The 144,179-nt window shown below is 43.0% G+C and overlaps 2 protein-coding genes and 1 long non-coding RNA gene across 3 annotated transcripts in view; all 3 read left to right on the forward strand.

The window, feature by feature from the left end:
• The first annotated feature begins 18,216 nt into the window (after window positions 1-18,216).
• On the forward strand, window positions 18,217-90,700 carry CERS3 (ceramide synthase 3). Its single transcript, XM_008687590.2, has 10 exons — window positions 18,217-18,473; window positions 29,729-29,846; window positions 33,933-34,051; window positions 40,720-40,777; window positions 41,755-41,805; window positions 45,774-45,866; window positions 48,969-49,097; window positions 52,498-52,604; window positions 63,391-63,544; window positions 90,329-90,700. The coding sequence occupies exons 1-10, from the start codon at window positions 18,268-18,270 to the stop codon at window positions 90,494-90,496; spliced, it is 1,203 nt and encodes a 400-aa protein (XP_008685812.2). The 5' UTR covers window positions 18,217-18,267; the 3' UTR covers window positions 90,497-90,700.
• A 35,006-nt stretch (window positions 90,701-125,706) lies between these two features.
• Window positions 125,707-133,104, forward strand: LOC103659989. The gene is made up of 2 exons (XR_567646.2): window positions 125,707-125,892; window positions 132,564-133,104. It is a non-coding gene; the product is annotated as an uncharacterized LOC103659989 (long non-coding RNA).
• Window positions 133,105-135,178: 2,074 nt separating this feature from the next.
• Window positions 135,179-144,179, forward strand: part of ADAMTS17 (ADAM metallopeptidase with thrombospondin type 1 motif 17) — a 341,420-nt gene continuing 332,419 nt past the window's right edge. The window contains exons 1-2 of the mRNA XM_040642697.1: window positions 135,179-135,257; window positions 135,741-136,111. Coding sequence (XP_040498631.1) covers window positions 135,179-135,257; window positions 135,741-136,111 — 450 coding nt within the window. The remainder of the gene's footprint in view (window positions 135,258-135,740; window positions 136,112-144,179) is intronic.

Below are 144,179 nucleotides of genomic sequence, written 5' to 3' on the forward strand. Positions count from 1 at the left end.
TAGGCTTTAATAAATATGTTTGTTAAGCAACAATAACAATACCGATGCCAGGATGGCAGCTTCAGAGGTCCTGATTTAGGTGTTCTGAATCAGAGGAGAGCATGGCTTAAAAATATTTTCCAGGTAATCTCCCGAGAGAGCCAGCGTTGAGAACCAGGGCACTAATGAGTCACAAGTGGCTCTTTCAAAAACCGTGTGCTGATAGAACTATAATCACTACGCGAGGCAGTGCTAAGCTCTTGTTGCCTTTACTGAAGTTGCGCTGACTTTGAGGACTTAATTCACACTGATGAATCTTAGAGACATAAGGAATCACAAAGTTAATGCCTGAGAAGCCGGGCAGGTAACTGAAATGAGCAGTGGGCAGGGTGATGAAACTTGAGCCTCTCTTAAGGCCTGTGGGTCCTGTGATTACTGCCAGGTCTTTTGGGGTTTTTTTCCCAAGTGAAGCTGTGAATCTGGACTTTTATGTGAAAATTCCTAAATTCTAGATGTCGGCTCAAATTATTTTAAAGCACTATGTGGTTCAGTGAAACTGATTGTTAGGCCCAGTCCAACCTACACCAAGTTCTGCCACTGGTTTGCAACTCTGACTTTAAGTTTTAGAGCCAGAAGGAAACTTAGGGGTATCATTGTATAGTCTATTAATTATGTTTCCCTTTTCTGCTTCTGCAGGGATGTTGTGAAAGTAAAGGCAAAACTTTTACACATATATAGACCTACATATATACACAGTACTTGAATTCCTTCGCAGAAAGCTACCCTTTATACTCAAGGTAATTACTGTTATTTTTATTTTTATTTTATTTTATTTTATTTTATTTTATTTTATTTTATTTTATTTAACCTCTACTGTGTTGTCTTAACTGTGATCTTGGAAAATGACACCTGTGCCCCAAAGCTTTCTTATTGTATGGAAATGTTTTGTGTTCTGGGGAAGAGAGGTGTTTTGGGCAAGGGAAGTACAGCGTCATTCTCTATGATACACTGTACATTCATACTCTGTTCTTTTTGAGAGGAGAAATGTTGGGTGAAAGTTTCCTCTGACAGCATCAGGTGGTGAAGAGCTCTGCAAGCTTAGCTGATATTTGCCGTATCTGTGCTCCGATCTCGCCTCCCACCCTCCCCTTCCCATTTTCCCTGAGCCTCCTTTCGAGTTGGAAGGAAGAGTTGGCTCTGTCTGTCTGTCCTGCAGGTTTCCAGCTTCCAGTCTCTTCCCCTGTGAGAGATGGGCTTTCAAAAGCACACGGTTTCAAAGTCATCAAAAGTGACAATCAGAAATGATGATTTGCATGGAGGGGAGTTACTCACAGCGCATGTACACAAATACGGATGAAAGGCAAAGTCAAGTACTGTAAAGAGAAGGAGCTTTGCTGCTCTCAGCGCCTAACTTTGGCTCTGGCTCTGTGTCATCTGGGCCAGGTCACTTGATCCCTCTAAACTTCTCTTTGCATGTGGAAATTGGGGACGTGACTAATTATTATTGTGGTGAGGCTACAATGAGCGAATGCTGGTGGAAGAAATCGAGTACAGTGTGATACCCGTGCTGGTTGTTAGTTATGGTGGCCTTGAACTTCTGTACGGGCCTGTGAAGAGCCAGTGCTGTTATTCTCAGTTTACAGCTGTGAAAGCACAGCTGCTGGGCCTCTGAATCACGTCCCTGACACTTTTCCCTGCACCAACAGCGCTCGCTGGCACGGGCCTTCGCCCCACCTCCCACCCAACCAACTCCCAGTGGATCGGCAGGGAATGCAGAAAGGGTTCATGACCAAGGCCCAACCCCACCCCTGACTTTGAGCCCATACTTTCTACATCTTCTTACCAAAAGTTGCACTAAACACAAACCCCACTGATCACAAATGTATTTCCCCGCCTACTTTCTAGCGAGGCGAGAGTCAACAGTGAATTAGTAGCCAGCTGGTGGGGGGCCTGGGGGACAGGGAAGCATGAGGAAGCCAGAGGGAATAGACTACTTTCTGCAGACAAAGAAGGCGCTTTCTCTGGGGAAGAGTGGTTCAGCTGGATGGTTGGAAGTTACCTGAGGATTTCGGTCTCAGTCGTGCTACCAGCCCCTCTGGTGGCTTCTCAGCCTGAATCCATCTTTGGCTTCCAGAATTCCTGGGACTTCTAGAGTTATAGACCTACCCCGAGGCCCTGTGGACAGGCAGGTCCACCCCTCACATTGGAGGGGCCCAAGGCAAGAGGACATGTGGAGTTGTCTGGCCCTCCGCCTGGCCCTATCCCCCTTCCCAGCCCCAGAACTGTCCTGCTTGGCTAGAAGCCCAATGCACGTGTGTGCAGACACTTTTGTGTATGTGTTCAAGTGTGAGTCTCTTCGTCTCCACCCCAGCAGTCTCCTGGTGGCCATCCTGAGGTCTCAGGGATACTGTGCTGTCCCATTTCAGAGGACAGACCCAGGGAAGGGTCCATGCAGGTCTTGGAAGTGGACTTAAAGGGGTTTAGGCAGGGAATTCTAGGGTCCTGGGTACCCCCTAGCAAGTCTGGAGAGGGGGTATGGTGTGTGGGTGGGCATGTAGCCTTGGGTCGATGGACTCCTCGGCCAGTGGGACAGGGGTACGGCTAGCAGAAGGCCAGAGTGCAGTCTTTTCAAACAAGGCCAGGGTGGAAGGGTGGGGCTGAAGCTCAGCGCCCTCGGTACACAGTTGGTGCGTAATGATATCACTGACTGATGCCTGACAGAGCCACGGAGGCTGAGCAGTTTCAGAATTGCTGCGGCATGTGTAGATGGACTCCTCTTCTACCACCACGCCCTGGAAACATCCACCTAACAGCATGGCGGGGCTGAAATCGCTCAGATTTCGTAAGGTGGCAGCTGAGGAACATTCCCGCCCTCGTAAACTCACGGGAAGATGCATTTACTGAGAAATAGCTTTACCTGGCAGGGAAGAGAAGTGTCCAGGCTCTCCCCCCGCCAAACAAAAGGACATCACTGAGGCTCCGCTAGGGATCTGTTGGTCCATTTTAAGAGACTCGACACAAGGTGAAGGTGGTCGATTTTCTGTACGTTTCAGACGATACTTGCACTTGGGGTACTTGCTGTCGAATATTATGGGATCCTTCCATTCACGTTCACGTTCTTTCAGAGCGTGCCTTTCTTTCACAATGACCTTAAGACCTCCATATTGAAATCTCACTAACGGGAATGACACAGAGAGGGAGCTCTGAATCCCCTCACACAGCGCCGGGAGCCGGCCGCCTGGGTCGTCTCTGTTCCAGTCCCCCCTCTGCTCTTCTCTAGTTTCACACGTTGTCCTGTTTACCCTGACTCAGACCAGTCATTCCCGGTAGCACTTCTGCAACTATAATTCTTGGTGGAAAAATTTTGAGGAAATAGCCCATAAATCTTAGCTTAAAGAGAAAAGACTTTAAAAAAGAAGACTTAGGAATGCGAGACCCCAAATCAGGATCAATAGAGGAATAGCCAGAAAATCACATGGACACATGTTTGACCTTTGTCCCCCAGGGAAAAAGGAATTGGGCATGCACAAGACGTGACCTTGACAAAGGAAACTCTATATGTTAGCACAGTGTTTTCTCTCATTCATAGCATTGATTTGTATTGATAGAAATCAGAGAGACTGAAATGAAGATTATATAAAAATGTATTGGAGAGAAAGTTAAGGATACTCTCTTGGAAAGAATGTTTGCTTGAAATGTCTAGAAACCTAGGGAAATTTTTATTTATTTATTTATTTTGAGATTTTACTTACTTATTAGAGAGAGAAAGAGAGGACAAGTGGGGGGGAGGGACAAAGGAAGAGGGAGAAGGACAAGCAGACACCTCGAGGAGCACAGAACCTGACCAAGGTTCAATCCCCAGGCTCCAAGATCATGACCTGAGCTGAAGTCAGACACATAACCAACTGAGCCACGCAGGAGCCCCCAGATTTTTGTGTTTAAATAATATGTTACGTTTTCATACACTATACCCAGGATTTTTTCCTTCCAGACATTTTTGCAGGCAAAATAGCTTTAAGTTTGAAGCCATGGGTTTAATCATTAGTCAAAAGCAGTACAATGAATAAATGAAATATTTCCCTATATTCTGGATAGACTTTGCAGATGCCCTGCGTAAGTCTCCGTCTCTCTTGATCTGTCTGTCTGTCCGTCTTTGTCTCTTTCCTTATCTACTTAAAATCTGGGCGTTATACCTATGTTTTTTTTTTCTTTAAGGGGCTTCTTGCAGTAGATCGAGACTGGATAAGAATGACTCGTTCTGTTCAGTTTTGAGATCTTATGAATTATTTTCTTAGTGTGAACCAGTAGCAAGGAGTAGTGGCCACGGACAGAGGAAGCAGCTGTCCCAGCCAAGGAAGGGAGATGACCCATCCTCTTTATTCAAGGGAGCAAACAGTGGCTATTCCAGCAGGTGCCCATCTGCCAGCCCCACACCAACAGTTCTTGCCACAAGGAAACCTTGCCTTTTATCCTTCTAACTTTTTCTGTGATTTCAGAGTCAATGAACAAAGCTGTTGAGAATGAGCCACTGAGATTTTTTTCCTGCCCTCTACTGTAGGCTCCCCCGCCCACCGCACCTCACCCTCATCTGAAGATTACTAGAATCTTCGTCATCTCGTTCTTTTCCAAAGACTGCTTCATTCTGCGGGGGCAGCAGGCTGTGTGACCGGAAACCCTGCCTTTAGCTATTACATAAGCATATATTTTTAAAACATTAACATTTGGGGCGTGCTTCAGCAGTGCGCCTTAGTAACCCCAAGTCCTTCCCTGAAAGTAACTCGGCCTCCTCCTCGTCTGTGAGACGGATGTTCGAAATTCCTTCTTGATCAAGATGTGGCCCCACACCCTTCTGTAGGTTTTACTGTCTTTCGTAAAATGACTCCTTTGGGGATACTGCCCATGTTGGGTTGCAGTGATGAAAGAAGTCCCGCTGTCACTGAGGAAATGAGTTACTCTCTCAGGTGACACTCGTCCCTCAGAAAAGCTGCTGCCTTTCTGACTCTTAGTTCAGGCAACTTTAATACTGACGAGTAGATCGCAGGAAATCCGTGAATGAGGGCTCAGTGCTGGGCCACCTGCAAGTCCATTGATGAGGAAAGGTGAATGGTGACAGTCCTAACACCTACAGCACTCACTATATGCCCCAAGTTACACAGAGTGATTTAGACACAAAACCTTATTTAATCCCGACCTAGACTGTACAGAAATTGAATATATTGTCCCTGTTTTACAGACGAGGAATTCAAGGGTTGGAAGAAGTCACGTGCTCTCCTAGCTCAGGTAGCTGGAAAGGGGTGACATTGGGCATTCAGAGTCCCAAACCCTTCTTCCTGGATACGTCAATAGGCCTTGGGTTCCCGCATGTTGTGTCCTAGAAATTCTACCCCAGGGTGTTGTGGGGGGTGGTCTGGGTATCACCCCAGGTGAGTCTGATCATTCAAAAGGTCTGAACTGGATGACGCTGGGTAGTACAACGTCTCCAGGACTGCCCCCAGGTTTTCTGTTTAGGTTAGCCCAGTTTGTGTCCATGATGTAGGCTTCCCTTATTGAGAGAAGGATATGAAACCAGTTATCTTTTCCCTGCAGTGAAACATGTGGAGATTATGGGGAGAATGCACCTGTGAAGGAGTAGGGGTGCCCCGTTACTCTCCCTTGGGGAATCTTTTTAAACTTAGCATTTAATCTTACTGTTTAAACCAGCCTGACATCGGATTCTTGCCCAGACCCAATAAGGTAAAGATGATAAGATAATGTGACTCCGTAACCTAGATCCAGCACTGTGCTGTGTTCCGGTATTTCTACATACCAAATCACTCTTCATCTGCCATAGGTCTTTGCGGAAGGTAGAATTAGCACCATGGAGCAAGTGAGCCTGCAAAGAATTCAGACAGACTGAGTTGCCCAAGTTCACCGTGTTGGTTTTTTTTTCCCCTTAAGATTTATTTATTTATTTTAGAGAGAGGGAGGTGGGGCGGAGAGAGTAGGGGGAGGGGCAGAAGGAGAGGGAGAGAGAGAATCCCAAACACTCCCCACTGAGTGCGGAACCTGATGTGGGGCTCGATCTCATGACCCTGAGATCATGACCCGAGCCAAAATCAAGAGTCGGACACCGAACCGACTGAGCCACCTATGGACCCCCCCCCTTCCCAAGTTCACTTAGTTTTAAGAGGCAGGACTGGAGCTCACACCGGGGCTTTCTGACTCTAAAACGATAGTTCTTTCTCAAGTTTTCTGGCTGTTTGAGGTGGTGTGTGAAGCACTGCATTCTTTTTTTTTTTTTTCTTTTTTGATTTTATTCATCAGCTACAGGCTTGCAGTATATATGGCGGTCTTGCTGAGTCTTCTTACCTGGGACTAACTGGCAGGAAAGCTCCTGCAGCACCCTTCAGCCGTCCCCAGGAGGGCTTTGCAGACTCTAGGCCAATCCTCTTGTCTCACAGATGGGAGAACTGAGGCAGAATCAGGGCCTCTCCTCAGGCTCATCTGTGAGTGAGTCACTGTCAGCAAGGTTCCCAGCCCCCTTGCTCTTGCCTACATCACTCACTTGTGCCTGAGACTAATAACAGGGTAATTTGTGGACCAAGATGTATGACTCACCAGGCCAGGGAGGAGAGCTTGTGAGGAAGGACTTGGTGGAGAGGAGCAAAATATTTAATAGCAATTGGAAAGGAGCTGCTGACGTGATGCTAATTGGGTTAACATTTCTTTACATTGCAACAGCATTGCTTAGTTACCCAACTCTTAATTTACATTGTAGATTTCTAAATTTAACTAAACAAAAAACAAAAACAAAAAAGGGGAGGGAATTCTGCCTTTGAAGGCAGAATTATGAACAGTCGATCCTGTGTGACTTTCTCATACAGTCCCTCCCAATCAGCTTATATCTGTTCTCTTTGAGCCCTAGGACTTACATCCTTCTAAGACTTATCTGTTCTGTAACTTTGCTTCCCATCCTGCTGATGTCAGTCATACCTGTTTTTCTGCAAGTTCCTATCCATGTTGCCAGTCTAAGTAAACTTCCTTGGTCACTTACCTCTTTCTTGGCCTCGAGCTGGGCTTTGGCAATCTCTGTCAATTAGCGACTGGGACAGAGATACAGCAGAGATGTGATAAAGGTGAAGGGGCATCTGGAAGAATGACATTTTGGCGAATGCTGCCTCCGTAAACTGCATTTTCTATCTTATGTTTATTACCTTTGGAATGTAAAGTCAGTTTAAATCTATTTATTTTTTATTTATTTTTTTAGAGGGGCAGGAGGGGCAGAGAGAAGGAGAGAGAGAATCTCAAGCAGGCTCCCCCGCCCTGCTGAGTTTACAGCCCAACACGGGGTTCGATCTCATGACCCTGAGATCGTGACCTGAGCTGAAACTAAGAGTCAGACCCTCAACTGAGCCACCCAGGTGTCCCTAAAGTCAGTTTATAGATAGACCTCAAGATCCTGTCTTTCTACTGACTACGGAAGCACACCTTATTTTCTCTGAAATTGTTAGAATAAAAACGATTCTGGTAGTTAGCTTTCAGATGTATAAGAAGAAGGCTGGGAGCAGTTTTATGTAGGTAACAAACTTGCCTTACTCAGCTATTAGCTTTTGTATATGACGTATGTACATGAAAAAAATTACTCTTTCAAAATGTTAATGCAAAATAAATCATCTTGGTAACACTTTTTAGTAAGGGGCAACTGTGTGTGTATTGGGAAAACACTGGCTTTCCTGGATTTGCTTGGACAAGGCACCTGTATTTCCCTGTGACTGTTTCTTCATATCAATAGGACTGGACTGGATGATTGTATGATTTTTAGAACAAAATGTATCTTTGTTGACTTGAGTCATTAATAAGAAATCAATTATAAATTTTCCTAATATAGGATCAACAGTAACAAATTATCAACAGGAACAATAATTTAAAAATTTTCAGCACCAAGAATTTTACCCTTTTTTCATGTTACCTTCGGTTTGCCTTTACACACACACACACAAACACACACACACACTTAGATTTATATGTATAAAGTAGTATAATAATGAAATCTTATACTATCACATAATTAAAGTATAGCTATAATTTTGAATTTTTTTTTACATGTCTAAACACTTCCCATGTTGGTAAATATAATTTTAATATTAGCCGAATGTTACTGCATAGAGTTAAAATTTCAAAATGTACTTAAACATTCCAGATTTTAAAAAAATCATTATTATGAACACTGAAGTATTATTTATTAACTATAGCCTAAACATATTTTTTGTCCAGTTTCACATATCTTCCGAGGTAGGCTTGAATATTTTAGTGACTCCTAAAATTTGTTACCCTAAGAGGTTCATTTATGCTGTTTTTAAAATGTTAGAGTTTAAACTATATCACAGTACTGTATATATTTTTTAAATAACCTCTTTTAATTTAACAGGTGTCAGTTATAGAATTTTAGGACCTGAAAGTTCATTTAGCTCCTCTCTTTGGAAGGGCAAATGGTATTAACAGTTTGACTCCAATTGATTATGTAACAGACATGTGATAAAGTAAATTACAAATATTTACTCACTTACTCATTTTAACTACCTTATCAGGGAGGTACAGTTATCACCTCTGTTGTATAGATGGAGAAACTGACGTTAAGTTAGTTGTCCAAGGGCAACTAATTGCAGAATGAGGCCTTAAACTCAGACAGTCTGGCTCCAAAATCCATGTGCTTGACCACTGTGCTATATACTAACTCCCTTAACATCTATTGAGCGCTTACTGTTTGTACACTTACGGTAGGTCAACTTAGGGATGCTTTTGGGAGCAGAACAGGTATCATGCCTGCTCTCCCTGCATCCTGAAGTCTGAGGAGGGCGCCAGATTTTAATCGAATCAACATACAAACATATAATTACAGATTTGATACAGGTTAGAAGGAAAAGAGCACGGAGTGATGGCAGAACTTGATTTAGATTTGGAGCAGTGGGGGAGTAGGGGTCACGGAAAGTCTTGATGGAGGTCTTAGGGAGGCCTAAGTTGAAGCTTGAAGAACAAGGAGGAGAGAGTTGGGTGATGATGGGTAAAAGGTGTCTGGCAGAAAAAATAGTTCATGCACATGCCTGAAGGCAGGAAGGAACTTTGTCTTTTGTTCTCAAGAGTCAGAAAGCCGACCTGGCTTTGTGCAAAGTGAAGGTGAGGGGGAGGCACAAGCTTGGAAAAGCAGACAGGTGCCCAATGGCCTGGGGGCTTGTTACAAGCTTCTCATTTATAGGAGTGTGCAGAGATGGGGTAGGGCCCTCGAGGAGCAGCCTCCAAAGGAGGCTGGGTCTGCTTAGGACAGGAAGCCTCTGGCAGAGCCATCCCCAAGTGGGGTTTCTTCTGCACATGACAGCAAACGGTAACATGTGATTTTCTAGGAATTAAACTTCGTTGGCTCGATATTTAAGATAGGAAGGGACGATTTAAGTTAGGAACCCAGATCAAGGCATATTGTGAAATTTTATTACAGAGCCAAGAGAAACATGGCCTGGAGAGAATAGCACTAGGGGATAGCCCGGGCTTCAAAGAGAACTTGACCCCATACAGATGCCAAGTGCCTAGCTGGCATTTTAGGGGTTTATTAGTTTTGCTGGGAAAATATCCCAATGATGTTTACTAACAGGGAGGAATTATTGCCCTAGTAGAAAGTGATAGCAGGCTCATGGGGACATTAACCTAAGCTTTAGAATGGAGATAGGAGTAGAGGGGCAGAAGCACATCTTCCTGAAAACTCAAGTCATCGTTAATCTACAAGAAAACTCTACACACAGTATTCGAAGGGCAAATGAAAAGGCTCTCCTTCTAATGTGAACTTCAGAGGCTTTTTTTACTTGTTCAAATAATGAGCTTTTGTGAATTAGTATTAGATTAAGCACATCAGGTTGGACTTTTCCATCAAGGCTGTCTGGGCCCAATCAAGATTGGAGAAATGAAGGATTGGCCAATAGGAAGAACTCTATAGAATATAGGAATCACTGCTATAGGAAACTTATAACCCCTGGGCCGAGCTAGAGCATGCGAGGAAACACCACCCTGCATGGATCCCCCTGAGGGGAAGACCTGTTGGGGAGGGTACAGAGGAGTTACCCTGGTGCCAGTGGAATAGGCTGGAGAGCAGCTCCCTAGAGCTTGCCAGATATCTGCCCTGTAGGGTGCTGAGCAGAGCTGTTCACTGTATAGTGTCTCACTGGAGGCACTCTGCTACAAAACTCCTAAGGGGGGCTGCCAGTAGAATCTGCTGGCTGCTGGGGGCTCCTGGAGCATTTCACTGGGAACGTACCAGAGTCAGGAAGTAAAACCCTTTTATCCTGCCATGTCTCTACTCCATCCTCTGCTGACAGAGCTCCAGGGTTAGCTGGCAAAGGGAAAATAGGAAAAGGACCAGACAATTGCACAGAGCAGGTAAAAAGATTGAATTTGGGGAGTAGAGAGGCAATAAATTGGTAATTGACACTGGCTCCCTACAAGAAGACCTGAAGGCAGAGCAAATACTTAGGATGCTCCCCAGTAGGCAGAATATTAATGGAAATACAGTCCCCCAAATGACTTATGGAAGAAGTCCCCTGATTTTTTTTTTATTATTGATTTTCAGGAGCTCTTTATATAGTGTAGATACAGGTGCTTCCTATTGCAAATATTGCAAATATTTTCTCCCAGTCTGTAGGTCTCCTTTTTATTCTGTAAATGGCAAATTGATAAGCAGATGTCTCCAGATCTTATAATCTACCTGGAGACAATATAACACAATACAACAATATAGTACTTATTTACTTCTCCTTTATATTTTCCCCTCTATGTAAGAATTATGGTCTAAGCTGTTAAAACAAAAAGGACTCAAAATTCAATGACTTACAGAAGGTAAAAGAGTTTATTTCTCTTGTATGTAACTGTCTAGATATGTGGTAGGCCAGGAAAATGGGCTAACGGGCCTCAGAGGTTTCTCCTATACCCTGTCATTCCTATTTTCAGTTATTAGTAAGGAAGAAAGTGAGAAACCAGGAAACACAGCTTGGTATTTAAGGAGATTACTCAAATCAATATCACTGCTGTGTCTTTGATCCAGACGTAGTCACTCATGGCCACATCTAGTCACAGGGGATATTGGGAAATGTCATCTCACATGGCAGGGCAGTCACATGCCCAGGTAAAACCTGGGGGCTGGGGTGGAAGGGGGACTATAAATAAAAGGCAGAATGATTGGAAACTCAGGGTGTCCTGATACCCCTCAATGACATCTTTGAGGTGATACCATGGTTTTGTTTGCAAATACTCTGGATTGTTATTTTTTAAAAATCTGTGGGTCTGTTTTGAATTTCTTCAAGGCTTTAAACTGATATAAAGGTAAAATTTTAAATGACAGAATTACTTATTATCTTGTTGCAAGTTAACTACTTCTCTACACAAAGTATAGGGTTCGTTGGTTGGTTTGTTTTTTTCTCTTACTCTAAGCTCAGGCATCTATAGGCTTTTAATGCACTCACTCAATCATAATAAATATACCTCAGAGGTAAGTTGCTCTATCATTTGCATTGTCTTCCCATTGGAAATGGCACAATTTAAAATGCTTTTAGAATTGGAATTTACAGTTCCCTCATTCCTTACACTATGACAGAAAGCAAGTAGCTGCTAATGTTTTCCTTTGTGTTTTATCTTGAAGGCATAACCAGTTTTTTTGGCTGAGTTGGTAGAGTTCATTCCAAAGAGAACACAAACAGATTAAATGTAGATAAACATGTTTACCTGATACCCTTGCACCAAATTTTAAAAATTGTTTGGCAACTGATAAAAATGAGATTGTTTGTAGATAATTAAACTAGATATCATTTTTGGCTATGGCATTACTCCTGGAGTGTTCAAAAGTCCATTCCAGCCTCGGTTACCCTTCTGTTGAACGCAACAAATGCTTACTTAGTGTTTACTGTGTGGCAAGCCTTGGGTACACAACAGTGAACAAGCCAGACAAGGCCCTTGCTCATCTGAAGCTACCGTTCTGTCACCAGAGAACCCTGATCCCACTATAATCGAACTGGTCACCCAGTCTCCAAAGCTCTCACCAACTCTCACCTCCTCCAACCATAATAATACTCTGAGACAGTGAGCATTGATTCCAGCGTGTCCTTCTTTCACTTTACCACTCAGAAATACACCTTTACTTCCACTGGAGTTGTCTGCCTAGGTTCCCACCTCCTGTCACTGGCCTCTCTCGGACAGACCTGTTCTGTAGAGACAGACTCTCATCACTCTCCCCTGTCCAAGAGATATGTTCTGTAGAGCTATCTTCTAAGGCGATGTGGTTGTTTACGGTAGGTATTGCACGGGTAATTACCAGAATTTCACAATTTGCCCGTAACTTCAGCCTGACTCGGAGTTCTTACCCCAGCAAGGGTTCCAGCGCCACATTTTTTTAGTACTTTGCAAAAATGTTGCTTCAAATAGTGATAAACTTGTGGCCCAGATGGTTTTATTTCTTCAGTCCTGAGGTCAGATTTAATGGTGTTCATCTGAGAAAGTGGCTCAACAGGCTTCCTTCACCCTGTTGGGTTCTGTATCCATGAGGTCAGAAAATAATGAGTCATAAAAACCTACATTAGGGAGATTGTCTTCCTGCAAACTACTGGCAGCTGGAGTCGAAAATAGGGTTTAAAACTTGCGCAGTATTGGCAGGTGGGAAAACACAGCTGGGCTATGATGCCACCTCCAATACCGATTCTTCTGCGAAGTATAAAGAAATAACCACAGGTATTTTTCTTGCACATATTTCTTACTTTTAAAAAGAGCTTCAGATATTTTTAATATAAATAGTACAGTTCCTTCAGATGTTTTTATATAAATAGGAGTTGCAGTACTTAGGGAATGGACACGGGATGGGAAAAGGGGACTTTTGAGTAGTGATGGGAAAAATAAAAGCACTGGGAAAACTCAAGGAGTAAATAGATACCTTTGCTTAAAAAGCATACCAAGCAGAGATGGAAGAGTCGTCAACAGAGCTGACAATATTTCAGTTGCCAGAAAGTCCTAGAGTTGAGCTGAATGAATCAAGGTGAGAGGTGGGCTACAAATTGACCTGAGAATCAGTGGGCTTCTCTGACTGTCCAAGAAGTGAAAGAGCCACAGGGAAAGGAGGCTTGAATGACAGATTCCTTGTTGCAAATGCTCGGGACTGTTCTTAGAGCTGTCACCTGTGGGCTCTGAAAAATGCAGGTTCTTCCCTGTGTCAATATTTTGTAATGCTCTTCCCCCCGGGTTATTATTGAAATATTGTGATACTTCATTAACACGGCATAAAAATATTGGTCTACTCGCTGGGTAGGTAATATGTTTTGTCATCTACCAAGCATCGATTTAAGGCTATGTCAGGGAAACCAGCACCCTCTTTTACATTGAAAATACCTTAAGTGGTGACAGTTAATAATGTCACTGTCAGATTTGAAACTTAGGCAGAACAGGAGCAAAAATGGGGGAGGGGAGGGAGAGAGGAAAGGGGACGCATGAGTGCCCATCAACGGCAAGATGAGATCAGGGGGAGGAACTGACAGATGCCCTCCATTCCTGCTTCTCCATTTAAGACCTCTTGGTTAGAGGCAACGGAATCCACCCCTGACTATCTTAAGCAAAGGACTTTATTGGAAAGGACTCACAGGAAGGCTGGTAGACCAGACTTGGATGACAGTAGAAACCAAGAAACCAGGGCAATCAGGAAGGCCAAAAAGCTGAGAGATGACAGCTATCTTTTCAGCAGCAGCAGCAGCCTAGGCAGGATGCCATCTGCTGCTGCTGGATATCGCTGTCTGCTCCAGACTCAAAGTCCTGAGGAAAGCATCCAACTGGCCAAGCCTAGGCCATCCTAGCCAACTGTCAGCAGACGGAGGATGGCCCACCTTGGCTCTGACAGTGGAAAAGGCTGTGCACCAACTCCCCCCACAGTGGTGATTTCCCGTGCTGCTCTGAGGGCCGGAGGCTGGGCTACCTCCAAAATGGCCCATCCAGTATACCAGGGTCGGGGAAAGGTGGCTGTGAAGGAGGTCAGAGGTACTGGCACGGGCTGGTGGCCTTAGGGGCAGCTAGCGGGAGACCGAGAGACTGTGATCTGTTTCCTGCTAGTAAACCGAAGCAGCCCAGAGCACTGGAGACTGCTGGCCCCAGTTCTCTTCTGCTCATTTCTGTGTTTAGCCTCTGATCTCATCCTGAGAGAAATAACAGGATGGTAGAGAGACTGGCTAGAGGCATAGCCTGGATTTTTAAAGCCTACTGCTAGAACTAAAATATCAGCTTGCGGATGTCTACCAAATACCCTTACCCCCAGGGAGGCTATCAGCTAGGAGAGCGACTTCTCCTTCGGGGGAAGTTAGTCTGGTTTTGCTTTTTAAAGCATGCTATGTCTTTCCCCCAGAAAGTCATGAACTTTCAATCATGCTGAAATCTGAATCTGGATATAGTCTTTCCTTCACTTAATTACTTTTCTGGGTTCGTGGACACAAGCCCGACACAGGTGCATTGGGGCGGTAGCACTCTAGCCCCATAAATGAAATGGTGGGAAGCTGTAGCGTCAAGTTCAAGATGAGCTCTGGGTTAAAAGGGTAGAAACTGGGGCGGCTTCTTCATGGTTTTTCTTTCTTCTTTTTTGTGATATAATTCACAGACCATCCAATTCACCCATCTAAAGTGTGCGATTCAGCGTTTTCTAGTATATTCAGGGTTGTGCAACCAACACATTTTAATCCTTGAACATTTTCATCACCCTAAAAAGAAACTCTGTACCCATCGTCAGCCACTCCCCATTTCTCCCCACGCTCCCCTCATACACCCCGAGGAACTAGTAACCTACTCTCTGTCTCTAGGGATCTATCTCTTCTGGACATTTCACATAAATGGGATCACATGCTTTGCGGCCTTCTGTGTCTGGCTTCTTTTACTTAGCATGTTTTCAAGAGCCATCCGTGTTGTAGCATGAATCCTTTCAATCCCCTTGAATACTGTCTTGAATGCCTACATGTAGAGTTGGTGGGTCATATGGTAACTCCACGTTTAACGTCTCAAGGAGATGCCAGATTGTCTTCCACAGCAGCTGTGCCGTTTTACTTTCCCGCCAGCCCTGCGCTCAACATCCTTGCCAACGCTTGTTATCTTCGTGATGACAGCCATCCTAGCGGGTGTGAACGGTAGCTCTGAGTGCGGCTTTGATTTGCATTTCCCTCATGGAAACGAGGTTGAGCACTTTTCTTCATGAGCTTAGTGCCCATTTGTCTGTCTTCTTCGGTGAAATATTCAAATTCAGATTCTTTGCCCATTTTTGAATTGGATTATTTGTCTTTATTGAGTTGCAAGAGTTCTTAGTCTAGTCCGTATACAAATCTCTTATCAGATGTGTGACTTTCAGGGATCTCTCCCGTCCTGTAGGTCATCTTTTCACTTCTTGACGGTGTCCCTTGGCGCCCGAGAGGTTTTCATTTTGATGAAATCCTATTTATCTATTTCTCTTAATTTTGTCATTTGTGCTTTTGATGTCATATGTAAGGAGGCTTTGCCTACCCCAAGGTCATGACTACTTATTCTTATCTAGTCTTCTAAGGGTGTTAAAATTTAGCCCTGATATTTAGGTTTGTGCTTTGTTCAGCACTAACTTTCGTATATGGTGTGAAGAAGGGATTCTTCACTGTTTCGATTCACAGAAATAATTGATGCTGGTGGCAGCACCTAAAGAAAGAATAAATAATTTGATTTATTTTTTTTTCTCAGTCTGAACTACACATTCCTGGGGGGCCACCCTCCACTTCTGTATTATGTCTATTTCCCTTTCAATGCTTTAGGCTGCGGGGTATTAACATTACCATGGCTTTCGACAATCTTGATTCAGTGCTTACACAAGGGCATTATTTCGACTGGCAGCCCCTACATAGCCTATTTATTTAGTTCTATTTCACTCTATTTTAAGAGTGAGCAAACTATTTTGTATGATGATTATTATAACAATATCAAAAGAAAAACTAACTCATCACCCTTGCTGTTTGTTCCCTGAGCCTAGACTATTATTAAATTTGGAGCCAATCAAGTAATGAACATGCTGAGGCAAACTTTTAGGAAAAAAAATATCTTTGCCCTTGCAGGTGTAGCTCATTCTGATGTGGTGAGGGTCAAGGCCTGGCACAAGATTTGCCCATTACAAGGAGACTCCCATGGCCAGAGTTGGTTTCTGAGATCTATAGGAAGTTTGAATCTCAGCTGGACTTTGACTCAAGGCTTAGGCTCTATCTGGCTGTGCATTCAAAACAGATTTCCTCTCTTCATCTCTTCTTTTCTTCAGTTATGTCAGATGGCCCAGGAAACTGAGCTTGGATCCCCAGTTCCCTTACCAAAGTGTGTGATTCTCCCTTCCTGACAACTCTTTCACTTGCTCTCTCTGCCTCCTGAGTCCAGATCCACATGAATCCTGACTCAGTCATAAGTTCCCTGAGTCCAGGATCACCCTCTTTCTTTTCTGTATCCCGTAGCTTGATGGAGAGGAAGTATTCAACAAGTCTTTCTTGATTATCTTCATTCCACCATATTTGCACAATTTTGCAACTTTTTTTTAAAGATTTTATTTATTTATTTGAGAGAGGAGAGAGAATGGGAGAGAGAGTCAGTGAGACAGAGAGTTAGAGGGAGAAGCAGACTCCCCGCTGAGCAGGGAGCCCCATGTGGGGCTCAATTCTGGGACTCCAGGATCATGACCCAAACCGAAGGCAGTTGCTTAACCAGCTGAGCCACCCAGGTGCCCAATTTTGCAACTGTTTTAATGGGACTCACCCTCCCCCAGAGTAGAAATTACAATGAAATGATTAACACATGAAAAAGAAGGCAGCCCTTCTCTTTCTACACACAAGCCTTGCAGGTGTGGGTGTGACTGACTTAGTGCTACTTGGGCTGAACCCATCTCTTAAAGGTTGGGAGGGGAGGCACCTGGGTGGCTCAGTCGGTTAAGCACCTGTCTTTGGCTTGGGTCATGAGTCCTGGGTTCTGGAATCGAGACCCGCATTGGGCTCCTTGCTGGGCGTGGAGTCTACTTCTCCTGCTGCCTGCTGCTCCCCCGGCTTGTGCTCACTCTCTTTCTCTGACAAATAAATAAAGCCTTTAAAAACAAAAAACAAACAAACAAGACAGTGGATGGGGGATGAGATGAAGCAAGGAATTATCTTACCATGCTTCAGCTGTTGCTTGTGGTACAGATTTCTCTGAAGAGTATCAGGGTCCACACTCTGGAATTCTTCCTCATCTGAAAAGGTCAGGACCCCACCCTCTGATCCTCACCTCTGATCAAGCCTTCCTGCTCTCTCTGTCCTTAGCTCACTCCCACCACCCCCGTTCTTTAACCTCCCTATTGCGAATCTGAGAACAGTTTGATTCCTTTCTCGGGTCGACTAGTAAAAGATGAAATCAAAACATCCTCAAGGTCAAAATGTGAAGACTAAACATTGTTCATGGCTTAAACAAGGAGACAAGAACATCTAATTCTGTTTTCTTCTGTAGCACTTCCCCCCCTTAAAACTTCTATTCCCTCCTCCCCATTTTCCTGCCTTTCCAGGTTTATCTCCACTTCTTGTTCAGGACATCTCAGGGATCATCTGTTCCAGTGATCTTTCTCTGACACTTCCTGGCTGGGCTCAGTGTCCATCATCTTGAACCCACCGCATCCTGTACCTTTTGTATTTTACCTTAAGTTATGTCAAAATCATCTAGATATTCAGGCCAGCCTTGCCCACAAGACTGTAAGGTCCTTAAGGCAGGAATGTCATCTTCTTAGTCTTTGTATTTTCAGTGCCTAGCACAGTGGTTGACAAATACTAGAATTTCAATAAGTATTTGTTGACACGGATGAATTTGAACATACTGTAATATGAAGTTAAATATGCTTGTTCTTTATTTCCTAGAGAAGTTCTTAGGATACTAATGTAGACTTATACATACTTGGAGCTTTCATGAGGTTGATCTTGGGCATGTTGAAGTTACAGAGATTATTGTTAAATGATTTTTTTCATACCATAGAATCATAGAAGAGGAACATACGTACCCATAATATTAACGTACATTGTGCCAAAAGTGTGAACAGTGGTATGTTAAACTTTAGTTGGCCATGCCACAGCCAAAATTGTTCTGAGAGTTTTGGCAGAGTAATTCTTGTTTAATGCAATGAAGTGTCATGAAACCCACCGAATAATAGGATCCCTTTTTGCCTTGTTTTCAAAACTCTCTGGCTTAAGTATTTTAAGAAATGATACTCAATGTTATTTCAATTTTAAGTATTTGTTTCACATGTCTAACAGATTCTTTTTCCATCTCTGTAGAATGTTTCAGACGTTTAAAGAATGGTTTTGGTTGGAAAGATTCTGGCTTCCTCCAACAATCAAGTGGTCAGATCTTGAAGATCACGATGGACTCGTCTTCGTAAAACCCTCTCATTTGTACATGACAATCCCATATGCTTTTGGCTTGCTGATTATCAGACATTTCTTTGAAAAGTAAGTAGGATCTGTGTGTCTTTCCTTCACATGCCTCTTCTTTGCCCCAGCTCTGGAATACTGGAATCTTGGTAAGAACTTTCAATAATCTGTTGTTCGGGGCGGGGGGGGGGGTCCACTAGCAGGTTACAGATTCCTGGGGGAGTTCATCAAATCATATGGACACCAAACATGATCTAGAAGCTGAACAAATAAAAATTAGGAACACAGTCTCCTCAAGTGTGTTAGTTTCACAATGAAGAAAACTAAGATCAAGAGAGGTTAAGGAGCACAGAGCTTGTTAGTGCCATTGACAGTGTGGGGACCCACTTCATCTTCCACGTACCATGCTATCTGACAAAGTATATACGTTCCCAGAAAGGCAATGCTAAAAGAGTCTGTGTCTAGGGGATACATTATCATTTTAGAATGCCTATAAAATAGCAAAATGCCCCATTAAAGACCTAACTTAATATTTGCTTTACAGCATAGTTTATTTTAAAGGTTTATTGAAGGTTTTAATAGCAGCCCTTCATTCCAAAGTATAAGGAAATCAAAGAAAAAAATATCAATTTGCTTTCTCAGAAAAAGTAAACTTCTTTTCCTTTTCTTAACTTAATTGAAATAGATATTACTTCAGCCTTTTTATTAAAACTGTACTTGTGTTATGATAACAGGAGATAAATGTTCATCTATAATCTCTGTAGTTGTCTCTATTTCAAAAAACTGTTATTAGCACATTAACTTTTTGGAGCAAAAAGAATATTTGAATGTCAAAGTTGGAAAAACTTAAGACAAAATTTGATAAAGATCATTTTGTCCAAGACTAACTGTAATGCAGATCATATGTTTACAGCCATTTGCAGGGTCCTTATCGCAAGAGTTCGTTTGACCAGCTCTGTTTCATGGACTCTCCAAAAGGTTTTTGTGCACATAACAACTTCTCTTGAGCCAACAATGTGCTATAGCTATTGAGAGAAAGAGGAAGCCCCTGGATACCACTTAAACTCTAGCTGGGAACATTTAAAAATGCTCCTCCTTTTTGACCATTAATTCTATTTTTTAGTCACATGTTTGGATTTGTCAAAGAATGCATAAATAAAGTAGAATTTTGTCTCTGCACTTCCAAAATAGCAAATTACTTTCTCCTTTCCTGAAATACTTGCTTCTCTTGCATGGTGTGTGGTGATTCTTGAATTTGGCTCCCAGGTCCTCTACTTATTTGCACTGCAGATTACCTACTTCTTGGTGGACAGCTCCATTTTTTTACGTTGTGATCAGGACAGTGAACTAGAAAACTCTTTTGGTTGCCAAAGCAGCACAGCTGTGGAGGACCAACTTGTTCTGTCTTGGCCGAGGCCGTTCCAACAACAATCAGGAAGGAATACAATCCTCTTGTAATTCCCAGGACCCTTCTTGCTTCTTCCCCAGGGACTGAGCATACTCAGTACGTCATTTTTCCAATCTTCTTATGTAGCTTTAACTCCCAATAACTCAGCGTTAGCTTTTCACATTCTCTGACACTACAGAAAACCATGTGTTGGTCCACTAGGCTCCCATCTCTTTGAATGCAATAGAAGTAAGGAAAATTTAACGGGGGAGGGAGACTATGCCTTTTGAAGCCTGTGTTTTTATCTTTTTCAAGGCTTCTGTATCATTTGCATTAGATTAAACCACATGTCATAAATAAAATATTTCTGACACCTTGCATTTGAGTAGAAACTTATAGTTTAAGAATATAAAATCACGAATGATATGATCTCAGTCAAGAAAATAAGAAGTGAGTGATCTGGCCAAGGTCATACAGTTGAACCGACATGCCATGCCACCAGGCTAAGGGGTGTTGGTTTTTAAGTCTCCCATTATATCAGCACTTCTTGGACTTTCGCGATGAAATTCTCCTGATGGCAGACAAGAGGTAACTATTGTCTCTTGGGAATACATGAAAACATAGCTTAAAGAAGTCTAGCAAGTGCGCAATTTTCTGAACTATCTTAAAAATTCATGTAAATCTGACACTGTGTTTCAGCATAGCCTATGATATATGTATCACAAGAAAGCTTTCTTCTTTTGTCCTAGACTCTGTTTCTATTACACCTTCTCATTCTATGAAGTGACCAGTAGTTGTGATTTGGCTGGCTCATTTTTATCCTTTAGTACTAGCCAGGAACCATTTAAGATCAGGAAGTGATGTCCCTTACTAGAAAAGCAAGAGCAGAGAGACAGAACTGATGAAGAACAAAGAAGTAGCTCATTTGAAAGTGACTGACATTTGCTTTGTATTTAGGACTACTTTTCCTTATAAATTTTATGGCATATGTGTTTGTGTGTGTGTGTGTATGTTGTTGTTGGCTGGGGTAGGTAGGGGGGAGTCTAGAATAGCACTTTCTAACTAGTTAATCTGGATTCCTCTATGCATTCCTTTAAGTGTCTGAAGTATGATTGGATGACATCTAAGCCACTCAGATTTAGATACTTGTGGAATAAACACATTATCTCAGAGTAAATCATGGTCCCAGAATGGTTCAAGTCAGGGATGGAGGTGGTAAAATCAAAAGGTGATCTTTTTCTTTTATTTAGTTGTGCATTGAATACATTCGACCATTTCTACCATTTCCACTGAGCAACATAAGCACATGATGGGATAATACGCCATTCTGCAAAGAAAGGAAGGTGGAATGACCCATCTGTAGCAATTTACAAGAACTGAAAAGGGTTGTTACTCACTGTCCTAAATTGAAATAGTCTCAAACTATGCACATTAGACTTAAGTGTTATCTGAGACTTACATTGCTCCAAATATTTTGTTCTTTCATATAAAACCCCCTGCTTAAACTCTGTTCGAAGAGCCTTTGAATCCTTAGGAACTGGGAATCGATCTTATGCCAGTGGGCTATTGTTTCTGTTTAGGAGAAGTATTTAAATTTCACATGTTTAATATCTGCCTAGGGCTGCCTTCTTTTTATTCTATAAAAGAATATTGGAAAAAAAGGGAGGGGGGTTCTGATATTGCTAGGCTTTGGCTCACAAGTAACTGATGAAGTGCTAGATGAAGAGGAGGTTGTCTGGGTGTCTGAATGGGGCCATCTGAAGGCTCAGTTCTGCAATAGTAGCAAACCTAAGAGACTCATTCCTTGGTAATTAACCTAACTTTGAACCATTTACATGGGAGCAGAAGTTCACATTCTTTTTTCTTCCTCTTGGACATTTTTTTTATATTCCATATCCATAAAATGAAAGTTCAGGCAAGTTCATCTCTAAGGCCCTTCTAGAGTTAAGACCTGTCATTTCCCTTCTCTTTTCAGTTCAGATCATCAAATATTTATTATACTCCTTTCTTTTCTTCTTTTTCAAAACGGATTTTTAAATTAAGTATCTATTCATAATTATTTACACTTACATTAGATGAGGTGATTGATTTTCCAGATTTATTTGAAAAGGAAGGATAATGCTGAAATAGAAAACTATATTTATATACTTCCCATGTTTCATCAAAAATGTTATTTCTGTCTTTGAAGCCTGGGCATCTTAACAAAGAAGACCACATTTCTCTTTCTTGTTTAAATTAATGATTTTAATATAGTTGTGTTCCTCATTTCAGCAAGTATGTTATGGGTATGTATTTATTTACCCATTGTGTACACTGATCCATATACTAATCTCCCATATGATCCTTTCGAAGGGAAGGTTATACTTGCCCTGGCTTTGAGGTTGGTTTTATTCCCTTACTGCATAAATCTTTTTTGGCTCAATTCCTCTTTGCTTTTTAAATTTTTCCTAATTTTTTCATTTCTGACGTTTGAGAGAGCATTGAGTGAATATGACTGAGAACACTACCATATTAAAGCATTTTGCATTTGTGTCATTCTATTAGTAAGAACAATGAGTGTTTCCCCAATGAAAAGTTTCAACTAGTGGGTTGGATAAAGGAGCCAATTCCATCATTTATCTAGAACCTTGTCAAATATGTTTTTTGGGATTTTGTTAGTTTTAAGGACATCTCAGTTTTTGCTTGGTTTGGACATTTTATGCAAAGGGGAATTAATTAATCATAACCTTCAAATCATAGCATGCTCTCTTTGGTCTGCATAATACCTCTTTTTGATTGATTTGAATTAACTTTTTCATTAACTACCTTTTATCCCCATTTCCTCATCACATCCCTGCCTGCTGGGTTCTAATGTAGTGGATGGCTTTTTATTTGTATGACCCAGTAAAACATGTGCATAAACATAGAGGGCATGTATTGTTAGTTGACATAAATGGTGTGGTGATAAGAACTTACTCTGTTGCTTCTTTTTTTAAATGCAGCCCTATGTTTTATGATCTATCCACATTGCTCTATGTACATCTGGTGAATACTTAGTTTGTTTTTATATGTCTCTGAAATGTATGGGCCATTTCCAGCAGGACTTAGTACATCTGGAAGTTGGATTGGCTTATATATTTTATCAAATTATCTTAGAAAAAAATCTATTCAACTCCCATGGCTGTAAAAAACGAATTGAAGGGCTAAATGATCATTCATAACTAAAATTTCTGGCATTTAATTAAACACAGAAACCTCTAAGTAAGTACTAAAATGGACTGACCTGGCAGAAGATAGAACCTTTGTTAGAACTGGAGAAAAAATAGAGTCATATCATTATTTTTTTAAATCAGCTTTAGGGGTGCCTGGGTGATGCAGTAGGTTAAGCTTCCAACTCTTGGAATCTCAGGGTCTTGAAGATCTTATGATCTCAAGGTCATGAGATCAAGCCCCAGGCTGGACTTCACACTCAGCATGGACTCTGCTTAGGTTTCTCTCTCCCTCTCCTTTTGCCCACCCCCCCATGTGCACTCTCTCTCTCTAAAATAAACAAGTAAATATTTTTAAAAATCAGCTTTATTGAGGTATGATTTACATATAATAAAGCTCATCCAAAATTTGATGCATTTTGCCAACTATTCAGTGGTGTAACCATCACAATTATGATGTAGAAGATTTCCATCAGCTGAGAAACTCTCCTGTACCCGTCTGGTTCATCTTCTCCCCACCCACAAGCTCTTCACAATCACTGATATGATTTCTGTCAGCCTAATTTGCCTTTTCAGTTCCTACAAATGGAATCATGTAGATGACAGGTTTTTGCGTCTGGCTTTTTTCATGTTACATAATACATTGGAGATTGTTTTCATGTTGTGTGTAGCAGTGATTCCTTGTCATTGCTAGATAGTCTTTCAAAATATTGATATACCACAATTTATTTATCCTTTAGTTTTTGGAAATTTGGATTTTTTACAGTTTTTAGCTATTATGAATAAAGCTGCTATGAATATTTGAGTACAAGAATTTGTACGGGCATTTGCTTTTATTTCCCTTGGTAAACTGCTGAAGTGTTTGCTCTTCAAAAGATATTGTTAATGTATGTATACCCATACAATGAATTATTATTCAGTAATGAAAAGGAATGAACTCCAAAAACATCCAAAAACATGAATGGACCTCAGAAACATTAAGCTAGTGAAAGGAGTCAGACACAAGCAACCACATATTATTGTATGATTCCATTATATTAAATATCCTAAAAAGACAAAGCTATAAAGACAGAAAATGATTAGTGATTGCCTGGGGCATGGGTGAGAGGGAACAGAATTAACAGTAATAATGCATGAGGGATTATATTGGGATGATGAAAATCTTCTAAATCTGATTTGTGATGATGATTCTACAACTTGGTAATTTTACTTAAAAAAAAATCACTGAATAGTATACTTGGAAAAGGTGAATTATATGATACGCAAAAATTACTGAGCAGTTATTTTTAAAAATATAAATAAAATAAAAAGGCAAGCCACAGACTGGGAGAAAATATATTATATGCAAAACATATATCTGATGAGGGACTTAAATTCAGAATATATAAAGAACTCTTTAACTTGATAATGAACAAAGAAATAACTTGATTTTTAAAATGGGCAAAAGACCTGCGTAGATAATTCACCAAAGATATGCAAATAGCAAGTAAACATATTAAAAGATGTCCAACATCATTAGTCATTAGCAAAATGCAAATTAAAACCACTACACCCTGGAAATTAACAAAAATGTCAGAGTGAGGACCTCCCAAAATTCTCTCTTCCCTAAAAGCAATCAGCAAACTAGCAAAAACTGTCAAAATCAACTTTTCAGAATTCAGAATTAACCAAATGTTAGCAGCAATCCAGGGATTGTTCTTTAAGAAAAACAGCTGACTCTTGGAAAGAGCAGCAAGCTTTGTGACATTTTAACTTGTCCTATTCCTATCCTGCCCTGTCCACCTCTGTGATAGCCTTGAAAACCCAACAGCCCGCAATTTCAGTGGAAACCAGTATCCCGGCAGCCATTGAAGGGAGCAGAACAGAGCATCACTACCAGAGAAGTGTCATTATCTGACCTCCCTTGTGGTTCCCTAGAAGCCAGTACTTATAAGGCTGCCTTTATTTGACCTGAGTCAGAAAAGTCTTTTTACAGACAGTGCAGACGGTGCTTGTCTAAAACAAGTAGAGGCAGTTGATTAAATTGGGAACTGCCTGAAGTTGTAGATAACAACTGGGGCAAACAATAGACTAACCAAAACACTTAAAAAGAAAAACAAAAATGAGATGTCCATAGCGGGCTTTGAAAAGCTCTGACCTGTTCTTGGAAATCAGAAGGACACTTGAATTTGTAGAGCTTTGTGTATGCCCAGGGCTCTCCACATGCGCAGGAAAGATACGAGAAGGCCCTTAGCTCTCACCTCTGGATGATCTTGAGGCTCTGGACAAAGAGGAAGTGAAGGCTAAGGCAGAGTTGGCAACTGCTTAGCTGAGTGTTGAAGCTGTGCCCCCAAATGTATGCAGAGCTCCTTGGCAAAGACTGGGAGACTTATTGGTTCCAGGCATTTAAGGAAATCTCTGTCTAGTCATTAGGTGACATTAAGCTAATCCAATAGAGACGCCAGTGCCCAAACATGACAAAGAAAACAGGCTTCATAGATCATTTCAAACAAGGAATGAAACAAACAAATGGACAATGATAACAAACCACAAAACCAACAAACTCTCAGAGGGATAATCCGATTTCCAGAGTTGCCAAATTATATTATTTAACATGTCCAATTTTCAACAAAAATTATAAGGCATGTAAAGAAACAAGAAAGTGTGGTCCAGGCACTGGAGGAGATAATGCTAAGTGAAATAAGTCAAGCAGAGAAAGACAATTATCATATGATTTCTCTCATCTATGGATCATAAGAACTAGGAAGATTGGTAGGGGAAGAAAGGGATAAAGAAAGGGGGGGTAATCAGAAGGGAGAATGAAGCATGAGAGACTATGGACTCTGAGAAACAAACTGAGGGCTTCAGAGGGGAGAGGGTGGGGGAATGGGATAGGCTGGTGATGGGTAGTAAGGAGGGCACGTATTGCATGGTGCACTGGGTGTTATATGCAACTAATGAATCATCGAACTTTACATCAGAAACCAGGGATGTACTGTATGGTGACTAACATAATATAATAAAAAAACATTAAAATAAAAATTAAAAATTAAAAATTAAAAAAAAAAGAAAGTGTGGTCCATACAGGGAAAAAGTAGTCCCTTTTTTGTAAGGAAAATGTCCCTTATAAAACCTAAATGTTGGCCTTATTAGACAAAGATTTTATTATTTTTTAATTTATTAATTAATTTTAATTTAGAGAGAGAGAGTGTGTGAGCAGAGAAGGGGCAAGGGAGAGGAAGAAAGAGAGAATCCCAAGGAGGCTCCATGCACAGCATAGAGCCCAATGCAAGGCTCAATCTCACAACCCTGATATCATGACCCAAGCTGAAATCAAGAATCAGGCACTTAACTGACTGAGCCACCCAGGTGTCCCTAGATAAAGACTTTAAATCAGCTATTTTAAATATGTTCGAAGAACTAGAGTAAAGCATGTTTGAGAACTAAAGGAAAGAATGAGAACAATGTCTCACCAAATCAAGACTATCAATAAAAAGATTGTAATTAGAAATTATAAAAGAAATCAAAGAGAGGGGCACCTGGGTGGCACAGCAGTTGAGCATCTGCCTTCGGCTCAGGGCGTGATCCTGGCGTTCTGGGATCGAGCCCCACATCAGGCTCCTCCGCTATGAGCCTGCTTCTTCCTCTCCCACTCCCCCTGCTTGTGTTCCCTCTCTCGCTGGCTGTCTCTATCTCTGGCGAATAAATAAATAAAATCTTTTAAACAAACAAACAAAAAAAGAAATCAAAGAGAAATTTTGGAGTTGTAAAGTACAATGACGCATGACAAACCCACTAGAAGAGCCCAACAGCATATATGAGCAAGTAGAAGAGTCAGCAGTCTGAGGAAGAGAGAAAAAAAAAAAAAAGAATGAAAGAAAACAAAGAGCCTGAGGAGACCTGTGGTATATCATGAACCCTAACAACATACTCATAATGGGAGTTCCAGCAGAAGGGGAGAAAATGGGTAGGAGGGAAAATATTTGAAGAAATACATGGCCAAAAACATACTCAAATTTGATGACAAACATTAATCTATACATCCAAGAAGCTAAACAGATTCCAAGTAAGGTAAATTTAGAGACCCACACCTAGATGCATTGCAAACAAAGTGTCCAAAGACAAAGACAACAAATCTTGAAAGCTAGAGAGGACCATCTGTCACATATAAGAGACCTTCAATAAGATTAAGAGTTGATTTCTTACCAGCCACCATAGAGGCCAAAGGCAGTGGGAGGACATATAAAAAGTGCTGAAAGAAAAAAAACCTTGCCAACTGAGCAGAACTATCTTTCAAAACGAAAGAGAAGTTAAGACATTTCCTGATAAACAAAAGGTGAAAGAATTCGTTGCTTCCAGGGCCATCCTACAATAATACTAAAGGAAATCCTTCAGACTGAAATTAGAGACACGAGACAGTAACTAGAATCCATATGAAGAAATAAAAAGTACCACCAGTAAAATCACCTACATAAGAAATAAAAAGAGTATATACACAGTTTTTGTTTGTAACACATTTTTCTTCTATCTGATTTAAAAGACAACTACATCAAACAGTAATCATAAATCTGTGTCGACGAAAGCACAATTTATAAATATATTATCCATATGATTAATAGCACAGAAAGGGGAGGTAATGAAATTTTAGTATATTGCTGAAATTATTTTGGTATTAATCTGAACTAGAATGTTATGAATGAAGATGTTCATTGTAATCCCTAGGTTAACCACTAAGAAAATTATTTTAAACGAATAATATTTTGGGGCACCTGGGTACCTCGGTCAGTTGAGCATCCAACTCTTGATTTTCGCTCAGATCATGATCTCATGAGATCAAGCCCTTAGTCAGGTTCCATGCCTAGCAAGGAGTCTGCTTGAGATTCTCTCACTTTCTCCCTCTCCCTCTGCCCCTCCCCTTGCTTGCACTCTCTCTGTCTCTCTAAAATAAATAAACAAATATTTTAAAAAAAAGTAAAAGAAGAATATTTAAGGAAGAGAGAAAATTAAAAAGCTACACTAGACACTATCTATTTAACACAAAAGAATATAACTTACTGAAGAATAGAGAAGTAACAAAGACATAAGTTATATAGAAAACAAATAAAATAGCAGACAAATCCTGTTTTATCAGTAATTAAATGTATTTTGCATTAATGTAAATACTTTTAAAAAGTACGTGATCCAACTATATTCTTTCTTTCTTTCTTTCTTTCTTTCTTTCTTTCTTTCTTTCTTTCTTTCTTTCTTTTTTTTACTATATGCTTTCTATAAGAAACACACTTGAGGTTCAAGGACATAAATAAGTTGACAGTAAAAGTATGGGAAAAGATATACCATGCAAATAGTAACCAAAAGAGAGCCAGAGTGGCTATATGCTAATATCAGGCAATTTAGATTTTCATAGACTTTTAAACTGTTACTGGAGGTGAGAACATTTTATAATATAAAAGGGTAAATCTATCAAGATGATATAATAATTATAAACATATATGTACCTAACAACAAAGCTCCAAAATGCATGAAGCAAAAACTGACAGAATTGAAGGGAGAAATAGACAACTCAACAAATAGTTGTAGATCTGAATATCTCACTTTTAATAATGGATACATGGGGGAGGGATTAATAAGGAAATAGAAGACTCAATCTGCACTCTAAACCAAGTAAACCTAACAGTCATCTGTAGAACATGGCACCCAACGACAACAGAAAACACGATCTTCTTATATGCACAAGGAACATTCTCCAGGTAGACCATACGTTAGGTCATAAGACAACTCTCAGTGAGTGTAAAGAAATGGAAATCATACCAAGTGTGTTTTCCAATCACAATGAAATGAAATTAGAAGTCCGTAACAGACAGAAATTGGGAAATGAGCAAATATGTGGCAATTGAACAGCATACTTTTAAATAACCAATGGGTTAGAGGAGGAATCACAGTAAATTAGAAAATACTTTGCGATGAATGACAAAGAAAACACAACATCAAAACTTATGAGATGCAGGAGCATAGTACTCGGGAGGAAATTTATAGCTGCAAACGCCTATATTAAAAAAAAAGAAAGATCCTAAATCAATAAACTTCTACCTTAAGAAACCAGAAAAAAAAAGAGCAAACTAAACTTCTAGCAAGCAGAAGTTAGGAGATAATAAAGATTAGGGTAGAAAATCAATGAAAACCAGTACACACCCAGTAAAATTGCTGAGATTAAAGGGACTGTTAATACCAAGTGTTGGCAGGGTTATGGAGTAACCGGAACTCTGGCCCATTACCGGCAAGAATGCAAAGTGGTGCCACCACTGGAACACAGTTTGCCAGTTTCTTATAAAGTTAAATGTACACTTGTCATACTACCCACCAATCCTCGATATTTACCCAAGAGTAAAGTTCTCATTAGTTAGAACTTCAAATAGGAGCATAGTAAGTAAAACTTTCAATACCTAAATTATTATTCATTTTAATCCCTTGGAGCCTTAAAATGAAACTCTAAGGGGAATAGCTTATCCCAATTCAGGGAGCTCATATATAGATATATTTGGATTTACATTAGTAGATTTTTAACAGGGCAAGTATTTTTTTTTAAGTTATTGCTTGTATGAAGGGTCTCAAAATTTGCTCTCCTTGACCTTCTTTGCAAGGCAGAGGTTGGCTGTAGGTAACCCAAGGACAACATGACCCAATGACTGATCCTTCGTTTGGAATCTAAAGTTATGGCTTGTGTTTTCTGCTGCCATTGTGGATTCATGCTCAGATTTTGGACTTTCTTTCATATTTTGTAGGTTTATTGCTACGCCTCTAGCAAAATCATTTGGCATTAAGGAGGAAGTTCGAAAGAAGATTACACCAAATACCGTCTTAGAGAATTTTTTCAAACATTCCACAAGGCAACCATCTCGAGTAAGTACAAGTTCTTTGTTTTAGGATTTAAAAAAAAAGTCTCCTTTCTTACTGTTTCAGTCACCTGTGGCTTACCTCATCTGTGCAAGATACTTGTTCCAGTTGGCCATCAGATGATTTGACTCATTGGGATTCTTTTTCCCTCTGATGACAGATTATACAGCTTTCCAAGCATAGTATAAAATGACACAAATATTATAAAACAACCACTATTCATGGTTGATTATTGTGTTCAACTATAGTGTTCAACACTAATAATCAATGCCATAATTTGGGTATAAGGATCAAAATTAAATTTTGGAGAGTAAGATATATACAAAGTATCCTAATCACAAGAGACCAGTGACTGTTAAGGCGGACTAGCCCGTATCTGACACTTGTAATGATTGTGGCACCATTGATATACATTAGACCCATTAGGAAAGTGTTCACTGGGGTGGCTGTTGTGAGTAGGGCACTTTATTTTATCCAAGTCCCCCCCGCATTTAGAAATGCGATGTGCCCCTGCCCACTCCCCAGGGAAGTCAGAGTTCTCTCCACAATATGAGATGCACTTCATGAAATGGTGTAGTGCCCCACATGTTTACATAACACAAAAAAAAGGTTTTAACCTGATAGTTGTGAAAAAGATAGCACGTAGGTAGGTCTAGTTTCATTTTCACCATAGTTAAAATGAGAGATGAAATAAAAACTCTTCCCAAAGTGGCACAACCTCTGTGATGAATACAGACAGCGATCACCGATCATCTCCAAAGTCAACAGCATGCCCTGGCACAGCTGAGGGTAGTGAGATTTTTAAGGGTGCCGAGCTTTATTTGCTCAATTCAGTTGCGTCTGTGATGACTGTTTCCATGCTGGGTCTGGTGGGCTCATGTGGAGGTCTGACCACAGAGCCTGAGGCGTTGCTTCCAGAGTTGTTCACAGCTAGCCGGCACTGCCTATAACTTCTTCTGCCCTCAGCTTCTGTACTGGACTTCTTTGGTTGTTGGTTTTTTTTTTTCCTAAAATGAAGACAGTCTGACAAGCCATTTCCACATGTTCTTTATTCCCACGTGCTCTAAAGGACTGCTCTTGTTCATTTCAGTACTGCTGTTCCCACTGGTGATAATAAACGCCCAAGAATCATTTCACATTTTTTCTTTTTTTTAATATGTATTTTATTTATTTATCTGACAGAGAGAGCACGAGAGCACAAGCAGGGGGAACAACAGAGGGAGAGGGAGTAGCGGGGCTCCTTGACAGGGATCCTGATGCGGGGCTCAATCCCAGGACCCTGGGATCCTAAACGGAACCAAAGGTAGATGCTTAACCATCTGAGCCACCCAGGCGTCCCTCACATTTTTCAAAAGGGAAACTAGTTAGCCGTGTTTAGGAAAACTTCGGGCTCTTTCGGAGAGTCCTTATTTTTCTTTTCGTTTGAGAATAACGCACGTGGGTAATACCTTGTATAAAACATGAAGAACAGTGCTATGGTCTCAATTACTTGATACATTTGCTATAGCAAAAACTTCAGGTCAGCTTTTTAGGAAATTTAAAATTAGGAAATTTGGTCTTTATCAAGTTTCCCTGCTCTGGAGAGAAAAGAGCCACGTGATGGTTAAAGAAATACCAGCGTAACTTCTGGCACAATTTTCTGTGCATTGTCGGTGTTCAATAAATGATTGTTTTATATATCAATAAGAAATTACTTCCAGAGACTTTTGCTTGCAAGAGGATTTCTATCCCAATAATATTGTAGTGAATGAAGCCAGTATTGTCAAGACTGACGTTGAACCAGATTCATCTGTGCTCCAAAAGAGAAAATAAATTGCTTCAAATCATGTTCGAGGGCTATTTCTAGAGGCATTTATTAAGCAGACATCTATAGAAATGATGGGCTAATAAAATTGAATTGCTTTCCGCGAGGGAGTATGAAGAGCTGTGTAGGTTAGTGAATGCAGACCTCCAGAGCTGTGAGAACAAAGACCTTGGACGCAAGGGCAAAGCGAACACGGTGGCCAACTGCCGACATGCTCCTGCTCCTTCATTCTGTACATGCATCTGGAGGGGGACTTTATCGGTGCCAACGCTGTGTCACCCCCAGGATAAATCCCAGACAAAGCCCCCCCTTGATGTGAGCCTAGCCACATCTTTCCTCCCCTCCTCTTCATATGACTGTAACCTGCCAGGCTTTTTCTGTTCCCCAGGTGTTCCCTGCACACCCCTGCTCTCATCTCCAGACCACCTCACAGGCTGGTCCCTCTGCCGGGACGCTTCCCTTCTCTACCCTCCCCTTCTCTGAGGCACTTTTCAGGTCCAGCTTGTGTGTAACTTTCAGGAAGTGCCTACAGAGTTAGGTCCCATGGTGTCCTGATGTTCCCCTATCTTAGCACTCATGGTATTTCAGTAGAGTTCTTTAGTTTCTTCCTGGCCCATGTCCACATTATTATTCATTTAGATCCCCCCGTGACTAGCACGATGCTTGCAAGAAAAAGGCGACAATAAATGGTTACCAACTCAGTCCCCTCAAGAGCACAAAAACCAAACCAAACCAAACCAAAACAACAGCAGGCGAACCTTTGGCCTATAAAAGAATAGGTGTTAGGGCAGTTAGTTTACAGGGAAACAGACTACCATATGGGCTGTATATATGGGCCATATCCTGTTTTTGTTTTGTTTTCTTTCCTTCTTGCAGATTAAATAATAGGTAGCAGTTTAGTAAGTACATGGAAGCTGCAGTTAGGCCTTTGCCAGTCTTCAGTGTGAGAGCTGCTTTATGAATTTTATCTACTGTTAACCCTGTGCGCATGAACAATTAGGTGAACTCTACACAACAACATAGCAGAAACTCTATGACTGGGCCCAGGCCGTGGGGTGTCCAGCCACCAGGGGGGCTTTGTTCTGCCCCTGCCGTGTTGGTCCTCGATTGGTTTAAATCTACTTTGAGGCATCAGTCAACATTTCGAAGGCGCTAGTGATGTCCCATCAAAATTCTGGCTGTGCGTTCGCTCTGGGAGCCGTCAGCCAGAGCGGGCTCACAGCTGCACTCTTGGAACAAGGCAGGTGCTCTCCTCTTTGCTGCGACGGCAGCTCCCGCTTATCTCCTCAACACTGAAGCTGAGGGTCTGTTTGATGCCGTCTCATTTTTCTAGTAAAGAGGAAATGGAGATACTCCATTGGAAAATGAAAGATGAAGGAGAGCAGGTAATTCAAAAACTTACAGAGCTGAGTTTTTTGTGTCAGTTGAAAACACTGTAGGTTTAGCATATAAAACCTGCCTGTGTGAAAGAATACAACTTAAAATCCCACCATGAAACAGACCTAATCCCCCCAATCCTGTGTCTTTTCAGTCTGGCCCTAGAACGACTTCAAGTGTATGACCTTCGCGCTAATCCATCATCCATATTATTTCCAAATTTAAAGATAAGTTCTGCTTCTCAGAAGAGAATCGATCATCATTCTATGATCTTTATTTATTTTTATGATTGAAATTATTTTGGATTAGTTTGAAATGGGCTGTACATCTGATTAAACGTGAAAGTGATCGCCAACACCTGTTTCAGTTTTTCCCATCTTATCTTTTGGAGCCATCACAAAGATCGTGTGAAAGAACAGAAAGTGCACTAGCCTAAGATCTTATCCTCACCTTACTATTGATTTTAGGTCTTGGACAACTTACTAAAACTCTTGGTGTTCCAGTTTCCTCGTAGGAGCAATGAGGAGGTTGGATCTGATCAACTTAAACCGTACTACTCTACCTGGTACTTAGGAAGCCTAGATAAAACTTCACTGAATGAGGGAGCTCACATCTGCAGCTTGAACGTATGGGTTGCTGCCAAATTATGGAGTATTGATATTTCTTAATAAATCAGAGTGCTGGGATTTTGTGTTTTGGGGTGTGTCTCTGTGTGTGCGTGTCTGTGTGTGTGTGTGTGTGTGTGTGTGTGATCCCATAAGCAAAAGAGGTAATTCACTGCCTCCAGACCTAACACAGAATGTCTCTCCTCTCCGGTGCACAAGCTCTGGTAACCCAGTCGCACCCTCTCTCGACTGCCTGCCCATCTGACTGCTCTTTATCACCTGTTCATTCATGTTATCTCTTTTCAGACTGATATTTATGGACTGGCAAAGAAGTGTAACTTGACAGAGCGCCAGGTGGAAAGATGGTTTAGGAGTCGGCGGAATCAAGAGAGGCCTTGCAGGATGAAGAAATTCCAGGAAGCTTGGTAAGAAGGACAGTCAAAGCTTTTGCAAGGCTGCAGTTTTATAATACGGAGCACAATGGTCATCTCAGAAAGAACACTACAGTTGGAGCAGAAGAAGGGTTTGGACCCAGCCCTGTCACTTACCAATTGGGTGTTGTAGTCTAGTCGCCCATCTACCTTCTCTGCTTCGGTTTCCTTCTTGATGAAATGGGGCAAGCTATGAACTCTCTGAGATGAATAGGAGCTATGATGTACTTACCTTGAAGTCCAGAAAAAAAATACAAACGTCTTAACTGGTGTTTATTTTTTTTAAGGTAGAGGTTGGCCCTACGTCATAAGATTTTATCACCTGTTTCCAATTACATTCCAATTATTATATTACATTATAAGAGCAGAGAACGGGAAGGTGTCTGTTCTTCTGTCCCAGTTGACTCATCCCCCACCCCTCTAACCCCCCACCCCTTGCCTGTGGACAGGACAGCCAGTTCCTCTGGATTTCCCACTTGGTTTTAGCAGTTGGGGGGGAAAGAAAGGTCAGCACCTGCTGGGGTACCAAGTAGGATTTCTGCCAGAGCAGGCTACTTTGAATATGCTCTGGGGGCAGTGAGGCTGCATTGCACTTATTTTTGGTTTCATTTGAGTTCTGTGGGGGGTTTTCCCTCCTGTAGAATTTCTTGTACTTTGGGTCACTCGCTTGGTGGTGGAAACTTACACTTGGATGAAAAAGGTGGACTAGGTCATCACTCTTATTTTTTCTTCTTCTTATATCCAGACAAATGCCCACTCATTGGGTTGTGTTTGATGCCACGTTCTACACACCAATAGCATCCCTTCTTTCTGTCCCTTTTTAATGGTCCTCACATTGCCTGGTGCCTTTCACCAGTTTTTTTTTTATTTAAAAAATTGTTTTTCATTATGTTCAGTTAGCCAACATATAATACATCATAAGTTTTTGTTGATGGCGAAGTGAATAGAGAGCTGATGTCAGACTCCCAAATAATGGAGTCTGAGGCTAAGTTTTAATGGCTTCCCTCAGTTTACCTGTAGGCTCCTGAGTACTGATCCCACTGTGATGCTGGTGATGTTAGAGGCACAGACCCACGTCTTCAGGTGTCTCGAAACAAGCGATCACTTCTCATCACAGGCTTCCCTTGGAAGCTCTTCGTGAATGGCCTGGTTTGTTTTCCAAATAGCTTCTCTCTGATTTTTAGCTCTTAAGAGACTGGTTAATATTGTCACCCCTCATGTCAGCTTGGCATGAGTGAATCTCTTTAAACCATCACCACAAAACACTATAAAGTAGCACTGGTCTCATATTACATTTTCCTGCTCTCCTACTATCATTCGTTTGTTTTTTCTAGCAAATGATTCTTATCTTCAAGTCCCCAGGCAGGGACTAATTCTCTGCTTTTGAGCTGGATCACTCTCCCATGAAAATCTCTGATAATTTCTTATACACGATAGTGCCTTACAGTTTATAAATAATGTATGATCCTCCTGCCAATGCTGTGAGATAGTCAAGGAAGATAGAGCTAGCCCTGTTGTAAGAAATGAAAAACTATTCAACCTACATAGTGCTGTATGACAATTAAATCTCAATAAAACAGAAAGGAAAAGAAAGAAATGAGAAACTACAGATCTGGCTTCTTAAAGGAGCTTGCTCGAGGTCACCTAGCTGTTGGCAGGGCTGTTGCATGCATGTTTTCCGACTCCTTTTCTGGTACTCTTTCTACTCCGTGGTACTGCCCCCTTAACACGTAATGCTTACCCCTTAGCAAGCAGAAACGCCCTACATCAATTAACTGTTTGGGTCAACAAGGCCTAACATTTGGGCATCTGGCTGTCGGTGAGTCTACTGAAAGTCAGCTTCGGAATTCAGGCTAGGGAAGGGAATTTCAAGTTGTCAACTATACATCAGTCAGGCAATGGAGTTATGTCAACTGTCTTCTCTGTACGTGGCACTGTCCTACCTTGGGTCAAATTCTAGATTTCAAGAGGGAAGTAAAAGCGGAAGGCCTGGTCACTAGCCTTTAGCAGCGAAGAGCGACAAGACTGTCACTTATGAAACTACAACATCCATCCAGTTATTCTACCCAATGGCACATGAGCCTGCACACCTGTCGTCCACGGTCATGTTTCGATGCCTTGTGGGCATTCAGAGGAGATGGTGGCAGTAGAGAAAAGCTTTTTAGAGGAGGTCAGACCTCGGGGAGATAGTGGGAACATGGACCTTGAGGAATGGGTTGGGATTTCCATGAGAAAAGAAATCAGGATTTGAGGGTGGCATGTTTCAAGTTAGGCGAAGACACAAAGCAGGAAATTGTACAATGTATTCAGGATATAGGAGTGGGCCAACAAATAAAATGTAAGCTTTACCTTCTTCTTTAGAGATATCACAAATTTCCTCAAAGTCAGAACACCGTTATTATAGACTAAATAAATGGACTAAAGCAAAATGCCAAGCCATTTAATTGTATAGGGACTGCCCTTTATTTTTCCAGCGATGTGATGTGCTGTGGGAATCATAGTAAGAGATACCTAGCCCCGGGCATTTGGGAAATCTCAGAAAACTTATTTCCTAACACCAAGCTTTAACAAATTACTCGCCAACAGGCAGAAACTCTTCTATATCAGGAGGAATACCTTGAGTTTACTGTATTGTTTCCTTGATTACTTCCTTTTTTTAATTGACGTATAGTTGACATATAATATTAGCCTAGTTTCAGCTGTACGACATGGTAATTTGACATTTATATACATTCTGAAATGATCACAACAATAAATCTAGCAACCACCTGCCCCCATATAAAGTTGTTACAATATTATTAACTATATCCCCTGTGCGGTACATTGCATCCCCAAGTTTTATATACTTAATAACTGGTAGTTTGCACCTTTGAATCTCCTTCCCTTGTTTCGCCCATTCCCCTACCCTCTCCCCTCTGGCAACCACCAGATTGTTCTCTGTATCTGTGAGTCTGTTTCTATTTTGTTTTATTTGTTCATTTACTTTCTTTCTTAGAACCTACATGTAAATGAAATCATATGGTGTTTGTCTTTCTCTGTCTGATTTATAGCCAACCAGTATTCCATTGTGTGTGTGTGTGTGTGTGTGTGTGTGTGTGTGTGTATCACATCTTCTTTATCCATACATCTGTCGATGGGGACTAAGTTGCTTCCATAACTTGGCTATTATACTTGGTTACTTTTTTTTATAATAATTTTTTATTATGTTATGCTAGTCACCACACAGTACATCCTTAGTTTTTGATGTAGTGTTCCATGATTCATTATTTGCGTATAACACCCAGTGCTCCATGCAATAGGTGACTCCTACACCCTGCTCGCAGAATTCAGGATTTTAATCCACAGTGCATCCTTTATTTTTAATGTAAACTTCATATTAACTGACCACTTTTCTTTTTAAAATAAGCATTTCCATCTAGCAGCAAGAAGTTTATTATAAAACTCCCAGGTAATTTCCAAGTAGCCGATGTAGATAGGCAAGGAGCTCCCCCAGCCCTGGAGGGAGAGCTCTCCTCTGGCTGGCTGGGCTGCCACCTTGCCTTAGCTGACCCCGGGGCAGGTCCCTGCCTGCTCCATTGGGCCCTGCCCCCTCCTGAGCCCCATTGCTGGCCTTGTCAGCTTCTTTCTCCATTGCCCCTTGATTACACTTGCCATCTGGGCCTGACCAATCAATTTCTGGATTTTTCTTTTTTCCAAGAAATATTTTCCCCTCACAGTTATGTTTCTCTCGGCCTTTCCTGGGAAAAAAGGGGAAGTCTTACTCCCTTTTTCATCTGAAACAAATAAAACAGCATCAACAAGTACTTCGTCATTCATCTCATAATTAGTGAAGTGCAGCAGTTCTCAAACTTTTTGGTTTTAGAACCCTTTCGTCCTCTGAAAAACTATGAAGGACCCCAAAGAGCATTTGCTTGTGTGTTTTAATGGCTACTGATACTAGAAATGAAGGCCAAGACATTTGTAAAACACAAGTGCATATTGTGTCAGCTCTCAGAGCAACGATGGCGTCTCTCTCCTGTCACGGAGCCTCTGGAAATCACTGTTCATTTGTGATGGGATGAGCGAAAATGGCAATAACACGGTAGTCATATTATGAAAATATCTTGAGTCCAGGAATCCCTGGCACACACTTTGAGAACCCCTGGGATAGTGTAATGAAACCTAACAGGTCAGTCCGGGAAAATGCGACACTTGGGTCTGGCACTTGCATCCGACGGCCACTGCACAGCCTCGGGGGAGTTCTGTGGCCTCTCCCAACCTCTGTGTCCCTCTGTGTAGCCACCTTATCTACCTTTTATCCATAAAGAGGGGCTAATTACAGTTCCTAGCCCATCAACTTGCTGTGAAGAGGAACATAGGATAACACACACGGGCTTAGCACAGCGCCTGGCACAGAGTCAAGAGGTCAGCAAATACTGGAGAGACAAATAATTCAAGATGTGCCGCCTAGACTTACGGTTTCCTTTGTGGCCGGCAGGTCTGACCCTACTTTTTCTGTTTCCGCTTGGCCACGATAATCCAGGGAGCCAAGGAAATGCTGTCTGCATCCAAGTGTGGGCCTTCGCCAGTCCGGACGTAAATACAAGTATGGACAGGTCTCAACCGGCTCATTTTATAAAATGCTCTTTGGGTATTTTTATCGTTCAAATTTCTAAAGAAGGGAACCCTACTTTTTTCTCTATCAAAACAAACCAGGAAGAAAGACTATCGTCCAGCCTATAGGCAATAACAACGTTTAGGAAGCACCACTGGCTTCGGAGTCTAGAAACCTTTACTTCAGCCTCAGCTGTGTTACTGCTTAGCTGTGGGAGCTGGGGAGCTGGGCTTGCCTCTAATAAGCCTGGTTATTTGTCTGCAAAACAGGTTTATGTCTGCCGTCTTCTTTCCTACTTAGCTTTCAGGCATATTGAAGAAAGCGCTCTAAGGAATTATAAGAAACAAACATTATATTATTATTATTTTAAGATTTTATTTATTTATTTGAGAGAGAGCACGAGCAGAGGGGAGGAGCAGAGGGAGAGGGAGAAGCAGACTCCCTGCTGAGCAAGGAGCCCCATGCGGGACTCGATCCCAGGACCCTGGGATCATGACCTGAGCTGAAGGCAGACGCTTAACCAGCTGAGCCACCCAGGTGTCCCAACAAATATTATTTTTAATATTATTGTTGCTTCAGCAATCATGAAATAAAATAGCAGCACCTTTTTTTGAAACTTTACTTGACAAAGTTATAAACATATACAAAAGTAGAAAGACTGGTATGCTGAACTCTGTGTGCTATGTATCCATCACCGACTTTAATTATTACCAACTGATGGCAATCCTGTGTCATCTGTGTCCGCCCTCCACCCCCAACAGACTGTTTTTGTGGATGAATTGTTTTCTGTCAGTTTTATTGCGATACAGTCGACATACATCAGTAAGTTTAAGGTGTACGGCGTGACGGTTTGACTTACATATATTGTGGGATGATTGCCACAGTAAGTTCTGTCAGCATCCAACATCTCATATGGGTAACAAAAAAAAAAGTTTTTTTTCTCCTTGTGAGGAGAACTTGAGGATCTACTCACGTAGCATCTTTTAAATATGCCATGTGGCAATGTCAGCTATAGTCATCACGCTGTACATCACATCCCCAGTACTTCTTTATTCTGTAACCGAGGGTATGTTCCTTTTGACCACCTTCATCCGAGTATTCTTGAAGATCACTTTTGACACAAATATCAGACATTGTATGATTTCATTGTAAATATTTTAGTATGGATCTCTAAGAGATAAGGACTCTATTTTAAGCAAAATTGCAATACCAGTATCACACTTAAAAGAAACTTTAATAACGGGTGCCTGGGTGGCTTCGTCGGTTAAGTGGGCTGATTCTTGATTTCGGCTCAGGTCACGGTTTCAGGGTCGTGAGATCGAACCTGGTGTTGGGCTGTGCACTCAGCAGGGTGTCTGCTTGTCCCTCTCTCCCCCTCTGTCTCTCCCCCTGCTCACGCCCTCCGTCTCTCTAAAATAAATAAATAAAATCTTTAAAAAAGTTAAACAATACTAAATAGTCAATGTTCAGATTTCTTTGATTAACTCATAATTTTCTTTATAGTTTGTTTGTTTGAATCAGGATCTTAATAAAACCCATGCAGTACAGCTGATCAGTATGTCTTTTAAGTCTCTTAATCTATAGGTCTTTCTCCAGACATCAGAAAAAGATTTTTCTTTTCAAAATATGCTTTTCAGAGACAAGACTGAAGTCTGGCCACATGGAAACCTTTTCACTGAGACTTAAGTGGGGATAAAACAAATGATTCGATTAACACTAACGTCAAACCATTGTCTGTCGTGCATCAGGCATAATACAAACAGTAGTTAGAGAAGCCCCCCCTTGTTATTGCTTGCCTCGTGCCGTGCACTATAATCAATACTTTTCACAAATTAGTTTCAATTCTTTTTACATTTCGAGGTAAGTTTTGTCATTCCCATTTTATAGATGAAGACAAGAGGACTTCCTGAGGTTAAGTGACCCCCCTACAGTTAGAGCCATCGAACAAGCAGCAGAGTCAGGATATCAAATTAGATTTGCCCGTGCATTCTTCCCAGACACCATCATACCAAATGTATTTCTCCTCAGATGTCAATCACCTTTACCAGATTTTTCTTTCTTTTGGCAGCTGGCGATTTGCATTTTACTTAATGATTACTGTTGCTGGAATTGTATTTCTTTATGATGTAAGTTGTCTCTTTGATATTCTTTGATGAGAATTTGTCTTTAATTTTAAAAATCCTTGCCTGTGAATTCCTCATGAAATAAGGTTCTCAGTAAGTTGACCAGCTTTCATGCTTTTAAAGTCACACGGATGCCGAGAGCGGTCACAACTCCTCAGTCTGTCTTTCAAAGCCTTTGTTAAGTATTGAATTTGCAAACATAAGTTTAAAACCTAATCTCTCCCTATTTCCACTCACACGACCCATGTGCCAACTACCCTGGAATACGGACAATCCACTGAACATACCTGGCATATTTCACTTTTGGATTTTAGCACATTTTATCCCCTGTGCCAGAAATGTCTTGCCCTTCCCACTTCTATCTCTACCTGCAGAATCCCATCCAGTCTCCTATGACATACCACCTGTTCCATCAAGACTCGGTACTCACTCATCAGAAATCTTTCTTTACCATATTACCTTTGCATTGTCTATTTAAATAGTAACTGAATGATTACCCCATTAAGTGATGTATAAACTACACGGTAAGTAGAATAACTTCCTTTTTTTAAAACAATGTTTTTAAAGATTTTATTTATTTGAGAGAAAGAGATTGAGAGAGAGAAAAGGAGCAGGGGCAGAGGGAGAGGGAGAAGCAGGCTCCCTGTTGAGCAGGAAGCCCAATGTGGGACTCGATCCCAGGACCACAGGATCATGACGCTTAACTGACGGGCCACCCAGGAGCCCCTGTTTGATTAATTTCCTATGGGAGACAGCACTGTGTGGTCCCAGATTCATGAGGAGTCGTGAGCGTCCCAGGCACGTTGTGTGGGGACATATACAAATGCCTACAGAGAGAGAGAGGCACAGCAGGGGCGACAGTCTCACTGTGCATGCGTGGCCCCATCAATGACATCAGGAAGAGTTTATGTTTTCTGCTGAAATCAGCCTTTGACTCTGACAAACTTATTTTTTTCTCTCTTGGTTCCTTGTTTTTTCAGAAACCTTGGGTATATGACCTGTGGGAGGTGTGGAATGACTATCCCAGGCAGGTAAGTCCCTTCTGATACGGTCCTCCCTTCCTTCGACTTCGGAGGCCCTCAAATTGTCCCGAGTTAGGTCCGAGTCCCCTTCCTACTCTCTGTCCATGTCTGTGCAGTCCTTTGGCTCTTTCTCTACCAGAGCTTACTCATCCTTATTCCTTATTTACCTATCTCTTGTGTCGTTCCTCTAGTCTGTGCAATTACATATTTGAGTTTAAGTCGCTATCTTACGATTTATTTTCTATTTGTAATAGCTGGTGCATTTCCTTTTATTGTACTCTCTTCTTGCTTTTTTACAGGACAATCAAGTTTTTTAAAAAATTATTATTCCATTTCTCCCTTTACATTAGCTCTTCAGTTAGGCATCCTTTGGTGCTTTTAGTAATTATCCTAGAGATTATCGTATGCATTTTTGAATTATTGGGTCTAATAAAAATTAGTGCTCTTACCTCTTTTCAGTCACTGAAAAGTCATTAGAATTCTTCATAGAATTATTCATATACCCCCCTCCTATTTCCTCCTTCAAATATTTAAAATGCTACAAGTCATTGCTATTATTGTTTTGCAAATCAGTCAAATTGCTTCTCCGTGCTCCACCTTGTATCCTGCTTTCCCATGCTTCCATCTGGGATGATTATCCTTCTGGCTGAAGACGTCCCTTTGGTTTGCTTTTCTGAAATGTTACCACTTTGCCTTCATTTTTTAAAGGATATTTTTGCTGGGTATAGAATTCTAGGTTAGCAGTGGTTTTCCTTTAGCACTTTGAAAATGGCATTCCATTTTCTTCTGGATCCTACTGTTTCCTTTAAGAATTCAGTTGTCAGTTTTATTTTTGCTTCTTTGAACAGAATTTCTCTGACTGATTTCAGTCTCTTGTCTGAACTTGAGGATCTACTCACGTAGCATCTTTTAAATATGCCATGTGGCATATTTTCTTTGACTTTATCCTGCCTAATGTCCGTAGAACTTCTTAAATCTGTGGTGTGATATCTTCAGTCAGTTTTAGAAAATTCTCAGCCACTGCTCTTGTTCCTTTCTCTCTTTCCGCTCTTTCTGGAGATTCAATTACAGATGTGCTAATCTGTTAGATGTTCACAGTAGGTCCCACATGTCTCTTATGCTTTTTCTAATGTTTTCTAGCCTCTTGCTTCTTCTGAGCTTTAGTCTGCTGGGAGACAATTCTCCATGGATTTCTTGCATATTTTCATGTCTTATGAAGCAAAACACTGTCTGCCTTTTGTTCCGTACTATCTTTTCAAGGATGTTTGTATAGCAGACAACCTTGGAAGACAGAAATACCTCCTTCTGGAGCAAAGGGTAGGCACATTACTATCTGTTATGAAAGATTCAGGTTTCCTAGCTCAGTCTTCCTCTCTTGTAATACAACCCATGGTATGTGCAGATGTCATCTGACACTTTTTGCTTACCCCTGTATGAGTTAAGGTGGGAGACCTGTCCCAAATATTGATATTCTGACAGCTACTATTACTGTGAATAATACAGTACCCTTTACCTCTGACCCAGGAGTCTTGTATCTTCAATCAGCCCCCATGAAACTGTGACAAGCTATCTTGCAAGTAAGGTAAAATCTCAGACCCTTTACAGATCTGGATATATTCTATATTAATGTCCTCTAGTTTGTTGCTGCCTTTATCAGCACTGTCTAAACTGCTGTGAAACACATCTTTCGAGTTCTAAATTTTAGTAACTGTTTTTCACTTCTCAAATTTTCATTTAACTCTTTTTTTAATGGATTCCAGTTCTCTACTGAAATTTCCCACATTTTAACCAAGTTTTTAAGGTTATTTTAAAGTCCAAGTCTGAAGAATCCGATGTCTTGATAGCCTATGGGTCTGTTCTATTTTCTTATTCTTGTCTCCTGATGCTTGAAAACTTTTGATTGAATAATAGATATTGTATATGAAAAATTATAGATGCTCAGACTATTATCTTACTCTTGAGAAGATTTACTTTTTCTTCTCTTCGTTAGATTAGAGACAGATCTCCTTCATTTTATATGTGATTGAGCTGATTCAATGTGGATTCCAGTCTTTTTGAGAGCAGGTGTATTTACAACTTACCCATATTCCTGGGGTGTTTTCCTAGTGGTTTGACCAAAAGATTACAGTGTTTACTAGGACTCTTTTTCTTGGCTGGCCCTGAGTACCAATTTGCATCCTTGCACTATGAGATTGCCATAAGTCTTATTTAACTTCTCCTACTTCTTCGTCTCTGGACTCCATACTGCTTATAAATTGGCAAATGCTGACAAATGCTATACACAGGTGTGGTTTTCTGTGAATTTGTCCCACTTATGGTCTATGGAACTTCTTGGATTAAGGATTCACTAGAAATAAAGGATTCATTTTTAATGCATTTTCTCTCAGAAATCTTAACTCCACAGGTTCTGGGTGCCTTGCCTGCTCTTTGATGCCTTTGCAGAGATATTTTTATGCATTTTACCCAGATCCTTTTTCAGTTCTCACTAGGAGAGTTAGTCTCATACATGCCTGTTTGACACAGAAGAAAGCAAAAACTGTCTCATTCTATTATGGCCTTACTGAGGATGATCAGTTGACCAGAAAATTATTCCTTTTAATGTGTTAGCTTCGGTATTAGAGAATCAAAGAAGGTTAGACCATAAGATACTTAGGCATTATGTAGGTCAAACTCCAATCTTATTCTTTGACCTCCAGCTTACTCTGAACTTCTCAGGTATATCAGTTATCTCTTGGCACGTAATAAACCATCCCCAACGCAGTGCCTTAAAACAACAACCATTTATTTGCTCATGATTTGGGTTAACAACTTTGGCTGGGTCCAGCTGAGCCATTCTTTCTGCTCTATTTAGTGTTAAATGAGTTCATGCATGTATTTTCAGTCAGTTGGTAGGCTGGCTAGGGGATGGCTCATGTCCCTGATGTCCTCATTCGTATTTTTGGCAGTGGACAACTTGATTCTCTACTTTGTTCTTATCAGCAAGATAGCTCAGGTTTCTTACCTGGTGCTTACGAAGTCTCTGCTTGCATCATATTTGCTTGTGTGCCTTTCACCAAAGTCCAAGATCAAGTTCATGGTCATGTAGGAGAAGACTCTACCAGCACATGAATATCAGAAGGTGAAATTCATTGGAGGCATTGATGTAACAATCCATCACACCAAGTAATATAATATCTCAACTTAGCTAAAATAAGCACACTCCCACACACACACTATAAAATTATTAAGGAAAATTCTAGATATAGAATTTTTTTTTCAGAAGACATTTTTAGAGTACTTAAATAATTGTATATATTTTATTACTGCTCCATTTGAGAATAGGTCAATTCTGATTACTAGCTGTCACCAGTAGAGAAGTTAGGACATCAGATTTTAAATAGTATTCAAGAAACATAAAACAAGGTAAACTGTAGGAATAGCAAAACAGATTTGCCAATATTCTTAAGTAAAGATTCTTGAATTTGTTTTCCCTAATTTAACTTTTAGTCACCTAAAACAAGGCAATCACACCTGTTGTAATTTTATTAACTTCTAAACAAAACACTTAATTTGATTTTGGAATTCTTGTCTACCCTTTCATAAATAAAATGCCTTGAAATATTATCTTTGATTCCTTCTCAGAAGTTGAAATCTTTTTTTAAGATTTATTTGTTTTAGAGAGGGAGAAAGAGAAAGAGAATGAGAGAGAGAGAGGAGGGGCAGAGGCAGAGGGAGAGAGAAACTTAGACTCCATGCTGAGCACAGAGCTGAGGTGGGGCTCAGTGTCACGACCTTGAAATCACCACCTGAGCCGAGACTAAGAATTGGACTGTTAACCAATTGCGCCACCCAGGTGCCCCTCAGAAGGTGAAATCTTAAAGTGTCATCATTTTGGGGAGTTCTGTGGAACATAAATAGGTATAAACAATAGTTTAATGCCTTAAAATGAGTTTTTTATATGGTGATACTAAAGTAGTGAAAACTCTCATTCTCCTTAGCCCTTGCTGCCGTCCCAGTACTGGTATTACATTTTGGAGATGAGTTTTTATTGGTCTCTGATATTTAGCCTTGGCTCTGATGTCAAGAGGAAGGTAAGTATCTTTTTTTTTGTTTTGTTTTAAGATTTTATTTGAGAAAGAGAGAGCTCGTGAGACAGCAAGTGGGGGGTGGGTGCAGAGGGAGAGGGAGAGAGAATCCTAAGCAGCCTCTGCACTGAGCGCAGAGCCGGATGTGGGGCTCGATCTCGAGACCCTGAGCCGAAACCAAGAGTTTGCAACCAAGAGTCGGACATAACCGACCTCATCACCCAGGCGCCCCTAGGTAAGTATCTTATTTACAAAGCTACTTTATCTACTTTTTCAAAAATTGTCACCCTCCCCTGCCCTCAATCTTAATCTTTAAATTGTATTCTTATGTGTGTTAATTTCAATTCATAGCCTTTTTGCATCTTATAGCATATAGAATATTGCAAATCTTGCTCATGCTTTGGTGCCTTGATAAGTATTTTCAGTGCAACATTGTAGACACTTTCACTTGGAAGCTCCACTCTCATTCAGTAAGAAGAGAACTCTCCTTTATCCCATCCCGTCTGTTTTTCCCTTTGGGTTTGGGCATTTGATGTTCTTCAAATACAGGTGTTAGTAGTTTTAATTCTGTGGCCACATCTTTTAGTTGTTCACAAACCACCTTACATAATTCTTCGATGTATTCAAAGACTTTGAATACATGTTGTCCTTAATTCATCCAAGATCTTTATGAGGAAACTTTGCTTTGGGCATGCTTGGCTTTACTTTAGATGTAAGGAAATTGAGCCACAGGCATGCGAAAAAATGTATCCTCTGAGTTAACAAAGGTCGATGTTTTAGGAACCGTTTGCTGATACAGAAAACCATATTAGATTCTCAATGCAATCACAAGATTTTATCATATATGTTAGCAACTCAGATCGAATAATAAATACTCTTGGCATATACCTCATCCACTACATTCTATTTAAAAAGTCAGTCTGTGGCAAAATTTGTGTGATAAATGAGGTTAAGTTGAACTCAGTATTAAGGAGATAAGACCAAGCCGGCTTGATTAAATGTTTGGGTGCGTGATGGTACACTCTATCCATCACTAAGGGCTCCATCAGCTGCAGTCAACAGGAGATCTGAAAAGAAAAGTTATAGAATGTAAGTATTAGAATGTATTGTGAAAAAATCTGATAGACGTAATCTTTTCCATAAAACTCAGGAATAGCTGTAGATTAACTGTCATTAACCTTAGTCTGGGCTAAGAATACATCAAAATTTAATTGTTTGAGTCATTTTCTCAAGGGAGGGGATTGAAAATAATCACTTTTTAGAAGGTCTTCATAGATATACTAAGGTGGGTTGATGCTATAATGATTCTATCTTTCTCCCACATCTTTTTTTTCAGTAGTTGGTTTCTCTTTAGTATATACAAGTGCATTGGGTACCTTTTGAAAAATTAAATGTAAATATATGTCATATATTTTGTAATTGCATATCTTCAGAGACATAAAACTACTGGAACATAGGTAAAGTAAAGACTCTAGAGTCGGAAGGCCCAGGTTTGAATCCCTGGCTTCACCACTCACTAGCATCTCAAGCTAGCTGGCTAACCTCCCAAAACTTGATTTCCTCATCTGTAAAATGGAGCTAAAAATAGTTTCTGTCTTCTCTGGTTTTTGTGAGGATTAAGCAGATTAACCCACACAAAGCACTTCCTGGTATACAATAAGTGCTCAATAAGTTGGGCTATTATTAGTAGTATCATGTTTACTCTTTCACTTTGGCTACAAGGAAACTGAAATCTTTAAGTTTTTTTTTTTTAAACATCTTTATTGAGGTATCTGCACATTGCCCAGTGCAGTCATCGAAAGTGCGTAATTCAGTGGTTTTGAGTATGTCCACAGAGCTGAGCAATCATCACCACGGCCAATTTTAGAGCATTTTTATCAACCCCCAAAAGATATCCTGTACCTTTTTGCAGTCACTTGCCATTTCTCTAACTTCCCCAGCCCTAGGCAACCCACTGGCCGACTTCACATCTCTATGGATTTGCCTCTTCTGTATATTTCAAATAAGTTGAATCATAATCTATGGGTTTTTTTGTGTGTCTGACACTTTCACTTAACATAATGTTTTCAAGGTTCATTCATGTGGAAGCATGTATCAGTCCTTCATTCCTTTTTATTGCCAAATAATTATCCATGGTATGGATATACTGCATTTTATTTCTCTATTTGTTACTTCATGGCTATTGGGGATGTTTTCTTTTTTGTCTCTTAGGAATAATGGTGCTGTGAACATTCATATACAAGTTTTTGCATGGACATATTTTTATTTCTCTCGGTAGAATTGCTGGGCTATGGGATAATTCCATATTTAACCTTTTGGACAACTGCCAAAAATGCTGCACCATTTTACATTCCTACCAGCAACATATAAGCATTTCAATTTTTCCACGTCCTTGCCAACACTTGTTATAGTTCATCATTTTTATTATGGCTGCCCTACTGGGGATGAAGAAGTATCTCATGGTGGTTTTGATTTATGTTTTCCTAATGACTAATGAGGTTGAGCGTCTTTTCATGTACTTGTCGGCCATTTGTATATTTTGTTTGCAGCAAACATTTACGGATTTATGCTCCATTGTGGTAGCTTTCTTTAGCCTTGGGTTTGTAAGATACTCACTGCTCTTTCATTTGTTACTTGTTTCATAGGTGGTAACACTTATTTTAATGGTTGTGTAATTTTATTATATTGTGTATCTGTCTTTTTTCCTTTTTGGAATTAGAGAAGAAAGGATAAATGTAAATATACACAGGAATGTGTGTGTGTGTGTGTGTGTGTGTGTATGGGGCGTGTGTGCATACGTGTGTGTGTGTGTGTGTGTGTATGTATCCAGTGTGGGGCAGTGGAAAGAAGATCAGATGTGAGGATTTAGACAACGATTCAATGCTGGGTCAAAGTTAAGTGACTTCATCAGTGAGGATAATGTGCATTAGTTCCTTCACAAGAATTGTGTTTAAGAATCAAAGTGAAAGCATTTTACAAATTTCAAAACATTCAGATGTGTGAGTTGCTTTTTAAAAAATATTGGTATTGTTGTCGTTGTTAGCACTTCCATTGATTAGGTGATAACTGCATTTGCTTGATAGCTTCCATTTTCCTCTCGTTCTATAGGATTTTCTAGCTCATGTCATCCACCACCTGGCTGCTATAAGCTTGATGAGCTTCTCTTGGTGTGCTAATTATATTCGCAGTGGGACCCTCGTGATGATCGTGCACGATGTGGCTGACATTTGGCTGGAGGTAAAAGTTTGCCATTAAAAAAGTAATAACAATACCATGTCCTGGGTTTCTGGGACGGTATGTGAGTGATTTAACAGGGCTCTCTGTCCTGAAAACACCCAAAGTCCAAGGATGTCTCTGGGTCCTCAGATCCTTCAAGCTTAGAAAGACGAAACCTTTTAGTGTTTAGTTTCCAGTCTTCTCCATGGTACTGGAGAGAGGTTAACCCATGGGATTCCACTTGTAAAAGTTACGTGCAGATACAAGCTTAGAAAATACGTTGAGATATGTGAGGCAGGAATGAACTCGAATCTTTTAAAAGGAAAACGTGGATGTGTAGCATTATGGATTCTTAATGTTGGATGGTATCATATATTTACTTAAGCCGCAGCCCAATACCCATTGGATGCTTGCACTGGTCCTCCTCCAGCTTTAAAGAATGAGAGCTGATGTTTATTCAAATGGTATTTATTTTCTAAGGAAGGAATGTTTTGGAGCAGGGGACATTAAAACAAGAGTCTTCCTAGTCCCAAGCAACACAAAGCATGAGAAACAAAGCAAATTAGGATTGTTTTCTCTACTTGTCTCTGCTATGTATTGGTTCCTGTGTGCCCTGAGGCAGTGACCCAATAGCCGTCTTGCCCGCCAGCTCTCCTGGTGTACTTAGGGCCACACTTCCCAGAGCCATTCGTTTGTCCTCTCAATGCCTTCATTTATAATGAAGCCGAGGAAAATGACGCTAACCCATCTCATGTTCAGGATTGCCTCTTGAAGTTGAAGGGCTGATAGCTGAATCTAAGCTGGTATGGGAGAAATTAAGTTGATAGGATCGTGTTCTTCTAGATCAGGGTTTACCAAGCTTTTTGGTGAAGGGCCAGAGAGTAAATCTAGCTTTGTGGGCAACATTGGATCTCTTGCCATTTATTCTTCTTTTCTGATGGTCTGCCTTTTCTTTTCTCATACCCCTTTAAAAATGTGAAACCCATCCTTAAGGGCTGACCAGCTTTAAGCCCATAGGCTGGACAGTAGTTTGTTAAACCCAGTTCTAGATGTAACCAGAAGTCATTTGAAGCCATTTCAAAGCAACTGGCTACTGTTAAAATATTAGATGTGTACAGAATTTTGTTTCTTCTGTGTAATGGCAATTAGACATGTAAATCCCATTCCAAAGGTCAAGATTATTCAGGGCAGCAAATGGCTTAGCAGAAGAAGGATTGTGACAGTTTTCCCATGTGTTGCTGTCTGCATGTAGCCATATCTGTTATAATTACCTCCTCCTCTGATCATATCTCAGTAACCCTGCCTGTAAATTAAGACCACATTGGCCATGACTTAAGAATTTTATGCTACTCTGTTGCTTCTAACCCCTCTAGCCTTTGGTGTGTGTCCACTGTAAAAACAACTTCATTGGGTTGTTAAAAGGGAGTTAGATGTGGAGACTGGGAATAAGCTCTGGGTTGTCCCTATCCACCCTCCCCAACCCCGTCATTGACATGCTATAACACCCTAGGTGACTTGGGCAGATCACTTAATGCTTTGTTTTCTGTCTTCAGCAGTAATATGAGAATTCATATCTACCCCTTAGAGTATAGCGTGAGGTTTAGCTCATTACTGTTGGAAAATGTTCTGAGGTTCATAGGTGAAAAAAACAGAAGGAAAATGAAATGTCATACTCAGAGATCCCTTCATGGATAAACTATGAGAATAGCCTCATGTTGTTAATGATAGTGAATCATTACTGATTCACAAGCCATGATCTAACCTGAGAGTCAATGAGCAAGGCCAGTACCTTCCACCAGCTGGGAAGAGGCAACAGTAAGTGGTGGCATGGGGCTGATTTCTGATATCCTCCAGGGATGCCTAGTCCACAGATTCCTCAAGTAGTTGACTTTAGTGGTTGTCTTCTCAGGCAAGTTCTAATTGAACTCAGATATGGTACAATTTTTGCCCCTGTTTAGACCATCTTAAAGATGGTGACTATTAATCTTTCATATTCCTCAAGACAGTTGGTGGGTCACTTTTTAGCTCTTTATTTGTAATGAAAAACAGCCTCAACATCCACAACTCTTACTTAGAAGGACCCTCTGCCTTCTTCATGTATCTTCCTGATCCTCTGGCTTTCCCCATGTTCACGTTTGGATGCAGGACCCAACACTTGAACAGTATCCTGACTCGTGCTTAGCAAAGGAGCAGGGTGACTGTCGGATCTCCATCCTGGCACAGCCCAGAATATGCTGTGTGTGCATTTACCCCAGGGAATGCTACTTTGCCCTCACAAATGCACTCTCTTCCCGCCTATGCATATCTCTGGCTAACCACTCTGGCGGGGCCTCTGACTCTTCAAACAGCTCCCACTCTATTCCAGGCACGCTGAACTTCTGGCCTATCTCCCCATACCCATCTCCCACCCACTTGGCAGACCAGCCTTTCAACTCAGCATTTGAGGCTGTTCCCTTCTGGGCCCCCTGCCACCCCACAGTCTGATCGTATCCTTATCCCATGGTAAATACGGCAGAGTATGGAAAATGCAATGTAAACCCTTCCCAAAGCATAAATGTAATGCAGTGTAAAGCCCTCCCGAAGAGCTGCCTCTCTCGTTTAAGACTGGCTTTGAACTTCTGGTCCAATTTCAGTCCTGAAACCACCCAGACCTGAGCCACGCTTCTACAAGGAAGACCTACAGTAAGCAACTCCTACCCACCTCCCACCACCCCCAAGTCCAGACACCTTCCCGTTCAGCCTTGGGCTCCACCAGATAATGCATGATGATTCTCATCAATTAACCTTCTACTACCACATTAAACACTTTCCGTAACTCCTTTGATTCAATACATATCACACGGGCAATGTAGACTAGCATAAAATAAATGCGGAAAAATCGAGGGCTTGCGACTTTATTTCAACCGGGACAGGGCCCCCAGAGTGACCTCCCCACTCTGCCCCTTCTGCCAGCTGCCTTGATTGCAACGTGCCCAGCCCAGCCCAGCCCAGCCCAGCCCAGGACTTCACTCATATTTCAAGCTTTCTCCAATCCAGCTCTCTAATCAGTTCAGTGGAGAAAATAAATAAGTGCCCCACTAAAATGCATGCTAACATTCATTGTGCTAGCTCGTAGTGCTTGCAAAGGACAGGAGTAATATTATAGTCATTTTAACATATCTTTTTAAAAATATTCTATTATGGAAAATTTCAAACGTATGACCAAGAGAAGAGCATAATGGACCCAGTGGGTCCATCCTCCAGCTTTAACAGTTGTCAGTATGGCCAGTCTCATTTCATTGACTTTCCCATCCACCCCCCCCCCACACACACACACTGCTTTGAACCAAATCCCAGGCATTGTATCATTTCATTTATAAATATTTAAGAAATTTATTCTAATATCACTTTATCTGAATGCGATTGCTTTCTTTGTTTTCAGTCTGCTAAGATGTTTTCTTATGCCGGATGGAAGCAAACCTGTAACACCCTGTTTCTCATCTTCTCTACCATATTTTTCATCAGCCGCCTCATTATCTTTCCCTTCTGGTGAGTAGAAAAGGGGCTGTGGCATGCCTTTGGTCACTGTGCTGACGTGGCCTTGGCACATTGTTGAAGTCTCTTTCTTACATTGATTCCCCAGTTGTTTGTGCCAAGTTCAGTCAGAGAAAATAATGTGAAGGGGCCATTTTTATAAATAATTAAAACAACACCTTCCAATGTGGAAAGGCTTATGATAAAGGAAGATGGAAAATGTCTAACCCAATGGGTAAGCAGCAACTCTTACTCTATGTCTTATTTCATGTATGTGGATCTTTCTTTGTGATGAAGAGCTTTTCCAGTTATTCATTGAAATATCATTGGCCAATCTTCAGCTCTTTGAAAGAGAGGCATGTTCTATGTTAAAAATACAGTAATTATTGCCACCATTAATTGAATGCCAGACACTGGATTAGGCCCTTTGTATATCTTGGCTCCAGTCAATACAACAAATCATAAAGATAGGTATAATCACTCCTACTTCACAGATGAGAAAACTGATACTGATTTCATTTTCCATGATCACTGGTCTTAACAATGGTCTGGATAGCCTTTTAATATTGATTGGCTCTCGATCAGCCTGTTGATTTTGTTTAACCAAAGGCTGGCAGTGAAGAACCCATATTGTGTCTCCTCTGACAGTCATCACTTTGGCAAGCATACTTTTCCATGTGTTGATTGACAGGAACCAAAGGAGAAGTGTGAGGAAGTCTTTGATAGTTTGGAAGAAAGAACTTATACCGAACCATTATTTGGGGCTGGTCTAAGAGTTTCAGATCCTCTCAACAGAAAAGTAGTGTTGGTGTTGCCGAGATCCTGAGTCCCAGGGGAAAGAGAAGGAGACCCAGGTTCCAGACCTGATTCCTGGTGGGTGGACAGCACCCTTGACTAGCCTGCAGGGAAGTCTGGTCCGAGAGGTCAGTGGGTTGCTGCCCTCCCTATGGAAGCCAGCTACATCCTTAAACCGAGACCGGTGTCTTACTTAGACATTTTCTGGAGAGGAGCAGCAGAGTGCGATAAGTTCCTGGATGTAAGTCAGGCCTAGATTCAAATCCTGGCTTCACACTTACTACCTGTGTAATCTCGGACATGTTCGATCATCTCCCTGGGTCTCAGTTTCCTCATCTTTAAAATGGAAGTAATTGTTGTCACAAGGCTTAAATGAAGTAATACGTATGAAATAATGCAGAATAGTGTCTGGAACATAGTAAGGACTTGGCAAATGCCAGCTACATTTATTAAAGTTATTAATAAGTCTCCGAGAATTTGAAATTTAATCTAGAATCAAATCTGAGACACATGTTTAAAATACTCTCCTTGGTTGATGAATCACATCACCCCCACTTTTGCTTTGGTTGAGCAAATATATTTGTGAAATTATAATACTGTATGATAGCAATTACTGATAGGATAGTATTGACTTTCAGGTAATAGTTGAGTGGTGGCTTTTCAGTGTGACTTTTATGGTGCTATAAATCCAGGATTTGCCCATCAATGGCCTCTTCTTATGCTCCAAAAGCACCATGTGTTCCGATTATCTGTTGTTACATAATAAACCATCTAAAAACTTAATGGCTTAAGACAGTGTTGAACAAGGTTTTTTTGTAAAAGGCCATAGAATAGCTGTTTTCAGCTTTAAGGGCTACATATGGTCTCTGTCACATATTACTCTTTGCTTTGTTTTGTGTCTTTTACAACCCTTTAAAAATGTACCAAACCCAGCTGAGCTCATAGGCTGTAGAAAAACAGGTTGCAGGCCCGATTTTATCACCAGGCCTTAGTTTGCAGACCTCTCTCCTAAAACAGCAATGTTTATTGATTATTATTATGGCTTATGGTTTGGGGAGTTGACTGGCCTCAGCGAGGTGGTGGTTTTCGCCTAGGGTCTCTGATGTGGTTACAGTCAGATGTGGCCAGAGTTGGGAATTTTCCCGAAGACTTTCTCAACCCACATGGTTGAAGTAACACACATAAAATCAACAGGTTGTTGCTGATTGTTGGTAGAGACCTCAGCCGGGCCTGTCAGCTGGAACACCTACACAGGCCTGAGCTCCCCATAGCACGGCAGCTGGATTTCAAGGGTGAGCAGCTCATAAGAGCTGGGCAGATGCTGTCCCCTTTTATAAGCCACCTGCACAAGTCACATCATGCCACTTCCAACCTCATTTTCCTCATTGGATCCAGGTGACTAAGGCCAGCTCATATTTGAGGGAAGGAAAATTAGCCTCCATTTCTCCAGGGGAGTAGTTTCAAAGAAATCGTGGGCATAGTTTAAAAACATACACCATGGAAGCTCTCAGTCCAGGGAACTCTCTGAGAAGCTTCACAGTCTTGCTGCTGTGGTTGGCTTTTGATTTAGCAATGAAGGATGTTAACCTCAGACATTCCCATGACATCTTGAATCAACAAGCAAGCTTACTCTTGCCCAGAAAACACCCAAACAACGTACTGGGGTTGAGTGATTGTGGAGGTGGTGTGTTACTTTCCCACACACCCTTGACTTTAAAAATCCTAGATTTAAGAAGTCGTTCTCTTGCCAGCATCTCTGGATTTCAGGAAGAATTAGTTGCACGCATTTGGCATTTTCTTGATCCTGATACTTCGCTGAATTCACCAGCCCACTGCAGAGGGCAGCCAATACCACTGTTTGCTGTCTTCAGGGAGTTGGATTGCAAATAAACCGGTATTAACAGACTTGACTGTAAAAATTTTTTTGCTGGTAAAAATTTTTCTGCACTGACGTTGACTGGTCCTCATTGTTTGGAAGGCCGAGGAAAGCCTCACCAAGCTATTGGAAGTTTGAGAGCCTGATTCCCGATGGTTTTTGAAAGAATCTGTTGCGGTGTGTTACCCTGGCTTAAATAGTGTTCCCATCAGCTTGAACGTGTTACGCAATCATCTTGCGGTGCCAAAGAGGAAAAGCCGGTTCCTTGTTGTTAGCCTGGCTCCAGCCATCTGTCTAAAATGTGTAAGTGTAGATTCATTTTTCAAGGATATTTTATTAGTTCAGTTTTGTGGGGAATTTACTATGGACCAAACGACGTGCATAGGATAGACCAATTTCAAGATTCAGACTTTTTTGAGGCGCCGTGGGAGGCCGCCGGCCATCCATTTGCTCTGTTCCTCGCAACTGCTTTTGCTGCACATTTTGTGGTCAGATGAAGGGTCGAGTGGGGAGAACGGTGACCCATCTGAAATTTATCAGGAAACTGTGAGAGGAAGAACCAGAGCTTGTATATTATGCTTGCCTTTCCCTTTCTTTCACTTTCCCTTCGTTTCCCCAGCCTTCCTCAAGCGTATTGGCTTTTCTCTGAGGAGTTTCTTCTGTGCGGGTACAACTGTGTCCTCTCTCCTCTCCTTCTGCTTTTTTCAGAAATCTTGTTGAGCCAATTCTCACTCAATCAGTGTCAGCAAGTGGTAATTACATGGTTTTTTGTAATACTTCTCCTCTCAGCATCAGGCAGGAATTCCAATTGGCCAGGGCCGAATTACTTTAATCTAATTGCCTATTACCTCATTTGTTTGCATTTTTATTCAAAAGCATTTAAATCTCAGGCTTATAGTTTTTACATGGTATTCCCAAGGGTTGTTTTCATCATAACGGCTTCTATGCTTTTGAAGGATTGGACGTATCTATCTATTTGAATATTATACAAACACTGCCAGGGAATCACTAGGCTAGAAAGACCTTCCTAAGTTCAGGAAACAACTCCCCTGACTCTTGACAATTTCCTCCATAAACCACAAGGACAGATGACAGTTTAGTCCAGGCTGATCTGCTGAAGGAAAGGAGCACTCTGTCTCAACTGAAGTGTACGGGGCGGCGGGGGGCGGCGGGGGGGGACTGCCTCGAGGCTTCATTTCTTGAACTCATCGCTCCTAGATGTTGGGAGGAATACACCGGATGAATGAGACACAATTCCTACCCTGCAGAAGAAGTTCATAAGGGCAGTAGAAGAGATCTTTGTATCAACCACCTTAGCTCTACATTTGAAGATTATTAATACTGACCTGTGTTTTGGATGTTCAAAAAAAATTTTCCAATGGTGAATAATATTCAAATAAGGAACTTCCTTACCTGTAAGGGTGCATATGCTTGTGGTAACTTTATATTCCCCACCACGGGTTCACGGGACTTCGGGCTTCAGCTTTCCAGGATCTGGCTCTCAGTGGCCTAGAAAGACAGTACCGTGGGAAGGCTCAGGTGAACAGGAACTCCGTGGGTGATGCGACCATATAAGTACTTGGAGTGACTATCAGAGAGAGGGCAGTTTTAAGAAAAGCCAAGACAAAGCTAGAAGCATACAGCAGTGCTCTTAGCTGACACTCATCAGAGGGAAACAAAACTAAGGGCACCAGGGGCCTTTCCCATCCTCATAAGGCCCAGAGCCTGGGTTCTGAGTAAGTCAAGGGCAGAGCATGGGTGTCATGGTGCATGATGGGCTTCCCTGCCCTCACGGGATGGCACAGTGCCCTCCACGCAGCTGCCAGAGGAAAGCAAGGCCTCATGCAATGTGTGGCTCTGTTGAAGCTGGGCCACTCCCTTGAGCCTCCACTGCAGATGTGTATCTCGGAACTAGACTTTCCAGTTTCACACCCTGTGCAGGAGACAGTGAATTTCGCCGCCTGTGTTTGTTCCACGTCTCCTTCAACAGGGTGCCCTCGCAGGAGCTCCTTCCCTCGCACCCTACGTGCTCGGCACTTCTGCAGTTCATGAATGTGTGAAGGACAGCTCCAACAAAGCACCCTTCTTCACATCATAATACTTACATAGAATTTATTCCAACACCTTTATTCAAGTATTTATTTGGAAATAAATAGGATAATTTCAAGTATATTACAAAGAACTTTAATGTATTCCCTTTACCCAGATTTACTAGTTGGTATTGTGCCCTGGTTGCTTTCTCATTCCTGTTCTCCTTCTCTCTCATCCCTCTCACTCTGTCTCAACACACACATATATGCATATATGTATCTACATATTTTTTCTGAATCATTTGAAAGTTGCAAACATCATGTCCTTTTAAGTTCTTCACCGTGTCTTTCCTAAGAGCAAAGAGATCTTTTTACAGAATCACAGTGTAGTCGTCAATTCCAGAAATGTAGCAATCTACCATCCATGTTTCAATTTTGTCCATTGATCCGATAATGCCTTTTATGGTCTTTTTTCCTTCCTACTGGATCTGGCCTAGGATCATATTTTGCCTTCGGTTGTCATTCACCTGGAACAGTTCCTTACCCCTTCTGTGTCTCATGTCATCAGCATTGTAGTGGCATTCTCACCCCCTCTTTATATTCCAGGTGAGGAGTTAAGATATTTCTGGGATCACACAGCTAGTTATGAAAAGAACCAAGACTAGAAGCAGGGCATTTGAAACACAGAACAGATATGTTTCAAATTAAATTACTAAATTAGACGACTAAAAGCAGGCATAATTTTTCTTCCCTAAGTATTTGTTAAATTTCCTTCAGCTACACAGTCACTTTGAAATATAAGACACCCCTGAAATATAAGGTAGGCAATTACTCACCAGTAGAACCAGTCTTTGTTATTCTAAAAAGGTTTACACACCTGCGATGATCTAGAGAAAGGGACCTTCACCTTCCAGTTCTCGTTAGGAAAATGCAACTTTTTGTGGCTGCCTTATCTAGCCCAGCAAAACCAACTACTGTTTATACCAACAATGTGATTTTTCTCAAGCCATTGAAACTCCAGTGATTGCTAGAGGGAAGCTGAGAAAGCAAAGCAAAGAGGGAAAAGGCCGAGGTTCACAATCCAGGGTCACGGTCGTAGTGCATCCATTCGGACAGATTACAGGCCAGTGGACGGAGCAGAGAGGCTCCAGGAGTCGAGGAGCACGGCAGTCTCTGAACATCCTTCATGGAAAGAGAAATTCCATGTAGCCCAGAAAGGAAACATGTGTTTGTGTGTTCATGTGTGTGTCTGCACACGTGACATACACGTGTTCGGGACAAAATTGAGAAGAACAGAACAGTTCTAGTTTATTTTTCCCTTCTTGCCACTCTTCTTTTAGCAAAGGAAGAGAAGAATTGGGACCATCCTTTAGTGGGGACACTCAGACGGATAGAAAGAGGTCCTGACTGAGTAACTGCAGCCCCCAAACCTGCTGTCCCTGGGGCCACGCCTGCCACCCCCTTCAGAGCGCCTCTCCACTTCCCCTCCGTTCCCGAGGCAGAAACTCCAGGCAGTTCAGCTGCATGCTCCCTGGGGTGTTGCTCTCACTGTAGTGTGAATGTAAGCCCTCTGCTGTAGGAAGGGGTGGGTGGAAAAGGCTTCGTCAGAGCGGGAGTCCCGGCCATAGTTAGAACTACCATTTTTCCAGGGCTTCCTGTATGCAAAGCTCTTCCCATTTGTCAACTCATTTAGCCCTCACAACGGTTTGATGAGGGGAGTGGTGGTGTTTTCATTTTACAGAAGAAATGGATGCCCAGAGAGCTTATGTCACTTGCTGCAGACCACAGGGGAGCCATGAACCACATCTAGCCGGCCCCAGAGCCCATGCCTTTCCTCTCCCCTCCTGGCAGTAGCTCAGCTCTCTCTGGAGGCATTTGCATTTTAATGGCAATCTTTTCCATTTCTAGAAAGTTACAGTTTGCAGAGCTCGCTGTGTCCCCCCCTGGAGCCTCCCAGTCACAGGGGTGTGAAGACTTCCACCCTGTCCAAGGACCAGGGGGCTCAGTGACTTGCGTACAGGTTACGTGGCAAGAAACGTGACCTCAGCCCTGGAACCCTGCTCTGATGAGTCTAGGCCAGGTGTATCCCTCCCCTTTCTAAAACCAGCAAAGCTTCCTGATGCCGTGGTTTGCAAGGCCATTCACCTCTGCACCTGCATCCGACACCACCCCTCCCTGCCGCTCCTCTCCCTTCAGTGGCACCGGTCTCATCTTAGCCCTTGACTTTCCCACAATGCCTCCCACCTGAGGGCCTCGTACACGTGGTCCCTTCCAACCAGAACCCTCTTTTCTGTGTCTTCCCTTGAACTGGAAGAATAGAGAAATCTCAGTTCAGCAATACCCAAACCCCTGTTTTGTTTGTTTTGTTTTGTTTTGTTTTGTTTCCTTTGTATGGATCACAATGAGTAAGTACATGTTTAGGTCATTATTCACATTCTCTGGTAGAATATGTAAAGGAGGTGCTTTCACATCCTTTCCTTTGTTACTTTCGACATTGACAAATTCCTAATGGGGGACCTAGTAAGGAGCCAGGCCCCTGAAGAGGGGAAGGGAGGATACAGAGATGAAGACGTCATGGCCGCTGCCTTCGGAAAGCTTGCCAGCAAGTGAAGAGTGAACTTGTACGAGCAACTATGACCGCAAGGCAGGATGAATCAGGCCAAATGCTCTCAAGGAGTTGGTAGTGGGGGAGCCTAGAGGGATGCTATACATTCAGAGGCATACGCCACAATTGCCTACAGATCCAGCAAATCAGAATGGCGAAGAGGCTTTACGATGTACGTTATTTCCTGAAATCCCTGTGAATGCAGGCACCAGAATGTGAGCCTTAACTTCATAGGTTTGGGCCGGTTTTATTCATAGCTCTATTCCTGTCTCCTATAAAGTGCCAGGTAGGACTTTGGTAGGTGCTTAATGAATACTTATTGAATGAATTGGGTAGATAATCATTGCTTCCATTTTAAAATTGAGAAAATCAGAGAACTGGATCAAGGCTACTCAGAACCAGGATTTTAAGTGGGAGAGCCAATATATTAAGGAAATAATGGGACAATATATCTTATAATGATGGAGGTGAGAAAGGCCCTTTAAAGCATCCCATGGAGGCTACCTAGAAAGGTAAAAATTGATACATTTGGTTACAAAAATATTTTAGAAGTTGGTTTGCTGCAAAAAAAAAAAATCATTAACAAGGTTTAAAGAATTAGACTGTGTGGTGCTATTTAATATGATTAAAAAATAATGTTGTTACGCTTGATATGTAAAGAGCACTCATGAATCAATAGAAAAAGTAAACATCCCAATAGAAAAATGGACAGATACCATGAAGAGGCAGTTCACAAAAGTATAAATCAAAATAACCAAATAAAATATAAGTATATGTACATGTATATTCACCTCACAAGAAATAAAAATATAAATATAAACAGCGTGATGTTCTTTTAGATAGAGGCTGACAAAGTACAATGTTGGTCAAGATCTAAGGAAGCAGGTACTCTCATTCACTGGTGTAAGACAATAAATTAGTATGGTCTTGCTGGAAAGCTGTCTAGCAATGTATTCTAAAATGTAAAATGAGTATACTTTTTGATTAAGGATTTTAGCTATTCTAAGAAAATAATCAAGCAGTTCTATCAAAATGTCTTTACAAGTAATTCTTACAGTATTCTCTAACACATAATGAAAATTTAGAAACCAATATCTATCAAAAAGGGATTAGTTCAATAACTGATGATATCTCTAGGTAGATTTCTGTGCAGGTGTTACATAGGATGGCATATAGTAGGGATTGGCAAACTCCAGCTCACAGGCCAAATCCAAACCACTGACTGTTTTTGTTAATAAAGTTTTATTAGCACACAGCCACACCCACTAATTAATGTATTCCTATGGCTGCTTTCACGCGATGGTGGCAGGGTTGAGTATTTGCAATAGAAACCAAATGGCCCAGGGGCCTAAAATATTTATTATCTGTCTCTTTACAAAACTGTTTGCTGATCCCTGATACATAGATATATTCATTGACATGGAAAACTCTCTGTATCATATTATTGAGTCATAAAAGCAGGGTACAAAATCGCATGCATAGTGTGTTTCTGATAAATAAAATCATGTGGTAACGGGGCAGGGGCAAAAAAAGGAAAAGGACCTTAGAGCCTTAAAGAATGTATTTTTAGGAGGGATCACTTCAATTATGTTTACCAAAATGTATTGGGTTACCTGTGAGTTGTGAGATGTTGGGTGATTTTTCCTTAACCTCTTTATATTTTTCTGTAATTCCTAAGCGTCTAAAAGCGATCTGCATAAGTAAAATGGATAAGCGGCTATTATCTTTGTTATATAGAGGTGTTATAAACTGTGATAATTTTGGACAGTAGTTTGGCAAAGTATTAGCAGTTTTTAATACACACCTTGAATTCATGCACCTCGAAACGGTCATTTCACATTTCGGTCTGCACTAGTTCTAAAGAAACAGCCTTCCATTTGGGAAGGACTACATACGCCGAGTTGTTCAAGCCGTGTAAACTGGTTTTGATTCGAAGCTAAGTGGAGTCGAGCATAAGCCCCACCAGCGCTACTCTGACTGCAGTGGCAGACATCTCTGAAGGTCCACAGCAAGTGCAGCTGAGGACGGGGAGCACTGGGCACCCTCGTACGTGGCTGGCGGGACTGCGCGGCAGCCGCTCCGGAGAGGGCAGTTGTCAGTTTCTTGACGTTCAGTGTATCCTTACATGTGAGACCCAACCCTTCCATCCCTGGGTATCTGCCCTTGAGAAATGAAATCTGTGGTCACGCAAAACCTGTATGTGAATATTTATAGCAGTCCTATTCATAACGGTCAGACACAGAAGACAACACGAGTGCTCTCCGAAGGGTGACTAGGTACACAAAGTGTGAGACGTCCGTAGCGTGGGCTACCGCTGCGTAATCCAAAGGAACGTGTGCTTGGTACCCGCAACGACTTGGAGGACACTTTAAGGCACCATGCTGAGTGAAAAAAGGCTGTCTCCGAAGCTGCCGCACTGTATGTCCCCATTTATATGGCCTTCGTGAAAACACAAAAGTAAAGAGAGAACAGATGAGGGTTTGCCAAGGTCAAGGCCTGGGGGAGAGAGTGGGATTGGAAAGAGAGCACAAAGGGTTGATTTTGAGATGATGAAACTGTTCTGGATCCTAATCGTGGTGGTGGTTACACAGATCTCTGCATGTATTATAATTCAAAGAACACCAAAAAAAAAAAAAAAAGAGTCAGTTTTACTATGTGTTCATGTAAAAAATAAAGTATGTATAGAACAAAGCACACAAAAGCCCCCATATAATTTGTTTAGACTGGTGGTATTATGGGCAACTCTATTTCTTTTTCTTAGTTTTCCTATTTTGTAAGAATAGACTTTTTTTTTTTAAATAATTAGAATAATATACTTACGAGCAAACCAATCCAGGAACTCTAAGATCATGGTAGTGTATGAAGTTTGGGAAGGGAACCGGTGAGCCCCTCATTCAGCAGTCGTATCTGAAGGCGCTGTGCATTCTGGGTCATGGAGGGCAGCTCAAAATTATGTCCACGAGTCTGTTCATGAAATCCATAAATTATGCAGTTCGCTTTAGAAAGTGGAAGTAATAATAGAATTTTTGTTTCTTTAAAAGCCTCTTTTATTGGAAAATTTACTTTTATAAAATTCCGCATTCACCTTTGCTGCCAAATACATGAGGGTGTGTCACAAGGATAATTATAACCCCACGTAAACACACATGATCCCGTTTGTTCTACAAACCCCAGGAAGCTGTGTAGGGTTGGGTACACTCTTCAGTTTGCAAAGAGGAAACCCAGGTACAGAGACTGAAGTGTAGGCAGCATGACAATAAAAATTCCATTTGCTTTAACTTGTCTCCCTTGAGGCCAACTGTATTTTTTTTTTGTAGCTCACCAATAATGATATAAAAGGTAATATTATCATATTGTTTTCCCTTGAGAATTTTCTGGGCATGGTTCGAAATGAAATAAATGTCATAAGCCTTGGGAGGAAAAGTATTTGTTTTCCCACTGAAAATTCACTAATACTTTGTAATGAAATACTCTCCTCTGTTTGGTTTTTTTCAGGATTTTATATTGCACCCTGATTCTGCCTCTTCACTACCTTGAGCCTTTCTTTTCATACATCTTCCTCAACCTCCAGCTCATGGTCCTGCAAGTCCTTCACCTCTACTGGTGTTACTTCATCCTGAAGATGCTCAGAAGATGTTTGTTCATGAAGGTAAGGGCTGTCTGAGTCCTATTCCTCTGAGCAGGTGGATTTCATTGCCAGGTTGAAGGTGATGCCCAGACGATGGAACGCTCTAGTTAATTTGGAGTTAACCAGAATTCCTTTTCTTCCCTTGATTTGATCATGATTGATAAAAATGTATCTAAAATGTAGCTATGTTTTTCTTTAGGTAGATCTCTGAGGTGCTTTTAAGAAATTGCTTTTGTTAGAAGACAAGTCATTTTTATAAAACTTTTATCCAAAAATTGTTGTTTTTTAAAGAATGTCCTAAGGGGTCTAAATTTGCCCTAGTTTGGGACAAGCTTTATGGTGATAGTCGAGTAATATTTCAGAGACTTATCTTTACCTTCACTGAGCACCCAGTTTGCATGTAATGCTCTCCCCCGAGCCTTCTCCTACCATCTGAAATATTGTCCGTCATTTTGCTATGCTTTTTTCCTGAAAACAGCTTTTTCTCTAAATAATAACAAATTAGCAATACATTTTAGACAATAGAAGTTTTTTGTTTGTTTTGAATTCTGTTCTGGGTTTTAATTCTATAACAAGTGTGGGGAGGGCTTCAGAAATGAGTAAGGCCAATCACTGCCTTTGGGGAAACAACACAACATCTGGGGAGGGGGGAAGAGATTCACCTATAAGCAACTACCTATATTGTGCTAAAGAGACATCCCATAAACTTGATGTGGAAGACAGATTCCAGTTGACCCAAGGGCCGGCCAGGGAATGTTATCGAACGGACAGAATTCTACTTGAGCCTTTAAGGCAAGTAGAAAAAATAATAAAATCACAGTTCCTTCTTCGTCAGAAAATCATACTTCTAAGGGACTTTTAATTAAGGATCTTTCAAGGTGGAAGTTACAGTGGGCCCATTTTCAAGTGCTACCATCCATGATATACAACACTGTATCATCTGAGGGAGTGTCTTGTATGTCACAGGTATGGTGGTAATTTATCTGATAAGCTCATGTTTTGACCAACCGTACAACTAATTCATTTTCCTACTTTGGTAAATGTGCCCCAAAAGATTGTTCAAGGGTTGACAAATGAACCGAACATTGTGATAACTGACCTCTGGGTTTTCTACCATCTCCTAGCTTCTACATCTAGACAGAGGTATAGGAAGTTGGGCTACGTCTGGATTAATCTCAAAGCAAATTCTGAAAGTAATTTTTGTTTTGTTTTACTAAATGACTGACTTGAGCTTAGTTTCTTGGGAGTGGACTCTCCTTTAAAATCGGCGTGCCAAGAAAAAACGTTGTTGTCGAAGGGTTCTAGTTTATTAATATTCTACATAGTTTTCCCCTGACCTCTGCAAAAGTTATTTTACCTCTGAGTGACTGATGAAGTTGAAGTGACTGTGATAAGGTTAAAAAGTCAAGCAGTTAGACCATTTGCACATCGAGGGCTTGGAGGGAAGGAAGGGCGCTGAACTGAGCCCTGTCCCACCCCTGGGTCGAACCTTCCCGGAGCGCCCGTCTCCCTAGGCAGAAACTGTTCCCTTAATCACTGGTGAGTGGCAATCGTTACAGGCTGGAAGGGAGCCAGGCTGAACAAAACCTGGAGACCAGAAGATGCTCTTGTTTGGTTTCAGCATCATGTTCATGTTTCTGATCTCTAATGGGTTGTACCAGGCCTGATTAAAAACCCAGTGGGTCGGGGAGCCATCGACAGGCATTCCCGATTTCTCATGCTGTACTTTGGAAAAGCTGTTTCCAATTGCAATTTGACAGCAGTGGTGGAGGCCCCCGCAGCCCTAATCCCTGCAGTGTGTATGACTTCAGCTGGCTTGCATGTGCGCTCTGTTTTCCATAGCAGTGGCAAAACTGGCTGTGAAATCAGCTTATTCCTCCAAAGCCGTAAAGCTGCCTTTTAAAGGATGCTATTTGAAGGCACCGTTGCATTGCAAAGGGGAGGAGACAGATAAAGGCGGGAGTTGACATTCTTAGAGGAACAACTAGCAAGTCAGTTTTCAACTCTATTTAATAACTTGTTAGCATTTAATGTACACACCTCGATTGTTACTAAGGGGACATATTCTTGGATGCTTAGAAAATGGAACAGCAGAAGTCCTTAGGCCTCTTAAAAAGTCTTTCACATCTTATAACAGAGATTGGGAATTTGTCTTTTTAAGTTCCTTATGCCTGGTAGGCCCTTAATAAGTCGTTTTGAATATGCAAACGAATACATAATTCAGGGAAACAAATCACACTGGAGTGGAAAGTTATAAAATTATTTATTAATCTTTTTTCTGGTCTCCACGGATTTGCATGGTAGACTGGAAAGACAAAAGTGACTATACATCTTAAAAATAGCGCTTGTGGAAATATCCACACCTTATTTTCCGTAAACAGTGGGGTCACTGCATGCATATGGCGGATGAGGACATTCTCCCATTTGCTTCTGCTGTCTAATACCTTAAAGGAACAATATCATTATGATTTCAGGACTCTCACATATACAGACCATGGTTAGCAGGCATCGGGCTGCTTGAGAACCAGACTTGGCACTGAAACTGAGCTGGTTCCTATAAAATGGGGGATTTTGTGAGGAACTCCCAGCCCACACATCACATCGGGGAGAATGATGGGCCGAGATATTTGTCTTGTCATTCTCTTTGCAAACATGAGAAGTACTTTCAGAGGAAATTAGGAGGGTGGCACGCTCTTGTTTAATATTACTTAAGAGAATGTGGTCATCCCTACACTTTTATTTTCTTCTTCCTAAATATCACACTGGGTGCCGGCCAACTCAAGCATGTCTCTTTGACATCTTGGGCTGGGGCGCAGCCAAGACACGGAGGGCGGGGCTGAGCGTGCAGCCATGACAGCCTCCAGCCAGGACGGAGCAACTAGCCCCTGGCCGCCTGCCCCGCCATCTGCTCCCGACACACAGTGTCTCTCAAGTTCACAGATGACACTTGACACACGCTGAACTCTTTTAAAGAAAGGACCTTCTCATAAGGAGAAGGAATCTGAGGCCTCGACCAAATTCTCACAGTAAGTTTGTGGCAAAGACAAGACTCGAACGTGAGTCTCCTCACTTGTAATACTTCGCCTTTTCTAACTGTTGATCTGAAATAACCAGAAAATTAATGGAAAAAAACTGGCACAGAGTAAGAAAGAGTCCATAAGCAACTTGAGTCATCAAGATAGTAGAATGAAACACAGTGCAAATTCTTTAATTTGTTTCTGAACTTTCTAAAAAACATAAGAAAACGTTTTGGAATTATTTTTTTAGTTTAGTTTAGTTTTAGTCTTTTGGTTTTTTTTTTTTTTTTTTTTTTTTTTTTTAGTTTTTTACTTCCTAGTGAAGCAAGTCTGGAATAGCTAAGAGTACAGGCCTTCCCGTTTGCTGGCTGTGTGATCTGAGGCATATTACTTCCATTTACTGCCTCAGTTTCTCCACCTGTAAAATGGGGACGATGATATTAACACCTGCCTTATAGGATAAAGCCCTCAGAACAGTGCCTGGCATGTAGCAAGTACATGAGAAGGTTGGCTGCCGTTACCATTACCATTATTCCTATTAACTCAGGTTTTTTGTGGCAAGTCACAGAGAGGCTGTGACTTCCAAGTCACCTGGCAGTTGGCTGTAGACAAGCCCTCCCTCCCTTCCACTTAGAGAATGCTGCAGCTGAGTGAGGCGTCCACCCAAGGGCGCCCATGACCGTTTGCTAAGCTGTCTTCGGCCAGTTCACCTTCGTGACTCACATTCTGATGATCTTTTTGACACACTCTCTCAGATATCAGTGTGTTAGGGAAGAAATACAAAATCTGTAACATCCAGCAAGCCTCCAGGTCTCTTTTGTTAATAGTTAATAATGGATCTAAAAACTGCCCTTTGCTGAACAAGAGATAAAAATATCACAAAGGATGGCAGTTAAAATAGAATATTATAAAAATGCTATCAGTTTGGGGCACCTGGGTGGCTCAGTCAGTTAAGTGTATGACTCTTGGTTTCAGCTCAGGTCATGATCTCAGGGTCATGAGATGGAGCTCCGTGTAGGGCTCTCTCTCAGCGGGGGAGTCTGCTCGTCTCTCCCTCCCCCTCCCCCCACTTCTCCCCCCAACTTATTTGGGCATGCGTGAGCGTGTGTGCGCGCACACACACCCCTACACACACACTCTCTCTCTCTCTCAAATAAATAAATAAAATCTTTTAAAAAATGCTATCAATTTACATTTCCATATTTCTGCATACTTATATAGGTTAACTGCTTTAACAATCTATTAAAGAAACAACAGTGGAGTTTATAAACTTGTCAAAAGTAACTGTGCAAAGTTGCTTGGCTGAAAGAATTCTAGATTTGAATATTCTTCCACTTGTACATTCAGCCGAGGCACAAAATAGACTTTCAGAACTGGGAGACACCACTCAGTATCCACCAGGACGGCATGGCCCCCTCGTCAAGTCCTTCCTACCGGACTGTAATGTACTGCTCACTTGTACGTGAAGCTGTGCTGCTTTCTAGGGGAAGAGAGGGGGTGCGTGAAGAAGGTACATGGCTTCCCCAAGGTCACACAGGAGCGGGCTTCACGCCTGGGAAGCCCGGGACTTCACAGCTTATGCTGCTAATGCCGTGCTCTTCTGCCTCCCCAGTAGCCCTGTGTCTGTGAACACATGACCTCCAACACGAGGGATACGTATTTAATGTGTGTGTTTATATCCGTGTTTCTCCATGCGTGTGTTTAGTGTGACGTAGGCTCAGCTCTCACACACTTCATCTTTTTGTTTCCCGTTCAGTGAGTTTTAATAAATGTATAGACCATGCAACCATTAGTTCTGTGACCCTATAAAGTTCTTAGTGCCTACTTCTGATCATCACCCATTCCCACATTGGCAACCACTGTTCTTGTTTCTGTCCCCATAGATTAGTTTCAATTTTCTTAAAAAAAAAAAAAAACTTGATTGATTGATTTTAGTGAGAGAGAGAGAAAGCGGGGGTGGGGGGCAGTTGGAGGGGCAGAGAGAAAGGGAGAGAGAGTCTTAAGCAGACTCCACACTGAACATGGAGCCCAACATGGGGCTCGATCTCATGACCCTGAGAGCATGACCTGAGCTGAACGCTTAACAGACCGCGCCACCCAGATGCCCCTCGACTTTCTTAAACCTTATATAATTGGAATCACACAGCACGTGCTTTTCTGTGTTCTTTCACTACAAATTTCATAATCTTATCACGACTCTGCTCAGTCCCCTTTGTCACCATTACCTTGCCAGTAATCGTGAATCGCTGGTCTTTGGAGAGGGCACTCTTTAGAAAATCTCCCTAGGGCTGTCCCCAGTAGGAGATTTTGTGGCTTAAAACAATCATAAATCTGAGTTTTTATAAACTTGAAGGTGTGGAGTTGTTTAAAGAAGTCAAAATAGAAGCGGCAGCCATCTGCGTGGCTCTAAGATAATAACAGAAGGAAAACGTATCATGAGTGAGAGGCCCGGGAGCAAACTGGCCTCTTCCCAGCTCCCGGCCTCCAGCAGAATTCCCATTGCTTTGCCCTGGACCCGGAGGCCTCATAACAGACCCTCAGGCACAACCAGGGCCCCTAGATAAATGTGCAGACGGAGACCCGACCTCACACTCACGTCTTGAGATGGAAGCAAGTCAGAAATGGAAAGAGGGGCTCACCTGCCAAATGGGGAAGTGGAGGCTCCGCAGGACAGAGGGGCTTCCTCGGGCGGCTCGAATCAAGACCGGAATCCACGTGTGACCTTTTCAGTGATATCTGTTTTTCTACAGCAGGATAACATTATCCAGCCATTTTTTAAAAATATATACTGGGTTGTTTGATAGCCTTTCCCAAGCTATTTGGAAATTCTTCTGTTATCTTATTCCAAATTTTTCTTCTTTCTGTTAGGATAGTCACAGTGGGTGCCCGCGACCAGGTGGTGTGACACCTTTCCTTCTACTGACGAAAATAGCCCGACTTCTCCACTCTTCCTTCCAGGCACATGGGCCTAGGATGGAAAAAGATTATATCAGTGTCCTTAAATCAGTCAAACAAGATTTTCGTTCAGTTTTCCTCTATCCATCCTCCGTTCCTTTGGAAACAGGCACAGGCGGCGCCTCGATGCCTGCAGCAGAGGGAGGACTGTTATCTCTAGCTTTCAGGGGCTGGGTCTCGGTTCAAAAGTGACAAATCTCACTTCCCCTCAATCGCCTGTGAATTTTCAATTACACAAATGATTTTCCATATCTACTTTATCACGTATTAGCTCCCTTTGTGCGTACTCCTAAATTTCTTGTCTTATGTGTTTCCTAACCGTGTTTCGAAGATGCTAGATCTTCGGAGGTAGCAGACTAGGCAGGTCATTGGATGGGCAGGAAGTCAGCTGAAGCCATTGTAAAAGGAAGAGACCTCTTCAAACGAGAGTTGTCCCATGGAAGCATCTTTGAGGGTAGCAGTGGGCACTCAAATCCTGCCCTTTCTTTCCTCTGTGCCAGATGTTGACCCTGCTGTTTCCTTGAGCCACTGGTCAAATCTGGCTGAAGTGGAAAAGGAGGTGAGGGATGGGGGAAGATTCAAGTAAAGAGAGAGATAAGAGAAGCTCTGACATCTCTCCTACTTGGGTTTAAAAATCATTTCACAAAATCCTTGGGGCACCGGGGTGACTCTGTCGGTTAAGTGTCAGACTCTTGCTTTCAGCTCAGGTCATGACCAGGGTCATGAGATCAAGCCCTGTGTTGGGCTCCATGCTGGGCACGGAGTCTGCTTCAGATTCTCTCTCTCTGTCTCCTGCTGCCCCCCACCCTCACATTTCACAAAAGTAGAATTGAATTTTACATATTCCTGGAAGGAACAGATAGATACTCTCCATTTTATTAGTGAGACAGGCACACACACAAGCACATTAACACATGTACACACACAGAGTTTTTATATGGAACTTGAGTTTCTGTTTCTGTATCAGCCTAGACAAGGGGACAAGCACAGTTCATGGCTCGTTAATAAAGCTACACGTTCACACCTGGAGGTGAAAGTGTTATCAGTGGGCGCTGGGGCCAGAGAGATTGGTAAAAGCATGTGTAGGGGAGAGATCTATTGTCTGTGGCCACACCCTTCCGGTGGTCCCCTCCCCTCCCCCTCTACAGAAGTCTCAGAAGAGAGCTTTATGTAACATAAAAGAAAGCTTATTCCTGAAAACTCATTCCATCTGTAGATAATGGGTTAAATAAATGAACGTTGGCAGCACTCTGATTTTGATTTAGGATGTGGGCTTTAGCGTCTGAATGACATCCTGTGTAGATGGCGTTATCTGTGTTCTGTTTGGGGAGTAGCAAGTGTGCCATCCGCGGAAGCCTGAGCTCTCAGTGGGGTCTATTTTCTGCCACATATAATGGACTCTGGAAATGCTAAAGAGAGCAGCACTGGGCACGTGCACTCTTCCCTGGCTCCCAGTCAGACCTCAGCCGCGGTGTTGCACCAAGCAACCTGGGCCTGTATTCACGCTTCTGTAATGTTTTTAGAATTTCTGGAAACCTTGGTCATGTCTTTCAAGGGAATGGGATTGGCTGTTCTCACTCATGTGGCCGGATGGCAACTGCTGACCCCATCTCTAGAGCACTCCCCGAGGCCCGGCCATTCTGGGCTCACAGGCTAAGGTCGGAGCTGATCCTTAGCAGCCGCACTGGGTGACTATTGATACCATGATTTGGTAGAAGCCTCTGAATCTACCTGCACCCCCAGAAATCTCCTTCGCCCCGCTTATCTGGGTACAAGATGGTATGAAGAATGTGCAAAAGTCCGGGCTCTAGGAGGGCCTGGCTGTCCAGAAGAAGAGAGTAACAGACGAGGGCAAAGCTCAGGGAGGGAGTGCAGGGGATGGAAAGCGAACTGCCTATGTTCTGTACTCTTCTTGCTGCCCCTTATCAGCGTGAGTGCGTGAGCATGTGAGTGTGTGTGTGTGTACGTGCCCGCATGCACACGGGAGGATTTCAGGGGTGCCGTAACGGTCCACGCCTTTGAGGGGATGAAGGGAGCTGGACAGGGCAGAGGGAGAACTTTAACTGTGGTGCATTTATAACAAAGTCTTCAGCCAACCCTACAGAAAGCCCTAGAGCTGGGTGACCCTGCAGGAATGTCCAGTTGTGGCAAAGGGCTGGGACCCCTGTACCCTGACCTGAACGTCTCACTGGATGTGGCTGCCCTCTGGTGAGGGGGCGTAACTCTGGGCGAGGCAGCTCCCTTCAACCAAGGATGATGCCCAGAGAAGAACATGCCTGCGAGCCTCCCAGGGCTGGGGGATTGGCGCTGCCATCCTTAAGGGCCTCCTGTCTCTGCCTGCCTCATCCTGGGCCTAACACCCATCCGCATGAGGAGAGGGAGAGAATCTCAAGCAGACTCCTCACTGAGCATGGAGCCTGATATGGGGCTTGCTCTCATGACCCTGAGATCATGACCTGAGCCAAAATCAAGACTCAGATGATTAACCGACTAAACCACCCAGATGCCCCCTTCTGTGCTTCATTTTGATTAATTACTATTGCTGTGTCTTCACAATCTTTGATTTTTTCTTCTGCAGTGTCTAATCAGCAGTTAATTCCATCTAGTGTATTTTTTAAATTTCAGATATTGTATTTTCCATCTCTATAAATTATATTTTGGCCTTTTATAAAATATCCTCCATTTTTCTTAATATGTGTGTGTTTTTCTCTACCTCCTTGAATATATGGAGCATATTTGTAATAGCTATTTTAACACCTTTGTTTGCTAATTCCATCATCTCCGATAATCTTGGGTCTATTTCTATTCATCGAATTTTGTCCTGGTTGTGTGCCATATTTTCCAACTTCTTCGCAAACCTAGTAGTTTTCTATTAGATGTCAGATATTTTGAATTTTACATTGTTGGTTGCTGGATTTTGTTGTATTCCTTTTAAATAGTAGTTTTTGTTTGTTTGTTTGTTGTTTTGGTACCATGGGTGTTTTGTTTGTGTGTGTAGTACAATGAGTGTACTTTGTTTTTGTACACCACCAAGATGCTTGTAATAAGTCTGATCCTTTCAAAGGCTTGTTTTTAAGCTTTGCTAGGGTGAGCCCAGAATAGCCTTTGGTCGATGGCTATTACGTGAAGTCCTTCTTAGCATTCTTCTTTGTGTCCATATACTGAGTTCTTTTCACTCTGACTGGTGAGAAGACAACAAGCTGCCACCACAGTCTGAGCTCGCAGGGTTGTTTTGCCAACTTTTGCTGGTGATTCTTTGCCTGGCCTTTGGTAGTTTCCTGACTCACCTGCACAGGTCAGTACTCAGTCAAAGACTGAAGCGGATTCCACTGACGATCTCTAGAGCTCTGTTTCTGTGGGTCTCCCTTCTTCCCAGCATTCTGTTCCATGAATACCAGCTTCGCTTTGGGGAGCTCCAACTTCTGTTTCCTCAGCTCGGTGGCACCCCTGGACTCTTGGGCTCTTCACTGTGCTTCAGCTTAGAAGGAGTAGATGGTGTGCTGGGACCGTTGCAGGGCTCCCGCCTTAGTTTTCCTTTTCTCAGGAGCCACGACCCTGAGCTGCTTATTGAACAGTGTCTAAAAACTATTGCTTTTTTTTTTTTTTTGATACAGCTTTCTAGTTGTTTAACATGCTGGGATAATCTAATCCCTGTTTCTCCATCCTGGCCAGAAGCAGTTGTCACAGAATTTCATTTTCCAAATAGCAATAGTTTATATGCTTCCTGACACAGCCTGTTTCATTTTCAAACAAGTATAACTGTTGGGTAGTTCCTTCTTTTTTCCTGATCTTTCTCTCTAGGCCAATGCTGCCCAATAAAAGTATAATGTGAGCCACACATATAATTTTAAGTTATCTAGTAGTGTCATTTAAAAACTCATAAGAAACAGGTAAAATTAAGTTTAGTAATATATTGAACACAATAGAAGCAAAATATTATCATTTCAATTTTGCCTGCTGTATATTTTGCCTAGTATGGATTTTAATCAGGAGGAGATTATAATCATATTTAAGGTTAATATCATGATTCAGCAATCAAAACCAAAAATCACTAATGAGATTCTTTCATTCTGTTTTTTATGTTAAGTCTTTGAAATCCAGTGTGGATTTTACACTTACAGCACATCTCAATTTGGGCTGACCGTGTTTCAAATGCTCAAAAGCTATGTGTGGTGAGTGGCTACCACATTGGATGTTGTAGCTCCTGGTTCTGGAATTGCAAACGTACTTCTCTTTCCCTGCATATGGGACAGGCGGTAGGCTATGTTCTCATGTGTGATCTGTTCTCATGGAGTCCCTGATGTTATACTCGGTTATAACAGGCTGGCTGGACCCACTACCCTTCCTTTTCCATTCAAGAAAGGTTTTCAGTTTGTGAGCGGGGGAGGATGGTAGCCAACCTATTACTGTTTCTCTTTGTCTTCTGCAAGATCCTGACTTCTCTTCTCTTTTCTCCTTTCCCTTCGTTGTTTATCTCCAAGTACCACATCTTCTTTATATACCCGATTCTTCCCAACACACTCTGCTTCCTGTCTGACACACCTTGGGGCTCCTTCTCTTTAGCAAGGACTAAGAATGACCAGGTCCCAACCTGTGCATTTATGCTTTCCCTCGCTCTTTCCGGAGGTGATTTTGTCTGTGCTGCTTCTAAGTCAATACATCCACCCTGCTCATTTTTCCAAGTTTGCCCTCTCCACTTGCCTAGCCACAGGCTAGAGGGGTATGGTAGCTCATTAGAATTTGTATATATATTCTCTTCTTCTTATAGGTAATCCGAACAGTGTTCTCTGTTCCCCAGGAACACTGACGACATTTGATTCTGTATTTGTTTTCAGAGAGTGAGGAAGAAATGTGGACTCAGGTTACCATTGCTCTTCAAACCCAGAAGTCCTTAAGTAAATCATTTGCAAACTTAGGTGCTTAAAATGTTTTTAATAATAGGCTTCTTCCTACATTCTCACAAGTAATCTTGACGATGTCTCAGTATGGAAGCTGCATATAGCAGCACAATACCCTTAGATACCAACCATACGCCTCACCGCATCCCCCCTCACTGGCTCTGCTTCTGGGGGTTAAACATCTCCAACTCTTTCAACCATACCTCGTCCCAAGATATACTGTTGAGTCTTTTCACCTACCGCTCTCGTTCCGTTTTACCCAGATTCTCCTTTAAATGAGCAGCAGTTTCTAGACATGGTCTGGCTAATACAAAAGCAGGTCTGATGTCTCTTTTTGTGAAAACTCTACTTCTGTTGATGTAGCCTAGTTTTGTTTTGAGTTGCTGGTGGACACATTATGCTGCTAATTCATACCGAGTTTGAAATTGGTTAAAACCCCTAGGTTTTTTTCACCTGGGCCAAGGCACATTCCCTCCATTCAAGGATTGTCCGGCAATGGTGGTGATTTGTGTTGGAAGTTACTCTCTTTCTTATTAATCTTCACTTTGCTTCATCAGCGTATCATTTGAACCTTTTACTTAAGAACGGGAAAGCATGACATTTGGTGACAGGTGCTTAAAGGTTCCTGAGGACCTTTTATCTAAAAGGCTGGTAAAAGGAATTCAGGAGTATTCTGTATAAGCCAGCTCGTGAAAAACGTCATTATGATTCTGCCTGATATTTATTCTCACCAGGTGAGGACCGTGATCACATTTAAGGCCAATACAGAGTGAGGTGTACTACTCACACCGACAAGATCTTCCAGGATTCCCACTTTTTATTTATTCCCACTTTTGTTTATTTATTTTATTTCTATCAACTTGTTACACATTAGCTATGTCAACTCACCTGACTAGAATAGCCTGTGGAGCCTTTAAAGAAAGATGCTCGTGGCCAGGTCTGAACTGAGATCAGTTAAATCAGAATTTAGAGACAGGGCGCAGACATTGGACTTTTTGACAGACTACTTCCCCTGAGTAAGTGTTTCTGATCTGCCTCTAAGGTTGAGAGCCACTGGAAAGTAGAGAAGACCACGTGTGTGTGTGTGTGTGTGTGTGTGTGTGTGTGTGTGTGTCTTCTCCACTATTGGACAAGCATCCATGGATAGCTCTCCATTTCTTGGGTCTGCTTTCTAAAAAGCAGAGAGAGCTGCCTTCTTTCCCACATGTGTGGTGTTCGTGGACGTGTCCTCCACGAGTACTCCCCATCTTGCAAATTTTAACCAGAGCAGTAGGTTTTCATGTCACATAGGTGTTAATGCTAAAAAATCCTTACAAAAGGAAATTCAGACTGTTGAAACAAACACTTGGAGATTGTTTCCTTTGTAGAAAACCAGGATTCCTTAAATAGTACATTTCTCTGGAGAAGTAAAGGCATGACTCATTTTATAAGATGATTTACTAATTATTTTTAAACAACCATCTGTTATAGGAAGTGAGACATACTGGTAATTTTCTATTGCCTGTCTGGACTGAAAGGACTCATGACATATAGATATTAATGAAATAAAAATTAGTTGGAATCATGGAATTTTAAAACTGGAAAGACCCTTAGGTGACTCTCTGCTTCAACTTCTTTTTACTGAGAATGGCAATCTAGGGAGGGGCTGTGGCTTAAGAAACAGCCTGCTAATCACAGTGGTCCCTGACTATCAGTTCAGGCATCACCTAGAGCTCATTAGAAATGCGGCATCTCGGGTCCCACCAGAGACCTTCTGAATGAGAGTCTGTATTTTCATCAACTCTAGGTGATTTATATGCATATTAAAGTTTAAGAAGCACTGGTCTAGAAAATTCAGATCCAGGTAACTAACAGGAAATGTCCGTGTGTAGCTAGGTTTGATAGAATCCAATTTAAATTTAATGCAACTTCTTTGAGAAAAAAAAAAAAGAGGAAGAACTCAATTGGTTTTTTTTTTTTTCCTGTGACCTTGTCATCCTGGATAATAAGAACTAATATAACGAAAAGGAATGTATTTTGGTAGTAGTTCAGAAAATTGAACTCTTTGACCGCACTTCTTTTTCTTTTCAGACAGGGAAAGCTAAAAGTTTGCTTTCAAAACAGCATAAAATGCTTATAATATTGTCCTTTGTTTCACTGCCAACTGTGGATTTAGATGTGGAGACATTCAAAAAGCAGTGGGACATTATGAGTCATTCATGACCTCCTGGGCTTTTGACATTACTGTGGAACCACAGATTCCCAAGCCCAGAGTTTCCTTAAGGCATTTCAGAAGCACAGCTCTGCAATTTTATTGAAACCATAGCTGCAGATGTCTTTCCCAGAGGTGTACAGAAGTGCCATGGTTGATGATTCCTTTACTCGCAATGAGCTTTTTCTCTTATTAGCATTACTATTATGTCTTCCTCGTTGTCAACATTCGCTTTGTTTGGTAATCCTTGCAATCAGTTTTTAGGAATACAGACCAGGGCCGGATATATTTACCTTCATTCACGAGCAAATCATGATTAATTGAAAAAGACCTATAGATTCTGGAATCTTAAAATAGAAGAAGAAGTTACACAAAAAATAAAGCCAAGAGTGTAGATGTCAGCGTTTGACTAAATTTACTGTACGCACCCCCCCTTTTGGTGGAGATGAAATTAGTAAGTTGTGTATGAATTGAGTGCTGGTCGTGTTACACACACAGTACAATGCAGGCCGATGGCTGTGGATGGGAGAATGTTCTCTGAGATCCACAGCATAGCAAAGGGTTCTGATGATCTGTCATATGAAGATCAGTGGAAAGAAATGGGAATATTTAGCTTGGGGAGGACTTAACTGTCTTTAAATGTTTGAAAAACTGACAGACGTTTGCAGGAAGTGCACAGACCGCTCTTGGACAATTACTGTTGTTACTGGAGATGTACAGGCAGGAGTGTGTGTGTCTTTTGTTTGCGTTATCCAAACGGGCATATCGGCATCAATAGAAACTAGATTCAGTGAGCTTAAAAGTCCCTTCCAAACCCAGAGAGCTTTGGGCACGTTCTTTCTCATGCACTACTCCCTCTGCATCTCCAGTGCTCCCCCTCCAACCTGTGCCCCTGCCACTTCTCCCCTGCACTATGACCGTGGCCTCCAGGGGCTTCACTTATGGCCACTCTGAATTCCCTCCACCACTTACACACAGGAGCAGGGAATGCTGTTATATATCAACCAGCTCGTCCATTGGAGCAGAAGTTTTCTGAGTATAGACACCTTGTCTGTTTGTGTCACTGGTATGCTCCCCATATCTCAAACAGTGCTGCACAATGGCTTCTGGCTGGACTTGGAAGTAAAATAGAACTTCTGACCATGACCTGTAAAATAGAACTTCTGACTGGTTGGGCTTAGAAGTAAAATAGAGCTTCTGACCGTGACCTGTGAGACTGGTAATCTGGTCCATGCTTCCTCCCTGACTTCATCTTAGGACATGCTCCATCTTTCTTACTATGCTTCAGCTGCATTGGCCTTTCTGACCCCTAAGCATGCCAAAACTTTCCCCCACCCCAGTCTCTTTGCACATACTGTTTCTTCTTCTTGAAATGTTCTTTACCCCACTCTTCCCTGACCATCCCTACTTAACCAACTCAGGTTACAACCTTTGAGCTCCATTTTCCTTAGCACAGCTTCCTGACGTCACCCCATCTAAGTGAGCTCCCCAATTTACACATCATGGTATTCTCTACTTCATAACACTTATAAATGTGTAGTTATATATTTACTATTATATGTTTGAGCTCTTAGGGTTTGGTTCTCTCAGTAGACTCTAAGCTATCTGAGACAGAAACTACTATGTCCCCAATGCTTTGCACAATGCATGGGGGCTCAAGAAATACTTTTTTTGAACTAGTGGTTCTCAACTGGGGTGATTTTGCCTCCAGGGACATTTGGCAATCTCTGGAGACATTTCTGATGGTCACAACTGTATCTAGTAGACAGAAACTAAGGATATGTACCTTTCACCCTCCTAATGGGTAGAACAATGCCCACACAAAGAATTGCCTGACCCACCATGTCAAGAGTGCCCAGGCTAAGATTCCTGGAATGAATAGATGAACTTCTTTCTCTTTTGATTGATTCCACTTTGTGGTTGGTGGTGTTCCCAAATTATTCCTTGCTTTCTCACCTGCCTATGTCATTCTATACAGAGGGAAGTCAAGTTATGCAGGAAGAGCCAAATACACTATTTCTTGAGAAGTCACCCTCTGTGTAATTAGCTAGGGGTAGCATTTCTTCAGATGTAATTACCGGCAGTTAAAAATTACTCAAGTGATAATGGTTGTCAGCCATTTCCTTTTGAACTCAGGCAACTGCATTTGGAAAGTTCTGATGACTTGAGAGAAAGAGATTATAGCTTATTGTTCAGTTGGAACTGGGAGAAGATGATTACATTTAGAACACTACGACTTTCCATTCCTTCGTGGTCATGTGCAGTTTGGGTTGGGAAGGGCATAGCGGGCGAGGTGGTGTTGGTCGTGCCAGTCATTTTTGGTTCATTCTCATTCACTTAATGACCCTTTCTCTCTGGTCTTTTCCTCACCTCTAAACCTCGTAAGTGTTGGATCTAAGCAACAGAACCATTCATGTCCTAGAGGCAGCCAGTTCTCACCACCTGCCCTTTGCACACACCTTCCTCAGTCAGTTGAGCATCCAGATCTTGGTTCTGGCTCAGGTCCTGATCTCAGGGTCATGGGATCAAGCCCTGCATTGAGCTCCTCATGCAGCATGGAGTCTGCTTGGCATTCTCTCTCTCCCTCTCCCTCTGCCCCTCCCCCTGCCCACTCGTGCATGCGTGTGTGCTCTCTCTCTCTCATAAATCAATCAATAAAAATTTGGGAGTCACTTGCATTTAGGTGGGATTTAATGCTGTGGAGTTAGATTTATTCATTCACTCTCTTGTCAAATAGATACAAGTGCCTACCATGTGCTGGATGAAATCACCTAAGAGAAACTAGGAAGAAAGATGGTATATTCTGGTATATCCCAGCCCAACCCATTCCCCTCTCTCCTTCTCTCCCTCTGCCATGAGAACCACTGAAGCTGCATTCTTCCATCCATGCTTTTTTTTTTTTTAAGGATTTTATTTATTTATTTGACAGAGGTAGAGACAGCCAGTGAGAGAGGGAACACAAGCAGGGGGAGTGGGAGAGGAAGACGCAGGCTCATAGCAGAGGAGCCTGATGTGGGGCTCGATCCCACAACGCCGGCATCACGCCCTGAACCAAAGGCAGACGCTTAACTGCTGTGCCACCCAGGTGCCCCCATCCATGCTTTTATATATTTACTCTGCTTCAGTATAGTCGACAAACGTAGAGTATCGCTTCTGTATTTTTAAACTTTGCATGAATGCTATCCTCTAGTATATATAATCATGCACCTTGCTTTCTTCATTCATCGCATTCACACCAACATACGTAACTCTGTAGATCAATTCATTTAACTCCTCGATAGTGTTCCATGAATCAGATATTCCACACTTTGTTTATCCTCCTGTTTACAGCCAATTCTACCATAAATATTCTCATATCTGTCTCCTCGGGAACATATACGAGTTTCTCCATAGGATTCCCAAGTCAAGTTTACAGGATGCTGCCAAACGATTCTTCAAACCAAGCATATGAGAGTCGCTCTTCCCCACATCCTCACCAACTTTTGGTTTTACCAGATTCAATATTTACCAGTTTGATGAATGTGAGATTGTATCTCATTTTAGTCTGCACTTTCCTGGTTGCTAAGATCGAGCATTTTGTATAGTTTATTAGTCAGTAACATTGCCTCTTCTGTGAATCACCTCTTCGTATTCTTTGCCTGCTTTTCTGTCACATTGGATTTTTTCCCTTCTTAATGGAGTGTGTATAATGGAGTGTTAAGTTCTTTGTTGGATGCTAATATTTGAAACAAACTTTAACATCTCAATTTTAATACACATTTTCTGGGCTATGTACTTTTCTTTCTTTTTTTTTTTTTTTTTTTTTTATTCCTAGAGAGTGAGAATGGGGTTGAGTGGCTTGGGAAGGGCGGAGGGAGAAAGAATCTTAAGCAGGCTCCATGCCCAGCAAGGAGTCCGATCTCACAACCCTGAGACCAAGACCTGAGCTGAAATCAAGAGTCACGTGCTTAACTGACTGAGCCACCTAGGCGCCCCTGGGCTGTATACGTAACCCTCGGACTTGCCAAGGTTACTTCTTAAGCGTTGCTTACCTAAATCCTAGTGCGTGGTTTTTGTTCTGGTTTCTTTTCTTTTTTTTTTTAAAATCACTTTGCATCTTTGCCTTATTCGAGTTGTTACATTTCCAGCCATGGCATCTAAAGCCATTTCCAAAGGACGCAATATGTAGCAATTTGGAGAATGCACTAATTTTAATGGTTTTAATCCCCAAAGCAAATTACATTTATGAAATCAAATCATTTTCTACATCCATCACAATTTGATGATTACCACAGAGTCTGGTACATTTTTAATTAATTTTTAGGTAATACAGAGACTATGAAAGAAAACCGTGCATTTTTATCAAGAGTTATGCAGGGTGATCTGAGCTGTGTCACCGTTAAGCTGTGTCCTGCAGCTGGGGGGGGGGGGTGGATGGAGTCCTGCAGCTTTAATTTCACCTGGAAAATGACCATGTTTGACAAGACACTCTCTAGCATCTGCCTAGCCCTGAAACTGGCTTCTTCCCGTAGAAGCTCATTTTTAAAAGCCTATACGCCCTAGCAAAATAAATTATTTCTTAAGGAAATTAAATAGATTGATGGCGGCAAGTAAAATGAAAAAAAGCCATCAATGGAAAATAGAACATACAGTTGACCTTTGTACAATATGGGTTTGAACAGCACAATTGTGTACATGTGTTTTCTCTTCCTTATGATTTTCTTAGTAATATTTCCTTTTCTGTAGCTTACTTTATTGTAAGAATACAGTATATAATACATAGAACAAATAAAATATGTTTAGTCAACTGTGTATGTTATTGATAATGTTTCCAGTCAACAGTAGACTATTAGCTGTTAAGTTTTTGGTGCGTCAAAACTTACAGGTGGATTTTCGACTGTGCAGGGGGTCAGTGCCCCCAAGTCCCATGCTGATCAAGAGTCATCTGTATTCTAGTTTACACTGGTGAGTTGGGGCAGTTTCAAAAGCAACTTTTGAGTCTGGCTCTGAAATTCAAGAGGAAGCATTCTTTGTACACAGACCAGTCACAAAAATTGGGAATCGTGAATCAGCCAATCTTAGGGCATTTTTTCAGCAGCTTGGATCCAAACTCCACAGAACGTAAGAGACTAGGTACTACTTTGACTTGCACTCGGGATGATAGCGAGCTGGGGCTGTGGTCACGGTCCTGGTATTCTGCGTGCAAGAGACAGGACACCAACTTAAAGCCAATTACCATGTGGTATTACAGGTTCGAGCCTTTTTTTTTTTTTCCATGAACTCCCCCAAAAAAAAGGAGAAATAGTAGAAGCTGGAAGCGCGTCCCTTGCTTTTGGGGTATTCCAGTGCTCGGGTGCTTGCGTCTCTGAAGGTGAGTCAGTTCAGCTCTGTGCCCCCACTCCTAGAACCTGCCCTTCAAAGGGGTATTTTGGTTTTTTGGGTTTTTTAAAAAGATTTTATTTATTTATTTGACAGAGAGACAACCAGGGAGAGAGGTAACACAAGCAGGGGGAGTGGGAGAGGAAGAAGCAGGCTCCCAGCGGAGCAGGGAGCCCGATGCGGGGCTCGATCCCAGAACGCCGGGATCACGCCCTGAGCCGAAGGCAGACGCTTAACGACTGAGCCACCCAGGCACCCCCAAAGGGGTATTTTGATGTCAGGATGACTTTAATTGAAGAAGGCTGTTTTGGTCCCAGTGTCCCTATTTCTCCTAGTGTACGGGACGCCTTCAGACTGACTGCCAGTCTCCCTTCATAGTGACTGTGATTTCAACCCATCCTGTAACCACACACCTTCTCTGCCCTCTTGGAGTGCCAGGCAGATGACCTCTGCCAATACTGGTGACTTTCAGTGGCGTGGGGGCAACAAAGCCCTTCTACAGCTAGCAGCAAGGTCTCTCCTACATGAGTAACTTGTTCTTCACTCTTTCCACCATCATTTTGTGTGACCAGAGGCTGTTGCTGGGTGAGAAGGGGCCTCTTAAAAAACTTAGCAAAAATTATACTCATCCAATTCAATCATGGGATGAATAATGTTGTTAACGCGTTCTAGAGGGCCCCGGTCATCTCTGGAAGAAGTTCAGTTGCATACTAGATACCTTTGCTAATTCTAGAAGAACATTATCTAAAGTTAGCAAATACTAATGTGGTCTCTGTAATGGCAGCTGCTGAAATCCTCACCAAGGGGAAGCCCGGTTGGGCAGATCATGGTGAGCTGGTGAGCCGCCATATGCTTGGACAAGTGTGAGGACCGAACCAAGTAGCTACAGCCCGTTAGCTGCTGAAGCCCAAATCCAATTCACTCTTCAAAGAAGGCTCTGGATCCTTCTTTATGCCTGCATTTTCTCAGGCCTTTAAGGATTTGTAGGAGGGTTCTAGGTCAACATTTACATGAGACAAGTTCTACTAACCCAGTGACAACTAAAGGTGGGGGAAGGAGCGGGGTTGGTGTGCAGAGAACAGTGAAAGGGAAGGGCTATGCAGGGAAAGAAAGTGGTTGATTCCAAGAGAGGGACTCTGCTGCTGTGCAAGCAAAGTCTTGGCACTCCATCAAAGCAGACAGGTAGTGTTCCAGAAAACACCATGGCTTGACCCTTAGCAAGTGTTAATTCCTTGTTCCACTAGAGCAAGCTTAACTTGTTTTTCATTTCTGTGAAGTGTTGTCATTACTGGGAAAGACCTGCAGTTACAAAAAGACGCTTTTCGGAACATGGATTACAGTTCCTATCTTAAACTTGCCTGATTTTGGCTATGTGGGAAAGCCTCATTTTTCTGGCGTACCCAAAGCCAGCAGTTTTCAAACTGTGAGTGGCAGAACAGTAACACATCCGCAATCAGTTTCCAAGGCTTCGACCATCATTGTTGTAATTGACACAGAACAGAATAGAACATGTCAGTGTTTGCCTCACGTAGTAAAAATAACTAATTAGGGATGCTTTTCATTATTCCAGATTTTATGCTTCAAAGTCACTCCTGCTGGTACCAAGAGCAGAGTCAGAACAGGGTGAGGAGGTGTGACGAGAGAGCTGGTGCTCTGCTCAGTAGGAGGGGAGAGGGGGCTTTCTTACACGGACAACTGACCTCAGACAGAACCCAGTGTCTGCCTGCCGGGTCCCCTGTCTCAAATGTTTGTGCAAATGACTCCAGCAGGGGTCTGTACAGCACTGTGGCTCAGTTTCTAAGCTCAGAGCAGGGCACTCATCCTGTCTGCCTTTCTGAGCTGTGTGGCCTTGTAAGGCTGAGCTCCGAGTCTTGTTTTCTCTCTTTTCAAGTAAAGAGAGTGGCTCCAAAGTCCTCGGGTTACTGCGAGGAGGGAATGTTATCGTTGATGCTAACTGCTTAGTCCAGCGCCCAGCACGTGGACATTTATAGCGTGAGTGTCCACAGCAGCTTTGGCCACAACTGCCAAAACTTGGAAGCAGCCAAGATGTCCTCCCAGTAGGCGAATATATCCATAAACTGGGCTACCTCCAGACAATGGAATATTCTTTAGCAATAAAAAGAAATGAGCTCGTAAAGAGGAAAGTTAGTGCATGTAACTGAGTGAGAGAAGCTGATCTTAAGACACTACGTACTCTATGATTCCAACTGTATGACATTTGGGAGAAGACAAAGCTATGGGACAGTAAAAAGATCAGTGGTCCCCAGGGGTTGGGAGAGAGGGAGGGGTGAACAGATGGAGCACAGAGGATTTTTAGAAGCAGTGGGGAAAAAAATCCCTTTAAGGTTTTCCTTGCTGTTATGGTTTTATTATAGATGACATATACAAGATAAAATTGAATATGAGCTTTTATCAATATTTGAATACCATGCAATTTCCAATTTACATTATTTGAGCTTGCATAATGTGTACCCACCTATACATCCATCTAACAAACTCTTATTATCCGAAAATCCTTTCTGGACCGTGGTTCTCAATCTTATTGGACCCATGCCCCCCCTTTCAGGGCCTGAAATTAAATTCCTGGGTAATATAACTCACCTATAATCATAATTTCAAAAAGCAATAGAATGGGGGCGCCTGGGTGGCTCAGTCAGTTAAGCATCTGCCTTTGGCTCAGGTCCTGGTCCCAGGGTCCTGGGATCGAGTCCCACATCAGGGTCCCTGCTCAGCGGGGAGTCTGCTTCTCCATCTGCCTCTGTCCCTACTCCCTGCTCGTGCTCTCTCTCTCTCTCAAATAAATAAATAATAAATCTTAAAAAAAAAAAAAAAGCAATAGAATGCCACAACTGTAGTAGAAAAGAAATACAATGAAAGGCATTTCGGATGCAATCTGCCTTTCACATGTAATATGTGCTAGACGACACTCAAGGGCATCCCGAGGTCGACAGGTGCTGTGCTTGCTCAGGCGGAGACTCGCCATGACTGGGGCAGCCTTAAGCACAGACTGACGCAGGCATGTTGTACTGGGGACTCGACTGCCACCGTTAGAGTTGTCCGTCCTCGGTGACACGGCTTTCTGCAATTGCAAAGCTCTGAACAAAACAAAGTATAACCTTCCTTTGAATTCTATACATAGCAGCATTCCTGGAAAATTGAGACTCTGTTAACACCGGGCAAGAATGACTGTGCTTGAACGTAAAATGGCATTAGGGGCTGGGCTTGGATGATCGTGAGCAGGGTTTCATTTACACCGAGGTCTCGGAGGACATCCGGATGTCATGCGCGTTGTGGGACATCCCTAGCCCCTGCTTACCGTAAGTCAGTAATGCTCCCCAACCCTCGGGACCGTTAGATGACATTAATTACCGGAAGGCCCCATATGGTCCAGGACCCCTTCCTAGAGGGGAGGGTGCTGGAGATGCGGCTTGAGTTGGTGGGGGCATCCTTGAGGACCAGTTTATGTCTCCGTTGAGCAGCTCCTTAGGTCCTGGAGAAACAGGCCAGTAGATGTTAGTCTCTTTTTCTGGAGAGAAATTCGTTATTTTGTTCTGGCTCAAAATTTCCCCTTGTTTCCTATAAAAATCTTTGGAGGAGGCAAAAGGAGACCCAAGGGGCGTGGCCCATGAAAGAATCGTCAGCCAAGCATGGCCGCTCCATGGAAGACCCCATCTGCCTTTCTCCATTGCCTCTTAACTGATGAGACGCCAAGGTTACTCCTCAGTGTTTACCGTGAGCCTTGTTTATGTTGAGCCCCTCGCTGTGCTGTGGAAAAGAGCAAATGGTACAGAGAAGAGCCCAGGACGTTACGTTTCTGTGATGAAGGCAGCAGCACGTGTGTACGTTGGGGTTTTTCAAAAGCCGTGTATGCCTGAAGATTGTACACAGAGAAGGTATTTGCTTACACTTACCTGGAGGTTGTCAGGTTTAGTCTGTAGGGCACAGAAGGAAGAAGCAACCCCTATGTCTCTGGCTGCCATCTTGAAAGATGGGGTGTCAGGAACCGGTGCCCATCTTCCGTGTTTTTTTTTTCTTTTCTAGTCTGGGTTTAACAGAGATATTTGTAAACTGTTTTCAAGGGTGTGGGGTCCTGTGCGACAGTGGCCTTGCCCGGAATCTGAGTACTCAGTATTGTTCTAGTAATCCATACCACCTTTTATCTTTTGCAATGTAGCCTGATCCATAGCCATTTCACCTCCCCTCCTCAGGGGAAATAGCATTCTTCTGGGAGTTTTCCTCCCAGAATTCCTTTGAGAACACCAGGAGGGAAGAGGAGGAACCTAGACCTCTTCATTTAGAACTGTCCTTGAAGGAGTCCCTGCATGAAAAAATACAAAACATCCTAATTATCAACAGTAAAAATATCTTGACAACCAAAAGTCCTACGTGAGTAAGACTTAACAAACGTTCACTGGGAAAACCAACCATACTGTTTGCTTTCTGAAAAGGAATACTTTGAAGTTTGATTTTTAAACATCATCAGTAAAAGTGACTTTTTTCCATTGGTGTGAAGTTCTACAAAGTTTAACCCAGGTATAGATTTATGGAGGCATCACCATAATCAGGATACGGAATGAGTGCATCACCCCAAACCACTCCTTCCTCCGCCCTCATTCCCGGGATCCCTCTTCCATCCCCTATATGTTGTCTTTTCAAGAAGAGCATGTAAATGACATATGGTAATGTCATATGGTAGGTATCCTTTGGAAACTAATTTTTTTTTCACTCAGCATAATGGCCTTTGAGATTCTTTCAGCTTCTTGTAAATGTCAACACTTTGTTCTTTTTTACTGGTAGGTAATATCTCATTGTACAGATGTACCGCCATTTATCCATTTACTGATTGAAAAACATTTGGGTCGCTTCCAATTTTGGGCAGTTATGAATAGGGATGTTATAAACATTTGTTTTGTGTGAACATAATATTCATTTCTCTAGGGTAGATCCTCAGAAGTGGGATTGCTGACATATACAGTAAATGTATGTTTTATTTTATAAGCAACTGTCAAACTATTTTCCAACCATCTGTACCATTTCGCATTTCCATCAGCACTGGTGTAAGAGTCCCTTCTAGTCATTCCGCGCCCTTGTCAGCACTTGATATTGTCAATATTTTTAATTTTAGCTATTCTAATGGGTTTATAGTTGTATCTCATTGTGGCTTTAATTTGCATTTTCCTAATGGCTGACAATATTGCCCATCTTTTCATCTGCTTATTTGACATCCTATATTCTCTTTGAGGAAATGCTTATTTTTATATATTTTGCCCAAATTTCAATTGGTTTGTTTTTTTCTTATTGTTGAGTTTTGACAATTCTTTATTATGCAGACATGTCAGCTATGGAGTTGGCGAATATTATCCCCCAGTTTGCAGCTTATCTTTTTATTCTCTGAATAGTGTCTTTTATAGTACAAAAGTTACATTTTAATGAAATACAGTTTATTAGTTTTTGGTTTGTTTTTTTTTTAAGTGGAGTTTGTTTTTTCTGCTACATCTAGGAACTCCTCACCCAACCCAAGGTTATGGGTTTTCTTCAAAAAGTTTTAGTCTTATATTTTACATTTAGATCTATAATGCATTTTGAGTTGGCTTTGTATAAGGTATGACATTTAGGTGAAAGTTTACTTTTTTGCCTATGGATTTCTAACTGTTCCAACACCATTTGTTGAAAACACTATTTGTTCTCCGTTGAATTGCTTTTGCACCTTTGTCAAAACTCAATTGGCCATATTTGTGTGGGTTTATTTCTAGATTCCCTATTCTGTTCTATTGATCTTTGTGCCTCTCCCTTTGCTAATACCACCCAGTTTTGATTACTATAACTTTATAGTAAGTTTTAAACTTGGGTAGTTGGAGTCCTCCAATTTTATTCTTCTTATTCAGAATTGACTTAGCTATTCTAATTTCTTTGCTTTTCCATATAAATTTTACAATCAGCTTGTTTCTGCGTACAAGAAATCTTGCTGAGATTTTAATTGGTATTGTGTGGAATCTGGAGCTCAATTTGGGAATAATTAACATGTTTATTATGTTTAACCTTCCAATCCATGAACATGGTATGTCTCCCTAATTATTTAAATCTTTCATCAGAGTTTTGTAGGTTTTTCATGCAGATCCTATACGTGCTTTGTTAGATTTATACCTAAGTATTTTATTTTTTGAAACTGTTGTAAATATTACAATTAAATTAAATTAAATTTAAATTTCGGTTTTTGTCAGACATTGCTAATCATGTTAGTTTCCTGTGGCTGCTGTAACAAAATACCACAAACTTGGGGGCTTAAAACAGCATATTTATTCTCTCATGATTCTGGAGGCCAGAAGTCTATCATCAGATTTGAGCTGAAATCAAGATGTGCCAGGGTTGTGTTCCCTCCAGAGGCTGTAAGGGGAGTCTGTTCTTTGCCTCTTCCAACTTCTGGTGCCTGCCGGCATTCCTTACTCATAACCACATTACTTCAGTCTCTACCTCCATCTTCACATTGCCTCTCCTCTGTGTTGAATCTCCCCTTGCATATCTTACAAAAGACACTTGGGGTGGCCTTAGGGCATACCTGGATTATGCAGGATAATCTTCTCAATATCCTTAGCTTAATCATATCTGCAAAAACTTTACTAAATCAAGTAACATTCACAAGTTTTAGGGATTAGAACCTACTATCTTTGAGGACACTTTTTTAGCCTACTATATCAGTGTTTAGAAATCAAGATGTGTGTGTGTGTGTGTGTGTGTGTGTGTGTGTGTGTGTGATTTTGTATGTTGACCTTGTATCCTGCAACTTTGTGCTAACCTCACTTATGAATTCTAGGAGCTTTTAGTAGATGCCTTGGGATTTTCTACATATAACCATGTCATCTTCAAATAGGGATACTTTTATTCCTTTCTTTCCAATCTGCATGACTTCTATTTCTTTTTCTCGCCTTATTACATTGACTAGAACTTCCAATACAATGTTGTATAGCAGTGGTGAAAGTACATATTCTTGCTTTTTCCTGATCTTAAGGGGAAAACCCTCACTCATTCATCAGTTGGTATGATGTTAGCTTCTGTTTCTTCTTTGTTGCATTGTTTTAAAAATCATAAGTGGATGTAAAATTTTGTCATACGATTTTTTTTGGCATCAACTGATATAATTATGTATTCTTTCCTTCTTTAGATTATTGGTAGGATGGATTACATTCATTGATTTCTAAATGTTGAACCAGCCTTGCATTACTGAGACTAATCCCACTTCATTGTAATGTATTATTATTTTTATACATTGGTAGTTTTGATTTGGGCTATTTTGTTGAGGTTTTTTATGTATATACTCATCAGAGATATTGGTCTGCAGTTGTTTTTTTCTTATATTGTCTTTTTCTGATGTTGGTGTCAGGGTAACTCTGGCCTCGTAAAAGAAACTGGGAAGTATCCCTCTTCTATCCAGTGGAAGAGGTTGTGGAACTTTGGTGTTATTTCTTCTTACATATTTCACAGAATTTGCCAGTAAAAAGTTCTGGGCCTCATGATATTCTTTTCCAGATTCTTAGCTAATTTAATTTCTTTCATGGTTATATGACTATTTAGGTTACTTATGCCACCTTAGGTGAATTTTGGTAGTCTAGTTTTTGAGGAATTGGTCCATTTCATCTAAATTGTCAAATATATATGCATAATATTGTTCATTGTATTCTGTTATTTTTGTAATATCTGTAGTATCCATAGTCAAATCTCCTTTTTATTTTCTAGCAAGTTGTGTTTTCTCTTTCTTTTCCTTTGTCAATTTTGCTAGTGATTTGTCAATTTTATGGATCTTTTCAAAGAACCAGCTTTTATTTTTAGTGCTTTTCTCTATCTTTTTTCTGTTTTAATTTCATTGATTTCTTTATTTTTTCCTTCCTTTTGCTTGCTTTGGGTTTATTTTGCATTTCTTTTTTCTAGTTCCATAAGGTGGAAGCTCAAATTATTTGAGATTTTTCTTCTTTTCTAATATAAACATTTAATGCTATCAATTTCCTTATAAGCACTATTTTAGCTACATTTGACAAATTTTGATAAACTGTATTTTCATTTTAGTACAAAATATTTTCTAATAACCCTTGTGACTTACTTTTTGATCCATTGTCAAATGTGTGTTGTTTAATTTCCAACTGTTTTGAGATTTTCCTATTTTTAATATTGATTTCTAGATTAATTCCATTATGATCTGAAATATACTTTGCATAATTTCAGTTCTTTAAGTTTGTTAAGATTTATTTTGTGACCCATGATATGTTCTACCTTGGTGAATGTTTTGTTTTTGAATATTGGGTTTTCTTTCTGAGTTTGGGATTTGGGTTTTCTTATTCACTCAAGACTCTTTCTGGAAGGTTGTCACTCACAGCTCATTCTTTCCTTTCTCTAGAACATCCAGGATGTGAGGAGTGAAGATGAGGATGAGGATGAGTATGAAGAAGAAGAGGAAGAGGAGGAGGAGAAGGGAGAAATCACCAAAGGCAAAGAGACAGACTGTTTGAAGAACGGCCTTGGGGCCAACAGGGACCTTATTCCCAATGGCCAACATGGCCATTAGCTTGAAGCCCACACAGCTCCCGGGGCACAGTGTGCTATGAGGGCTGCTGGAAGCCAGAGTTGCTTCCCCCTCCATAACTGTGGCCCACAGGAGCCATAGGGTCCCCCAATTCTGCCCTTCCCTCTTTTTAACCACCACCTTCCCCCCTCCTAAGATGTATTTAACAAAATGTTGTTAACTTGTGTTAAAACGTTAAATATAGCATCCCTATGGATTTTACTGCAGTTAGGACTCAGACCGGTCAAAGATTTCAAAGATTTCTCCAGAGAACCATTTTAGTCCAGTTGTGTTCATTTATATATGTAAGACATGTTGTTTCTCCAGAAGCTCACTTGGTTGTAGGCCGTTTCACCTTGCCACCTCGCTCTCCCTCGGGATGGCGTGAGAAGTGCTAAGGTAACCCACTTTTTCAGGTGTGTTCAGCCACAGAGAGCAGCTCATTTCCCCCCTCCCCCAAATGAGTTTGAGGAGACAACATAGCAGCAGCAGAGAAGGACCAAGCGAGGGGACCAGTCTTCCAGGGCTCACTGGCCACTCTCTGCCATGGGCAGTTCTTTAAACCTCCCAAGCCTTGGGGCTTCATCTCTCCAACGGGAGTAATATTTGCCTTGCCTACCTCCCAGAGTTGGAGTAAGGATCAAATGAGATAATAGAAGTGACCGTGTATACCGTTCACTGTGGTGTGACAGGGACCTGACCCTCTTCTCACTATGATCCCAGCTCTGTTTGGGAGAGAGAAACCTGGTTAAACTTGGCACTGAATGGGCCTGAACAAAAGGCACAACCTTAAAAAACTCCTTTTAAGTGTGTCTGGAGATACCCGGAAATGCAAATATCCAGAAGGCTGTTTCCATTTTATTTGGTAACTCTTTGTTTGTTAGCTCCCTCAGGGTGACTCTCAAATTCCCCCTGAATTCTCCGCCCCCACCTCCCACCCCCCACCCAAAGGAAGGGAGCCTGGGCCCCATTCCTTCTTGTCTTTTGCTGGCCTCTCCCTTGCTTCCTCTCTAAGAGGGAAGCTTTCCTGCCGCTGCCCTGAGCCCCTCCTTTGGGCCAGCAGAGAGCTGCCCAGCCAGCACTGTGATCCATCTGGGGGCCTGTCTGGGGGACTCAGACCCAGGGCAGGCTGCTCACCGAGCCATTAGTTCCCAGAAAGCCTGAACCTTTGGGGCACAATGTGCATGCGAGCTCCTGACCAAAGGGAAATCTTGGAAACAGAAAGAGGATGCTACCCTATTTCACCTCTGCTACCCAACCCAATCGGACCTCATAAGACTAAAACAGAACAAAACAAAAGACTGGAAAACACCCCTGCGAAGTGTCCAAGGACAACTGTTAGTCAGTCATGGCTCCTGGGGCTACGGACCTCTCTGGGAAGACAGATTTGGATAGGAAGCTGGCAGGTCAGTAGCCTGATAGCTGGCGGCCCCCTCAGGGGGCACATCTGAGCCCAGAGTGTAGGGCAGACCTCAGAGACTTCAGGGTTCTGTTGACTGAGGAGAAGCAGAGCCTTGTCAGAGAAGAACCCGAGTGGAATACGCAACCCCCTCCCCAATCTCTCAGATTCTTGGGCTGCGTTTTGCACCTTTATCCTGTTTTGCTCAGAGGCCCATATTATAAAGCCCAAGGGGAGCCAGGGCTGTGAGGACAAGTAAAGGCATCCACACGGGCCCCACCGGATGTGGGCTGCGGCTGCTGGAGTGGGAAGGGCTCTGAGCAGTGAAGGTGTCTGTGGGTTTTCTGGTTTTGTTTTTTTAAGAAAAAGATGTTTTTAAAAGCTTCGGGGTAAACAAAAACCAAAAACCCTTCAGAATTCTTTCCTCATCAAAAATCTCTTTTTGAGGAATCACTAGAACAACAGAAAAACACATGTCAAGTTTTTTCTGCATATTATTTGCTTTTATGAGTACAATAACATATGCATTGTGTGTATAATGTTATATTATAGATCAAAAATGCCTCCACTAACTTGAGGACATAGCTGTTGAGTTATTATTCATATTATATTATTATAATTATTTTTGGTGGAAGAAAAGCCCATTGAGACATTATTTTTTATGTTTCCAGTTAACAGACTGTTTTTCCCTTGATTTATTTTCGTCTTGTTTCTGTACCAAATATCTTCTCTCTTAAGGTAAAAAAAAAAAGCGTATTAGCTGCTTTATCCTCCAGTGTTCTTTTTCTTCTTTAAATGTGGAAACTAACACTGATAGGCCAACTTCAGCGATCCGCGATACAGCTGGAAGCACTGAACTCCCTCTGAAGAGGTAGATACGCATTTCTGTAACAACCTTTAGGGCTTCTCTGGTCCATTTTAAAGGTAAGCTCTCTTCCTACCAGAAACAAGGCCTCACCCTACACCAGATGACTTTATCAAAATGCAGTCCCCTGGGGCACCCATGTTATCGCGATGGTAACGACTTATAATAAAGCAAAGACAGAATCGTGTGTGCGCGGTGGCCGAATGGGTTCAGCACACACGTTGCCTGGCTCCTTAGAGCTCCTTACTGCTCTCACCGGGAAGTGGAAGAAAAGATTTGCCAGGCCTCTAGAAATGCCCTGCACTTCCAGGAATCAGAGGGAAGAATGAGAAGGACAGAGCCAAGTTATGACCCCTACTGGGCTCTTGTCTGTGCACAGTGTGGACAGACTGCTGTGGGCTGGAGTCTGACCTAGGTCATGGCATCTGGGCCTTTTGGCACAGGCAGTGTTGAAATGCTAAGAAAGGGGGCTGATCCTACAGGCACTTTCCTGACCACACTTTCACCGTGACTATAGATCAAGTAGACATTCAACAGATAAGAGAATATTAAGAGCAACTTTATGTCGATAAATTTGTAGGTGTGAATAAAATGTATAAGTTCCTAGAAAAATACCACTTGTCAAAATGGGCACAAAAAGAAGTAGATACTTAAATAGTGGTCTATATAAAAGACTATAGAAAATCTGAAATTTTAAAATGCACTTCTCCATCCCAGAAAAAAAAAAATCTTTAGGCTCAGATGGCTCATCCAGCGAATTCTTCCAATATTTAAAGAAGAATTAAGCCAAGAATGACACAAACTTTTGTAGAGACAAAAGGAGCACTTCCGCACTTGTTTTAGAGGGCCTGCGTACATCAATGCTAAAATCTGCCAAGAATAGTAAGAGGCAAAAACCCAACAATTATTGACTAAGTCATTTGTGAACCTAGGCGTGAAATTCCTCAACACAAGCAGACTGAATTCAGCAATAGGTAAAGGAGAGGGTGTATGACAAGTGAGGTTTAGTTCAGGAACTCGCAGTTGAGTTGCTATTTGGAAATCAAAATTATTCACCATTTTAAAAGTATAAAGGAAAAAGCCATGTCTTCAAAAGCTTTAGATGAAGTTCAACATCTGTTCATCAAAAACAACAACAACAAAACCCAAAAAAACAAGAACAAAAACACAGAAAAGTAGGAAGGAAATTCCTTAATCCGAAAAACAGCATTTTCACAAAGCATGAAGCCAGTATCATATAATGCGATAATGGCCAAATACCAAAAGCTTTTCCCACAGGGATTATCACTGAGACAGGGGTGTCCGTTATTTTTAATGATGCCCGTCATCCTGAATATTTTCAACATTGTATTTTTCACCCTGCCCAATGTAATATTTCAAGAGATAAAAGTTACAAGGCTTGAAAAAAAGAAATAAAAACTCTTACCACAATGTAAATGCAAAAATCCCCACACATAATGTGTGTGTGTGTTTGTGTGTGTGCATGAGAGAGAGAATTTATACAGAAATATCAAGGAACAAGACTGGCCAGGACAATCTTTAAAGGAACAAAGGAGGAGAATTCATTTTAGTAAATACCAAGACTTACTACAAAAAGATAGTAAAGCAGTGTGAAATTGGTACAAAGATAGACAAATAGAACAATAAAATTATATAAAGTCCAGGAACAGACTCATGCATATATGGGCAGTTGGCTGTCTTTAAGAATAAAAATGAAACATGATATCTACTTAACATCATACACAATAGAAATTTCAGGGGTTTTTGTAGGTCTAAATGTGAGAGGTAAAATAATAAAGCTTCCAGAGGGAAACATAAGAGGATCCATCTTCCTGAACGTAGGCAAAAAGTTCTTTAAACATAAACTATTATGCATCAAGGAAAATATTAACAAATCAGATCAAATAATAATAAAGAAGTTCTATTTCTCAACTGACTCCATTAACAGAGTGAAAAGGCAAGCCATAGAAATAATATATCTGCATCAATTAAAACTGACAAAGGGTTTATATCCAAAACATGTAAAGAACTCCTACCAAAAAAAAACCTGAACCCACAGCACTTAACCAGATGCTTTGCATAATACCATATGGTTCAATTAACATACGAAAAGGTGCTCAATTTCACCGATCATTAGGAAGACTGGTAGGACTAAGTAGTGACCACATAGAACAATCAGAAATCAGGCGCTGCTGGAGGAGTGCAGTTAAAGCCACTTGGGAAAGGTTTGTCATCATTTCCTAAAACGGGATGCATGCACATATTGTAACCCAGCAGTGTAAAAGGCATGCGCATGAGCACCAGAAGGATGCATGTGGATGTTCCTATCAGCCATGTTCATAATAGCCCAAACAGGGCGTTTCCCAAATACCAATCAAAAGTAGAATGGATAAGCAAATTGTAGTATATTTATATTACAGGATACCATATAGCAATGAAAGTGAAGTGGTATTTGCAACAAATGTAGCTTCCTCTTACTATCTTATTGTTTTGCAAAAGAATCTGGTAGAAAATGAATACATAATTTATGTCTCCATTTTTTATAAAGTTCAAAAACAGACAAAACTGATCTATGATTATAGAAGTCAGGATGCTGGTTACCTTTGGGGAGAAGGGAGACCCCAATCCTTCATTGGGCCAGTGTGGGCTTCAGGGTGTCAATGACATTCTGTCTCTGGACCTGGATAGTGGTTACCTGAGTGTGTTCAGTTAGTGATAAATGACCAGACTATACACTTACGATTTGTATGTTTTTTCTGTAGGTATATTATAATTTTTTATAGGTTATTAAAATGAAAAAGCAAGCTACTTTTAAGTCCTTACCTTTCTGAGACAGCTGATATTACTGACCACAGTCTCTTCTTTTTGATAAAAGATTTTTATAAAACTTTGGTATCAGTCATCTGAGTGGCTCAGTCAGTTAAGCGTCAGTTAAGGGTCTGCCTTTGGTTCAGGTCGTGATCCTGAGGTCCTGGGATTGAGCCCTGCGTTGGGCTCCCTGCTCAGTGGGGCGCCTACTTCTCCTTCTCCCTCTGGCCTCACGCCCCCCCCACACACACCCCGCTCATTCCCTCTCTCTCTCTCTCCCTAAAATATATAAATACAATCCTAAAAAAAACCCAAACTTTGATACCAAAAGTATTTTATACATAAAAGTCCATAATCTCAATACCAGATAATCCCAATTGGCATTGAAAATAATAGTAACAAAAGTAGTTACGGCATTCAAGTAATGCAAAAATAATGTAAAAATGTATCGAATGAAAAGTGAAAATTGCTTACAGTCTTTCTTCAAAAAGGAAGCACTTGTAAAGTTCCTTGTGATTCTTTCCAGAAACATCCATATGCCTATTTTAGCATGATTCTGTGGTCGAAGGCTGGCTCCCCAAACATCCTCAATACAACCTGTAGCTAAGACAGGACCCCCAGAGAGGCTTGGCCACGCTCAGTGAGGAAGGTCAAGGTTGGATTGCATTGAGAATTTGGAGTTTGGTTTATGGTTCTTTCAGTGCCAAGACTTGATTAGGATCCAGCTAAAGACAAGTTAAGGCTCGGGATATAATAATTTAGGACTGGCGAAAGCAACAAGGTAAAGATTTGGAGATGAAGTGTTCAAAAAGTGATAAGTTTCTTACGCAGTAAACTATCTACTGGAGTTGATGGGTCTTGAGAAGGTCCTGAAATGAACAATATAGTTCTGTGCCTGGCAGAAGTCTTCTGGAATAGTAAAGTCATGCTAACGAAGATAACGAAAGCCATGTTAATGGAAACTGGTGTGTGGAGGCAGGCGTTCGGGTTCTCAGTGGATACTTAATGTTATCCAGGTATATACTTCCGTTACCTTCATCCATATAAACTCTAATGTGCCTAAGTGAGGGGAGAATGATGGCACAGAGGCACCTTCTGTGAATGTCCCGAGGACTGTGAACACACAGAGAAGGTGTTGCCTTTAACCACTTTGCACTAAGGCAGCATTGTGCAATACACTTTTAAACACAAAAGATCGGCTCGCTGAGTCTACACATTGTTCTGTTCCTTGCTTTTTCTTCAACAGTGCATTGTAGATGGGACCGCTGGGTACCTCCGTCAGTTAAGCGTCTGCCTTCGGCTCAGGTCATGATCTCAGGGTCCTGGGATCAAGTCCCACATCGGGCTCCTTGCTCCTCTGGGAGCCTGCTTCTCCCTCTGCCTCTGCCTGCTGTTCCCCCTACTTGTGCTCTCTTTCTCTGTGTCAAATAAATAAATAAAATCTTAAAAAACAAACAAAAAATTTTTCCCCTAAATACCAGCTATCAGCTGGTATTTTTCCCTATCAGCACACATCCATCTACTTAATTTCTGTAACAGCTGCCCTGTAATCCTCAGGAATTTATCATCAAGTGTTCAACCTGTCTTATATTGCTGAAAGCTTGAATTATGTCTAGTTTTTAGCTCTTATAATACTGCCATGAACAGGCTTGGGAGGAAGTATCTAATCCAGGCTGCCTGGGTTAAAAGCCCTACTTTGTTATTTAACGTGTTACCTTGGGCGAGTCTCTCGATCTCTTAGCCTTCAGTTTACTCATCTGTAAGATGGGCACAGAACTTTCTTCATTGTGTCATTTTTAAGGGATAAAGGAGGCGATCCACATAATGCATTTTATACCCTATCTTCATATATACACTAAGCACTCAATAAATGTTAACTCTTCTTATGGTTCATAATTACCTTGGGGTAAATTTCTACTGGTGAATTTCTGGGTCAAAGGGCACATGCAGTTTTCCTGTTAGTAGCTACAAAGTGCCTTCCAAAAAGGTGTAGGTATTTAATTACCAATAGTGTTTCAGAGTTGCCATTTCTCTGAAATGGGAATCAGCAACCTTGACATTTTCTCCAGTCTGAGAATTTTGATATCTTGTTGTTTTGACTCACGTGTCTTTAAAGTGAATGAGGTGGAGTATTCGTGCTTCTATTTCCTTACCCACTTTTCTACTGGGTTAGTATTTTTTTTTCCTTTTAGGTTTCTATAAGCTCACTGTAAATTAAGGACATTGGTTTCTTGACTGTTATACGTAATATAAAATTTCCCCAGTTTGCCTTTGGTCCTAAGATTTTGTAAGTAGTATTTTGGTGGTGGGGGAGAAGATACATGAATTTTAATTTTTTTGGTAGTAAAATATATCAATTTTTTCCTTAATGGTCTCTGGAGTCCGTTTCCTGCTTAGAAAGGCTTCTCTAAGCAAATTTATACATAAAATCATTCATGCTTCTTGTTACAACTTACATGGATTTTTCAATTCTTTGACGTTTATTTTGGTATAAGAGGTAAGGTAGGGAGGGATTCTTTTTCTTTTTAAATGATTTGCTGATTGTTCCTCAAGACATTTGCTAAATACTGTTTCTTTTTTCTTGTGTTTGAAATACCACCCTTCAGTTCCCATCTGGACCTCCCATTCTGTTTCACCAAAGTACTCATCCTATACCAAATTACTTTAATTAGTAAGACTTTATAATTGGTTTAAAAATGGTTGGGTCAGTGACTCCTCTTCACTCTTGTATTCCCAAATTTCATAGGCCCATCTCATGGTTTTATTTTATTTTATGTCCAACATGTATTTTATTACAAACTGGATGAATTCAAGAGGTTTTTTTTGGTAGGTTCCACTCCCCTCACCCCCAATCCTGATGGCATGCTCTTTTGATATTGCTTTGAATTTATAATTCGTTTAGGGGAGTTGACAAATTATTACTTTGAGTTTTCCTGTGCAAGATTAAGGTGTGTGTTCTTATTCTGTGAAATCCTCTTTCGTGGCTCTCAGTAGAACTGGGAGGCTTTGTTCATATAGACCCCAAACATTTCCTTTAAGGTTTATACCGGGTGATGTATCTTTCTGATTATTATTGCAAAAAAAGATTTTTACTTTTTTATATGTTCTTTTTTGTTAATATTTAGAAAAGCTATTGACTTTTTTATGCTATTTGTGTTGTCTGAGACTGTGACCATGTTTCTGATAGTTTTTTTCTTTTTTAATATTTATTATTTTTTAATAACTTTTTAAAAAAGATTTTATTCATTTATTTTGAGAGAGAGAGAGCATGAGCAGGGGGAGGGGCAGAAGGAGAGGGAGAAGCAGGCTCCTCGCTGAGCCCAGAGCCTGATGTGGGGCTCGATCCCAGAACCCTGGGATCATGACCCAAGCCAAAGGCAAACATTTAACCGACTGAGCCACCCAGGCGCCCCTTTATTTATTTGTTTTTAAAGTAGGCTCCACACGCAAGGTCGGGCTCACAGCCCCAAGATCAAGAGTGACAGGTTCTACCAACGGAGCCAGCCAGGAGTCCCATTGGATAGGTTTTCAGCTCCATCTAAGGCTTTTTTTTTTCTCCCCTTCAATTTTTAAAAATCAGGTGTGGGTGTTGAAATTTATTTCTTGGAGTGCTGATCTAGTCACTGGTTTTGTCTGTGAATGTGATAATACTAGTTTCTTACCATTAAACCAGCCTGGCATGAAGGGGGTCAACTCCTCTTGGCCACAGTGTGTTATTTTTAAATTTACTAACTTTTTTGGCCCATATTTTAAGATTTTAGTGTAGATTTTCATTAAAATGCTACTGTGCAGTTTTCTATTTTGTGTTCTTAATGTTTTTTAATATAAATATTGTGCTGAATTTATAAAAAGAAATTTGGAGGATTTTATTCTTTTCTTGTTTTTTTTTTATTTTGCTGTTTTGTTTATTGTGTATTTTATTGTTTGCTCTGCATATATGACATTATACATGCATAATTAATCACTAGCGTTGACATTTTCCAAAATCAAGTGTTGTGTGAAAACCTTACTTCCCTCTATGTCCTTTTACCATCCCCCACTTATAATATTAATTGCCTTAATGATTTCCTCCATGTACTTTAAGAACCGTATCAGGTAATGTGAGAATTTTGGCTCCAATCATCACGCATAATTTAGAAAAGCTGAACAGAGGAGGACTGTCATATTCACCCACACATTACTCAGTCCATTTGTTGTCTCTTTCTTCCTGGTGGTCTAAGCCTTCTTCTTTCATCATGTCTTTCTGTCTCGAAAATTCTCTTCAGATGTTTTTTTTTAGGGTAGGTGCTGATATTTTCTGGTTTCCCTCAGCTAAGGATGTTCCGAGTTTTCCTTCATTCTCGAAGGATATTTGTGCCGGATATAGAATTGGGGAATAAATAGCTATATAACTAAATAAGTATATAATTATTGTTATTTTCTTTCAGCATTTGGAAAATGCTGTGTTGTTTCTTTCTGGTTTTTATAGTCTCTGATGAGAAATCTGCTGTTATTTGAATTGTCTAGCCCCTATTAGTAGGTGTCATTTTTCTCTTGTGGCTTAAATTTTGTCTTCATTTAAAAAAACAAAACATTTTTTTAGAAGATTTTATTTATTTGAGAGAGAGACAGAGTAGGGAGGGAGAGCAAGAGTGGGAAGGAGAGGGAGAAGCAGGCTCCCCACTGAGCAGGCAACCCGACATGGGGCTCAATCCCAGGACCCAGGGACCATCACCTGAGCCAAAGGCAGATGCTTAACCAACTGAGCCACCCAAGCACGCTTTGTCTTCAGTTTTTGAAAGTTTGATTATGACACATGTAAACATGAATTTCTTTAGATTTATCCTGTGTTGTGTTTACTCGGCTGCTTAAATCTATAGGCTTCTGTCTTCAACTGAATTAAGAAAATTTTCAGACATTATTTATTTGAATAATTTTCCAGTCCCTCTCTTTTTTTCCTTTCCATCGGCGAGTCCAATGACACACATGTTAGCTCACTTATTATACCTCCACAGGTCCCTGAGGCTACGTTCATCTTTTTGAGGCTTTTGTTTGTTAGTTATTTCCCTCTATCTTCCCAGGCTCCCCACCACACAGAGGCCAATACTCTGACGCCGCCCTGGCTAGCAGGACACCTCATGGCTTCCCCTCGTGGTTTCCACGGACACAGCAGAGCAGGTTGCATTCTGATCCTTGGAGGGTAATGAAGGTCCCAGCTCCTCACTCTGCCTTCGATGACACCAGCCCAGAGTGGGGAGGGGGCCAGGATGCCTGGTGACAGCTGCTGAAAGGCTAGACTCCACCCCTGATCTTTGCTGACAGAAGTGGGGGTGAAGCCATAGTTTCCCCCACAGTGTTAGGGTAGAGGAGTTATTGTCGATGTTCTCTGTTTTGCTAAGTTCCTTTCCTAGTCTCTTGGCTGAGAGAACAGGGTTCTCTGCCTTGTTCCTTGGGTCCTGAGGTCCTTAGCCAGTCTGCCTTCTTTTCTCCACCTTTCGGTATCTTCTCATGCTTGCTTGAGGCATAACATCCAGGGTTTTAAACTATACTTAGTGGACAGAATAGGGAGAAGTATGTTGACTCCATCTTGTCGGGAAGACTTCTCTTGTAATAAGTAAGTTTATTCCATTCCTATTTATTGACATAACACATATTTGTTCTAAATCCTCTCTTATTTTCAGATTTTAATTCTCTGCTCGTTTCTATCTCGTTTGTAGGGATTATTTTGTGGTACGTGTGCAGATGTGTTTCCCTTCTGCTAATTAAAACCGTTACAATCATGGTAGATTTATGAAAGATTATCTTTATACATGTTAGTGGGAGGTTATAATTTCAGATATTAATTACAGCCCCTGAGCTTCCGGTCTTATTAGAGCCCTGGCTCACCCCAGGAAACTAGGGGGAGCCGTCCTGCTCAGGGTGACCCAGACCAGGGGCCATGGGATAACATTAGGTTGTAGCAGGGGCCTGAAGAAGGTTAGTCCTTCCTTTTTCCATGTGAAATGTCTTGAAAGGGAAGGGGCATCTGATTCAAGTTTCTAATATGGAACGCTTGGTGTCTACCTGATTGTGCATATGTTCCTTTGGAAAAAGAGAGGGTAATTGGGGTCCACCAATATGTATTTTAAGTATATAAGATTTTTCTTACATTTTACTCAATTCACAACCACTTAGGAATATTTCGTGCCACTGAGTTTGACTCTTTATTGGAAACCCCCATGCATTCTGGAATTGCAGAAGGGGGAAACCAAAGAAAGCTGTGAGGAGGTCTGGGGGTTCCCACCAACTCTTTGGAGGGCTGGTTCCACCCACTGTCTGCTCACTTTCTTCCACTAACCTCTTCAATAAGATGATTTTGTGGAACTTTACTCCCAGGCCCGGTGTTGGAAAAACAACAGGCCATTACTGAGCATTACTGGAGGGGTCCATTTTTAAATGAGAAAACCTGAGTCCCTCTCGGAGAAGGGACTTGCCCCATGCGACCAGGTCATACTCAGTCTCATCCGGGCACCTTCCTTCACCTTTGGCTAAAGGACCCGGGCTCCCTGCCATAGCCGCAGGGGCTGGCAGAACACAGCATCCATACAAAGCAGCTGGAGCTTTCCCACTTGACACCTGAACAGGAAACCCCACACCTTCCCCCCAAGGCCTGGCTCTGAATCCTCGCACTGCGAGCCGGCTGCTCACTCTGGCAGTTGTCTTGGCTCTTTCCCCCCTTCCCCTAGTGATCGCCGTATGTCCCCGGAGACTGACCTGCTGGTCCCCCTGGGTCTCTGTGAACAGCCCTCGTGCAGCCCCAGCACCTGTGAGCAAGGAAGGAACTCAGCCCGTCTCAGGCAGTGAGCAAAGGCTGCCGGGGCTGAAAATGTCAGGCAGTTGCTGAGTAAATCTGTCCTGGGTCCCCGTGAAGCAGAGACCTGCCTCTCCCCCGGGGCTGCATCTGGATGCTTCCCCACACGCAACCTGTTGCTTTTGGTGATAGGCCCTTGCCAGGCCTTCGCTCTCCTTTGTCCTTGCGTAAGACCTTCCACCAGGTGGCCCTCGAGCTCCTGCTAAGCAGAAGGGCAAGGCTTGGGGGGGGGGGGGAGGCTTTTCAAGAGAATAGGCCAGAGAGAGAGAGAGAAATGAAAGAGCCTCTACCAGGGCTGCTCTGGGAAGACATCTGTCCCTGAGCAGATGTCCTGGGTGCCCAAGCCCTTCGCTTGGGATTTGGGACAAAAGCACTTGAGATCCTCGGCCAGTCATTCTCCCGCGCTGGGCATCACCTCAACGCTCTGCTCTCCTTGGTCTCGGTGGGTGGGGGACAGGTTCCCCGGAACTCGCTGCTGACAGGTGTCCTTTACCATGTGAAATAACTGGTCTTTCACGGGCACCCTTTGTTTTTATGACAATGACCTCCGTGAAAAACAGCGGTAGACAGGACCCCCTGGGCCGCATCCCTGGGCTTCTTCCGTCTGCACCAGCCCCACCGGCTGAAGCAGACGTGGTGGGGACCTCGTGGGGCGGACATGGAGCGGACTCCATGCACACCCTGCCCCCCACAGAGGCTACTGGGTTGGGGCTCAAAGTCTCTTTGCCCCAGGCCTTTGGGATGCCTCTGTTCTGAGGGAGGGGAAGGGGAAAGGGAAGGAGCTTTGTAACATTTACACTGAGTCCTAGGATATGAACTTGATCTTAGAAGACAGAAGTCTGGGGCACCTGGGTGGCTCAGTGGGTTAAGCGGCTGCCTTGGCTCAGGTCATGATCCCGGAGTCCCAGATCCAGTCCCACTCAGGCGGGAGTCTGCTTCTTCCTCTGACCCTCCCCCCTCTCACGCTCACTCTCTCTAATAAATAAATAAATAAAATAAAATAAGAAGACAGAAGTCGGTGCTTCTTACTGCGGACTGTAAATACCATGGAAGGGTCTGGATGCTGTTGGGCTTTGTATCCAACACACTCTGGAGTAGGAGCCCTTAACCTAGACCCACTGAGTCATCCTTTTCAGAGGCAAAAGAATCTGAGCCCATAGGCATCCAAAGACAGCCACCCTGGGGTCAGGTAGATCCGAAGGCAACGGGTCAGATGGCACAGGGCAACTCAGTGGACCATGCAGGATGGCCAATGAGGAAAGGCCCGGGAAGGCCAGACCCCCAGCGTAGGGCATCGCTTGGGATTTACTACTAAGATTCAAGTACGAAGCTGCACGTTATTGATTTAAAAAAGCAAAAAAGTGATTCAAATTTACATAATTTCGTCTGTGACATTTCGTATAATTTCATCCAAATGGTGAATCCATTTCCTCAGTGTGCGGACAAGGAGACAGGGGCCGGTGGGGAGCTAGGTGAGATCCACGGCGCGCGGTTTCCGGAGCCCGGCGGCCCCACCTTGGAGACACCGCTCGCCACTTATGCAGCCTGGGAAAGCCGCTTCATCTCTCTGAGCCGCGACTGTCTTAGCTGTAAGAATAATGCCTTCCGCTGAGCTATGTTGGAAGGATTAAATGAGATCTATTTTTGAAGCATTCAACACAGAAATAGTCCTAGCTCCGTTTCCAAAATATAAGTCAAAGTCACCCATCTTGTAAATGTCAGAGCTTAGATTTCAATCTGCAGTTTTGATGGATCTCTAAGAACGATGCTCTTTTGCATCGATGTGATCAAAACATACTCTTTGAGGCCCAATGTGTCAGTCCAAGGGGTTCGAGGCAGAGGGCTGGCAGAGGGCTGGTGAAAGAGGCAGACGGCTGGCTCTCTGTTTCTCAAAGGGGCACCACCTGGTTCTTGCTGGCATTTCAGAGGGGCTCAGTGGAAGTTGATTTTGAGCCCCAGGGCCAGGCTGTCAGCTGCTGCCAGTACAAGCTGGAAAATAGGAAGGAGCTCCCTTCTCCCTTCTCACTGCATTCCAGTTAACTAATTAGTTAACTAGTTCCAATTAGTGCCTTCCCAACTGTTCCTACAGCAAACCGAACAAGAAGCCAATTGGCAAGGGGGTCTGGGACATGTAGTTTGTAGAGAACAAACGTCAGCACCACGGAGCAGAGTTTAAAAGGGGGATTTGATTTTGTATCCCGCCACATTGCTGAATTGCTCTATAACTTCTAGTAGTTTGGGGGTGGATTCTTTTGGGTTTTCCATATAGAGTATCATGTCATCTGTGAAGAGAGACAGTTTGACTGCTTCTTTGCTGATTTGGATACCTTTTATCCCTTTTTGTTGTCTGATTGCTGTTGCAAGGACTTCTAGTACTATGTTGAATAATAATGGCGAGAGTGGGCATCCTTGTCGTGTTCCTGATCTTAAATCAATGCTCAGAAGTCAGTTGCATTTCTATACATGAACAATGAGACTGAAGAAAGAGAAATTAGGGAATCCATCCCATTTACAATAGCACCAAAAATCATACGTTATCTCGGAATTAACTTAACCAGAGACGTAAAGGATCTATATTCTAGAAACCACAAATCACTCTTGAAAGACATTGAAGAAGACACAAAAAGATGGAAAAATATTCCATGCTCATGGATCAGAAGAATTAACATAGTTAAAATGTCTATGCTACCCAGAGCAATCTACACTTTCAATGCTATCCCGATCAAAATACCAATGACATTTTTCAAAGAACTGGAACAAATAGTCCTTAAATTTGTGTGGAACCAGAAAAGAGACCAATGGAACAGAATAGAGAGCCCAGAAATGGACCCTCGGCTCTTTGGGCAACTAATATTTGATAAAGCAGGAAAAAACATCCGGTGGGAAAAAGACAGTCTCTTCAATAAATGGTGCTGGGAAAATTGGACAGCTACATGCAAAAGAATGAAACTTGACCACTCTCTCACACCATACACAAAGATAAACTCCAAATGGATGAGAGACCTCGATGTGAGACAGGAATCCATCAAAATCCTAGAGGAGAACATAGGCAGCAACCTCTTTGACATCGGCCAAAGCAACTTTTTTCATGACACATTTCCAAAGGCAAGAGAAACAAAAGAAAAAATGAACTTGTGGGACTTCGTCAAGATAAAAAGCTTCTGCACAGCCAAGGGAATAGTCAAAAAAACTAAGAGGCACCCCACGGAATGGGAGAAGATATTTGCAAATGATGCTACAGATAAAAGACTGGTATCCAAGATCTACAAAGAACGTCTCAAACTCAATACACAAGAAACAAATCAACAAATCAAAAAATGGGCAGAAGATATGAACAGACACTTTTCCAATGAAGACATACAAATGGCTAACAGACACATGAAAAAATGTTCAAAATCATTAGCTATCAGGGAAATTCAAATCAAAACCACACTGAGATACCACCTTACGCCAGTTAGAATGGGAATTATTGACAAGGCAAGAAACAACAAATGTTGGAGAGGATGTGGAGAAAGGGGATCCCTCCTACATTGTTGGTGGGAATGCAAGTTGGTACAGCCATTCTGGAAAACAGTGTGGAGGTCCCTTAAAAAGTTAAAAATTGAGCTACCCTATGATCCAGCCATTGCACTACTGGGTATTTACCCCAAAGCTACAGACACAGTGAAGAGAAGGGCCATATGCACTCCAGTGTTCACAGCAGTGTTGTCCAAAATAGCTAAATCGTGGAAGGAGCCGAGATGCCCTTCAACAGATGACTGGATTAAGAAGATGTGGTCCATATATACAATGGAATATTACTCAGCCATCAAAAAGAACAATTTCTTGGGGTGCATGGGTGGCACAGCGGTGAAGCGTCTGCCTTCAGCTCAGGGCGTGATCCCGGCATTATGGGATCGAGCCCCACATCAGGCTCCTCCGCTATGAGCCTGCTTCTTCCTCTCCCACTCCCCCTGCTTGTGTTCCCTCTCTCGCTGGCTGTCTCTATCTCTGTCGAATAAATAAATAAAATCTTAAAAAAAAAAAAAGAACAATTTCTTAACATTTGCTGCAACATGGACGGCACTGGAGGAGATAATGCTAAGTGAAATAAGTCAAGCAGAGAAAGACAACTATCATATGATTTCTCTCATCTATGGAACATAAGAACTAGGAAGATCAGTGGGAGAAGAAAGGGAAGAAGAAAGGAGGGGGGTAATCAGAAGGGGGAATGAAGCATGACAGACTATGGACTCTGGGAAACAAACTGAGGGCTTCAGAGGGGAGGGGGGTGGGGAAATGGGCTAGGCTGGTGATGGGTAGTAAGGAGGGCACGTATTGCATGGTGCACTGGGTGTTATACGCAAGTAATGAATAATCGAACTTTGCATCAAAAACCAGGGATGCACTGTATGGTGACTAACATAATATAATAAAGAATATTATTTAAAAAAAGAATAAAAAAAAATAAAAGAAATAAAAGGGGGATTTGGAGCTGAGAGGTAATAGGTAAATGACTAGCACGGTCTACCCATCTGAAAACTCAGCACCCACCCAGCCCTTGTACATGTGTTTAGAATTCCATACAACAACAACAACAACGTCATGCTTCTATGTAACAAGATGCAACTAGGAGAGATACAGATTAGGGCAAACACACACACACATACACAGAACATGCAAGGAAGACATACACACAGGGCTAGAATCCTCATTATGGTCACGGGACCATTAGTCATAATTTATAATTTCTTTAACAAATTAGGATATTATCTCTTTCTATTCCAGAAGAATGTGACGAAGACTGGATCTTTCTTAAGTGTGTGCTGGAATCCTTTGGTAAAGCTACCTCGGCTTGGCTTTTTGTTTTAGAAAGTTTTAAATAACGGATTCCATTTCTTTTATAACTATAAAACTCACCACATTTTTAGGTATAATAAATATGAGTTATTATTTTACTATTGATCTGTCCCTTTCATCTATTAAAATTTCAAATTTATAGGCATAAACAAAATCATGCTATCATTTTAGGATTCTTGTGAAATCTGTAGGACTGCAGCGATACTGCTTTTGATAACTTGATAAATAACTTGATATTAGTTATTTGTGTCTTTTTTTTTAAAACAGTCTTCCAAGGGTTTATTGATGCTGTTAGTCTTTTCAAAGACAGCTTTCTTGATCATCTATATTATATGTTTGCTTCTACTTCATTAATCTCTACTGTTATCTTTATAATACTCTCCGTTGTTGTTTGGGTTTTAGTCTTTTATTCTTTATCTAACTTTTTGATATGAGTATTTATACATTTTTCAGTCCTCCTTCTATTTTATTACAAATCCTCCCGTTGGGTATGGCTTTAATTAAATCAGAGAAATTTTAATACATAGTAGTTTCATTATCATTTAATTCAAAATCTTTTTAAAATTTCCAAGAAAAGAGATTTAAAAATATTTTAAAATTTCTGTTATGACTTCAATTTGACCCATAGGTTGTTCAGAAGTGAATCTTTAAAAAAAAAAAAGTGTATCTCTTAATTTCTCAACACCTATACATCTTATAGTAATATTTTTATTGTCCATTTCTAGCTGAATTGCACTGTGATCAGAGATTACACTCTATTAGTTAAGGTCATGATTGGGGTCTGCATGAAATAATCCCATAACTATGTATACATTAAATTAAACCATCCCATAAGAAACACTGTGGATCCAGTGGTTTCATTGGTGAATTCTACCAAATATTTAAACAATAAATAATACCGGTCAATATATACTTTTACAGAGAATATGAAAAGAGGAGCCACTTCCCAATTTACCTTAGGGAACTATTATAACCTTGATTATCTCACAAAAAACATCATCAGAAAAGAAAATTACATGTCAATCTGACTCATGAACATGACTTTGAAAATTCTAAACAAATTATGAGCAAAAAAAAATAAGTCAAGGACTTATTTTAAAATACATCATACCAAGTTAAGTTTATTCTAGAGAAGCAAGACTGGTTTAACTTAAAAAATTAATGTTCAGCACATGGTGATGAAATAACTGGCTAGCCATGCAAAACACAAACAGAGAAAGAACTTGGATCCATATCGCATACCATATACAAAAATTAACTCAAAATAATCATAAATCAAAACATAAAATCTGAAACAAAACAAAGATCTCTAGAAGAGGACATAGGAGAAAAATCTTTGTGACCTTTGGTTTGGACAAACTTTTTTTGATACAACCCCAAAAGCAGGATCCATAAAAGAAAAAAAGTGATAAGCTGCATTTCATTACAATTAAGAATGTTGACTTTGCAAAAGACATGGCTAAGAAAATGAAAGACAAGCTACAAAGTGGGAGAAAAATATTTTCAATCACATATCTGACAAAGGGCTTGTATCAGAATACATAAATAATTCTCAAGCCTAAATATTAAGAAAACAACCACATTTTTTAAATGAGCCTGAGATTTGAGCAGATCCTCAACCAAATTAGATAGATGAATGGCAAATAAACACATTAAAAAATACTCCCCATCATCAGTCATTAAGGAAATGCAAACTAAAACCACACCACGACACATGTATTAGAGTTTTTCGGATTGGAAAGACTGACCATTGTAAGTGTTGACAAGGATGCGAGCAAGTGGAAATCTCATCTGCAAGCAGCAGGACTGTAAAATGGTACAATCGTTTTTGCAAATTCAGTTGGCATTTCTTAAAAAGTTAAACAGTCATCTACCATATAAGCCAATCTACTCCTAGTACTTACCCCAAAGAAATAAAAGCATATGTCCATATAAAAATTTTTTAAATATTTATTTATTTGAGAGAGAGAGAGAGACAGCAAAGTGAGAGAGAGCACAGGTTGGGGGGGGGGAGGAGGCAGCGGAAGAAGCAGACTCCCGGCTGAGCAGGGAGCCTGATGTGGGACTTGATCCCAGGACCCCGGGATCATGACCTGAGCAGAAGGCAGATGCCCAACTCACTGAGCCACCAAGGTGCCCCCATATAAATGTTTTTATAAGATGTTCATAGAGGCTCTATTTATAATGGTCGAAAACTGGACACAACCCGAATGTCAACAAGCAGGTGAACGGGTAAATAAGCCTGCATTATGCACACGTAACGAACTACCACTCAGCAAGGAAAAGCAATGAACTGTTGATACGCACAACGACACGGAAGAATGAATCCTGAGTGACAAGAGCCAGACAAGAAAGAGCACAAACTCTATGAAATTTCATTTATAGAAAACTCTAGAAAATGCAAACTAATCCATAGTCACAGAAGGCCCATTAATGGCTGCCTGAGGCAAGGGGAGAGGTGAAGAGGGGTGGGTGAGTGAGGTCACACACGGGTTACGCAAGGGTCTGAGGAAACTTTGTGGGGATGGATGCATTTATTACCTTGATTATCGTCTTGTTTCCAGGTGTATCTATATCTGCATAAACACACACACACACGCAACCTTAATATGTGAAGTTTATTATGTGTCAATTTTACCTCATTAAGTTTTTAAAACTTTATGAACATTGCAAGTAAAAAAATATATATATAGTTCTCCCTCCACCTCTAGGTAGGATGGAATAGGGCTCAGCCGACTAATGTTCCTGCTGAGAACCAACTGGAAAAGGTGAACACATTTTTAAATCCTGCGTATAAAAGCACTGGGTATTAAGGAGGCGTTACACGCAAACAATGAATCATGGAACACTACATCAAAAACTAAGGATGTACTGTATGGTGACTAACATAACATAATAAAAAATTTAAAAAAACTGAAAGCACAATGAGGATTGGAGAGAGCTGGAAGTTCAGGGAAGACAGAACCTTTCAGAAGGCAGGTGGGTATCCCCTGCCATGCCTGGGGGCATTTGCTGGTGCAGCACCTGGGCTGCTAGGGGGAGGGGTAGTGGGAGGAGGGGGAGGGGGCAGGATGGGGGGGGGGAGGTGTCTCCGGAGATGCCAACAGGGCCTTGGCAGCACCAGGGAGCCGTGAAATATAAAGCTGAGGGCCTCACACACACTCCCGGAGTTGTCTGCTGAATTCTGAAGGCATGTGGGCAAGAAGCTGAAGAGTGAGGCCAAAACTTTAGAAAAGCAGAGGAATTGCCCTGTGCTTGGGAGACAGAAAAGATCCAGCAGGGACAGAGGGCATGGGAGACACAACCAAACATCCTCCAGGGAATAGCGAGTTGACACTGGTTTGCTGAGAAGAGTCTTTCCCTGGGGACGCTTCCCAATTTGGGCTGAGTGAGAGTCTGAGAATCCAGGGGCAGCTTCCAGAAGAGGGCCGCTTCTGTGCGACAAAGAACTCAGCATGACTTTTTGGTTGGTTGGGGCCAGAGTAATAATATTGGGGACTGGAAAGGTGCAGACACCCAGTTGAACCCTTGGGACATTTGTCAACTTCTGAAGTGGCATGGTAGGAGAAAATGCTGGAGACATGCTTGTGGCACCAAGTGTTGAGGAGAAAAAAAAATCCCCCGAGTTCTCAAAGGAAAGCCCAGCAGGGGTTTCTAGGTTTCCAGAAACAAGGGAGACCCACATGCAGACATTTTGCCAGCTAGGAGCTGTTTACAGGGATATACTTTACATACAAAAACGTAGATGGGGTGGGGTAACTGGGTGATGGGCACTAAGGACGGCAGGTGATTGGGGCTCCTGGGTGGCTCAGTCGGTTAAGTGCCTGCCTTCGGCTCTGGTCATGATCCCAGGGTCCTGGGATCCAGCCCCCATGGGCTCCCTGCTCAGTGAGATGTCGCTTCTCCCTCTCCCTCTGCCCCTCCCCCTGCTCTCTCTTTCTCTCTCTGTCAAATAAATAAATAAATATTTTTTTTAAAAAAAAGGAGTGCCCGTGATGGGGCGCCTGGGTGGTACAGCGGTTAAGCGTCTGCCTTCGGCTCAGGGCGTGATCCCGGCGTTCTGGGATCGAGCCCCACATCAGGCTCCTCCGCTATGAGCCTGCTTCTTCCTCTCCCACTCCCCCTGCTTGTGTTCCCTCTCTCGCTGGCTGTCTCTCTCTCTGTCAAATAAATAAATAAATAAATAAATAAATAAATAAATAAATAAATAAAAAGGAGTGCCCGTGATGGAATGAGTACTGGATGTTATATACAACTGATGACTCACTGACCTCTACCTCTGAAACTAACAATACACTATATGTTAATTAATTGAATTTAAATTCAAAAAAGTAAATGAGAAAAAAAGAAAAAAGAAAGAAATGCAAAGACATAGAAAGATGGAACTTAAAGCACGGAACATCATTTATATTTGACGCTTGAACAGTGCGGGAGTTAGGAGCGCTGACCCCTGTGCAGTCGGAAGTCTGCATACAATTTTTGACTCCCCAAAAGTTAACTGCTAGTAGCCTCTTGTTGACGAGAGGCCTTGCGGATAACATAAAGTCAATTACCACGTATTTCACACGTTAAATGCATTATGTCCTGTATTCTTAAGCTAGAGAAAAGAAAATGCTATTAAGAAAATCATAAGGGGGGGCGCCTGGGTAGCGCAGTCGTTAAGCTTCTGCCTTCGGCTCAGGGCGTGATCCCGGCATTCGGGGATCGAGTCCCACATCGGGCTCCTCGGCTGGGAGCCTGCTTCTTCCTCTCCCACTCCCCTGCTGTGTTCCCTCTCTCGCTGGCTGTTTCTCTGTCACATAAATAAATAAAATCTTAAAAAAAAAATCTTAAAAAAAAGAAAAAGATATTTCTTTAAAAAAAAAAAAGAAAGAAAATCATGAGGAAGAGAAAAGACACCGGCAGTCCTGTACTGCCGTTAAAAAAAAAAAAATCACATATTGTTGGATTCATGCAATTCAAACCTGTGTGGTTTAAGGGGCAAATGTATCCAAAAGTAATAAGGCAGATATTGAGAGTTTAAAATGACAACAGGCAAATTCACTAAAGGGTAAGACTCTGATGCACCTCTCTTCATAGCAGAGTATAAAAAAAGAGGAAAAAGAGGATGGAGATACAGAAGATTTGAATAAGACAACCCACGACCTTAACCTAACGGATACACAGAGAACACTTGACCAAGCCATGACAGAATTCACATTTGTGTCAAGCACGGGTGGAACACGTATTGAAATGGACTATACGTGGGCCAGAAAGAAAGCCTCGACAAATTTCTTTTCAACAGGACAGAGTACGTTCCCATCCACAGTGTAGTAAGCCAGAAACGAGAACTATGGGACAGTTAGATAATTCTCAACTGCCTGGAGATTAAAGACTCGGCTCATAAATAATCCATGTGTCAAAAGTTAGAGACAAAAATGTGAAACTATTCTAGACCGAATGATAAGGAAGCGATAACAGATCAAAACATGTGGGCAGCAGCTCCAGCAGTGCCGGGAGGAAATTTTAGCTTTACAAGTATATACTTGAAAGGCCAAAGGGAAAAAAAAAAAAAAAAGAAAAGAAAAAAATCAGTGATATTAGATGTCACCAAAAAACTATAAAGAAGGAAATCAAACTTCAGTAAGAAAAAGGAAAGAAATAATAAAGACAAGCCAAATATTAATGAAGCAGTAAATAGATGGGCATTAGAAAAATCAACAAAGCGAGGCACCTGGGTGGCTCAGTTGGTTAAGCGGTTAAAGTCTGCCTTTGGCTCAGGTCATGATCCCTGGGTCCTGGAATCGAGCCCCATCAGGCTCCCTGCTCCGTGGGGAGTCTGCTTCTCCCTCTCCCTCTGCCTCTCCCTGCTCATTCTCTCTCTCACTCTCTCTGTCAAACAAATAAGTAAAATCTAAAAAAAAAAAAGAAAAAGAAAGAAAGAAGAGAAAAATCAACAAAGCTACAGGTTTGTCCTTTGCAAAGAGTAATAACATTAAAATCCTCTACAAATCTAATTTGTCCCTGTAATCCTTCCTACAAAGAAAGCCCCAAGCCCAGATGGCTTTCTGGATGACTTTTCCTAAATATGTAAGGAGTGACACTAATCACACATAAATTCTTCCAAACAATAGAAAAAGAGAAAACATTCTAGCACTCTTACGAGACCAGTATGATCTTTACCTCAAAACCTGACACGGATGTTGTAAGTAAAGAAAACTAGAGAGCGTTTCTTTGATGAACATAGATGAAAAATCCTTACCAAAGCATCAGCAAAGCTAATCCAATGATCTATAAGGAAAATAATACATCATGACTCAGTGGGGCTTATTCCAGGAATGCAATCATGGTTTAATACTCCAAACTGAATTAACGCAATTTATCACATTAGCAGGAAAAAATGAGAAACAAATAACACGATTATCTTACCATATGCATTCTCAATAGAGATGATATTGCTCTCAAAGGGATGAAAATTGGTTTGTTTGGAGGGAAAAAGTTTTTCTCTTTTGAAGTAAGCTGAGAAGCACACAGTACACAAGCAGATACACAGTATATCTGTAGTATTTAAATTTCACGGAAGGACAGCAATGAGGAAAAATAAAAGAAACGTTTAAACGGCTCCAGAAGGCGGGGTAGATTATGAAACGAAAAAACAAACAAACAAAAAACAGATGGAGAAATACTATCTTATTAGATACAGAAAAAGCCCTTGACAAAATTTAATACCCATTCGTGAATTTTTTAAAAAGTTCTTAGAAAATTGGGAATTGATGGGGCGCCTGGGTGGCACAATCGTTAAACATCTGCCTCCGGCTCAGGGCGTGATCCCGGCGTTATGGGATCGAGCCCCCCCGTCAGGCTCCTCCGTTGTGAGCCTGCTTCTTCCTCTCCCACTCCCCCTGCTTGTGTTCCCTCTCTCGCTGGCTGTCTCTATCTCTGTCGAATAAAAAAAAAAAAAAAAGAACGTGATAAGCAAGTGTTCTTGAGAAACTGACCAGTTGTCCACCAGATCCTGTCACTATTTCACACTCTCAGGAACGCGAGAAGAAGCTAGCAATAGAACAGCCACATCAAGGAAGAGCACCTTCTTCCCAAGCTGCTTGCTTTGAGAGCCTCTGCGTTTCCTGACAGACCAACCAATGCGTCCTGATTCCAGAGTCACGTTGGCCAAACAGCCTTCCTGTGTCTGGATAGGAGCCCTTCACTTGACTTCTGTCCGAAGGACACAGCTAACTGGTCACCCTGGTGAAAATGTCTCAGCCTGCCTGCCTGTCCTAGGATGGGCTACGAAAGAAAGTTCTCTCTGCTACTGAGACCCAAGCAGAGCTGGACAAAGTAAGTTCTCACCTATGGTAAGCCTTGAGGGATTTTTGAGAAAGAAAAGGCTGTGATAAGCCCAGATGTTTTTGAGTTGGCAAACACCCCAAATTCTATCTTAGACTAGAGGAACCTGGCTAGGTTCCACTTGCATTTTGCCAAAAGCCCCTCTCATTTTTAACTCGAGAAGAAATTTCGTTGAGAAACGTGAAATATGGATCCCAAGGTCAGCTTTTCTCCCGAGGCTCGCTTCCTCCATTTTGCTCCCAGGGACATGGTGCAGTCAGAAACTCGCAACACCGGGAGACCCACTGTGATGAGCACCCCCCCCCCAGCTCTCTAGGACCTGGTACCTATGAGATTCTCATGAAAATGTGTGCAAAGTGTCTCTCGAAGTGATGGCCTTCCAAAACAGTCACGTTGTAGTAAGTGGTCTGGTCTGCCAGACTGGTTTCGGGATCATTCTCTTTCTGGAAATAATTTGAGATCAATCTTATGGCTGTTGCTAGCTCCCTTCTTTTCCATTATGTGGTTTTTCTCCTCAGAGGCTTCTGGTGAGAGCATCATCACTCACTGGGATTTAGTGTTAATTTTTCTACTTACATGACACTTGAACTTGGACATTTTCCATCTTCTAGATTTTTCGAGGGTTTTGTGAAGTTAAAGCTGTTCTTCATGTCGTTCTGGATTACCTTTTTGAAGATGTATTGGGAGATCTGAATTTATAAAGCTGCCATTATCTTGACGACATAACTCTCTTGTTTTGAGGAAGAAGAAGCCAAACCCTGGAAGTAAGAGTCCACAGTCAAAAGTGACTCAGTTCAGTACGGCAGAGCTGGGCTTGGAATCCAAGCAGGAAGTTCCCGTTTTATCCTGTAAAACTTGTAACATTAAAATAACCTGCATTACTCTACATTTTTACTTGAAAATGAATTTTCAAGTTTATTTATTCTCAGTAATAGGTGAATTCTATTTGCAGATCCTGCTTTTGAAAACTAGGCTGAAGGGGAAAAGCTAGACAACCCCAAACTTCCTATGAAAACTTTCCGAGCAGCTTTCCTTGAAATAGCTATAGTTCCCCTGTACTTAAAGCATTATTTAATTAGCAAGAATTCAATTTATATGCAAAATTGCCAGATATGATCCCCCTTTTGTTCTTCGGACCCCCCTTTTCCCTCTACCACTTATCTTTTCCTCTAGAAATAAACCACATACCACTGTGAGATTGGCTTGGTCATTGGGTACAATATTTGAATCAGTTATCACAAGAAGTGGCACTTTCAGATACCTCTGGGGCTGAAAGTGAGGAGGGTCTTATTTTAGGGTCTTACTCTAGAATCAGGATAACTTGGATGAAAATTGCTGAGAGCAGGTCCATCTCCAGTTCAAGTTGTGAGGCAGGAAAAAGGCCGGGCAAATTCTCCCTTCTTCCATCTTCTGTTCTATCCAGGTCTTCAATGGATTGGATGATGCCCACCCACATTGAGGGGGGCAATCTGCTTTACTGAGCCTACCAATTTAAATGCCAATCCATCCAGAAACATCCTTACAGACACACCCAGAAGTAATGTTCAATCTGGTGACCCCATGGCCAGTCAAGGTGACACATTAAATTAACCATTACAAAGGGGCTGCCAGCAAACCTGCTTGATCTTGGCCCCAGAGGGGGCCATTATCTGTATTATCCAGGACGACCAACAAATCTATTTGATACAGAGACCCTATATCCATCTTCCAAAATATGTTTTTGTTGTTGTTGTTGTTACAAATATCCTTGAAAAAACAGTCTGGAACAAAAGTGATCCATGTTTTAAGATTTGAAGAAGTGCAAAAGGCCTGAAAGTATTATCTTCCAGCAGCCATGACCAGTCTGAAAGCCAAAATTATTAAGCATCTCACTCCTTCCTTTCCGTACTACTGAGGAAAGACCAGGACGCGGTCATTCCCAGTAAGCCAAGCATGGTAAGATCAGTGTTTCCAGGACCTGCTCATGATCTTGCCATGATACTTTCCAAGAACAGGCCCTTGGGAAACTCTCAGGGGAGCCAGAATCAAACAATGACCTGGAGACTCTGTTCAACTCCTTTTCTCCAGACAGCCTGTCCCTAACAGGGGCTATTCTGCTATTTGGTTTTCTAAAATTCAACAGCCTATTGGGTGGGGATGTGTACCTCGGTAGAAGGAATACAAAATGAATGGAGAAGTCCAGAGAGCAGTTGCCTGTTGGCGGGGAAGGAGGTGCAGGGATCTAGGACCATGGGGAGCAGGGGCTTCGAAGGAACTGGTAGTATTCTATTCCTTAGCCTGAGTGATAGGTTCATAGGTATTCATTTTATTATTTGTTAAATGTACATAGACCTTTTCCCTACTCTTCTGTATGTGGGATACAGTCTACAGTTTAAAAATAAAGTAGGCAAGAATGAGTGAGTTGAGATTTGGAGACAGAAAACTCCAAGCTCCACTCCCCACTATCTTGTACCTTGGTGAATTCTTAATCTGTTGGAGCTCAGCTTTTTTGTAATAAATTGGGAATAATTGTAAATGCAGTAGAGAGGTCAAGCTTAAACAAAGGCTAGGATTTGGGCAGGATAAATAATGACAGGGAAGATTGGCTCCTTCCCCTCCCAGCAATGGAACCTGGCTTAGGGTGACAAAATAGATAGGGGGGTAAATGATGGGTATTTTTGATCCCCTATTCTATTAAATGGGCCATGACAATGACCTTATTACATCTATCTCTAAAAGGAAAAAAAAATCTGGAGCAAAATTTAATAAACCAAGCCAAATTATGGGCTTAGAGTCCAGGATGGACATCCAAGAACACAGTGGTCAGTGTGGTCACTCTGGTTAGAACCCTTAGGGAAAATGCCTGGCTGGGGTCCACGGGGCGTGGGGGTAAGAGTCTGTGGTCCCCTGCAGAGGTCAGTTCAGCCTCCTCAGGCCCCCATGACTGGCACCCCCGTGGCCTACACTGGGAGTCAAAGAGCGGGGTGGGGGGTGGGGTGGGGTGGTGGTTCGGTGATGGTGCTGGTGGTGCAAGCATGCACAAGAGACCTGGTTGGGGGGGGGGAGAACAGAGCAAACGAAAAAGAGTGAATGAGAGACAAAGGGCAGGGGTGGGCAAGAGAGAGGGACTGGGGTGGGAGGTGGGGGCAGCGGGGGACGAGAGAGCAAAAGAGAAAGAGCCAGAGGACCAGAAAGAGAAAGAGATGGGGGGGGGGTGGAGAAGGGGAGAGCCAGGGAGGGGAAGCAGGTCTCGGACGGAGTGGGGAGCAGGTCTCCTTTCCCCTAACCCCTCTCCTGGTTCCTCCCAACTCCCCCTCAGTCCGGCCCACTCCTCCGCCCCCTCCACTCCGCCTCCCGGAAGTCCTGCTCTTTCCCAGCCTCCCTCCATGCTTCCCCCTCCATCTCTCCTCCCTTCTAACCCCCGCCCCCCCCAACCAGCCCGCCTCTCTTGCGCGGTCATCTGTCCGCAGCCTGGTGCCCGGGTGGTTCTGTCCGTCTGTCCACCTGGAAGATCCCCGGGGTGCCTTTGGCCGCCAATTTGACTTTCGCTTTGGGGACTATGTATTGTCACAATAAAAATGTTTCCAGACTGAGAAGGATGGGAGATGCTCAGGCCTCCTCGAGAGCAAGCGGCAGCGCCCGCCAAGTTCAAGGCCGCCCTCCCCTCCCCCCCCCCACCCCGCGCGCGCACACGCGCCCCGGGCCGGGCGGGGGGAAAGCGGTGCAAAAGCTTCTGCAGTGGCTGCTCCTAGCGCGCGTGTGTGAACTTCCTGCTCCGCGGCCCGGGCGAGGCCGAGAGGGCGGAGCGGGCGGGTGGGGACCAGCTCCCGCCGCCGGGGACGCCGCTGCCGCCGCGCCGGGGAACGCAGACTGGCGGCTCCGCGCCCCGCGCCCCCGCCTCTCCTCCCCGCGCCGGGCAGCGGCGGCTCACCCGGCCCGGCCCCTCCGGAAGCGGCTTCGGGCCGACGCTGGGGTTGCATCCTCGCTTTCGGGGCTCTTCTGCGGCTTTGGGGAACCCGGCGCCGCGCGCCTGCCCTGGTCCCGCCCTGTGCCCCACTCCCGCGTCTCACACCCCCCTCCGCAGCTGGGGCCGGAGGGTCCCGGGAGAGAAATAAGACGGAGGAAACCACGAAATCAGGTCCAAGGGGAAAAAAGAGAGACAAAGGGATGGATTTCCCCCCTTCAGTTCTTGGAAACAACTTCCAGAGGCTCCAGGGAAGGGGAATTTGATAACCATGTAAGTTCACCCTTAGATGTAGCCCAGGCCTTGTCTGGCCCTTGGCCAAGGGCGTGTTTGCCGAGCCCAGCTTGCGAGAGGCGCTTCTACAAACTCCATTTCTCTTTCAGCTCGGGCGTCTGTCTGTCCCCCCTCCCGCCCCTCTGTTCCCCCCTTTATTTTTCTTCCTCCTTGCCTTCAATTCTTTCTCACCCTCCCTCCCTCCCTCCCTCCAGTTTTCCCTTGCACCACCCCGCCCCTTTCCTCCCCTCCCGCCAGGACTTCAGTTCCACAGATTCGACTTAATCGTACTCTGCACGCTGTCATAGGGCCACCCAAAGCCCCTCTCCTCTTCTCTTCTATTATTTTCTTCTTACTCCTTCCTCTCCCACTCCCCATTAGGAAGCCAATCTGCATATTTAAAGTCTGTCTTTCCAGTCCACTTTCTGTGTTCAGTACAGTGTTGTTTTGAGCTTTAATTACATAAAAGTATCCTCAAAATTTATCCCATCATTTGCATTTTTAATTCAACATTGCTTTTGAAACTTTAGTGAGATATAGTTGACATACAATAGACTGCCCGTATTTCACGTGTACCTTTTTGAAAAAGATTGATTGATTTTAGTGGGGGAGGGGCAGAGGGAGAGAGAGAATCCCAGACCTACTCCCCGCTGAGCAGGGAGCCCAGAGTAGGCTGGATCTCCAGACCCTGAGATTCTGACCTGAGCGAAATCAGGAGTCCCACACTTATGCTACTGAGCCACCCAGGCACCCCTCACCCGTACCTTTGGTAAGCTATGACAGGTGTGCCTCTGTGGAACCACCACTGCAATCAATATACTGAATATAGTCCTCACTCCCCAAATACTCCTACTGTCCCTTTATATTTTCTTTTCCGTGTAGCTCGCTGCACCTGCCCCTTCCCCAGACCACAATTGATCTGTAACTACAGATTAGTTTGCATTTTCTAGAATTTTAATAAATGGGATCCTGGATGCTACCCTCTGGTTTTGTGTGTGTGGCTTCCTCCATTCAGTTATTTTGAGATTCATTGATATTGTTGCGTGCATCAATAGTTCATTCTTCTTTATTGCCAAGTAGTATTTCATTGTATATTGTGTGTACATAACCACGGAATACTGTGTATTCTACGATTTATTTATCCGTTCACCTGCTGATGGGCATTGGGTTCTTTCTCAGTTTTGGCTATTCCAATAAAACTGTCATGAGCGTTCATTTACACGTCTTTGTATGGAGATAGGCTTTCATACCTGAGAGTAGAATGGCTGGGTAGGCATATGTTTAACTTTTAAAGGAATTGCCAAAATATTTTCCAAAGGTTGTACCATTTTATGTTCTCATAGTAGGGCATGAAAATTCCAGTTCCTCCACATCCTCACCAGTGCTTGGTATCATTTTTTTAAACCCATTCTAATAGATACATCCTTGTTATTTTGTTGTGGTTTTTAATTTTCATTTCCCTAAGACTAATGAAATTGGACATATTTCAGATTTTATTATTCATCTGTATCTCTTCTCTGGAAATATATCTACTCAAGTCTTTTGCTCATTTAAAAAATTAATTGAGTGTATTAGTTTCAGGTATACAACATAGTGATTCAACTTCTCTGCGAGTTATGCTCTGCTCACAAGCATAGCTACCCTCTGTCACTATACGCTGTTCCAGTATCATTGACTATATTTCCTATGCTGTGCCTTTTATTTATGTGATTTAATCATTCTGTAAATGGATGTCTGTATCTCCCACTCCCCTTCACTCATTCTGTGCACTCCACCATCCTCTTTCCTCCAGCAACCATCAGTTTGTTCTCTGTATTTGTAGGTCTGGTTCTGCTTTTTGTTTATTTATTCATTTGGTTTTTTTTAGATTCCACATATAAGTGAATAAATGTGGTATTTGTCTTTCTCGGTCTGACCTACTTCCCTTAGCGTAATATCTCCTAGGTCCGTCCATGTTGTTGCAAGTAGCACAGTCTCATGCCTTTACTATGGCTGTGTAGTATTCCATTGTTCTTTATCCATTCAAATATCAGTGGACACTTGGGTTGCTTCCATATCTTGGCTGTTGTTAATAGTGCCACAATGAACATAGGGACGCATATATCTTTTCATATTAGTGTTTTCATTTTGGGGGGTAAATACCCAGTGGTGGATCATATGGTATTAATATTTTTAATTTTGGGGAGAACCTCCATACTGTTTTCCATAGTGGCTCTACCATTTACATTCCCAACCAACATTGCATGAGGGTTTGTTATTCTCCGTATCTTCACCAATACTTGTTACTTCTTACTTTTTTGATTTTAGCCATTCTGACAGGTGATATCTCATTGTGGTTTTGATTTGCATTGCCCTGACGATTTGTGCTGTTAAGCATCCTTACATGTGTCTGTTGGCCATCTGTATGTCTTCTTTGGAAAAATGTCTATTCAGGTCCTCTCCTCATTTTTTATTTATTTATTTTAATTTAATTTAATTTAATTTTTTAGAAAGGGAGGGGAGAGGGGAAGCACAAAGGAGGGGGGGGAGAGAGAGAGAGAGAATCTCAAGCAGGCTCCACACTGGGTAGAGCAGGGCTTGATCTTACAACCTCTAGATGATGACCTGAGCTGAAATCAAGAGTCAGATGTTTAACTGGCTGAGCCACCCAGACACCTGTCCTTTGCCCATTTTTTTTTTTTTAAATGATTTTTTATTATATTATGTTAGTCACCATACAGTACATCCCCGGTTTCCGATGTAAGGCTCGATGATTCATTAGTTGTGTATAACACCCAGTGCACCATGCCATACGTGCCCTCCTTACTACCCATCACCGGTCTATCCCATTCCCCCACCCCCCTCCCCTCTGAAGTCCTCAGTTTGTTTCTCATAGTCCATAGTCTCTCATGTTTCATTCCCCCTTCTGATTACCCCCCCTTTCTTTATCCCTTTCTTCCCCTACCGATCATCCTAGTTCTTATGTTCCATAGATGAGAGAAATCATATGATAGTTGTCTTTCTCTGCTTGACTTATTTCACTTAGCATTATCTCCTCCAGTGCCGTCCATGTTGTAGCAAATGTTGAGAACTCGTTCTTTCTGATAGCTGAGTAATATTCCATTGTATATATGGACCACAACTTCTTAATCCAGTCATCTGTTGAAGGGCATCTCGGCTCCTTCCACAATTTAGCTATTGTGGACATTGCTGCTATGAACATTGGGGTGCATATGGCCCTTCTCTTCACTACGTCTGTATCTTTGGGGTAAATACCCAGTAGTGTCCTTTGCCCATTTTTAATAGGATTGTTTGTTTGTCTGTTTTGGTATTGAGTTGTATAAGTTCCTTACATATTTTTTATATTAACCCCTTATTAGAGATATCACTTTCAAATATCTTCAGTAGGCTGTGGGTTTTTTGTTGTTGTTCTGTTGATGGTTTTCTTTGCTGGGCAAAAGCTTTTTATTTTGATGTAGTCCAAGTAGTTTATTTTTGCTCTTGTTTCCCTTGTCTTAGGAGACAAATTTAGACAAATGTTGCTATGGCCAACGTCAGAGAGATTACTGCCTGTGTTTTCTTCTAGGATGCTTATGGTTTAAGGTCTCACGTTTGTCTTTGTTCCACGTTGTGTTTATATTTTTGTGTCGTGTAAGAAAGTGGTCTAGTTTGATTCTTTTGCATGTAGCTGTCCAGTTTTCCCAGCACTATTTATTGAAGACACTGTTGTTTTCCCACTGTATGTTCTTGTCTCCTTTGTCATAGATTAATTGACCATATAAATGTAGGTTTATTTCTGGGCTCTCTATTCTGTTTTATTGATCTGTGTGTCCATTTTTGTGTCAGAGCCATACTGTGTATCTTGAAATCTGGAATTGTGATGTCTCCAGCTTTGTCCTTTTTACTTTGGCTATTTGGGACCTTCCATACAGATTTAGTATTGTTTGTTCTAGTTCTGTGAAAAATGCTGTTGGTATTTTGATAGGGGGTGCATTGAATCTGTAGATTGCTTCAGGTGTATAGACATTTTAACAATATTAATTCTTCCAATTCATGAGCATGGAATTCTCTTTCCATTTGTTTGTGTCATCTTCAATTTCGTTCATTAATATTTTATATTTTTTGAGATTACAGGTGTTTCACCTCCTTGGCTAAGTTTTTTCCTAGGTAGTTTATTCTTTTTGGTTCAGTTGTAAATGGAATTGTTTTCTTAATTTCTCTTTCTGCTACTTCATTATTAGCATATAGAAATGTTACCAATTTTGGGCATCAGTTTTGTATCCTGCAAATTTACTGAATTCATTTATGACTTCTAGTAGTTTGTTGGTGGAGTCTATAGGGTTTCTATGTATAGTGTCATGTCATCTGCAAAGAGTGACAGTTTAACTTCTTCTTTACCCATATGGATGCCTCATTTCTTTTTCTTGTCTGATTGCTGTGGCTAGGACTTCCAGTTCTATGTTGAATAAAAGTTTGACATTTTTTTCTTTTTTCAAAGATTTATTTGTTTATTTATTTGAGAACAAGCAAGCAAGGGGAGGGGCAGAGGGAGAGGGAGAGAGAGAACCCACAAGCAGACTCCCCGCTGAGCGCAGAGCCCGACGTGGGGCTTGGTCCCAGGACCCTGAGATCATGACCTGAGTCAGCTGCCTAACCAGCTGAGCCACCCAGGAGCCCCTGCCCATTATTTTGTTTTTATTGGGCATGTGTCATCTTATTATCGAGTTTTTTATTATGGTAAAATATATGTAACATAAAATCATTTTAGCCATTTTTAAATGTACAGTTCAGTAGCATAAAGTATATTCACAATGTTGTTGATCAACGATTCCCACTATCCATTTTCAGAACATTTTTTTATCATCTGTTCTACACAGAAACTCTATACCCGTTACACAACAACTCTCCAACATCATAACTCTATCTGCTGACCTCTATGGTAATTCTATGACTGACATTTTGAGGAACTGCCATATTTTTATACAGAGGCTGTAACATTTTACATTTCTACCAGCAACGTATGAGGGTTTCAGTTTCTCCAAGTCAACACTTCATATTTTCCATTGTTTTTGAAAGTAGCCATCCTAATTGGTGTGAGGTGGTATTTCATTGTGGTTTTGATTTGCATTTCCCTAGTGATTAATGATGTTGAGTATCTTTTTATGTGCTTACTGGCCATTTGCAAAACTTTGGGGAAATGTCTCTTCAGATCTTCTTACATTTTTGAATAGGGTTATTATTGAGTTTTGAGAGTTCTGTATATATTTTGAATATAAGTACCCTATCAGAAATATGCTCTGCAAATATGTTCTACTGGCCTGTGCTTTGTCTTTTCATTTCGTAACAGTGTTTTGCATAGAGCAAAAATGTTCAATTTCAATGAAGTCCAGTCTATCATTATGCCCTTTATGGATCATTCTTTTGGTGTTGTATCTTAAAAAATCTTTGCCTACTTTTAAGGTCACAAAGGTTTTCTCCTACATTTTCTTCGGAAGTTTTAAGTTTTACATTTAGGTTTCTATTCCATTTTGAATTAATTTTATACATGATGCAAGGTATACATGTTAACTTTTTTTTCCTATGGATAAACAAATTTTCTAGCCACATTTTTTAAAAAGACTATACTTTCCCCACCTTTGCACTTTTCCAAAAGTCAGTTGTCTGCATATGTGCGATCTATATCTGGATTCTATTTTCTGTCTCATTGAGCTCTTCGTCTGACTTGATGCAAATACCATGCTGTCCTGATTAGTATAGATTTACAATAAATCTTGAAATCAGATAGCCCACCAAATTGTTCTTTTTCAGAGTTCTTTTCTAGGACTTTTGCATTTCCATAGGAATTTTAGACTTAGCTTATCAGTTTCTCCAAAAGTCTGCTGGGACTTTGTTTGAGGACGCATCGAATGTGTATACCAGTTTGGAGAGAAGTGACACTTCAGCAATATTGAGTCTTATGAATATTGTACATGTCCCAGTTACTTAGGTCTTCTTAAGTTTTGCTCTGTGATGTTTTATAGTTTGAGCATACAGGAGTTTGGCGTCGCATCTTTTTTTCAGGTCTATTCCTAAGTATTTCATATTTTTTGTGTGATTATAAATGTTATTTTTAAATTTTAATTTCTGACTGTTCATTGCTAATGTATAGAAATACAATTGAAATTTTTATATTGATCTTGTATCTTGGATCCTTGCTGAACTTATTAGTTCCAATTACTTCAAAAAATAGATTTCTTAAGATTTCCTACAAAGACGATCATATTCTCTGTGAATAAAGGCAATTTTATTTCCTTCTTCCCAGTAGAATCTTTTTATTTATTTTCTTTACCTGATTTCATCAGCTAGGCTAAAATCAAGTTTGAGCTCCAAAGGGAGACCATCTAGCTCACTGTCTCTTTTTACAGATGAGAGAATGGAGGATCTGAGGAGAGAAAAGCATTGCCTTCGACCACACAGACAGTTAGAGGCAGATCTACTGCACAGCTGTATGACCCATTCACAGGCAAGGGGACTTCTTTTTTTACTTCCATTCCCCCCCCCCTTTTGAAAGATTTTATTTATTTATTTGACAGAGAGAGAGAGACAGCCAATGAGAGAGGGAACACAAGCAGGGGGAGTGGGAGAGGAAGAAGGAGGCTCTCAGAGGAGGAGCCTGACGTGGGGCTCAACCCCAGAGCTCTGGGATCACGCCCTGAGCCAAAGGCAGACGCTTAATGAATGCACCACCCAGGTGCCCCATCCATTTCCCCCCCTTAATGACAGAGGCATGGCTTCGGTGCCGCAACACTGATTCAAATCCCTAAGCTACCATTGACCTGCTGTGTGCCCTCAATGAGCACAGTGCTTATATCTCCCTATTGTTATGGCCCCACCTGTAGAACGTGGTTAATAATACTCACAAAAAGGGTTATGATGAGGCCTTTGCACCTCACTTGCTTCCTCTTGTTTCCAGCTTTCAGATGCTGTGTTGATGGTCACCAGTTCCCACAGAGAAAGCAACAGAGCCGGAAGGAAATAGAAGCCATGGCCATTGACTATCTCCTTGGGATCCAGGGGAAAAGAATTACGTATCTTTGTTGCTCTTACATTTTCATCCATAAAGTGGGACTCTTGGCCTCATGGACACTTGTAAGAAATGGTCAGTATTTGTTTTTTAATTAATTGATTTATTTGAGAGAGAGTGTGCGTGAGCAGGTGGAGGGGTAGAGGGAGAGGAGAGAGAGAACCCCAAGCAGACTCTCAGCTGAGTGTGGAGCCTGCCGTGGGGCTCATTCCATGACCCGAGATCATGACCCGAGCTGAAACCAAGAGTCTGATGCTTAACTGACTGACCCAGAAATGGTCAATGTGTTAAGAAGTTATAACTCTTTTAAAAAATTTTTTTTACTTTAATGATTTTTTATTATATTATGTTAGTCACCATACAGTACATCCCTGGTTTCTGATGTAAAGTTCGATGATTCATTAGTTGCGTATAACACCCAGTGCACCATGCCATACGTGCCCTCCTTACTACCCATCACCGGTCTATCCCATTCCCCCACCCCAAGAAGTTATAACTCTTAAGGAAATCATTTACTAAGTCATCTTGGGCAAGTCATGAGCATTTCTCAATTCACTTTGCCTGTCTGATAATGAGAGATAGTGTTCTTTTTTTCTCACAGGGTTATTTAAGGTTAAGTAGTCCGTTGTGTATATGACGTTATATAAATGCGCCCTACTCGAAAGCACAGAGGCAGAATGTTAAGTATATTAAAGGTGGAGATGCACTGGAATTTTTTTTAAAGATTGCATTTTTTCAAAATACGACATTCACAGGGGTGCTTGGGTGGCTCGGTGGATTAAACATCTGACTCTTGGTTTTGGCTCAGGTCATGATCTCAGGGTTGTGGGATGGAGTCCTGCATGGGACTCTGTGCTCAGAAGAAGGTTTGCTGGAGATTATCTCTCCCTCTCCCTCTGCCCCTCTGCACCTCCCCTTGCTTGCTTGCTCTCTCTCAAATAAATAAATAAAATCTTCTTAAAAAAACCAAAATACTACACTCAGCAAAGAAATCAAATGATAAGAAATTTCTTGAAGCATGAAACAATCCCACCTGCTCCAACTCTCTCTACCTGCAGACTCACTCCCTATTTAACTATTTCTATTGTTAGTTTTTCAGATGGCTTCCTTCGTTTCATTAAAAAACTATTCTTATACCAATGTTTTTTGGATCTCAAGAGGAAATATTATCAGTTGAGTTATTGCTACAATGTATAAGGATTTTCCTCACTCTTATCACATTCCTGTCCCAACAGAAGAGATTTTTACTTCTTCTATTGGTTGCCTTGGCAATTCAAAAAGTACATGCATCCCTCTACTTCTTATTTTATCAGCCATAGGCTATATCTTTTGATTCTCCACTCTGGAAGGGGAGGATACTTACCCTCTATACTTCTCTTCATTTTTTTTTAACCTCTCACCTCTCTTCCTTTGGTGTTTATTCTTTGTACATTTTCCAGGGTGATAATTTTTACAGTTGGTTCTGTAACCAGAATGATTTATTCTGGCATTTCTCTCTGGTTGATTTGAACAGTTGAGAATCATCTCACAGTGTTTACATTCTGATGACTGTGTACAAGTTGTCCTGTGCAGGCCCAGGCACGTATTAGGATTTTCTTTCCTTCTTGTGTGACTTTGGTTGTTTTGGTTTTTGGTGTTTCTGCTTACCTTCTGGGTGCTAAGACTCCCCGTTTCTTTTTGGTGGTGCCAAACACATGTAGGCACGGATCCAAGCACCCACACTCATTGCTTGCCAGGCAAGCCAGTCAGTCTCATCCCTGGACCTGGGCCAAGGCTTAGTGCAGGAGCCATGGATGGGGACCAAGCAGCTCTCTGGCTGCTCGGGTGAATGTCGTCACCCTGCTCACCCTGCTGGAGCTGTCCTGCAGGCGACTTCTGAGCAGACTGAACTAATGACCACCTCCTGCGTGCCACCATTGAATGAATGTTTTCGTACAAATCCTTAATCTACCTTGGAGTTGATTTTAGTATGTGCTATGCATCTGTACTAGTTAGCTCTTGCTGTGTAACAAATTACCCACCCCCCCAAATCCTTAGAGGCTTAAAAAACTAATTATAATTTATTTTCTCTTGGTTTTTGTGGGTCATGGATTTAGCCAGGGGACAGTGGGGGTGGCTTGTCTCTGCTCATAAGGTTTGGGGCTGACTCTAAGGCTGGGGCCTCAAATCATCTGAAGGTTTGAGGAAATCATCCAAGGATGGAGAATCTGCTTTTTTTTTTTTTTAAATGCAGGGCTTGAACTCAGGATCAAGACCTGAGCTGTGATGAAGAGTCAAACAGTTAGCCAACTAAGCCACCCAGGCACCCTGAAAATCTGCTTTCAAAGTGATTCACTTGCATGGCTAGTTAGTTGGTTCTAGCAAGCTGGTTACCTTTTCATTGGGCTTTTCCACAGGGCTGCTTGAGTAACCTCATGACCTAGTCACTGGTTTCCACCAAAGTAAGTCAAGAAAGAGAGTGAGAGAAAGAACGAGAGAGAGAGAGAACAACAGGCAGAGGTGTATTCTTTTTATGATGTAGCCCCAGTAATCACAAAGCCCCACTCCATCACTCCCAACACATTCTGGTTGTTAGAAGCAAGTCGGTGAGTGTTACACACTTTCCACATGGGGGAGTTAGGTTCCACCTGTAGGAGGGAAGAGGGTCATAACTAGCAGATATACAGTTGACCCTTGAACAACATGAGGGTTAGAGGTGCTGACCTCCGTGTAGTTGAAAATCTGCATAGAACTTTTGACTCCCCCAACACCTAACTACTAATAGCCTGCTGTTGGCCGGAAGCCTTAACGATAACATAGTCAATTAACACACGCATGTTGCATGTTGAATGTATTCTTATTATGTATTCTTATTATGAAGTAAGCTAGAGAAAAGAAAATATTATTAAGAAAGTCCTAAGGAAGAAAAAATACATATAGAGTACTGTAGTGTATTTATTAAAAAAAAGAAAATCTGCACATAAGTGGACCTGCACAGTTCAAACCCATGTTGTTCGAGGGTCAGGTGAATTTAAAACCATCACAGAAGCCGACTTGTGTTTCGTCTGAGCTCGCAGACAGCAGCCACCTGTTGAATGCTCTATCATTACCACGCCAATCTGAGCCATCATCATTTGCATTTACTAAAATCGCATATAAATTTGGGTCACTTCTGTTTTCCAGCCTGTACTGGCATCGCATTTTAGGCCACTATTTCAGACAAGCTGCTCCCCTTGAGCAAAGGAAGAACTGGGAGAGAACCTCTCTGGTCCCTCAAGGGGCAAGGCTGAAAGAGGAGAAAGACGTGGAAGAAGAGAAAGGTGTGTTACAGAATAACAGAAAATATACTGTTTTTTTCGGTTGTTCGCTGGGGAGAGGAATTAGTTGGGATGAAGCCCTGCGCTCAGGTCTGACACCAAAGGCCCTCCTCCTGCTAATTCAGACATGGGGGGGGGGGGCGGCAAGTGCTACCTCCCACAGAGGGTGCCTCTGGTGACTCTAGAAGGACGTGCAGATAGAGTTGTCTTTTCAACACTGGGGACCCTTGAAGGCTTTGGTGGACACTCAGCTCCGGGCAGGCTGTGACCACATGGGCACAGCCTGGGGGGGTGGGTAGAGCCCAGATATGGGAATGGGTATGGCAAGCAGCAACCTTGATTGAACAAATAATAGCGAGACTAAAACAAAATTACTTTTGAAAGGAGCAGGAACTTGGACTTGTTCTTCATTATTGCCCTGAAGGCCTGTTTGGGTGAGCAAGACGGAGCCCAGCAGGAATTTCCAGACAGGGGCCATTTCCGGAATCAGGCAAGAATGGTCTCCTGTGGCAAGGGCGCCCATTCCTGGTGAAGCACATGCGGCCCTCACCCTGAGGTCCAGGGAGGTACAGGGAGGGGCGTGCAGACCCCGCAGGGACAGGTGAGCAAGATTCGCTCAGAGAATTAGGATGCTGGCCATCAGCTGCATTTCAGGCCGGGATCCAGGCTCACCAGGAAAAGGGTGAAATAGAAATCAGAAAATCCTTGCCTTTGGAGCAGGGAGGGCTGCATTTCACACCAACTCTGGCTTAGAAGACAAGAGTGATGCTGGACGCCCCCTGCTGGAGAGGATGTTGCATCTCATGGGTGGCCAAGAAGGAGGGCTCCTCGCCTCCAGAGCCAAGTGAATTGAATCTCAAAGACCAGGCTTGCGGGGTGGAATCCCCTCACTCACCCTCTCTCAACACCCCACCAACACCTACTGATCTCTAGAGCACAGGGGCCTTCTTCCACCTACAAACAGATCAAGTTTGCACATGAGTCTTGGCCCCTGGACTCACCAATTATCAGCTCAAGAAAGCCCTGAGTGGAAAATTCAAGAGGACCATGCTGGCTTCAGTGCCTACACTTTTTTTTATACGCTGTCGGGTCTGGGTCTCGGGCCCTCTATTTCTAAGTACGGGCTTTGAGACAGTGGGTCTTGGCGGAGTCGGTCTTGCTTTCACTCACAAGAGCAGTGATGGTCTCTGATGGCTACCAGCATCCAAACCCGAGTGTCCCCTGTGAAGCACTGGAAGAGAGAGGCCAAGAGAGGCAGTATACCCGACCTGCTGGGGGTCCATTGCTGGACAACAGGATCAGAAAAGACCACTGCCCACCAGAATAGAGCTGTTCATAAAATCAAGCGCACAGGCTGAAAAGTTGAGTTTTGTCAACTAGGAGGACAACAAATTGTTTTGACAGCCAGACCGGGGGATGGCTTCCCTTACGTCAGATTCAGATCGTCACTGCCACCTGTAGGGTTTTTGTCTGCTCACTGGTCTTGTTTTAACCTTACCCGGAGCCCTCTGCTCCAGCCGTGAAATGGGATTAAGCCCCACCCTTCCACAAAATTAAGACAAGGCTATTTATGTGTGTCAAGATGAATTGAGACCATAGCCAATGGTAATGATTTATTTTTTAAAGCATTCGTTTATTGTGGGAAAATACACATAACATAAAACTTACCATAACATAAAACTTTTAGCCATTTTCAGTGTACAGTTCAGTGGCATTAAGTACCTTCACACTGTTTTGCAACCATCACCATTCTCCATCTCCAGAACTTTCTCATCTTTCCAAACGGAAACTTTGCATCTGTTAAACAGCCTCTCATTTCCCCATTCTACCCTGTATCTCTATGAATCTGACTATTCTGGGTACCTCATATAAGTGGAATTGTATAGTCTTTGTCTTTTTGTGACTAACTTATTTCACCTGGTGTCATGTCTTCTTTCAGATGTCTATGCAGGAGTGGAATTGCTGGATCGTAGGGTAGTTCTATTTTAAAGTTCTTGAGGAACCCACACACTGTTTTCCTTAGTGGCTGAACCAGTTTCAACTCCCTCCAACAGTGCACATGAGGGTTCCCCTTTCTCCACATCTTCGCCGATGCTTGACATCTCTTGTCCTTGTGTTAACAGCTATCCTAACAGGTGTGAGGTGGTATCTCATTGTGCTTCTGCTTTGCTTTTCCCTGATGATGAGTGATCTTGAGTGTTTTTTCATGCACCTGTTGGCCATTTGTATGTCTTCTTGGGAAGATTGTCTATTGGGGCCCTTTGCCCATTTTTAAGTTGGATTATTATTATTATTATTTTAAAAGATTTATTTATTTATTTATGGAGCACATGCACGAACTGGGGGGGAGAAGGGGACAGAGGGAGAGGGAGAGAATCCCAAGCTGACTCCGTGCTGAGCTTGGAGCTTGACGCATGGTTCAGTCTCAAGACCCTGAGATCATGTCCTGAGCCAAAACCAAGGGTCAGACGCTTCACCTATTGAGCCACCCAGGTGCCCCGGATTATAATTTTTTTTTATTAAGTTTTAAGATTTCCCTATATATTTTGGATATCAACCCCTTCTTAGATATATGGTTTGCGGATATTTTCTCTCTTTCCAGAGTTGCCTTTCCATTTTGTTGACGGCTGCCTTTGCTGTGCAGAAGGGGCTTTTAGATTTGATGTAGTTCCCCCTTGTTGATTTTTGGTTTTGTTGCTTGGGCTTCTGGTGTCATCCAAACACGTCATTGCCAAGAACAATCCCGAGGAGCTGTCCCCTGTGCTTTCTTCTATGAGTTTTATGGTTTCAAGTTTCACATTTAAGTCTTTAATCCAACTCAAGGTGATTTCTGTGAGTGGTGTAAGACGGGGGTCTAATTTCATTCCTTTGCATGTGAATATCCAGTTTTCCTATCACCATCTATCAGAGACCGTCCTTTCTCCTTGAGTATTCTTGGCTGCCTTGTCAAATATTAGTTGACATATACACCTGGCTTTATTTCTGGGCTTTTGATTCTGTTCCATTGGTCTATGTGTCTGATTTTAATGCCAGTACCCTACCGTTCTGATCACTATAGCTTTGTAACATAGCTTGAAACCAGGCAGTGAGATACCTCCCTCTTTGTTCTTCTTTCTCAAGGTTGCTATGGCTCTTTGAAGTCTTTTGTGTTTCCACATGAATTTTGGGTTTTTACTATTTTGGTGCAAAATGCCAATGGAATTTTGATAGGGATTGCACTGAAACACTAGATCATTCTGGAAGGAAAGCTTAAACTTCTAATGGTGACTGATGAACACAATGGTGAGGGGGAGAGGGACTTCAGACTCATCTAGGCCAGGTTAAGACCTTTAGAAGGTCTGTCACTTGGCTCCACATGCTTGCTTCTAAGGGCTGCTTTCCATCGTTGAGGCTGAAAGCCTGCAACCTACATGCTATGACCCCCTGACTTTTCTCCCCTACATTTCTTAGGCTTCCTGTTAGATTCCACCAAAAAGAGGCCCTGGGAGGAGAGCAGATGGCAAGGAAGAGAGATAAGGATCCATTTCAACAGGTGTTGGAAGTTGCTGGTGTGGCAATGGACATGGAGCCCCGGTCTAGTTCATGCATCTGGTAGATCCAGAACCAACCATGATGGTGTCTTCAGTGATGCAGCAGGAAGCAGACGCCCCTGGGGCTGGAATGCACCACAGAAGCAGGGGTGGGGGCAGCATATAATCACTGAATTTACCCTTTTAGCTCTTCCTTACTTTTGTAGTCAGTTCTCCGTGTTACATTCCCCCTGCTTGAAATACCTAGAATGGTAGCAATTATCCTGCCTGGACCCTGAATGGCATCCTTTCATGCAGTTTAATACAAAAAGAACATCAAACCTTAAAAAACTTTGGCGTGTATGCTTCCAGACTTTCCCCCTAGGATTTTACCATACAAATGATTTAATACTGTGTGTATTTACGGAAGTATTATCATTCATGTGCATTCTTCCACAACTTGATTTAAAAAAAAATGACAACCAGTCTTGGAGTTCTCGACATGGTGTTGTAAATATGAGCTTATTGCATTTAATCGATGCCTTGTGTTCTAGCAGCCATTTATCTACCGATGGCCATTCAGGTTTTCAACATGTCTGCTCTTAATAAGGCGCTGTGCTGAACATTCTTAAACGTGCGCCCATGTTTCCCTGTGGTCATTAACCAGACGTGGGATCGCAGAGTTGAAGGGTGTACACATTGTAGATTTGACTACAGTTTGCCCGATTGTTCCTCAAAGTGGCCGTACCGATTTGCACTCCCACCCAGGGGCAGGAGAATGTCCTCTCCAATTCTTGCTATTTCCCAGCTCTTTAGTTTTGGACAGTCTGGGGGATGAGACAGTATCTTGCTGTTGCTTTAGTTTGCATGCTCCCATGGACTCATGCATTGCAGCAGCATCTGATAGGTTGACAAGGACTCCTGCAAATGGCAGAAGTGATTGCTCTTGCGAAGCCGAGTGACTGCTGCTCCCTGGCTTTCAGGGGGCAGGTCTGTGAGGTGGCTCTTTTGCTAACAAAGTTGCACCAAAAAGCTCCCCATGATTTCTTGTGCCATCAGCAGTCGGCTGAGGCTGCTGTTAAAGGGGAGGGACAAAGCGCCAAGCCTTTTTTGGCCACGTGTGGATGTGTGTGGTACCTAGCAGCGAGTGGCAGCACCCCCCCCCCCCGCCCTACCCCGAGCAGTGGATGGACTGCTGAGTGCCCAGCAGTGGCCAGCCGCTGTGGAGGGCAGGGGCAGATAGAACAGAAAAGGAGTCCATCAGCTACACCCTGGAGGACACACAGATTAGCAGGTTTGCTGGAGAAAAAGTGGTGGGCTTTATTGAGAACCAGTGACACAGCCCACTGCCAGGGTTAATTAAATGTCATGGACACTGGACAGTTTTCACCTCTGGATTCCTTCTGATGACATGGAATCCTGTGATACATTTTAGATTCTGAAAGGCCCCGAGCAGAGTCCAGTAGGAGTGCTGTAATCTCTCTGCTTCTAGAAAACAGAAACAGAAAACAGGACAAAGAAGGGAGGGGGAGAGACCTGAGAACCCTTATGCTTCAGTTCTGTTTTGTTTTGTTTTCTACAAGATGCTCCTCAGGAAGCTGAAGGGATCATCTTTCTTGCAAACTTCAGTTATATTCTGGTGGGAGAAGAATGAACTCAAGTTGAAATCCAGGCTTTGCCACTTTGTGCAAGTTTCCTAGCGCCCCCCCCCCAAAAAAAACCCACCCCAGGCTGAAATTGCCTCCCACCTGTCCTTGAAGCCTCTTGCTTGCTGTTCATGGTAAGCAGCACCGGGCTGGAAGTCAGGACCACGAATGGTAGCTCTTGTTTTGACAGAAACTCACCGGGTAATTAGCAAGCTCCTTCAGCTCTCTCTCCCTCAGTTTCTCAATCTGTAAAAGGGTGTGATCATGCCTGTACTACTGGCTTCTGTGAGGATAAAGACGGCAGGAGGTGCGAAGGCTTTGGTTAAATACTGCTGCATTGCACTTAGCCATCAGGTGTAAACTCAGGTGTGCCAGAAAGTGTCCAGCCACAAACAACCCTAAACTAGTTTTACTCTAGATGCAGAAAGAATATGTTTTTACGGATGAAACCGGTTGTCCAGAACGATTTCTGGCCTGTCTTCCTGGGATGCTGGGCAGCAGGGTCAGAGAGAATTGTGACAAGAAGGACAGACACTGAAGACCAGTCAGGTGTCCTCACAGGTCCTCCAGGATAGCGCAGCTCCAGGGGGCTCCCTGGCGCCACCTGGTGTCCCGTTCCCGCCACTGCCCAGAAACCACGTGTAAGAAACTGCTTACAACCTAACTACGCACCCTGGTTTAGACCAGTTCTAGCCAATGGGGGAGGGGGAGGCGGGGCAGGGGAAAGCCAGAGTCCAATCGCCTCCTGTTTTCCGGGGAGAAGGCGGGGCTTGGGATTTACCACGTTGGGTTTGTCCGCAGCGCTAATTACTTTTTCCAAAGGCTGGAGGGCTTCACTCCGGCTGGCGCCGCCGCCTCGCGCGCTCCTGCTCCGCCGCGACCGTCCGGGGGGCTGCTCCTCCCAAGTACCATGTGTGACGGCGCCCTGCTGCCTCCTCTCGTCCTGCCCTTGCTGCTGCTGCTGGTTTGGGGACTGGACCCGGGCACAGGTAGCGCTCCCTCGCCCACCGCCCCCTTCTCGCCCGTGCCTCTCGCGGCCACCTTCCTCCTGCCCTCCCAAGGCGTCCTGGCGGCCCCCGCCTGCCTGCGCGGCCCGGGTCCGGCGGCGGACCGCTGACAGCGCTCGGGGCCGAGGGGGAGCGGGCCGCGGCCGGAGGACCGGGCTCCAGGCGGCTCCCGGGCGGCCGCGCAGCCGCCGGGTCTCCGGGCGCGGATGCCGCGCCGCCGTCCCCGGAGGTGGTCGGGCGGCCGCGCTAGAGCCCTTCCCGGGTGGCGCGGGGCCCGGGCGGAGGAGCTGGCCGGCACGGAGGTGCCGCGGCGAGGGAAGGGAAGGGAGTGCCCGCTCGGGGCCCGTTGTCCCCGTGCTGGCGCGGCGTGCCCAGCGCTGGACCCCGTGCGCGGCGGGCGGCCGGAGGGAGGGCGGGCGGCCGGGCGGGCCCCGCCGCGCTGACGCGTCTCTTCTCTCCCCGCAGCTGTCGGCGACGCGGCGGCCGACGTGGAGGTGGTGCTGCCGCGGCGGGTGCGTCCCGACGACGTGCACCTGCCGCCGCTGCCCGGCGCCCCCGGGCCCCGAAAGCGCCGGCGTCCCCGCTCGCCCCCCGCCGCCCCGCGCGTCCGGCCTGGCGAGCGCGCCCTGCTGCTCCACCTGCCGGCCTTCGGGCGCGACCTGTACCTGCAGCTTCGCCACGACCTGCGCTTCCTGTCCCGCGGCTTCGAGGTGGAGGAGGCGGGCGCGGCCGGGCGCCGCGGCCGGCCCGCCGAGCTGTGCTTCTACTCAGGCCGAGTGCTCGGCCACCCCGGTTCCCTCGTCTCGCTCAGCGCCTGCGGCTCCGGCGGCGGCCTGGTACTGCCTGCGCCCCCTCCGGGTCGGCCCGTCGATCTGTCGTGGCGCCGGGGGTGGTCCCCAGGGCAGGTCGGGATGGGGGTGGCGGCGCCTTGGCGGGAAGTTCAGCCTCCAGGGGTGACCTCCCGCCGTCCGCAGGGAACCTCCCCTCTTCCCGTCCGACCTTCCAGAGGGTCTCTGAGCAAAGAGGGTGCGAGGGGAAGCGTCTGATTGTCCAGTGCCTTCCACTAGCTGTACCGAACCTCTGAAGTGTACGGGGACTGTGCTGTTCTGGGGTTGCATAGGGGGAGACGCAGCAGGCCGGCCAGGGGAGCACAGGTCCGGCGGGGGTGAAACCTGTCAGGCCCCTAGACCCTAGACCAAGAGGCACACTTCCCCCACATTTATTTGCATCTGCACAGGTGTGTTGTGTGCGTGTCATGGGGAACACCTATAAGTGTATATCTCATCTGTTCTTGGAGGTGGGGGTAGGGTAGTGAGCATTCACCTCCTTTCTGTCCTCTTGAGTCTTTCTGTACCTGGAAGAGGAAAGCTTGTTGGGGTCCCCTGACAGGCTACTAACCTTCTCTTTTTAGTTGAACCGTGAGAACCAAGAGAGGGGGGTGTTCATACTCTTGTTCCCTTATACCAGGAGTGGGTATGCGTCTGGCAGTCATGCTCAGCCAGGCTTGAGGGCTGCTTACATTGGTGATAAGACCCTGTTACCGTCCCCAGAAGCTCCCTTGCGGAGGGAGTAGCTGCCACACCCCCCGCACCCTGCCCGGCTACATTTGAAGCACCTGTTCAGTGCTCGGAGGGGCAGGGGGAAGTTCTGGTGCATGTCTGCCCTGCTTGTGCTCACACTTGATCCCTGTACGCTGTGCCCAGGCACATGCTCCTCAGCTTCTCCATCATGCCCCCTGGGAGTGCACATGGCCGGCAGGTGGGCTGCCCCCAGCAAAGCTTGGTATAGGCTCAGAGCATGAAGCGCCCGAGTTGTTTCTGTGTCTTCCGTCCTGATTGGCCTCTGCGGAAGCAGTTTCTGATACTCTTTTGTGTCTGTTCTTCCCTGGCAGAAGAAACTGCTTCCTGCACCTCCGCCTTATCTTGCTCCACCATCTAGAATTCTCTAGCCCTTACCCACATCGCATGCAACAAGTCCTAGAGAATCTGCAGCAGAGCCAGAGAGCCTGGGGGTCCAAGTCTTTATGTAAGACTCCTGCTTTCTTCCCAGCTTCGTAGAGGAACTTCGGGGAGGGGGGGTAATTTCCTGGGATTGGCTTTCACTAGTTCTCCTTGCAGGCCTTTTCTGGGTCCTGATCAGAATGTGATCTACTTTTGCTGGGCTGGGAGAAATTGGCGTCTTCGGTTAAACAAGGAAAATGGACCGTGGAGGCAGCCTGTTAGGAACTAATGTGGAACAGGGGCAGGGAATGTGGGCTGTGGGTGAGGAGGCTTAAGGAGGAGTGAGAAAGGCTCAGATCACCGTAGGACTCGGGTCAAGGCTGTATCATGTTCTGGGAGGGACTGGAAGGCCCACATCATTTTTCCTGTTTTTGCCAAAGTGTTTAAAGTCTAGGTCACATCACTGTACTGTACATGGAAACATCTGAATCCCATTTGCTGCGGTTTGGTGAGTTTCTCTAGAGGTCAGAGTTTATACTTCTCGGTGTAAAGTTTCCAGTGAGGAGCTATCTGTGAAGGAGCTGAGGGTGGAAATCTGGATAACATTGGTTCCAAATCCTCACCGAGTTGAACGCGGGGCCCTCTCACAGACGGCATCGGAGCTGTGCGAGGAGGGTTCACCTGAGTCCTCCCGTGTTCGGGGAGACTGTGCTTCCCTTCGACACCATGTGAGGGCGCTGTGCTTTAGATAACGGAACCCCGCCAAGAGTCTGCGTTCAGCCCGTCCCCGCTGCGGGGGGACCTCTAAGACTTCAGATTCTAAAATTCCTGCAGGAGCGGACGCTTCTGGTGTTTCATCTGCTCTGCTCATCCTGTTGGTGTGACCTAAATGTCGGACACTTCTTCCTGAGTGCCCTCCGCAGAGGGAGGGCCGAAGGCAGGCAGGAAGAGACAGCGTGGTGACTCGGAGTGGACCTCTTGGTCGCGAGGTAGTCCTGAGACATGTCCGGAACGGAAAGCAGCGGGAGCTCGGGCTAGCCAAGTTGGCACGGCACTCTACCTCACTTTGAATAGGGTTCTCCAGCGCGCTCGAGACAGTTCAGCTGGGTGGTAATGTTGTGTTAGTCACTGTGGACTCAGATGGCAGCGCCGGAAGTGGGATGGGGGGTGTGTGCGGGGTGTCTGGCAGGACAGGCTCACCTGCAAGGTGTGGGAGAGGGGCGGTAGCCAGTAGGAGAGTTTTGATGTCCACAGGTGGGAACATTCGCAAGCCGCCTTGGATCTAAAGATCAAGTCGAGCCTGGGGTTGGCAAACTTCTTCTGGAAAGGACCAGATAGTAAATATCTTAGGCCCTGTGGGCCATATGGTCTCTGTCATGGTTAAGTCCACACTGTCCTTTTAGCGCAGAAGTGCCGTAGACAGTGAATAAACAGATGGATGTGGCTTTATTCAATAAAACTTTATTCCGACGTTGAGTAGCAATTAAATCCTGATGCATCAAACATCTCCCGAGGGGCTTAGCGGGGAGTGGTGCAGGGGAACGTGGGCTCTGTTCCCTGTGCGTGGGTCTGTGCCGTCTCCAGAGAGGTGTGGTATCTGTTTAAAGCAGATGCATAATTAGAGTAGATCATTACTTGTTTATGGGGCGTGAAGCATAAATCTCGTGTTCCATTTTGCCTCCGCTGCTTATGACTGTGGGCAGAGGCGTGGGCCTGTGGTGTTCTCCCTCTCCTAGCTTGAAAAGCTGTGCAAGCTGCACTTCTTGGCTCTTCAGAGACCCTAGGTGCAAGTATTAATTGTTTTCTGTTTATGCTTCTTCATTTTATTTACGTTTCAGGGAGTCCTTAGACATTACGTAAGTCTTTGGAAGAGTTTCTATAACCGTGTAATTTCAAAGCAATGAACTTTGGGTATGTGAGGCAGGTATTTCCACCCCCAGAGAATTTATGCAAGTTTGGATCGGCCACCTCCTGTGATGGGGCCAGCTCACGGAAGGCCGGCAGGATTGGAATCAGGTTAAACTTCACCCGAGCAGGCAGCAAAGAGGGAACTTGAACGGAGAGAATGAGGGTCAGTGTCTGAAAAAGTCTGAAATGAGTGGATGAAGGGGCTGTTTTCCATCCCCACACATGAGGCCAGAGAGCAGGGGAGGCTCAGAGCATAAAGGTTTGGTCTGCTGAGCAGTGGCCGTTCTTCCTTAATGAGTGTAAACTCAGCAGAGTCCACCCAGCTGACCCTGTCCCTCCCTTCTGGGCTGAGGCCATGGCCTGCCAGGAGCGCTCGATGAGACAAATGTTGAGATCAGACAGGACACCCGGAGCTCTGGGCTGTGGAACTTTAAGAAGCCATACCCATTTGCCAGGCCACCCCAGAGGGACTGAGAGAAGGTTCCTGGCGTGCTTTCCCTGAAGTCACAGCCACAGTCCACAGGATCCTTGCTTGGAGTCTCTCTCATCCTGGTTGGCCCCTGGGGTTGACCTTATGGCCCAGGCCAACCTGGCTCTGGCCGGTCAGCTTGATTGAAGCACAGGGGGCCAGCTTGGTAGCTGCTCCGGAGCTTTGCAAGAATGCTCATCTCTGTTCCATGGGGGTAGACTGATAGGAAGAGAGTGGGGCTGGGGTCAGACAGTCAGTGAACAGGCAGCTTGCAAGAGTTGGAGGACTTGGTAATCAAGAGGGCAGCCTGTGTTTCCATGACGACTCTGAGGAAGGGGGCAGGTTTGGGAGGCTGCTGTCTCTCCCTTTAGAATTATCAAACTCTCTTTTGCTTGACTATAAAATTGCCCAGCTTTTTAATACAGCATCACTTGATTGCATACAGCCAGACAGGAATCCCCTGTGGCAAAACTTGTACGGTATGGAGACCATTGGGAAGAGAGCATGTAGGCCAAACTACAGTGTCCTGCACCATGATATTGTGAGAAGCACAGAGTCCTACGAGAGTTATCACTCAATGTTACTGAAGAACTCATTACCGTGTAAATGTATTTGGAAAATGCACACACATTTTTAAAGCCTCATAGAAAAATAGTTGAGTGGCTATTAAGGAAAATAAAGAAAATAGGGAAAAGACAATGTGAAGTTTGGAGGCGTGGAGGATTTGAAGGGAAGAACTTGGATGGGAAAATTCTAACGTATCGCACCTCTTCCTCTGGAAGGGTGTTCACGTGGCCTCACAGTGACTTTCTGCCCCCACCGCTAATGGGCACCATGGAGGCCATGCACCTCTCCCCAGCGTCCTACCTACAGTCCGTAACTAGATTTCCACATCGGAGCTTTAATGTAATTGGCAACATCGTGAGAAAAGAAAAAAGTGCAAGATGGGATGATAGACCGAAGATGTTTTAGACTGATTGCATTCTTGGGGTTTATTTCCTGAGCTTTGAAATGCTGCAGCTGCGTGGGTTTGGACGCGTGCACCGGGGCACGGTGTTGCAGCCGGTACGTCGGAGGGAGCCACGCACAGTTGCTGCTGATCCTTTCCCCGTGCACACGTCTGCACGCGTCTGCACGGCCACGTTCTCGTTCTTTAGGAAATGAGGCTGCACGGGCGTTTGGGGCTGTGATCCTAAGTGAGCCACCTCCTCTGATCGGTCCCGTCTGCAGCCCCAGGAGGGGTAAATAACATCAGCCTCGTGTGGCTGTTGATAGAATGAAGTAAGATCAAGTCTGTGAGATCATTTAGGGTGAGCCTGGCACAATAAGGCATTAAAAATACATTTCTTCTGTTGCCCTCTGGGGCCCAGACTTTTCCAGTTATAAATCAACCAATCAGTCAGCGCTGTTGACTAAATGAACAGATCATTATCACACACCTGCCCTGGCTGGGACACTCCGGTGGGTTTGCAGCAAGCCTCAAAGAGGAATACAGTGTGGGCCCTGTCTCAGAAGGCAGTCCAGATTCGCCCAGGAAGGAAGGTACCCTGGCGCCTGCAGGGTGGCTGCGGGGTAGAGCAGGGGTGGCCCTGGGGTGGGGTGGGGTCAGGGAGAAGGATTAGAACAGCAGGGGGTGGGAGTGATGGCAGAGCCTCCAAGGCCAGGTTCTTCCCTAGATCAGGGGCCCACGATGTGGCTGCGTGATGGGGATGGGGGCGGAGATGATTATTTTAGGAGATGGTAGGAGAGGAACTGAACAGACAAGTGTGTGGATTAGGTGAGGCCAGACCCTGGGTACCAACCTAAGGCATTTAGAATTTATCAGAGAGCAGTGGTTCTCCACTTTGAGCTGGCGTCAGCGTTCCCCGGAGGGTTCCTTACTCTCGTCGCTGGGCCCGTCTCCAGAGTTCCTGACCGGTCTGTCTGGGTGGGCCCGAGAACTTGAATCCCTAACAGGTTCCCACGTGCTGCTGCTGGCTTGGGATCACATTTTGAGGAACACAGGTCTCGACGCAATGGGGAGCATTTCTGGCTGTCGACTGGGGGGGTGTCCCTGGTGATAGCAGCATGGGGGCCACTGGAGGAGGGGGGCATTTGGAAGCGTGATGGGACGAGCCTCAAGCCTCGGGTTGTGGAAGTGAGAAGGAAGATGTCTACGCAAGAGAGATTCTGAAGGAAGAGCTGACAGTCTTTGTGACTGACTCTAGTGATCAGAAAGGGGGAGACGCTGGCAGTGACTGGCCCATGTTACAGGGGGACACTGGCTTCGGGAAGAAGACCAAGACTCTGTTTAGGCGCCTGGCATTTGCAGAGGCAGCAGCTGGACTTTGAGAGGGGGCTCTGGATGGCACTCTCGGACAGGGGCAATGGGACTCGGTGTGGAGGCTGGGAAGCCCCTCTTGCCTGTGGGGGTCGGGCGTGCTCCTTCTGCAGGAGCTCCACTGAGGCCCCCCAGAAAGGTGGAGGCAGGTGCAGGAGGGTCTGCCGTCACAGGATTGTTTTTCCTTCTTGGAAGCAGACTTGCTCACCCAGGAAGCAAACGAACAATGCCATTTGCATCATCTCAAACCACCCCCACTAACCCATCTACGGGGAGAAGGCCACCTAGGAGCCACGCCAGTTAACCAAGGAGCCACAGGGGGCTCGGAGGGATCCCCGGGCCCTGAAATTCCAGTGAGGTTGACAGTCGCATGGCGTCATCCCCTCAGACAGGTGTGTTCTTCAGTTCCTGGGCACCCATAGGACAGATATGTGTCTAGAGATAGATAGATAGATATCTGTATGTATATAAACATTATCTTAAAAATGTTTTCTCCATTTTGAGAAGTTGTGCTGATGTCCAGAGGTGATGAAGGTCCATACGTCCTTCGTGCATTTTCCACGCGGCCAGGAGGGCTCGTCGTGCTTTGGAGGCTGGGCTGGCGTTAACGCTACCTGATTTATAATGCTCTCCTAACGCAGTACAGAAATGCTTCAAAGCAAGCACCCAGAACAAAGAGAATCGCGAAGGAGCCACTCAGAACTGTTACGATATCGGGTGATGCCTGATGCATTTTATTGGACACACATTGCTTTGGTAGGATACCACATCTTAGCAACTTGAGATTTCTCTTTTAAGAGCACCGTTTCAGGGAGGATTATTGCATCCAGTCAAACCACGCGGCCTCAGGGCCCCCAGCTCTGTCTGCCACAGGCATCCCTTTACAGCTGTGTGTCTTCAGATGAAGTCTGCGGCCCCTTTCATCTCCCACAACCTCAGGCTCATTGCTGCTGTCCCTCACTGCCATCTGTAGGGCATGGAGGCCTTGGGAAGGACATCCCCGTGTCTCACTTCTCAGGAGCGGTGGTGACTGGAGGAGGAATGCAAGTTCGAGCAGCCCCGCCTAGCTTCTGGGGCCACAGGGCAGCCGGGGGCTAGAAGTCGGGGCAGGGGCCAGAGCCCCAGGGTCAGAGGAAGGTCCATTTCCAACCCAGGCTACTTCCAGACGTCTAAATCAAGGCCGGAGGTGGTCGGCGTCTCTGGCCCCGAGCTAAAAGCTAGCACGACGGTCCTCAACCCTGGCTGCACTTTGAGATCTCCTGGCAAGCTTTTAACACCAGTGCCTGAGTTCCCCCCCAGGGGTTCTGGTTCAGTTGGCCCGAAGTGGGGCCTGGGCATCAGGAGTGTCTCAGATGGCTCTACCGTGTAGCCGGGGATGAGAACCTGTGAGTAAGGTGGACTGCGGAAAGGCCATGCTAGCCCATTCCCTTCCCTTCCCTTCCCTTCCCTTCCCTCCCCTCCCCTCCCCTCACATTTTCTTGAGTAACTCTTACATGGCAGATACTGGAAAAAATGAGGACTCCTTGTGATCCTGTCTCAAAGGAACAAACTATCAGGTTGTGACAAATGCCCCATAACACAGTGGGCAGTGAGGGGCTGCACCAGGGTGCCAAGGGAGGGGGATTCTTTGGGGAAGAAGGAGGAGGAAAAGGGAAGGTCAGGGAAAGATAAGGAGGGCTGGCAAGTGTTTGCCCTGGGGCTAGATGGCACCTCTGTGTGTGTGTGTGCGTGCGCATGCCTGGGGCACAAGTGGCACTTTTCAACAGCACATTTTATCACTGGTACCGTGACGACAGGATGAGCATGAAGGGACACTTCAGGGAGCCTCGTGACAGCCTGGGACTGGGGAGGGGCAGGGCAGGGTTCTTCCCCGCGCTGGCTCCTCAGGGAGAGGGCTGTGCCCGGGCCCGCTCGCTCCTGGGTGCTAGTCCTGGCCACGTCTGCTTGCGAGCCGGGTCCCAGGAGGGTGAGAAGCTGCCGGGTAGACCTCGGTCCGTCCGCGCACGTAGTTACCTTACCACTGTTACCATCGTCCTCCCTAAAGGGGTGGAAGCGGGCTTGTGGGGCCCTGCAAACAAGACCTGCTAAAGCGAAGGGGCTACTTCCGCTGTGGCTTGGATGTGTGCACGTGCAGGCGTTCTCGCCAAGGGGCCGTGCCCCTCTGTGGCCCTGGAGAGAGCTACCCGCCGCCCATCCTTCTATACCGCAGCCTGTGAAGGCAGACACTACAACGGACGGGTAACCGGCTTTGAACGTGCTAGACCCAA

This window comes from Ursus maritimus, unplaced genomic scaffold (assembly GCF_017311325.1).
Source record: "Ursus maritimus isolate PB19 unplaced genomic scaffold, ASM1731132v1 scaffold_27, whole genome shotgun sequence".
In the NCBI taxonomy this organism is placed as follows: domain Eukaryota; kingdom Metazoa; phylum Chordata; class Mammalia; order Carnivora; family Ursidae; genus Ursus; species Ursus maritimus.

Excerpts from the sequence above, each read along its gene's own strand:
- CERS3 (XM_008687590.2), top strand. The coding sequence starts at position 18,268 with ATGTCTAACAGATTCTTTTTCCATCTCTGTAGAATGTTTCAGACGTTT. Across the intron at positions 40,778-41,754 it reads GAATTGTATTTCTTTATGAT|AAACCTTGGGTATATGACCT; the intron begins GTAAGTTGTCTC and ends TTGTTTTTTCAG. Across the intron at positions 41,806-45,773 it reads GGAATGACTATCCCAGGCAG|CCCTTGCTGCCGTCCCAGTA; the intron begins GTAAGTCCCTTC and ends CATTCTCCTTAG.